This window comes from Tyto alba, unplaced genomic scaffold, assembly GCF_018691265.1.
Source record: "Tyto alba isolate M040663 unplaced genomic scaffold, T.alba_DEE_v4.0 Super-Scaffold_28, whole genome shotgun sequence".
Taxonomy (NCBI): domain Eukaryota; kingdom Metazoa; phylum Chordata; class Aves; order Strigiformes; family Tytonidae; genus Tyto; species Tyto alba.
The window spans coordinates 3,882,805-3,984,632 of record NW_024881302.1 but is presented as its reverse complement, the minus strand read 5'-3'; the positions used below and the strand labels follow the sequence as shown (position 1 = coordinate 3,984,632).

The following is a 101,828-nucleotide window of genomic DNA, read 5'->3' as shown; positions in this document are numbered from 1 at the left end:
CTCCTTTAGTGAAAATGAGAACTTCAAGTTACGTGTTGAAACCCATGTTTTTCCATAGTAGCTTTCAAAGCCAGGTCAAATAAAAATGTTCCCTCAAAGCAGCTCTTATCTCTAGCTGGTTCATCACTTTTACCAGCTATTTTGAGTAACTCAGACCAGATGTACATAAATAGTATTTTAGCAGGTTCTCGGCTTTGGGTGAGTTTTCACATTTAAACTCAATTCCATCGTGGATTTTGGTGCCTGTCCCAGCTCCTCCCGTCCCAAGCAGTGTTGGAAGCTGGCAGTGGAGCTTTCTGCATTGTGTCTTACCAAATACTCTGTCATGTAAAGAAACTTCTGGTAAAGTCAGAAAACACGCCACTCTTGAGAGCCTGGCAGTGGCGTTCGGTGGTCATTATAATTTTCTTGGGTCTGAGTCCATGTTTAAGATGCTTACAGCTCTGCTTGTAAAGCGCTTGTGTTGCACAGTAGAGTTTTCAAGCAGGGGAAGGTATGCTCTCCATGGGGACTGGTGGACACCACAGTCTGATCCTGGCTCTGCATCAACCCCCTTTGCAGAGACAAAGTGATGGTGATGGTGGAGCCACGATGAAAAGCCCCAATGAGACGTCACTCCCAAGGACTGGGATGCACAGAGGAGTCTGCAGAGGTCAAGTCGGAGGATGAAGACCCTGCTAAATGGGAAGCGACTTCTATCACTGGAAGTGCATGAGAATAACGAGAATTTAATTTCCTGTGTGGAAGAAAACAGCTCTGTCTGTAACCTACAGCCCTTGGGCAAAGACTGCCAGGTCCACCGGTCCTGGTAGAAGCTGTTACAGTCACTGGAAACGGAGGGTGAAGCAGCTGTGTTTTGGGGGCAGAGGGAGCATCCCTCCTTTCTGATCCTGTGCAGGAACATTCACTACGGTCACGCCATGGGCGTCTTCTCTTGTGAAGGAGAACATATGATTTTGAAGTGGCCGTCGTCAGGGCTGGGAATGGCCCCAGCGCTTCCCGTGCTGCATATCCCGGTGTGAGAGGGAGCAGCTCTTTCCCCTATGGGGTAGGAGGTGCTGTGGCATGATTTGGTCTCTTGTACGGCAGAGCTGTGTCCTGGGAAGCAGAATCCACAGGTTTCCACCGGCTCTGGGACCCTGCTGCCCGTGGATCCATCACCAACGCTGCCCGCTTCCACCAGACGATCTGCAAATAAACCCTGTGTATTAGTTCAAGGGTTTTTAGGAGCACCTTTTACCCAAGAAAGGCTTTGCAGTGCTGCACTAGAGCCTATAAAGGGCCAGGCCTGGAACTGGAGGGGACATCCACCTCCCACCGCTTCGATAAAGCCCACGGCACTGTGTGGTGTGTGTAATGGATCGCCCCCACGCTCACACCCAGTCCTGCCACCCTGGGAGGTGAGAGCTGAGGGGGGAAACTGGAAGGTGCCTCCAACAGGAAGGCCGGAGGGATAGTGCCAAAGCAATTGTCATATTTGTAACGTTACATGCAGATTGTCTTTTCATTAAATGCTGCTTTTTATAGCATAGAGAAATGCAGTGGTGCAGCGCTGTGCCAGATCTCCAGCGCGGGGGGCGAGGCAGGCTGGCTGCCCACGGCCAGTTCATGGGACCCACAGCGCTCTGCGGGCTGGACGCTGGCTGTCGCAGGGCTCTGCTCCGTCCTCCGAGATCTGATAAGCAAGGTTAGGCTCAGGGCATTAAAAAGTGCACAGTAAATCTCTTTGAACCTGGCGGCCTCCCTTAAAAGCGAACATTCAGTGCCACCGTGTCCTTCAACCAAAGCCAATAGGAATGGTTTGATTTACAGTTCTGCTGGAGAGTGACTCCGAGCCACGCACGGGCTCGTGATTTTTGATCTCCACCGTGACTGGCTTTGGAGTGTACGTATGTAAACATGTATGTCTGTACAGCAATAGGTAGACAGACGTTTTTATTTTAAAGGCAGGGGAGGAGGGAGAATAAAAACATCTTTTCTCTGTTGACTTACTGCATGTTATCCTTTCCCTAGCTTTTCTCCCTAAAGCAAAGACTTGTGAAGCCCCTCTGCTCCAGAGCTAAAACTTCAGCGTTTGTTACTGCAAGATAATTCAGCAGAGCAGCTGCCTCATTAGCCTCTTTGAAGGAGCAAGTAGCCTGCGTTACCGTGGTTCTTGCCGGGCAGCAGTTTGCCCCAGAGCAGCCCATTTGCTGCAATCGTGGCGAGAGCCCTGGGTCTTCCTTGGGCAGGTGGTTCATTTCGGAAGAGGGTTGGCTTTTCGCAACTCCTCCTCCCTCCAGCTCAGCTGCCTCTCTCGGATGGAGACCAGAGAGCTGCTGGTTGACCCCGCAGCTCCAGCCCCTGCGTGGCAGTGGGAAGCTGTGACTTTGCAAGAGAGTGACTGAGAAGGGGGTTGCGGTGGAGAATCAGGGCACGGGGCTGCTGTCCTGCTCCTCCTCGCGGCTCAGACTGAACCACATTGCACATCCCTGGCTTTACTTTTCCTCCCTACTCCTGTTATGAACTGGCTCTGCTTCCTGCCCCTCCCCGTAGTACCTGGGAGCCTGTCCCCCCACAAGCTCCCCATCCTCTCCCAGCCCCCCCAGTGCAGCCAGCACTCACCTTTGGAGGAGTCCTCCCTGCGGTGGCAGGTCCCAGCGCTGGCTTGGCAGGACACCACCTCTCCTTTCCTCCGCAAGTGGGTCCAGCCCAGGAGCAGGGAGCAGATGAGGGCGCAGAGGCAGAGCCCCAGCAGCAGATACACCACCAGCCACGGCTCCTGCTCCGCGCACGCCTTCTGCTCCAGCACGGCCGCCGGCGGCGAGGCCGTGGCCAGGGCGGCTGGCGGAGGGGGGGTGGCCCCCAGAGCACCTGCTGTGGGCCAGGCAGAGATGGGTGTGCTTAGAAACACACACACACCCCCAGCCCCGAGTACACACTTCACACTATTAACTTTTTGATAGGGAAAGCGCCGACGGCACTTGGGTACTCTGAGCAGAGAGAATTTGACAGCAGCTATGCGCCGCCTCTTCGCTTGCATTTCTCTTCCATGGTGAGGTAGAGGAGACCCCTTCCCACTCCTCATCCCCACCCTCCCACCCGGTGATCGCGTCTCAACCCCAATGTGGGAATTGCAGCTCTCAGGGAAAATAACCCCTTTCCCTCCTGCTCCCCTCCCCGAGGGCTGGAGGCAGCTTAGTAAGGTGGGAAATGCAACTGCTTGAGCCTTCCCCTGGCTGAGAGAGCTGAAGGGCAGGTCTGGAAACCACCGACACGTGAAAGGGGACAATGCACCCTGTGATGAAGTTGTATGATGGAGAAAAGAGGAGAGAGACAGACGCCTTGCTTTTCCTTTCCCCCATCCCAGTGAAATGGCTGCACGCCAATGCACAACCCCCCCCCCCGCCCAGGACGAAGAGAGGGGTTTGCTGCCCCTTCCCTGGCTTCACCCTGTAACCCAGCTCCTCTTCCAGCCCTGGGGGGTCCTGCCCCACACCCCAGCTCTGCCTGCCCTCGCTCGCAGCCTTACCTTCGCAGGACGGGGCGCATTGCTTCGGGTGCTGCCCGCAGACCGTGGTGCAGTTGATGCATGTTTTCAGGAGCTTGTCATAGTAGAAGCCGGCTCTCCTGTCGCAGTCCATGGACTCTGCGGGAGGGGAGGGAGGTGAACAGGGTGTCCCGAGCGCGTCCTCCTCCCCTGTCACTTGAGCACGGGACTCCCAAACTGCTGCCCTCCCACCACCCCGCCCTGGTTTGTGCGAGGACGAGCCCGCAGCCGATCTGAACAAGCTCAGAGCTCTGACGGGCGCAGGGCGAGACTTGCACGCTCCGGGGCTGGCAGGGTGACAGATCCAGGGGATTTGCAGCGGTGTGTGGTTGGGTGATGAAAATTGGGGAAAGGCATCTGCTGGCAGCCCCCCGGGGAGGGGACGGTACGCAGCCAGACGCATGCAGCTGTACCCACCTGCGGCAGGGAGCTCCTGGTTGCTGCTTTTTGAGCTGCTGCCGCCCTGGGGTTTGCACAGCTTCTTGGGACAGACCAAAACATTCCAGAGTACTGGCTCAGGACCCTGGGGATGGCATCTCCTATCCTCAACAGGGAGATGGGACTTGCTGTTGCATGCAGCCGCGGCGCAGGGCTGGGTCCTCTGGGCCCTGGGACAAGGGTGCAGCAGCTCCAGACCGTGACTTGTTGGGGAGGGAAGGGGCCGTGCACGGGGCTGTGTGCAGGTTTGGGTGCAAAGTGCATCTATCTCTTTTCCTCCTCCCCACCTGTTATCACTACACCTCGGTGTCTGCCCCAGCACAGGGCTCGCAGCGCAGCCTTGCAAACCTGCAGCTTGAGTTTATCATTATCTGATTACCTGATGTATCTCGAGGCCGTGCCTTTGGAGGGTGGGGTGTCACTGGTGGGGGATATGAGTGCTGCTGCAGCTCTGGGGAGACTCCCTGGGACCCCAGACAGGAGCTGTACACGGACGTGGGCAACTTGACCCTGGTCTGTGCTGAGCTGTTGCCAGACCCAGCCCGTCGCTGGGAAGCTCTCATGTTCCCCAGCCTTTTTTTGGCTCAAAGCTCTGTTAAGCTGAGCTGGCTCGGAGCCCGCCCTGTGGCTCATCCCAGGGCCTGATCCCCGCTCCCAGCTTTGCCCCGTCGCTGCCTGCTCGGCCCGAGGGCAGCCCCGCACTCACCGCACAGGGCAGCACACCTCCTCACTGTGGGCCGGCCGCATACGAGGCTGCAAGGGATGCACTGGCAGACGAGGGTGTCCCAGTACTGCTGATCGGTGCAGTTGTTCATGGCATCCCACCCGACGCACGTCCCGTCCATGGCTGCGGAACGGGAGAGGAATGGCTACGGGGGGTGGCCACCACGGGGCTGCCCTGTAGCCACCTTGTCCCTTTGCTAGGGCTGGGACCCCTCCTAAAGGGACACCCAACTGTGCCCAACCCTCTCTGGTGCTAGGCTTGGGCAAGAGCTTACAGCAAAATCTGCTTCAGGCTTAGGAAGCTCTTCAAATGATAACCCTACATGCCCACGTCCTGTGCTGGTCCCTGGGGACACGCAGGGAGACCACCCTGGCTTGTAGGTGGCCTTGTGCTGCGCCCTGAGGGTCTGGGGATGCACACATCTGCCTGCAGGAGTAAGAGCAGTGGGGACCACTCCTGTCTGGATATGCTTTTCTGAAAATAACAGAAATACAACCAGAATGGTCACTGGCAACGTCTTCTGAAGCAGTTTTTAATTCTGGAAACTTCTGAATTCCTCTGTGGCGTCGGGGCAGTTTGTGCCATCCTGTGCATAATTTCTGACATCTCCCTTTGGTGTTCTGGCATCATAATGAAACCCGGTTTTGATGTGTAAAACTCCCCTAAGCTGCAGGAGGGACCTCTCTCTGGGAGAGCTTTAAGCACTGGCTTAACCAGCACCAGCTTGGATGCCTGGGGGTGGACGTGCTCTTGTCCCCACGAGGAGCCGTTTGTCCCGTCCTCCTCCGCCACGGTGCACCTCGTCCCTGCACGGGCTGGATGTGATGCCACAGGCAGAGGCACAAAGCATCAGCAGCAGCCCTCAGCCGCACGAAAATCTAGCCAACAGCTTACAATTTTAAGAATTAGCTTGCGAATGAGCCTTTACTTATCAGCAGCTGAAATATTTGTGCGTGCCTCTTGCCTGCAGTCTCACCTGTCCCCAGTGCAAGGTCTGGCCTTGGAGGCGACCTGAGCGATGGTCTCGGTCCCTGGCCGTGCCCCTGCTGATCCCCCACCGCTCAGCGGTACCTGCTGCCGCGCCGTGCCACACGCAGGGGCTGCAGCCAGCGTGACCGAGCAACTGCAGGAAGCACTGACCCAGCACGAGGGCGGCCGCAGTGGAAATGTGCCGTTTGCTGACTGAGAGGGCTCGTGGGCGACCGCATCCCTCTGCGGAGCCGCAGCTGTTTTCCTGCACGGGCGGACGATGCCGGTGCTGCCGGAGCCCAAAAGGTTTAAAAACCCCCGATGATGCGTCGCCTCGGCCACAGCCTCTGCCCTGCAGCCATTGCAAAGCCAAACTTTGATTTTTATATAGACAACTCCCTGTACTCTGGTGGGAATCTCTCCCTCTCTCTCTCCAGTACTTGGGAGCAGGCAGCAGTCGGGCACTTTGCAGGTCTGTCTGTCCTGCCGTCGCCTGCACAGCACCCTCCCTGCAGAGGGGCTGAGGACGGGCTTCCTCTGCTCCAGCTATGAACTGACTCCTACCTGGGGCAGCACATGTAAACCCCTCCCATTCTCCGGGATAAATCCACTCTGCTCATAGATTCTGGCCTTATAGTCCCAATTGTTCAATTAATATTGCTATAATATTAAATAATTACTTTCCGTTGAGCTGACTGAAGACATTCCTCAGGGCAGAGTGAGGCTCGGGCCAGCACTCTCCTCAGATGCTCTTTTAAGATGTTTTGTACCCGAAGAGAAGAATGAGAAGCTGCCGAGGGGTGATGGTGAGCCCTGGGGATGATGTTAAGCCCCGGGGATGGCGGTGAGCCCGGCCATCCTTGCATTATGATGGAGTTTCACATGGGGTGACTGCATGGGAAATGGAGATCTGGGGCTGGGCCTAAGCCGGGGGGCTGCAGGCTCGGCAGCTTCTTCCCCTCTGCTGCTCTGCTACGGGGCCAGATCCAAAGTGGGTGTTTGGCCCCATTTAGCAAAAATCCTGCCTGATGGCTGAGCTCCCGTCCCCAGGGAGCCCCGAGGTACGCATGGTGCTCCCGGCATGGTGCATCTCCCCTTCTGCACCCACCAACTATGAGCACCCCAAACTCCCCTCTGAACCCCTCTTCCAAAGCTTTAAGTGACCATTTCAGCTCCAGCCCCACGGCACCGACCATCTTCAGCAGACTGGGAGCCCAGTGTGGCGGCTCTGCCGCTCCAGCGAGAGCTCAAGGAGACCCTCTGCTCCCTGCCAGTGCTATGGAACTGTCACCGTGGCCCCCCCATCTTGGCATGGACAAGCCCCTCGCCCCCATCTCCCCACTCAGCCCCTCCATCGGGTAACTCACGTTTGACTCTCCCGCGGCGTCTAGTCCCCCTTGGCTCCTGCCATTGCACTGCGAGCTCCAGCCTCGAGCCTGCACATTGCTCAGGAGGTTTATTATTAGAGATAGATTTGATTAATGCCTGGGCCATGCGTTTCCTGGGGTTTCCCCTTATCCCTTCGATGCAAATCGGCCGCACGCACGGTGCATTGCATTGGCTCGCCGGGCATCCCGGGGCTGCCGGGGGCACGGGGGCCAGGGAGGGAGGCTGGTGTGTCCCTGGGTGCAGGGAGGGGTGTCCTGGGCTACGTGGCCACGTTGCAAGGGGGGCTCGCAGGGGTGGGGGCTCTGCAGCACCTGCCCTTGCATTGCCTGGCTGCAGTGGGATGTTTTCTTCTGCAGAGAAGGATGTTTTGCGCTCTAGAGGAGACGGCTGCCCTGAGACAGGAGAGCCGGCGGGTGACCCTGTGGGTTTTTGCTTTCCTGGGTTTTGCCGAGAAGGAGCAGTGTCGGAGCAGGAGGCCGTGCAGCCACGGGGCTGCGGGTGGAGAGGGGCACGTCCCCCCTTGCCAGGGCTCTGTGTCACAGCACAGAACCCCACGGGGAGCGTCCTGCCGATGCCACCCGGCACCGAGGACCGGCCAGAGCAGCCGTGGCTACCCTGCCTCCGGCCGGGACCAAGCACCGCTCTGTGCTCCCATCCCCTCTCTGTCCACAGGACGGTCAGCCCACGCCACTGGCCTGTCTCCTGCTCATGGCATGTAGAGCACACCGTGGGCCCCAATAAGATGCTTTAAACGCTGTTTTTTCTCTAGTTCATCCGTGTCTCGGAGGCGGGAGGGCTGTGCTGTCCCGTGCAGCCTTGCAACAGAGGTCCCAGCTCGGCTCGGGGTCCGGCACTGCCCTCACTGCTGGCAGGAGAGGTCCACGAAGCATTAATAACACAGCTTGGTTTTCACAGAGGGAAGGAGCTACTCTGCGCTCTTGGCAGCCTCCGAGAGCATAGCTGTGTATTTATTTTTAGATCTCACCTCACCCTGCAAGCGGAATGGGCTTGATCAGCAAACCTGCAAAGGAGCACCGGGGCAGCACCTCCCAGGGCTGCCTCAGCGCTGGGGCTCAGCACCGCGGTGCTGAGCATCTGCCCTCGCTCAGCCAGCACAGGAGGGAGCGGGCTGTGGCCCCCACGGTGGTGCCTCCGAGCAGCAAAATACCCCGGGGTAAACCTGGCTGGTGGCACAATGCTCCATAGGGAATGTCTAGCAAAAGCAAAGCCAGACCGTGCGGTTACTGATTTCCTCCTTTTCCACTGGTAGTGCATTGATTTCTGGAGATTTCTTCCCCTTTCCCGCAGGGGTGCTGGGCAGGGCTGGGCTGTGGCACTGGGAAGGGGTGGGAGCACGGCAGGACAGTGACTCAGCTCAGTCCGAGGGGACCTTTCTGCAGAAGCAGCTGAAAGGGGAAGGAAGAAGCAATACCTGTTACTTTCTATAAACGTCAGCGAGGCAGCATCAAGGCTTTTTCCGTTCAGTTCAAAAACTCCTGCTTTGTGCTTACCCCGGTGATCTGTAACCCAGAGAGCCCAAAAGGCCCCTTGCAGGGTTCAATGCTCCGTCCCCATTGCTGGGACATTGGAGGCTGAACCTGCTCACAGGGAGAAAAACCCAAAGCGGAGAAACCCAGCACCTCACGGCTGCTTGGCCCCGCAGTGGCTGGATGTGACCCATCAGGTCCCAGCTCCGGCGGGAGGGAGGGAACCAGCATCGGCACCGTGCGATGGACCCCCGGGGCTTGGAGCGAGGACTGGGAGGGGGACGCACATCGCGGCCGCGGGGACACGCGTGTGCATCTGATGCAGAGGATGGGCTCGTTGCTGGGCTTGAGTCTCCCACTGGGAAAACCCACGGAGGGTCCTGAGAGGCAGCGGGAAGCCAGAGGCATGGCTGGGAGAGGTGGGAGGTTGCACGGTGCAAGAGCTTGGGGGGAAATGCACCTTTTGACTGCCCGTAGCTGGTGCCGGCTGTCCTTGCGCGGACCCGTCCCGCACACGCTGTGCCCCGTGCAGACAGCAGAGCCCACAGCCTGTTCGTCTGCAGAGCTAAAGCTGACAGCAAAGGAAATCATGATTTTGGCATTGCCTGAGCTGCCTGAGCGGGGCGAAGTGTGGCCCTGGAGCGATGGCCCCAGCCCTGCCCTCCAGCTCTCGGGGTTTTGCAGGGGAAACCTGCCTCTGTAAATAGCAGCCGGAGACTTGCAGTTTCCACCCTGGTGGGCCCTCGAGAGGGAACTGAGAAGTACTTGGGGGTGGTTTGTCCCTCCTCGCTGAGCAGAGATCAGGCAGTGTGATTTCGGCTTGAAAATTCTCGGTGAATGCCACAGCCGGAGCCCCATCTCCTCGGCCGTGCTCCCCAGCACCCTGACCCCCCGTGCCCCGTGCGGCATCACCCCCTCCCACAGCCGCTGAGGATGGCGTGTGGCTCTGAAGCATCAACAAACATGGTCCCCCCCCTCCACGAGTTGCCGTCTCGCAGCCAAGGCTGCCAGCCCACCCTGCCTGGGGTTGTCCCCGTGCTTTGGGACACAGGCAGGGAGCGGGCAGCCGCCGCCAGCCCCCTGTTCTGGGTTCCTGGGTTAAACCCTTCCTTTGCCGTGTGTCACTGGTGGGAGAGCATCGATCGGCAGTTCCCTGTGCAGTCTCCCAGCGTGGTGCCTCCCTCTGCGGTGGCTTTGCAACCTGCAGCATCCCCTCTGCATTATTTTGCATCCTGCAGCACCCATCTGCATATGGCTCCGGAGGTGCCACGGTCTATTTGGAATGATAGACCCCAGTTTCATCCCAACAATAAAATATTTGTTTCCTCTGGGACCTTGCCTCAGTGACACTGCTTCAAGGACTGCTGCAGGTAACAGGCGGGCAGGGTGGATAAGGTTTGGCTCCAAAAATGTTTTGGGGATGTCTCGCCTTTCCTTTGAGCAGCTTTGCTGGGATATTTTCCTCCCAGCCTCTCCTCAGCCCGTCTGCCTTTTGCAGTCTCTGTTCTTGGGCAGGGCTGGGTCTTGGCCAAGGCATTTTCTCGCACACGTGCTCCCTTCGGGACCTGAAAAACGGGGCTGTGGGGGTGGGAAGGGGAAGAGGAGTCATTTTGGGTCGAAACCAGCAACTGCAAGGCTGGGCTGAGCACAGATGGCTCTGGGTCTCATTTCTTTCACCCTAATTCCCTGCGGACGTGTGCTCTCGAATGCGCGGGGGTCAGGATGCGCCCATCCCCTGTGAGCTGTCTGGCTGCCCTCCGCGTCCTCCCGCCGCCACCGATTCCTCCTGCCAAAGCGCGGAGCTGCTACGGGACCGAAGCCGCGGGGTTGCACCGTAGCCGCCGCCACCGCCGCCCGTTCCTTCTCGGTGCGGGCAGGGGCACGGCCGGGTCCGTGGCGGCACACGGGGCGTCCACGCAGGACTCGCACCCACGCGCAGCGGCGGAGCCACGGCCACGCCACGGCCGGCCCGTTCGGTGAAGACCTGCCCCGGCGTGCTTGCGGCCACGTCTCGAGCAGCTCCGGCTGCCGGCAATGCCGCAGCCCAGCCGGGAGCCGAGGGCAGCGACAGGGCAGTTTGGGGAGGCCGGAGAACCCCGGGGTGCAGCTCCAGCTCCCCGCTCCTGCACCCCGGGGATGTGATGCTGGGCCCAGCCGTGCTCCTGGCTGTTTGGGTCTCTCCCCAGGAGGTGGCACCCTTGGCTAGCCCAGCCTGGCTCCCCTCTGGGTGCTGGGTGCTGCCTTTGCAGCCCGGACATCCTCCAACCTGCCACTCCAGCCCTGCCTTCGCCCGGCCAGGTCAGGGCCTCTGTGCCAAGGGGGATGTTGCCCCACAGCTGCCGGGCTGGCTCCTGCCCACTCCCTGGGGCCAGCAGGACTCCAGCACCCCCATTTGCACCAGCCCCTCATGCAGGGTGGGGTTCAGATGCCCCCATACACCCCACCTTGCTCCATTCCTCCCTTTGCACCGCCGTCTCCTCCTGCCACCACCCCACGGGGCTGCAGCAGGACGTCATCCCAAGGTGTCCGGGTGGTGCGGCAGCCCCCATGCCCCCGGGGCGAGCCAGGCTCCAGAGGTGCATCTTCAGGGGTGATGCTGCGAGAGCCACCCTCCCAAAACCCTGCGCAGATTGGGAGAGGGAAGCATTACTGAAAACCAGGCTGTTCTCAGGGCCAACTCCCCAAACCCAGTAGCCAGCTGGAATGCTAGGACAGCTCGATGGGAAAAGACCCGCCGTGGCTGGGGGCTGACAGGGAAGCAAGGATAAAATCCTATAAATGTATAGCAAAGGGGCAAGGAAATGAGGCTTCAGTGCCAGGGCTGTGTGCTGAGGTGTAAAATGTGGATAGCAGATAAGGGAGATGAGTCAAAGAACAATCTTTGGCCAGAGATAACACGGCATTTTTAACCTGGTGGGAACAACCCCCCCGTCCCCACCTCCGACATCGCTGCATTCCCTCAGGACGAGAGACATTTCGACTCTTGCAGGAAGGGGTTTGAAGGCTGCTGAAGAGCTCTGCTGTTAATTTTTAACACTAAAAACCCTGGGGAAATTCCAAAGGGCTGGAGGGTGGCCAGTGGGAGTCTAATATTTAAAAGGAATAAAAGGGGCTGACCCTGGGAATTACAGACCAGGTAGGCTGATCGCAGTCCCTGGGCAAATTATGGGCTGGGTAATTGGGGATACTGTCAGCCAAAAATTAGAAGCTAAAAATATAATTAAGGTCGTTAGCTTGGTTTCATGGATGGCAGCTCCTGTCAAGTGAGTCGGCTTTGGTTTTTGGCATGACTCTGGGCTGGCTGATAAAGCTAATTGTGTTGCTCCATTATAATGGGTTTCTCCAAAGTATTTAATTTACAGCCATGTGACATTTTCATTTGTAAAACTTGCATTATATGGAGTCAGCAGAGCAGACATCCGACGGCTGCGTCTGGCAGCTCGGGGGCGGTGGCCATGAGGGCTAGAGATGGAGGAAGCTGGAGACATCGGATTTTGCCCGGGACAATATTTTTAGCAGGGATGCTGAGGCTCGTGGTGAGAGGAGGGTCGGCAGCGCAGGGGGATTGGCTCTGCCCAGCCGAACAGGCAGAGCCCAGCCAAAAGGCGGGAGGCAGGGGGCACGTGTGGGAACAAAAGAGACAGATTTTCCCTGCTAAAGCCCCACGAGGTCCAGTGGCAGGAAGCAGCCATGGGACCTGGTCACAGATAACCCGACCGGGAGCATAATTAACCATTGGCCTAATTTGAGGAGAAGGGTACGAACTCACAGACATTTGGCGTCTCTGGGCAAGAGGAAATCTCTGCATGGTGGGACATGATTTAATGTGGCTTCTGGGATGAGCTCAAGCCTCTGTGTGAGTGTATGTGTGCATCCAGCAAAGCAGAGGGCTGCCCTGGACCATCCTCATGATCTTTTCCAGCCCTGTGGAAGCTGCATCCTCCTCTCTGGGCTGTATCAGCTGCAGTAGAGCGCTGTGGATTCCCTCCAGTGGATAATTTCGGTCCTTTTAGTTTTCCCAATGGGAAAATTGGGCACAGATAAGGCAGAGCACAGACACAGTACCTGGGGCAGCCTGGGGGATTTTTTTCTCAATCCATGAGAGTGTTTTTCACCCACATACAGATTTCTAACGTGTGGGTTTCACCCCTATTAGACGCAGGGTGGTTTGAGGGGCATCCAAACCTCCCCTGGCCAGTGGCTCCCCTGCCAGATATTCCCCAGGCAGGGCTGAGCTGGGGGGCTCTGGACCCCCCCACAGTCAGCCTGGCTAGCTTGAGGGGCCGCATCCAGCCCCCCGTGGTTGGGACTCCACTCAGGGCAGGGCAGGAGGAGGGGAGCCCTCACAGGAACCGCTCAGTCCCAGCCTGGATCCAGTGGGGATCCAAGGGTTTGCCAGCTTTAAACCCTGAATCCTGCCCTCTCCCCTGGGCATCCACCCGTCTGGCTCCACTGTAATGACGGTGAGGTGGCGTCACGGGGCGATTAAATGACTTGCCCAAGGTCCTGCGGGGAGCGATGGCCACCCAGAAGGAGCACCCGACCGTCCTGCTCCTGCCCTGGCAGCGCCCGGCCCTGCAGGAAAATGTGCCACATCGCATCTTCGCCAGCAAAACGGGGCACGGCCACATGCACCATGTCCCCATCCCGGTGACATCCTCGCAGGCGGAGGCGGTGGATGGTCCGGGTGGGACCTCCATGCCACGACGGGGAGCGGGTGCTGCTCTCCTCTTGACGGTGGGATTTGGTGCTGCCGAACTCTTTCCAGGAGCAGCAAGGTTTCTACAATGCCCTTCCCAGGCTGGGGCTGGCACAGCCAGAGTTGGTGACTAACACCTCCTGGTTTGCAGCTTGTTTACCTGGCGCTGGGGCTTCGGTTTGGATAGCTGACTCACCGCAGAGCCTTCCCCCTCTGCCACTGCAGCTCCCTGATGAATACTTTCCATTTTCCCATTACTTTAATTGCCCTCATTTGAGAAAACTGCTCTGGACTGGCTCTGGGCTGAAGAGACCTGCTATGCACGGCTGCCCCAACCGGGCGTCCCCGCAGAGGGGGCGATGAGGGGGATGGCAAGGTGGGACACCCACCTCCACACCAAGCGTGGGGGACCCCTGTGCCGGGGCCTGGGGAATGCAGCGAGGGTCATCGGCAGCGAGTTTTCGGCAGCCCCACCAGCTGCACACCTCGAACACGGCACGCGGGCGGACGGCGGTGCACGGACGCCGGCTCTCCGGCGCGGCTGAATGTGGCCTGACAGGTTTGCGGAGAGGCCCGTCCCGTTCAGCTGGATTTTTGGAAAGGCTGGAGCCAGCCCCGGCACCAGCAGCTTCCCGTGAGGTGCTGCCGACTCCGGTGGGGCCGTGCGTGGTGCCGGGTCGTGGCCCCGAGCCACGGTGCAGCTCGGCTGCGTCTCAGGGCAGGCACAGCCCGCGGCGTTGGAGACGCCATCCCCATGCTCCATGCCAACACTGTGCCCCTTTTTGGGGGGACGGTGCCCCACAGCACTAGGGAAAGAGCAGCCTGTGGGGTCCCTGCCCTCTCTGTGCCCATCAATGGTGGGGGGACACGCACTGGTGTCCCCGCTCTCCCCCAGCTGCCCTGCTCAGCCCGGCCTCGCTTGGGAAGCGCCGGAGGATGTTGCGTGCAGGGAACGTCACGTCGGCTGCAGGTGCTGTGCCTCTGCTCCAAGGAGGTGGCAAAGAGCTGGGGACCACAAGGATGGCACGTAGAGGTGCCTGGGGAGCTGCAGAGAGGCTTTTTGTTTGGAAAAAAAATACTGGGCATCTATGGGACCTGTGGGATGCAGGACACTCCAGGTCCTCAGCAAGGGATGTGGTGGGGAATAATCCAACAGCACTGGGGATGGAGGGAGGGAGGGAGGAAAATTGTCTACCCTTCCCTGAAGAGCAGGAGTTCTGTAGTCTTGTGCCAGGTGAACCCTGGACCCACAGTGAGGGCGTCAAGGTCTGTAAATCCCAGAGGGGGAAAATCCTCCTTCCCTGGTGAAGGTCCGTGATGCTTTTACAACATTAGGATCGAGGGAAAAGTGAGAAAAGCCACCCAAACCAGGGCTGGTGGCCACCTCTCAGCCTGCATGTCCCTCTTGGGAGCATCATGTGGGCTTGAGCCACCCGAGAATTTGCTGTGGGGCTGGGTGAGGGTGCAGCCATGTCACTGGTACGGGAGCAGGGTCCCATCTGTGGCACATCGGCACCTGTGCGTGCCGCGAGTGGCGATGGCAGGAGGGAGCGAGATGATTAAAGCAGTCTTTGATGAAGCGAAAATTAATAAACAAGCAGGCAATTGCATTGGTCTTTATTTACTCCAGGATGACAGCATGGAGCCGGTGCGGCGAGGCCGCAGAGGCCGACTCCCACATCAAACGGCGGGGCAGTGCCGGGTGTGAGGGGACCTCTCTGCCGCCTCTTCTCCGACGGGTTTTTCCTCGTCCCAATAAAACCATGAAAGTCCGTGCGGCTGTTCCTTACAGCAAGGCCCCGTCCCATGCCCATGGGGAGATACTGGGGTGAGCAGGAGACGCTGTGTGCCTCCGTGGCAGCCGAATATGGGGGGGACGTGCTGGGCTGGGGTGTGTTTTGGAGGTGCCACTTGGCACGCTCGCCCCGTCCCCCTGGCTCCGGGGCCGGTGTTCCCACCTCTCTCCCGCCCCGGCGGTGCTCCACCGGCGCTGAGGTCCCTGCTCCGGCCCTTCTCTGGCTGATGTGCAGAATTAGGGCTGGGAGAAAAAAAAAAACCAGACGTGGTGCGTGCCTGTGGGTCGGTCCCTCAGCCGCACCGGTGAGGCCAAACCCGCGCCCGGTCCTTATCGCCCGGTGGGGTGTGTTTACCTGCCGGTGCTGCCAGTTTGCACTGGATAAAAATGCACTGGACAAACAGGAGTTCCCCTGGGGCGGTGGCACAGGGGGGAATGTGGCTGAGGCAGGACGTGCACCCCTGGCCCTGCTTCGTCCCCAGAGCTGCAGGAGGGGCACTAGGCTGTGTTGCCCCCCACCGAATTTGAGTGTCCAAGCGGGTGATGAACCCCACCTCCATATGCCCCCCGCCCTGTGCTGGGACTGGGACTGTGCCTGAGGCTGGGGACAGGGTCAGGGTTAATGGGGGCAGTGCTGCTGCTGCAAGGGTTTGGGACCTGGGGTCTGTGCCACCCGTGGGGCTGTGGTTCGAGTGTGTGTGTGTGTGTGGGGGTTGCACCCTGGGCCACCCCTCTGCTGGGAGGGGGGTGGCTGTGGGGGGGGCAAACCCTGACACGTTGCACCGTGCATCCCCCCCACTGCTGAGTGGCCAGGAGGGGCCTGGGCTGTGCGTGGGGATGAACAGTGTGGGGGGGGTCACTGCACTGTATGGGGGGGTTTTGCATGGGGAGGGTGTCAGTGCACTGGGGTGGGGAGGGCGGTGCATGGCACAGGGGTCACGACACATGGGTTAGTGAATGAAGGGGCCTGTGGGAGGCAAGGGGTCTGGTGCACAACGTGTGTGTGTGGGGGGGGGCGTGCGTGGGGGGTCTGTGCACGGGGAGGGGGGGGTTGCACACGGAGATGGGGGGGGGGTCCCTGCAGAGCTTGGCTGCGCGGCGCCGAGGTCAGAGTACGGAAGGCCCCGCCGAGCCGAGCCGAGCCGAGCCAAACCGAGCCGAGCCGAGCCAAACCGAGCCGAGCCGAGTCGAGCCGAGCCCTGCCGAGCCCAGCCGAGCCCGCCCCCAGCTGTCAGCGCCCCGCCCCTCCCCCACGGCCGAGGCGGCCCCGCCGCGCCCTCCCCTCTCCTTGCACCCCATTGGCCAGCGACACCTTTTGTTAGCGACGGACGCCCGCCTCCATTGGCAGGCGGGGACGTCCGTCTCTGCGCGGCGGCCCCGCCCCCTTTTCCGCCTGGCTCCCCGACGCTGGAAACTTTGCGGGCGGCGCAGTCGGTAGCGGCGGCCGCAGCGCCGGGCACCCAGCGCCGGGCACCCAGCGCCGGAGCCGGCGGGGCCCCGCACGGCCCAGCCCAGCCCCGGAGGGCGGGGGCACCGCGGCCCTTGCCTTGCCTCCGCGCCGCCCGGCCATGCGCGCCCGCTGAGCCGCAGCGGAGGCGGCCGCCTTGCAGTTTGCTCCCGTTTTAATTCTATATATATATAACTTTTTTTGTGTGTATGTGTGTGCGTGGATTTTGTTTTGGGTTGTGCTTTTATTTTTAATTTTTTTAATTTTTTTTTTTTTTTTTTTGACGCTGCCCGCCGCGCTCCGCGGGCGCCAGGCGGAGGCCGCGGCCCGCGGTGAGGGGCGGGCGATGGGCGCGGCGGCGGGCGGGCGCTCCGCGGGGCGCTGAGCGGGCGCGCAGCGGGCGCGGGGCGCGCCATGGCCGCCAAGGACAACCCCTGCAGGAAGTTCCAGGCCAACATCTTCAACAAGAGCAAGTGCCAGAACTGCTTCAAGCCCCGCGAGTCCCACCTGCTCAACGATGAGGACCTCAACCAGGTGGGACCTTCCCCCCCCCCCCCCCCCCAAAACCCACTGTTTTCCCCCCAAAATCCGCCCTGGGGCTCCGCCCCCTGCCCGCCTCCACGCGTCCGGCCCCAGGGCGCCCTGGGTCCCCGTGGAGTGACTCCTGGCCCCGTGGGTAGCCCGGGGTCCTGTGGATGGTGCAGAACCCCGTGGGTGCCTCATGGCCCCACGGGTACCTCGGGGTCCACCGGGCAGCTTAGATCCCACGGGTGGCCCCGTGGGTAGCACAGGATCCTATAGATAGTATAGGGTCCCACGGCGAGTGCAAGGTCCCATGGGTGCCTGCTGGCCCCGTGGTTAGCACTGATTCCCGTGGGATCTCCAGGGGTCCCGTGGGGGTACCTGCTGGTCACATAGATGCCATAGGGCCCTGTGGGTGCCTGCTGTTCCCGTGGGTAGTGTGGGCTGTCAGGGGTGGGGTCCCGTGGGGTGCTTGCTGACCCCATGGGTGGTGTGGGGTCCTGTGGGGTGCCTGCCGACCCCACGGAAAGCACAGGAACCCACAGGTATCCATGATTATCATGGGGTGTTTGGGAGTCCCATAGGTGCTCTCTGGTCCCGTGGGGTGCTTGCTGACCCCACAGGTGGTGTGGGGTCCCGTGGGGTGCCTGCTGACCCCATGGATAGCACAGGGACCTACAGGTAGCTATGAATCCCGTGGAGTGTTCAGGAGCCCTGTGGGTGCTCTCTGTTTTTTTAAGGTGGGTGTCCAGTGATCCCACGGGGTGCCTGCTGACCCCACAGATACCCAGGTGTCCCACGGGGCACTCAGCATCCCCACAGGTGCCCACTGTTCCCTTGGGCCATGGCCCACCCCAACACCTCCTCCCCTGGGGCCTCACCCCTTTCCTGAGACCATTTGGGGATCGGCACCTACACTTGGGGTGATCCCAGCCCCTCTCGGGGTGCACAGCAGCAGGTGTGGGGGTGACCTGTGGGCTCCATTGGAAAAAATCCTGAAAGTTCTGGGACAAACTCGGCTGTAAATAAAACGTCCCCGCTTGGACATGCCGGACATGACTGCCCCCCCCATGCTACGGCCCCCCCACTTTCCTGGGGGGGACGGGAAGGCGACCTGTGCCCTTTCCCGATGAGAGCCCAGTGCAGGCAGGCTGGGGGGCTGCCAGGGCTGGGCCTTCCTCCTCCTCCTCTTCCTCCCAGGCCTGTTGCAGGCCCGGAAGCCTGTGCACCCGCAGCGGGGAGGGGGGCATTTGGGGTGCGGGGGCCTGTCCTTGGTGTTGGGGTACGGGGAGCAGGGCCACCCTCCCTCCTCCCACACCTTTTTGGGCTGGGGCTGACATCCCTGTTCCCGATCCTATTATGGCAGTGAGATCAGACGTATTGCTGCGCTCGCTGTGGGGGGGTAGTAGGGGGGGGCCATAATGAAATCTGAAGGCTAATATGGAAAAAATGTAACTGGAAAAAATGCCGTGGTGTGTGCGGGAAGGGGCGGGCGGCGGGGAGCGTCGCAGCTGTGCCCAGACAAAGGAGCCATCCCGGAGGGGGCTCGGGAAGAGCCCCCCGCTCCTGATCAGCCCCTTCCTGCTGCCCCTCCTGGGCTTTTGCTGCCTCCTGGGTGCATTGCTTTTTTATTTTTATTGGGGGTGGGGGGGGTGGGGGGGGTGGGTGTTCAAATCATTGCATGCCACCCCCCACGGTGCCTGCCTGCCCCTGCGGCGGGGGGCCCGCCGCCCTCCCTTGAGACCCAGGGCCGTGTTTCGGGCAGCCCCTCGTTTGCTTTGTTCCCATCGGGGTGGTGGGTGGCCCCGGGGGGGGGGGGGGGAGCGGGGGGGGGCCTGCCGCCAGAGCTGGCTCCCATGGGGAACGGGGTCAGCCCCGTGTTGAGGGGGGAGCTCCGGTTGGGAAAACAGCACGATTTTGCTCGGTTTCTCCCTTGCAGCTGGCGTGAAGTAATCCCGCTTCCCAGATAAGATGGTGGCTCTGGTAGCGTGTGATGCATGCACGCACCCTCCCACCCCGCCGCGCAGCCCCCCCAGTGTCGAGGAGCCCCCGGCCGCGGCCGGCCAGGCGCTTCCCCCCCACCCTGCCCACCTCCCCTCCAAATTCGTGCCTCTTGTCAGAGGAGGAGGCTCCGTGCTGCAGCGAGGAGCCCGGCTGGATGTGGGGGTGTGCTCGCTCCGAAGCACACCCAGGAATAACGGTTCATTTAACAGCTCTGAATTTTTTTTGCCTTTTTAATTTTTTTTTTTTTTTTTTTTAAGCTTGGGTTGGACTGGGGGGGGATCCCACACCGCAGCGTAGGGGCTCCGTGCTAAGCGTGTCCCCCTCACCCTATGGACAGTGTTGGTGATTACCTAGAGTCAGGCTAGAAAAGTCCTTTTGAGTCATTTGACCTTTCTACTTGGCTTGCAGGAAAGGTGAAGGTACTTCACGCTTACGCACTCATGTCTTTTTTGGATTTTTATTACATAAAAATACCTGTGTGTGTGTTAGGAGCTGCCCCTCATGCTTCCCGGGGTGCTGGAGCTGCTCGGGGCAGAGACCAGTGTGCGTTTAGAGAGAGTCACAAATATTTAGTGGTAGGAATGGATTTCCATCGTACTCAGGAGCCGAGTTGGGAATTGGGGCTGGGAGGGGGGAATCCAGCCCCAAACATCAGGATTAATGAGCTGGAGCTCTCTAAAAATAATCAGACTTAGCGCTTTCAACTTCAAAGGGCTGCGCGGACGCTAAGTCCCTAATCCCGGGAGCGCTGCGTTCACGAGTTGTTTTTGTGCGTGGCTGTGCTGCTGGATGGGGGTCGGTGTGACTTGGGACAGCTGCTTGTGGTCCCCCCACTCACTGGAGCTGTGGCTGACCCCCGCTCGGGGTTGCAGGTGGGAGGTGATGTTCCCTTGATACCTCCCCCCCCCCCCCCCCTCCCCAGCCTGCGTTTGACCTTCTAGGGTGCTTACATGGCATGGGAAAAACTGGGTCAGTCACCGCATCTGCTCCCTCTTTGGGAAAATCTGTTGCTGTGGGGCTGCACTGGTGAACCTGAGCCTTGGGCTGGATGCTCAGAGCCCTGTGATCCTGGGTGGTGGCAGGATCTGGCCCCTGGTCCCTGGCAGATGTGATACTGTTGATGGCTCTGTCCTGGCTGCTCCTCCACCCACCCATTGCCAGCTCTTCTTGTGCTGCCCCTTTCCCGGCAAGGAAGAAATTCCCTTTTTGTGGGAATTCCCTCTTTCCTGGCAAGGCGTGCTTGTGCTGGCACCGCACAGTCCCCTTTAACCTCCTGCAAACCTCACGTGGAGGTCAGCTTTCCCGAGCCTGTCCTGGGAAGATGGAAGGATCCCAGGGACCCTTTTCCATCTCCAGGAGAAAGCCAGCCTGGCCAGCGGGACCCTCTGCCCAAGGAAGCCACCCAGGGCTCAATAGGGACATGGGGATGTCCCTGTGGGGTCCCTGCTTTCCACACCAGCTGGCCTGGACTGAGTTGTGGCCTTTGGTTTGTAAGGAAGATGAAGCCCTGAACAGGAACAGGCTGGGAATTAACCTCAAAATTACGCTTGGCCTGAATTGGAAGAAGAGCAGAGTGTAAAGCAGTTGCTTTTAATTTTCTCCATGCTTGTGCTCTCTCGGGGCATGGGGACTGGCACAGATAGAGGAATTTCAGGACGTCTTTCCAGCTACCAGTGTCTTTATTTTTTCTTTTTTTTTTTTTTTTTTTTTTCTGAGATCATGGCATGGATGCCCAGAGGACCACCCAGTTAGAAAATGGAGCTTACAGACTTTTCCCACTGCCTCCTCCCACCCTGGCCCGTGACATCCCTGCCCGGTGACAGGAGGGGGAGTGTGGTTATTTCCATCTCTCCTCTGTTGGACATTATCACTTTCCTACTGGTCTGGACAGCGAACAGCTGATCACTAGCAGCCCTAGGGCTGGAGGGTGTCGACGTTGGGTCACAGGCTTGGCTTTGCTCTGGTGCATTGCACCGACAGGGCTGCAACACCCTGGGCCAGGGTCTTATCCTGGCTCTGTGCATTGTCCTAAGGGTGGCAGGGTGAGGGATCAAGTCCTGGACATGCTTTTGCCTCCACCCCATGCTCCTTTGGGGAAGGAAAAGCCCCTTCTTTCTTGGAAAGCAGCCCCCACGCTTGCATTCCCTGCTCCCAGCTACTTGTATCATGCTGTAAAAATCCGCCTGTACTTGACTAATTATTAGGACCGAACAGGGGGAGATTCTCTGCAAATGTCAAACCCGCCTCCGTCGGTGGCTGCAGTGGGCAGAGTCTTGGGGGTCATGGCCAGACGAGCTGGGGTGGGCAGGGTTGTGGTGGCTGTCCCCCACGGGCAGCATCCCACCCTTGGAGAGGGGCCTGAGGGTGCTGGGTGCTCGGGAGGGATGTCAGGTTGGGTGCCGGGTTTGGCTTTGGGTGCAGTTAACCCTCTGCATGGCCCAGGGGAAGGGGCACAGCAGTGCCTTTGCATGCTGGAGAACTGTCCCCTTTGCACACTTACTTGCTGCTGGGTTTTTTTTTTTGCATGGCGCCGCACCTTATCTGCTCTGGCACCCGAGGAAGTGATAAATCCCCTCTCCAGCACTCTGAAGAGATGTTGTGGCTTCTCCCAGGCGCTGAGGAAGCCCCGTCGTGGGAGGTGGTTAGATACGCCTGCTCGCTGCGGGGCACGCCAGGCTTCGGGGCTGCTCGAGGAGGGGGAGCTGGGATTGCAAAGCCCGTTCCTTCCCACTTACAGTTTGCTGTCGCTTGACAAATTGCCCCTGCACGCTGCAGCTGAACTCTTCCAGTTTTTGCCCAAGCCGGTGGCAGCGCTCTGACCCAAGCACTGCCCTGGGTCCAGGGCCAGGGTGTTTGCAGGAGAGCGGCTGTTTGCACGAAGGGTGAATTCAACCTTTCCCCTTCCTGTTCCTCCGGTCAGTCGGTCAGTCCCGCTGCCCACAGGACAAACTGCCCAGGCAGCTCCTTTCTTTGGAGTTTGCCAACAGCTGGGTCAGGGCTGCCGGTGTGCCAGGAGGGCTGTGCCGTGCACGGTGCCCGCCAGCCGCCCCACGGCAGCGGCTCCTTGTGCCCTGGGTCCAGTCTGTCCAGTCTGGTTTGTCCTCTTCCTGCACGGTGAGATGTGTTGGTGATGAAAGCCTGGCATGATTTGTAGCTTCGGCAGCAGCCGGCTCATTCCTGCACTGTGCAAACGCAATTTTACGGGAGGTGGGTGGAGAGGGGGCTGTGTCCGTGGGTCCAGGGCTGTCCCTAAGAGCTGCCCACATGTCGGCTTGGAAAAAGCACAGTTTGGGCTGAACCCAGGGGCAGCGAGTGGTCACTTGGGTGTGGAGCTGGGGGATGGAGAGTGCTTGTGGATGCCCACCGGCAGCGCAGCAGCCTCCTGCACTGGGGTTTCGTCCCGCTCTGCTGTGCGTCGTCAAGTGACATACAGCAGAGGGGAAATGCATACAGGCAGGGAAACTGGGATGTAAGCAGCTTAACCACCAAGGCTGGGCTACGTCCCTGGCCTTTGGGATTGTCCCCGGAGCATGGGTTTGCACAGTGGTTTGCAGAGCCTCCCGCCGGCCGGGGTCGCAGGTTTTCCAGTGGTCCATGTGGCATTCCGCTGGGAGCATGCAAAATGCTCAGCGATGCCTGTCTCTCGGTTCCTAGAAGCCGTGCTGTGGGCAGGAAAGCCTGCTTGGGTATCGTATCCCATTCCCTCCCCGAACACCATATCACCTTCCCCATTCCTGCCAGGTGACGGCTGTACCGACTCACCCGTCAGTGATGTTCTCTCTGGCTCCAAGGTGTGTAAAACTGAGAGCAGAGCAGAGCTGAAACTGCCCAGATTTCTTCTTTTGAGGTTGCAACCACAGTGTCTGTGGTGACTTTCCCCTTGAGCTGTGCCAGAAATGTGTCCATGTCTCTGGGGAGCTCTGAGTGGTTCAGGAGTCGGTGTACAAGGGGACAATGACCTTACTGTCCCCACTCTGGGGCCATGCTCTCCTGTAGGTCTGACTGAGAGCTGTGACCCTGTTGGGCACCCCTGGGTGCAGGGAGCATCAGGCACTGCTGTCATTCCTTTGGTGACTGTTGGGACTGAACCCATAAAGGTGGTGGGATGGGAGTTTCCATGGGTTCACCCACACCCTGGGCCAGGCTGGGGACATCATTTTCTCACGGGGCTACTGGAAGCCCTGACACTGCTTCCCTGGTGCACAGGATTCTGCATTCAGTGCAGAGGCTAAAGCTCCACTGTAATGGTCCTTTTTTTTTTCCCCCTTCCCACTCAGTTGCCAAGCCTGAACAAAATAAACCCTGCCTCCACCCGAGACAGGCTGATTACGTCTGCCGGCAGCCTAAACAGATTATCCCTCCCGCCACGCACTTGGAGCCAGGAGTCTCTCCTGGTGATGGATTTGGACTTCCCTCAGAGCACGTTGGGGTGGGTGAAAACTGCCTGTGGAGCCATCCCCAGCCTGCCCGGGCATCCCAGCACCTCAGTGGGGATGTGGGTGCTCTGCCACGGCGCTGAGCCTGGACCCGAAGAGGAGGTGTGGGTGTCAGCAAAGCTCTCCTGTTGCACCTTGCACAGTGAGCTCCCGTGGGGCACGGCACGGCGCGGCTCTGCTCGGTGCTGCCGAGCACCCTGCTTGGTTTGCAAGGGGAAGAGGTGAAGGTACCACCGACAAACGCAACAGCCTGTCCAACAGGCACGGTGGTTGGTGTCACAGCCCACCTCTGGCCCCGTGACCTGGCTCTCTGGGCTGTCACACTCCTGTGACCCACTGGAAGCGGGTGACCGTGCCCCCTCCGCCCTGCAGCCCTGGGGATTTGCAGGGGTTCCTGTATCACCGTGGGCTTTGGGAAGCGCTGGCTGGCTCAGCACTTCCTTTAAGCCCAGTCCCCTGGCTGCTGGGAATGGCGTTCCCAGTGCTGCTGGAGCTGGTTCGGGGTGGGGTGGTTTGTCTGTGCCTGGGCAGCATCAGCTCAGCAGCCTGACAGCTTTGTGTAAACCGAGCTGGGGCTGCTTCCTTCTCTGCTTCCTCCCACCCGCCGTGCTACCAGCGCTGGGCTGGAGGCAGCGTCCTCCCCCTTGATGCAACGCAGACCTGCAGGCCAAGGCGATGGGGGCAGTGGCCGGTGCAGTGACCCGAGAGGCAGGTGAGGGGCTGCGGAGCACCGGCAGCACAGTTCCAGTGGTGGGGGCCCTGAAGCTAAGCCAGGGCCAGGCGGGATGGGATACCTGGGTGTTGCCAGAGGTGTGACAGGAAGACGGGTGGTGACACAGGGGTGTTTCTGTCTGAGTCAGCCTCCGCCGGTCCCACGGGACGGGATGGAACTGGGCAGCACTGTGGGGCTCCAACCCGGCTGCACCTCCCTTGTGGTGCTGCCCCTGTGAGATACGGTGGCTTTACCGCTTTTTTGGGGCGGCGAGGCACCTGCAGGTCTCTCCCAGGGGGGCGAGGCAGTGGCTTCGGCACCTCCCGGCCGAGGTCGTGGCGGGGGGTTGGCTTTGTCACCGCGAGCCGTGCCGGAGGAACCGGCTCTCCTCTTCCTGCCTGCCCTGCAAGCGTCACCCCACCCCACCCCAGACGTGGATGTATCGCACTGCCCTCCACTCTGCTTTCCACGTCGTTTTGCGGCTCACCCTTTGGCTGGGTACCAGCTGGATAAAAGCAAAGCCACCCGGCAGCCGAGCATCCCGTGTGGCTGCTACCTGCAGGGAAACCACCCCGAGCTGCCCTTCGGACATCGCTGGAGCTCCGCGTGATCAAAGGCATCCTGGGAACCCCAGGGTTGCTCTAACACCATCCCATAACGTGAGGGTGGACAGATCTGCTTGGACAGGGGAAGATTTATCTCTGTGCTCTTGCTCAGTGCTGGGTGTTGTGTTTTCCTCCCCTTGCTGAGCTTTCGAGAGGAAGCTGAGCTGGTGGAGCGCGTCGTGTGGCTCCAGCTCCATCCCGGTGCGGTAACACCCCCCTGGACCTGCCTCCCACCGCAACATCGAGCAGGTTTATTTTAAACCTCGCTTCAGCAGGGCCATTCCAATGCAGGTGTGATGGGTTTATTTCAGGCACTTTGTGTGCTAATTCATATCCCTTTTATTTAGGCTTGTACCTCTGTGGGCATTTGCTTGGTTTTACCAGTAGCTTGTTTTGGTTTGGCTTTAAAAAGCTCTGCTGCATGTTGGCTGGTGGAACCGGGCTGCCCACGCTGACTGGCTCTAATTCATACCTTTCAGCTATTTTGGTTTCAATATCTGAAATTGGACGCTTCTGCCGAAGTAAGTATAGCCCACTGGTGCTTTTTTATGATGCCAGTAAAGAAATAACCATGCTCTATGTTAAGGGCATATATTTCAGGTGCTCGGTGCTTTATATACAGTCCGTTGAGCCAAAACTGGAATGGTTGAGGGCAAAATAATGCCTGGTGAGGGGTGTAAGCCAGGCTGAGGTAGGGCAGGGCTTCACACCTGTAATACTGGGTGAAGGCTGGTCACTGCTGACCCTGGTGATGGTGTCCCCTCTTTGGGTTTCACTGTTACTTCATTCCTGGTGTGGCACTTGGACTTGCCCACTGCCTGTCACCCTGGGGGCTCTGTGGGGCTGGACCCTACTGGGGTGCAGTGGGGTGCTCGGGGTGGCGTGGGACGGTGCTGCCGGGAGGGTTGCAGCGCTGTGGCTTGTGTCAGGGAGAGATTTTGCTCGTGGGGCTTTGATGGGTTGAGCGCTTGGCTGTGCCAAGGGGCTGTGCTGGGGCACGGAGGATAAAATCGGGGGACAGAGGAGGGCTGAGCCCTACAAGCAGCTCGGCTGCCCGTAGCATCACCTCCGAGAGCTGCTGCCTTGGCGTGGCGGTGCTGAGCATTGGGAACGCTGCGTCCTGCCCTCACTGTCATCCTCTTCCTTGTTCCTGGGTGGTGGAAGCTACTGGCGATGTCTTGAGCACCGGAGCCGGTTGCTCAAGGCTCACCATGAGTCACGGGGCGTTTGGGGACCCCCTTTCCCTGCTGCAGCGAGCCGTTAAAGGCACTTGCTGGCTCTCTGGTGGGTTATCTTTAGTTATTTATTTGCAATTTTCCTTCCTCCCGTAAAACAGAAGAGAAATTTGGGAACGGCCGTTGCAAGCGGCCCTGTCCAGGCTGCACGGGTGGCCACGGCCACATCCCAGCACGGCGGGGAGCAGTGGGAACCCCCACTCCAAAGTCCTCCCCTCGCGTGGGCACGGCTGCGTCACGGGTACCTTTGGGTGGGGGTGTGGGGCGTGCCGGGGGAGTGGCAGAACCGGGCGCTGGCAGCGTGGGCGGCACGGGGCCCGGCGCGGAGCGGGTGCTGCACGGGCCGGGGGGCAACATGGGGGCCACGAGCGAGCAGGGCACCAGCACCCAGGTGAGCAGGATGGGGGGGGGCTGGCAGGGGGGGCGAGGGGCTGCAGGGTGCCCGTCGGTGCCAGCAAGGCCCCCGGGGTGGGTGAGGCTGGTGCTGGTCATGGGAATGGGAGGGTGCGCCGAACCCCCGGGAGGGAGAGAAGCAACTCCCCAGAATTGGATCCCACTCCCAGCACTCCCATTTTCATTGTTTTGAATCCCCTTTAAAAAGAGAGGGAAGGAAGGAAGGTTTCCTCAAATCATGTTTTCCCAGCTGCTGGGAGAGCAACACCTAGAGCTGATATGTCACACTGTGGAGGGGGATAAGAGATTTTGTTATTTCTTTTCACTTTATAAACAGTAAAAGGGCTCCTCCGGCTTGTTTCCAGTTTGCTTACTCAGTGCTTCATGCATTTGACAGTTTTTGGTGCATAGGCAGTTTCTTCTATTGTTTGCAGGGATTTTTCCAGAGGGGAAACTTTTTTTTAACATTACAAAACCACAGAAACTGGCAGGAGGAATCTAGGGGAGGTACCGAATTGGAAACAGTTTTAAGCTTTAAGGAGAGAAAAGGGAAAAAAAAAAAAAAATGAAAGCAACAAGATTAACCGAATAATTTCAAGAGGAGCTGGGAACATGTGGCTGGGCTGGGCCGGGGTTTGCACGGATGTTCTGTGGTGGAAAACAGTGTCCCCGGACCCAGGGGCTCCTGAAACTGGATCTGCCCTGGGTTTCCTCCCTCCTGGCTTGTCCCAGTACCTCCGCGGAGCTGCCTCGCCGGTGTGGCAATGCCTCGCCACTCTTGCACCAGGATTTGGCCCCAGCCCTTGCCAGGAATGAGGTTGGCTAATAGTTTGCAGCTTGACAGGCAACAGGAGCGGTGCCCATAGGAGTTGGTGGGGGAGGACATGCCTGGTGCCCATCCCCATCCCACCGCTCACTGTGGCCCGAGTCTGCTTCGCACCAGCCGCTTCTGTACCCAAACCACCGGTGGAAAGAGCCTGGATATTTTTTTTTTTTTTCTTTCCACTGATAAACGGCAGTGCTGTAAGGCATTTCTTTCCGGGTATTCTTTCCCTTTCTCTTCCCAGCCGGCTGAACGAGCTGTTTTCCCTCTGCCTGGCTCTGACCTTCCTGCGTGCTCGGCCGAGGGCTGCTGGAAGCCGCTGGCGAGGAGGAGCAGGCTGGCAGGGGCCGCCCGTACGGGGAAACGGGTGTTGGATGTGTGCGGCACGGGAAGCGGCTGTGAGCTGGAGAGCTGCCAGCGCTGGGTAGTTTTTCCTCTCTTAATTAACAAAAGGAAAACATGGAGCTCTCGTCTGGAGTGTGTTTTTGCTTTGGAGCAGAGGCGTGCTGCCGATGGCCGGGGGAAGAGCTGTCAGTGAGGACGGGCTCTGCAGCTTGGCAGTACCCGGGAGGTCGGTGCTTTCGGCGTGATGCCATGCAGGGGCAGCTGAGTTTGGTATTTGGGGCTGGGATTTTACCTCCTCCTGAGTCCTCATCTCAGTCCTGTTCACACACAGCGTATTTAACACCGCGGGTTGCCATCAAGCATCGTGTTCCCCGCGCTAGCAGGGCTGAGTTTGCCTGTGTGCAGGAGCCTGAACTCATGCAGCTGCCTTCACGTGGGGGGAGGCTCCTGCAGTTTCCCGTGGTCCCTGACCATCCGTCCCCCGCCGTGCTGGTTCCTGGTGAGACTGTTTCCCCTGCGCCTGATGTGTTTCTTTTGCTGTTTCTTCGCAGGCCAAACCCATTTATGGTGGCTGGCTGCTGCTGGCCCCGGAAGGAACGGACTTTGACAACCCCGTGCATCGCTCCCGGGTAAGCGAAGTCGAGACGCCCTCTCCCCGTGCCGTGGGTGGGGGTGGCATGGCAGGAGGAGCAGTGAGGGCCTGTCCCTGCCCACGGAGGTAGCTGTGGCCCCAGGAGTGTCACAGGCACCTCCATACACCCATCCCCTTGCGCAAACCAGGAAGCCAGGAGATGTTTCCTGCAGCAGGGCTCGAATGCCTTTTCCAGGATGCGAGGTCTCCTGTGCTGGGCAGTAGCCTGGGGCACTGCAGGTGCTGGTCAGGCTTGGTCTTTGCAGTTTGTTTTTTTTTTTTTTACATTTGCTGCTGTTGTTTTTGATGCCTTGATGCTGTTCTCTTTGGGGACTGGTTGGCCTGACACGTGCCATGCTAATAGGAGGGCTCTCAGGCCAACGGAGTGTGGACTGTGCAGCTCTGGGCCATGCTGGAACCATCAGCGAGGCACCCAATTTCCCTTTAGTGCTTGGAAACAGCTGCTTTATTTTCTGCAGCTCATCATGGGCATGCCCAGAGCCCTGGAGTGAGGCTGCATCCCATCCTCTAATGCTGATACCCCTGTGTCAGGCAGGTCCTGCAGCAAGGAAGGGGCTGAGAGGTGATTCCTGTTTGCTGTAACTGTGTGGAGCTCTGAAGCAGAGAGTGTTAGCAGCAGAAACCTGCAGACAGAGCGAGACACACTCAGCTTCTGCCCAAAGTGGTTTGCTCGTGCCTGGCAGAAACAACAGCATCGTGTGGGGTTGGAGCATCCCCTACTTGCCTGCTCTGGGGGGGCGTGTGAAGCTCAGAAGGACGTGGCCAGGCTGACATCCTTTCACCGCTGGCTTGTGACAGGGACTCCCAGCCTGTCCTCAAGCTGCTCTTCCAGGGAACTTGCTGCTGAGGCTGCCAGGACAAGGCTGTCTTGTGTGTGGGAGGGATGGCAATGGTCCGTGAACCCTCAGTCACGCAGCCAAAATGCTCTCAAGAGCTGGTAGTAATAAAAAAAAAAAAATCTTTCCTGAGTGAACGAGAATTGAGTTCTGAGTTCAGCCTGGTGTATATAGGTCATTATTTGGAGTCATGGCTAGTTGCAGGCTTGCTGGCCCAACATTAAGGGGACGTGGGACTGTGGTGTGTCCCCCCCCAGAGCAGAGGCTGTCTGCTAAGCACGTGGAGGTCCACAGGGTCCTCGGTAGTTTTGCTTGTCTCTGAGCACCTTGGACTTTGCCTAAAGGGCTGAGAAAAGCAAGATAAGAATTGCTGCACTGGGGCTATGAATCTAGGACCTTTTTTATTTCAGCCTGCTCAACCTGTTTTTGCTCTTGGCTGAAAACAACCTGGCACACACAAAAAAAAAAGGCAGTTTTCCAGCCAGATCAGTTCTCCAATCTGGTTTGCTGTGTGGCTGTAGAAGCAGCAGTGCCCGGGGAGGTAGGACCACCTGGGCACTGCCATCCGCAGAGGTGCAGCCACCATCCAAATGGAGCTCATGATCTCCTAGGGGACATCTAGCATGACACCCTGTCACCCTGCAGCACGGGGTGCTGGAATAGATCACGTAGGATGAAGCTGAGGGCTGGGAGCACTTGATTGGGGATCCTTCTGGTGTCTTGCAGGTCTTGGATCTCTTGGAGAGATGTGATGGGGCTTGTGGTTATTCTTTGGGAGAGGAGGAGGAAAGTACCGGTTCCAGACCAGGAGCTGGAGTCTTTTGTCTCTGGTTATTTGTGTCTCCTGTATGCTTAAACCAGGCCAGCTTGGGATCTGTCCGAATGCAGAGAGGAGCGGGATGGGGAAGCAACCCCAAAACAGCCTCTTGGGTGCCCACGAAGCCAGGCAGTAAATCAGCATTGAGCAACGTGCGTTTGTGCGAGCAGACCTCCGGCAGAGCCCTGCCAGGTGGCCTGGCAGAGCCTTGCTTCGCAAAGCCCGTGGCACCCCGAATGAGTGGGTTTGGGGTGTGAGGGGCTGAGCAGAAATACTTCTGCAACAACACTCATCACCCTTTAGGAACAGTCCCCACAGTGCTGGTGGGGTGTCCCCTTCTTTTTTGGCAGCTGTGGTCCGCTGCTCAGCGAGACCTGAGCACGTGTCCTGTTGTCACAAGTCCCCTGCCACAAAGGGCTTTTGGTGCCTTTTCTCTCCCCCAGCTTTGGTGTGCAGCTCCAGTGTCCCCAGCAAGGCCCTGGGGCCGGTGAGCGCTGCTGTGACGTGCCTTGCTGTCTTCTCTTGCAGAAATGGCAGCGCCGGTTCTTCATCCTCTACGAGCATGGGCTGCTGCGCTACGCCCTCGACGAGATGGTAAGTGCTGTCCGGCCATGCTCAGGCTGTGGGGATCAGCCAGGGACCCTGTGCTGCTTTTGGAGGAGCCTGGGGCGATGCTTCTGTCACGCAGCATGGGGAGGTCTCTGCCCAACCAGTGAAGAGTTGCACTCGCTGGGTTTGACTTAATGCCATGCTGGGTTTGCATGGGACGGTCTGCAGAGGTTGGTGGGTGTTTCGGAGGAATGTGGATCCCACCTGGAGTGGGATTGATCAGTTGCTGACGGATCCCATGCTGGCAGGGAGCACTGGGGGGGGGTGTCCCCAAGGTTGTCCCCCCTCCATTCCGCCCTGTTCCTCAGTGCCAGCTGGGGAGTGGTGGTGGTGAATCGCCTTAGCAATGCCCGGGAAGGAGGCCCTGCCTGGCGATGCGTGTGGAAAGTAGGTCAGCTGGAACACCTTCCTGCTGCTTACCCGCCCTGGCGCCGTGGCACACCGCTGGCACTGCTCCCCTCGGTAAAACAGAGGGGGGGAGACAAAAGGAAAGGGGAAACCCGTCTGCTGTGAGCTGCGAAGTGGTGCCGATGAGCCCAGTGGGGTCAACCCTGCTGTGACCAGGGCGGCCGATTTATCCTCCCGGTTACAGCAAGCCCGTGGGAGGGTGCCCAAGGTTGAGCGTGCCGGCATGGCGCAGCGAGTGCCCGCGTGATGGGATCTGCCTGGGCGGGAGGCTCACGAAGCCCAAACGCGCTGGGATGTGGGGCGACGTGTGCGCACACGTGGGGCAGGGACATGCAGGGACATGTGGGGTGAGAGCAGCGTGCCTTGGTCCTCCTCCGATGCCTCCTGCGAGAGTACGGTGAGACAGGGAGGCACGGCAGCACCGCAAGCGTTGCTCGAGTTTCATGTCTTGTTTGTTTGTATTTTTTTCTTGGGGTTGATCCAAGTGCCCTAAATAATTTAAATGTCTCGGGTAGGAGCAGTGGAAGCTTCTAATACATTTTTAGTGTCTCAGCAACCTGGCTCCACCCTGAGATGGTGTTTCATGTCCTGTGCTGCAGGAGAGCGATGTGCAGCTGGCTGGAGTGGGGAGATGCCCCAATCTGAGGTAGAGGTGCAAGGATATTGGGAAACACAATTTTTTTTTTTTTTTTTTTTTTTTTTTTTTTTTGCTGCTTTGCATCCTGAGAAGGTTGACCTGCCCCAGGTTAACCATTGCTGGAGAGCATGCTGTGGAGAAGGGGAGCATCCTGCAGTTCACCAGGCACCTCTTGGGCTTTTTCCACTTGAGAAAGGAAAAAGTAGAAAAAAAAAAAAGACCCAACCAAAAAACAAAACAATCATAAAAGGAGTGTGCACATGTGTGACGTGGGTCGGTGTCTTGGGCAGTGTGTTATACCACTGTGCTGGCATCTCTCCATGCTGGACCACTCGCTGTGTCCCTGCACCCCACCAGCCCTGTGTGCCCTGTGGGACAGCTCTGACCCAGCAAAGCACCGCTGGGATGGGGCACCAGGACTCGCTGTCCCCACGGCCCTTCGTGGTGCAATGGGTGCCACTGGAGGAGGGCAGGAGGGCTCGGTCCAGCCGTGCCATAGCCATAGATGGAGGAGATCATTGCGGCTCCCTCCTCCTCATCGCGGTCTGACACATGGTGTAAAAATACCCTCCTGACCTTTCTGCCGAGCACATCACTGCGTGGGATCCACGCTGCTGTTTGCACCAGCTTTGTTGAAGGTGTTGCCTGGCTGTAGTTGGGCACAGCCTCCCCCGGCCCCTTCCAGCCCACGGCACCAGAGCATCCCCGGCCCCACTGGCCAGGCTGGGGCAGGACAAAAAGCCCCCAAGCAGGATGAAATGGGGGTTTTTTTGCTTGCTGCTCAACCCACACAGGAACGGGTCTGGGGGGCTGAGGAGGGACAGACAGGGACCATCTCCTTCCACATGTGGGAATGCGTCCTGTGGTATGTCCTCTGCTTGACCTTGGGGGAAGTTGTTCTTCTGCCAAACCGTCACTCCCTGACCCCTCTGCATCGGGTGCTGGTGTGGCTCGGCTGGTGGGACCAGGCTCCCCCCCCAGCAGCCCGTGATGCCCCTGCACAGCCCTGCCTTCACCCCGCTCCCCGGGGCAGGACCGGGCTCACTCCCTGTGTGTCAGGACCAGAGCGTGGCTCAGAGTGCCATGGCTCCAGTGGGTTTGGGACCCATGGCCACTGTCCCACGGCATCAGGCTGCGATGGCTGAGTGTTGGGGGTCACTGGAGGGGACTGGTGGCACTCAGGTCTGGCTGTCAGCAGGCAGGTCCCCGTGGGGACCCAGCCCTGTGCCCACCACACCTCAGGCGTTGCTGGCTGGGATTGCTGGGGGGACACTGGTTTCTCCCCCAAGGTGCTCATCTGCTCCCTGCCTGCGGCTCTCCACCGTTCCAGCTGTGCCGGTTCCTGGCTGTGTCCCCACCACCTCCACGGAGTGGGGAGAAGTAACAGGGATGTCCCCGTATGCAGTGGGGACACTGTATTTTTCATGGGGGATGCACTTTGCAGCTGATGCAGGGGTTAGGCCCAGCTGCCCTGCTGGGAGCTGGGTGGGGGTCCCGTGGGGACCTTGGTGCGAGGGCAGCCTCGGCAGTGTGCTGGGAGTCGGGTGGCATCTGTCTGGAGACCTCCCAGACAGTTGCAAGTAAGGATTGGATTGCTCTGCCTTGAACCTTTTAGACATTAATTTTGTGGGTTTGGCAATTTCTGCTCTTATTAAAAGCGGGAGGGGAGGGAGGGGTGGGCTTGGGAGGGGAGCCCCAGGCTGGAGGTGGTGGTGGAGATGGTCCCATGCCCAGCCAGGGAGACTCTGCTTCTTGCTCCCGGCTGGTTGGAGAGCAGTGGGGTGTGAAGGGGTGGCTTGAAGCCCAGTCATGAGCTAGGGAGACCTCAGGGGGTCCCCAAAGACTTTGATGCTATGGTACACAGAGGCCATGGGATGGGGCAGCCTTGGGCACGGGTGCCTTTTGCTGTGGGGTGGGTCAAGTTTGGTGTTGGACTAGAGCATTTTGGGCGTGGAAATCCCCTAGCAGAAGGTGGGACAAGCAGGTACCCGCCAACCCGCTGGCATCCAGCTCCCTCCTGAGACCTGCCCACGGGTGTCCCTGAGCTCAACCCGAGCCTATGCTCCTGCGTGGCCACCTTCTTTCTGTATATCTCTCATTTCTCTGCTGTATTTTCGCTCAAAACTCAAACCAGTTCTGCACAGTGGCTGGGATGGGGGAAGGACATGCACAGGCTATGGACCTCCATCCCCTCGGACCCAGGCTGAGCTGCAAGACTCGCTGCTCGGGGTCTCCCTCTCAGGCTGGGTGTCGTTCTTACCAGCAGCCCCAGCCTTGTGCCGGCACCCAGAGCCTGCCTGGGCCCTGGGAACGCCAAGCAGAGCACATCCCCTTCCCCTCTGCAGGGAGCATGCCAGCGGCTGTTCCTGGCTCTGCCGAGCCCTCGCTAAGCCGAGCCTGCTCAGACATGCAGAAATTCGTCCTTCCCAACCGCGGGTGGATGTGGAGGTTGTACGATCACTCAGGGTTGCCTTCCCATGCTGAACCGCCGCGATTACCCCTCGGTGCTGGCTTGCTCCTACCATTTGATAAACCTCTGTGCTGGGCCGGTTAATGTACAGGGGTTGACATTTTTCTGGAGCAGCTGGAGGATGGTAAAATGGCTCTTGCATTGAGTTGAGCGAAGGCAGGAAAGAGGGTGACAGGGAATCAGGGACAGGCTTGGGGATGAGCTGCTGTGTTGTGAGTGTCTGAGGATGTCTGCACCCCGACGTGCTCCCTAGTGCTGTGGTACTTCCTTGGTTTTCCCAAGACATACGTTCCCTGACTCCCCTTTGCATGGAGTGCGAGACTGGAGCCTGCCAAAAAAACTAAGCCAAGCCAAATGTGTCCAGAGACTTGTTTTGGAGGTGGAAGAGTCACCCAGAGAGCTTAGAGCTTTGGGACTTCAGGGTATTTGAAACTAGAGACGATAAAGTCCACAGACTGTGGGGAAACAGCCCTGCCCAGGCTGGGAGGGATCACACTCAGTCGTTTGAGGGGACAAAATGGGGGACTTGGGTGAGGACAGTGAGCAAACCGCCCCCCACCCCCGGGCTGCTGCCCACGCAGCAGCTGCGTCCCAGCACGCTCTGTCCAGGGGGAGATGCCCAAACTGGTGCTGGTGGCTGCACCCTCTGACGTTGCCTCACGCCGTGCAAGGTCTCAGTCCTCCTGGTAAAACACCCTGCGGTCCCCAGCGAAACCGCCGCTGCTGTTGCCGTTGGGAGAACAGCCTGTTACCACGGTGCCGGGGCAGTTTGGGAGGTTTTGACTGAGGTATGGGAGCTGCCAGGGTAAGGGGATGGAGCCAGAGAGTGGCAAGTGCAGAGCGTTTGCCTCCTTTTGTTTTGATTGCTGTGATCTATAATTAGTGGCCGAGGTCTCTATAAATAGAGCCCTGCTGCGTGGGAACTTAGCGGAGAGGCAGTGGGTGCACAGGAGGGGTTTTGGAGGGAGGGAGGGCACTGTCCCGTCCCTCCCTGGGCCTGTGGGTGGGTGATGGCCTCAGCGCTGCTTGGGGGCGGATCCGGCCCCATGGCTAGAGCAGGTCAGCAAAAAGGTTCTGGATCTCCAGCCCAGCTTCTTAACATTTCTTTTTTTTTTTTACACGCCTATAGGCCAGGCCTAGTCTCTGTGCTTTATTTTACCCCTCTCCTACTTCCCTTAGGCTGGGATTTATACTAGGTTGACATTTGTGCCAGTGCTTTGCCCCCAGTGAGAGCTGCATCCTCCCTGGAGGTATTCTCCCATCACACCAGGCCTCCTTTCAGTGGCTGCCTGAGACTACTAATTCTGGGGTTTTGTTTTTCTTAGTGGATATTCTGGTTTGAAAGCAGGACAAAATTCAGGCTCACCTGGGAGCATCTCAAACTTGCTGGCGTTGTGAATAACTAACGCCGAGGTGAGAGCATCTTCCAGATGAGCTTTCCCAGCTCCCTTGCAGGGGATCAGGAGGAGCATCCCTGGGCACGATGTGTTCTTCTCCAGACAAACTGGCCTTGCTTCGTGTCTGGCGCCTTTCAGTGTGGAGGAGCAAAGCATGAGGATGGGCTGTGAGCCCTGCCTCTTCCTTACCCCTTATTTGCTGGAGTCAAGTTGCTTTCTAAAACTGGAGGAGAGTCATTAGACAGGTGTTTGGGGGGTCTAAGAGGATACTTAAACCAGTATTCCACTGCCTCTGTGCCAGGGATTGCTCATGAGTATGGGGTTGGGTGGTTGCATCCTCCGTGGTGGCCTTGGAGACCCTTCCTGGGCTCTCAGCACCATAGTCCTGCTTCTAAATCAGGAACTCAGGCGGATTGTAATAGCGTTAACCTCAGTACGATGGAGCAGACATCCCTGCTGCAGTCCCCATGGCTGGGAAGGAGGTCAGGAGGGAGCTGGGAGCTGATGGGACTGGGGTGGGATGAAGGGTGAAACCTGCTCGGCATCTGGCTCTGGTTAGGGGAGCACTGGGACCCCTGGACTGGGTGTATAAATAGGAGAGGAGAGGCCAGCTCGGAGGTGGGAGGTCTGGCACCGCACAGGGGGCTGCCGGGTCACATCTGGAGCCCCACACAGCCCCAGGCCCCGCTCCCGGCCACGGAAACCTAAGGAATTGATCAATGGGGAAAAAAGGAGAACAGTGTCAGCATCAGCGGCTGCTGGTAGAGGATCAGAGGGAGGGAAGGATGCACGCCCGCCAATGCTGTGATGTGCAGATGTGTGTAATTATTATTTCCTAATCAACCCCCCTCCAAAATTCTCTTTATTCGGAACAAAGCGGCGTTTTAAAATGTCACCATCAGCAGAGCTGCGCTGTGTTAATTTTCATCGTAGTTCCCTCCTTTGTCATCTATATTGTTTTAAGAAGCCAAGAATCTGTGCATGTGGTTTTTTCCTCCTTTTCAGATCAAAGCAGTTTACTTCAGTCTTGGCACGGAATGGAAATTCATTGGCAGGGATTAAAAACGAACCTTAAACATCCTGGCCTCTCTGTCCTTACTTTTTCCACGCGTTTCTCTATTTAAGAGTTTCCAAGCTCTCCCTGCCCCCTCCTCTGTGAGAGCACCAGGCTTTACAGACCCCCATTCTCCCCTCCCCGGTGTTTCCCCCATGGACGTAATTTTGCCGGTGCCTCTGTTCACCAGATCTTCAAGACTTTCAGTTTCTGTTTAGCATAAAAAGCTTTTGCCTTGAATCAAAGCATGTTCCAAATTTAAAGCAAGCTGAAAGAGGAGGGGCTGGAGGGGAGTGGCTGTGCGTGGCTCAGATGGCAGCAGGGACCCCCCCCACCCCAGGATTTTATCCAGGGTGTGGGTCCAACTTGGTCTTGGCAGTGGGAGGACTTTCTTTCCAGCTCCTGTGGCTTTTGGTTCAACTCCAACAGAGGGGCAAAGTGACCCCACACACAGCCTCATCCTGCGGCAGTCCAGAAGTGGTTTGTCACCTTGGCAAATGCTGGTGATCCTGCCCTGCCAGTCCCACCAGTTTATGCAATTGTGGGGGTAGTGTGGGGGGGTGGGAAATGGCTTCATCCAGGAGCTCCTGGATTCAGGGTCATGGTGTGTATGGCAAATCATGCAGGAGGTGAGTTGGCTGGGTTGGGAGTGATGGGCAGCTGAAAATAAATGGTTTGGTTGGGGAGCGGGGTGGAAGATGACCTGTGGGGAGGTTTCATGTGGGATGTTTAGTGTGTATCTCCAATATGATGCAGTAGAAATAAGGAAATGTTGGACATAACTGGGGAGAAGCAATGCTTTCTCCTCTGGGAGAGCTGGGCAGGGGAGGAACTTGAAGTCGGAGTGCAAGGGGGAGGGACAAAGCACATCCTTGTGATTGCTCTACATGAGATGTAGAGGCAGCACAAGTGCTGGTGGTTCCTGACAGAGCTCAGAGATCTTTGATAGATTTGTTCTGTTTAATTTTCAATACTGCTTTTGGGGAAAAAAAATCCATGAACCTACAGGGAGCCCTGGGAACTCAGTCCCCAGGACATCACTGAAGCCAGGACCAAGCAGCCTTGAAGGGGTTGGGAAGATTTGCAGATCTTCATTTGTGGTCTTCCTAATATTAATGTCTTGCTTGATGCTGATCCAGTGTCATTTTGTTTACTGGCATTGGGTGTGGGGATCCCATAACGGTGCCTCCAGGAGGGTTCACGTCTTCCCTTCTCTATCTGCTCAAAGTGTCTGGCCCCAGTTGCTGCCAGAGGTGGGTCCTGCTGTCAAGATTCCTGTGGGCACCTCCATAGATGGTTCCCTACCCTCTTCTGTTTTACTGCATTTAGTTTGGTTTAGTTGGTGTTTGGGGAAGTAGAGCCGCAGAAGGGTGGTTCAAGGGGGCTGAGGGAACAGGGAAGGGCTCATCCAGGGATGGCTCCAACACCAGCCCTGCTGCCTGGGTCCACAGCCAGGGACCATGGCTGGGGTCCCAAAAGTGCCTGGGTTTGCTGTGAGCTGAGGTGGATCAAGCTGACTGTTTCTCTTCACATCTTCACGAATGTGGATGGAGGACACTGGTGTCCACGTCCAAGCCCCCCAGGATGGGCGTTCAGTGCCTGTAGGACCCACTCGGGAGAGGCCCCGGTGTGACGCAGTCCGTGGTGGGAGGTTTGGGAGTTAACAGAAGGCGAGAGGATGAAAGCAGAGTTGAGAGAGCTTGATACAGCCAGTGACCCCCTAATGAACAAGCAGCTTTGATGACCTGGCCCAGGTGCTTCCTTCCTGGAAACAACACAGCCCCTATTGTCTTCTGCGGGGCGAGCTGCAAAGCTGGAATTGTGCTTATGCTGAGCAGCAAGAACAGGTTCAAGTGGCTCTGTCCTTTCTGCTTTTTCCTTTCTCCTCCATCTCTTGAGACCTGACAAAGATGTTTGTGTAGAAGACACGTGCAAGAGCAGGGAGGGGAATGAGCTGGATTTTAAATTGCATTTATCTCTTTTATGGGAGGTAGAGTGATACAGGCGCTTGCAGCAGCTGGACTTTCTTCTTTGTGACTTCTGGAAACCTGGGCTCCATACCCATGGCCTCCAGCCTGGCTGCAGGCTTTCAGCGAAAGAAAAATCATGATCCGCTGTAAAACGTTAATGAAGCACTCAAACCTGCCTCTGACGGCAGTGAAGATGTCAGAGTGGGTAGTGAGATCATGCAGCTAATTGCCGAGCCCACGATTACCCTCACGTGAGCCCTTTGGGCCCCGGCTGGCGTTCCCACCCTCCGCCTCGCGTGGTGGCCGCGGACCTGCCTCTCCTCCGTGTCCCACCGTGCCGTAAACCTCTAACAAAACACAGAACTCCAGCCATGGCCCGGAATACCGCAGCGGCGAGCAACAAATGGTAGCACTGGTATTTACTACGGGCAGTTGCTCCAGTTGCTTTTTCCTTTTTTTTTTTCCTTTTTTTTTAATTTTGCTCATTTTTCTTTCTGGTGGAGCAGTTGAAATGAAGGCAGCAGGAGCTCTGCTATAGTCCCCACAGGCAGCTGAGGCAGGGGCTGCAGTGGTGGGTGCCTTCGGTGGGTGCCCAAAGGCAGCATTGGGTTCCCAAGTGTCCCCATGGGTGCCTGTCCGCAGACACATGAACAACCAAACCACCCAAGGAACCAACAAAAACACCATTTTTTTGCCCCACTGTTGCTCGGTGCTGAGGAAGAGGCCCCGTACCTGCCCGCTGTACCGCGTGGCGGTGGGGATGGGGTTGGTTTTAATTCTTTCCAGCCTTGTCACGGGCCACCAGTTGAGGTCAGTGAGGACCACCAGTGGGCTGTGGGCTACGGGTTGGGAAACACTGGGCAACAGCACCCCTTTTTCCCATCACCTAAAGGAATCCCTAGAAGAAGTGGCGTCCCTGTGGCTGGCACATCCCCGTTCCCACCGAGGGCCCCATCTCTGCCGGGTGCCATGGGGTATCCTGGCCTTGCCTGGTGGGATTCAGTGCTGCAAAACCCTCGGAGGGGAGGATGAGGATGTGAATCCAACAAGGCAACAAAGCTGCTCCAAAAATCAAAGCGTGTTCCCCCCTTTTTTTTTCCGGCAGAGATCCTGTATTCATTGATTGTTGACATGACATATGTGGGTTGGAGAAAGGCAGCGGCGGCTTCTGGCAGGGGAGGAAGGGGCTGGGGGGGCCGGAGGGGCTCTGCAAGTCGAGATGCTGATTACCGGGGGCAGCAAATAGCTTGCAGCTGCCTCCGCTCAACGCGCTCTTTGTGGCGCTTTGCAGCCACTCTTTGGACGCAGCTATTTTTAATTTCCCCAAGCGCGCGCACAAAGCAAAGGGGGTGGGCGATGCTGCTGGCGTCCCCCCTTCCTGCCCCCTGCTCCCACCCTCTTCCCGGCCAGCTCTGCGCTTCCTGGCTTCCTCCCAGCCTCCAGGGAATGGGGGGAGCTGCACCCCCCTGTTTGATTATTTTTTGTTGTTGTTTTTTGTTTTTTTTTTTTTTTTTTTTGTGTATCTGCCTTGGGAGCCGGCCTCGGCTTCCCCCCACCCCACGCCAGTGTGCACGGGGAGCTGGGAAAATGCAGAAATAAATAAATACGCAATTAGGCAGGCATCCAGCCATGGCGGGGGGCGGGGAGGGGGGGGTGTGCTGCAAAAAAAGGGTTCTGGCCAAATTTTGGAATGCCTGAGAAAGCGGCTGGAGCCGTGGGCGAGCGTGGGGTTGTGGGCTTCCCACCGCTGCTGTCCTCCCGGTGAAGGGGCAGCTGTGGTCCCCGAGGAGGAGGAGGAAGGAGGGTGGCAGCTCCCAGCCTTGCTCTTGAGGGGGTTTCCCCCAACATCGGCATCTTGCAGAGTTGGGGATGAGGCTTGTTTGTGCTGGAGGTGTGATGAGAGCGGGAGGGCTCAGCCAGCCCTCGGCAAGCTCTTGCCACAGCTCAAGAGCAAAGTTTCCACGGTGTTTTTGGGGCTGAAAGCTGAGGTGTGCGCTCTGTTCAAGCAGCAACACGGTTTGGGGTTAATAAATTACTTATTTGCAGTCCTTGTTTCTCTGTTACAGAAAGCATTAGTGAATATTATATTTCTGGTTTATCCCGGACATGCATTATTCATCAGGTTTGGAGTCAGTAAAAGGGACTTTGTCAGGTTAAAACTTGCGTGGAGACAAGCCGAGGTCTTCAGAGAGGTTTTGTAAATGGCTTTTCTCAGGGTTACTGAATGCAGGGTTTTTGCAGAAGTCTTCCACCTTTTGTCTGCGCTGTTTTGAGGCACTTCTGGTGAAAAATGAGAATTCCCAGGCAGGTTTTATTATTGGTCTTGCTCATTGAGTTTTCATGAGCTGCAAGATACATAAGGTAGAAAAAAAATGCCAGCAAAATACTGCTTGTCCCTCATGCTGGACCAGGTAACAGGGTTTGAATGTGCTTTTGCTAATAGGTATTTTGTAAGACCTTTTTATTTTGCCCTGTCCCTTCAAAGCTACAGAAGAGACTCTTCCCTACCGTCACTGAAGTCCGACTGCGAGTGGGCAATGAGATAAAACAGCCAGTCAGTCTTGCTGAAAGTTAAAATTACCGTAGGTAAATCACGCGCACAGCAACTTAACGTTACCCTTCACCTCCTTCCCGCAGGATCCAGGAGCTGATTTGTCTGTGTGGATTAACGTGGCTTGCAGGCTGCCACTGGCTGTGGGCAGCCCGGCTCCTCTGCGACCTCTTCTGCTTTTAAGGGAGGGCAGGTCCCTGGGGCAGAGGTGCTGTGTGTGGGGCTTGGGCTGCTCCGGGGGGCCGGGGAGAGCTGGGGAAGGCTCCCACCTACCAGGGAGGGTTTTTTCCCCATATTTTCCCAGCACACACCCCAAGGCCATGCCTTGTCTCTGCTGCCATTGCACTCTTCTCTGTGGGGCTGCAGGAATGCCAAGCCGGGGGGGGGGGGGTCCCCGCTCTTGCACGCCCCGTGCCGCGGGTGCTGTGGCTCCAGGTGCTGTAGCTTTCCGTGATTTTATGGCCAAACAGTGCCCTGGGGATTTGCAGCGAGGCCGTGGGCTGCTCTCTTGCTGCAGCCCACGGTTGTCACCGCTCTCAGACCCCATACAGGGATGCTCGCAGCGTTTCCTTTGCCATGGGTGGCAGCGTCCCTGGGGAGGCGAGGCGGAGGGGACAGGGAACACAGATTGGTTTTAGACATGTCCCAGCAGCACCCTGAGCTTGCACGGGATTTCCACCCGTTGCGATGCTGCGGCTGGGGAGAAAGGGTGGGTTTTTGGATCGTGCCCAGCCTTGGCCCTTTCCTTCTCATTTCATCAGCCCTGCTGCAGCACGTCGATACAGTCACAGCACATCACCAGGGCACTGGGGAGCTACTGGGATATAATTAGGGTCTTGGTTCACTTTTCTGGCTGGTTTCCCATTAGGGGAGGGACAGCAAGGATTATGGACAGAGCAGATATGTGGAGGAAGGGGATGTTTGGCTTGCAAGGACAGTTAATGCCATGCACAGGCTGATGCTGGGGTATGAAGTCCCTTGTCCTAGGTGTGGGGGATGGAGAGACCTCCTTGGACTCATCCCCCTTGGGTGCACCAGCCCCAGACTGCTCTTCTCTGCTGGGGCCGAACGGTTGTTCCCAAAGGAGAGGTGGTGGGGAGTGCTCCAGGGAGCAGCTCATGGCTGTGAGCTTGCTCCTTTCCCTGAATTCCTCTGCCAGGGCAGGAGCCAGATGGGAGCAGTAGGTTTAGGGAGAAAACGCTGCTCCCCTGGGACATGGACATGGCTCTGGCAGCCTGGTGTGTTATTCCCAGCCTTTCTCCCTGGCCCTGGCAGGTGCTCAAAGTGCTTTTCCCATCCCGGGTGCCACTTGCCTTTGAACTTGGCAGCGCCTGCCCAGCCAGGACGGCTCTTTGCTTCTGTATCAGCACCTCCACCGCACATTGCACATGGCAGCAAAGCCCAGCTCGAGTAGTTGCTGGGTGGTCTCCTTGCTCTGCAACAGCCGTGTGTGCCTGTTGGGAGATTTTCTCCTTGGAACTGCCCTTCTTGGCCAAAAAGTCTCCCATTTTGTGCCGTTTGGTGGGATGGCCAATGGTCAAAGGTTGGAAGATGCTCTCCGGCCGCTGCTTCAGCTTTTGGGAAGGTCTGCAGAGTCCGAGCTTGTCTGGAAGCTGCTGGGAGCAACGCAGAGCAGGTATGGGGTTTTCTATAGGGGTGAGGCGTGGGGTGCACAATGTGGCTGCTGCTTGGTTGGCCAACCCAATGCAACCCAACCTCTTCTGCTTGGGTTGGCCCTCACACCTCCAACCGCAGAACCCCGAGCGCCCTGGGAGCCCGGCCACAACGTATTCCCAGCCCGGCAGGAAGCTCTGCAAAGCTCATAAGAGCAACGCTGGGTTGTAATGAGATTTCCAGGCTAACTTGGCTGGATTCAGGAACTTCCAGTGAAGCGTATTTGCCTGTGGGAGTTGCCTGAGCCTCCGGTGGATCTGGTGCTGCTAATCCCCAGGGTTGTCCTCACCTTATTTGTAGTCGTTGAGTGGTGGTGCAAGATGCTGTATTGACCGTCCTCGGAGCTGAAGGTGGGAGCTTGGGAGAAACCCCACAGAAGATACAGGGCATGGGATGTAACAGGCATCTGCTTTGCTGCAGCTGGACTGGAGTCCGCTATTTCCCTGCAGAAGGGAGAGCAGGCGGGCCCAGGGTGACCTGTGTACGCGCAGTGGGGTGAGAAGAACGTTGACCACAAAGAAATTGCCTTTACCCACTGTAAAGCAAAATCTGCTGAGCAAATTTTCACTTCAGCCAAGTCCAAAAGAAGCCAAACTGGGGAGAAACCGCAGCCGTGGCCCTGCTGTACAGCATTGGGGCAGCTGGTTGGATTGCGTGGGTCTAACGCCGTGTTTTGTGAGAGTCTTCAGCAGAGCTTTGCTGAGAGGCTTCTGCTGACCTTGTCCATTGCAAGGTGGTGCCTTCCTTCTTTTATTTTGGTGTTGTAGTGAAAAAAACCAAAAATGTCTAGTTCATATGGAAATGAAAGTTTTTTCTTTTCTTCTACTGAGACATCAGGAAGTGTCTTGCCATTTAATTTACTCTTTTATTGTGGGAAGCACTTGCCATTTTTCACCTTGCTCTGTGTGCAGTTCATGTTTCTTCTTGGGCTGACATAATGCAGGGCCTGAATTATCCAGAGCTCAAGAGGACAGCTGTCAGAGGAGGCTTCACACAGCTATGACAGTGCTAATGGCTTGGTTTGTTGTTGTGTTTTTGCTGTGATTTCTCTCCTCAGGTGTGTTTATAGGAGAGGTTGTGGGATAACTGGAGAACAGGAGACCTGTCCCTCCTTCCCCTCTAGGCTGGAGGGGAGATGAATTCACTTAGGGAGGTACAGAGCTTTGATTGACTTAATTTGTTGCTTTATTTGGATGGATCTTTACCTTGGCCGTGTCCATCTTTGATGGTTCAAAGACAACAAAAGCAGCAGCTCCTTCCACAGCCCTTTCTCTCCTCCCAGATTTCTAGTCTTGATCTTCCCGAGTGTCTCCACATGTTCTGATTTTGGGTGCCACATGCAGCAGGGTGGCCTCATACAGCTCAGCCGGTGCCCGGTTTCTGTGCACTCTGCAGCACACTTCCATGCTACAAGGGTGGTAGCACCTTGGGTGGCCCTTGACTGTGGTGGAAGTTGCCCCTAGGTTGGAGCAGTGCTGAATAGAAGACCTTGGGATGAATTCCAGCAGCACTTGGTGCTATAAATAACATTGAAGCCCACATCAACTGCAGTTATTTTCCCACTTTGCAAGAAGACTGGCTTCAAAGTTGTGCAGCGAGGGAGCTTTGCCCTGGGTTCATTTCCTAAGGTTTTTCCCAAGGTGTGAAGCCCTTTTCACTTCAGCGTCTTCCGCACGTTTCTGTAGCTGCCGTAAGGATCCTGAGCAAGGGTGTTGCCCCTTTTGCCAGTTTTTCCACCCAACTGTAGGCTCAAAAGCAAAAGGTCTCTGGAGAGTCAGTGCAGCAGCCCCAGCCCTGGTGTGACTAGTTAGTGAAGCGTGCCCGGGCTGTTGGGCAGAGCCTGCCCCAGTTCAGCCTCAGCTCACCGACACAGCCAACACCTGGGCAGATGCTCAGGCTATTTCCCTCACCCCCGTGAGCAGAAATCCAGGTCTAGCTGAGGTTGAACAAGGCTTGGGTGGTTGGCCAACACAGGTGGAGATCACCCTGCCTCCATCCAAGCTTTCCACCTCCTGGGCTGTCTCCAAAATTAGCATCGCTCTGTCTGTGACCATCAGTGTGCGGGTGACCTTACGGATTCTGCTACAGGGATGTGGCTTCTGATGTTTTGGTGAAGCCTTTTGCTCCTGGGGAGGGACGTGAGAGCCAGCATGCACAGAGGTGGTGGTGAGCCTGCGCGTGTGTGGGTGGCAGCGCCGTGCAGGGACCACCTGGGACTTGCCTTCTACACTGAGGGGGTGGAGAATAAAGTTGACAAGGCCAATTTGGAGCAGCGTAATTTAAAATTCAAATATCGAGATGCAAACGAAGCCCTCCTTTCCTTCCCACCCCCAAACGACTGCATTTCCTTCTCCAGGCAACTTGCCTGCCATGGTCCCTGCACCAAGCTCCGGTCCCTCACCGCGTGTACTGTCCCAGTGCGTGGTCTCGCCAAACTTTTGCCATCAGGCTGATTACCATGACAACTTGCTTGAATGATACGGATATTTGCTTCCCCTTTGGCTGGGTAGCTGTTGTGCCTGCGCGTCAGGGAGCGGGGAAGGTGCCACGCTGGCAGCTGTGAGCAGATGGGGTCGGATCCGTTATCATGTATTCCTCCCAGCCCCCTTCTAGGAGGGGAGGAGGACATTTTGCATTTTAAATGCATTTAAATCCCGGAGAGCAAGAGGAAAGAATAACTCTTGGGTTTGCAGGGCTGCAAGATGGTGCCTTCAGCGTGATGGGTCTGGAAAGTGCCTGTGCAATGCTGAGCTTCTGTTTTGGTCCCCAAAGATCTGGGATAGGTAGAGTGGCTGCTTCAAGCTCTTTGTGCAGTGATGGGCTGGGGGCTTGGAACAGCCCTTCAACCCCCATCCTGGTAGGACCTTGCTCTTGTTCCCATCGCGGTGCTGATGTTCTCTGCATCTTCTGTCCCTCTTCCCCTCCAACAGCGTTGGATGTGGAGCATGCGTGCACATGGGTGCAAGCTCCCCAGAAGGGCTCCCTGGATTTGGGGATGCTGCCAAGGACCCAGAGGGTTGGACCCCAGCGCCAAGGGAGGTTTCACCCACTCGGTGTGACCACCACCGGGTTTGCTGACCCTCCCTGCCCGATGTGGGCGGTTGTGTCAGGACAGGATCCGTCGTGCAGGGACCCCTCAGAGGCCGTCCAGCAAGAAAGAGGTTAACAGGAAGAAGGCAGGCTAGGAGCTGGCTGCCAGCTCCCGACCCCGCTTTGGGGTGGGGAGCAGCTGGGAGCTGCAAGAGCGGCGCGAAAATCGCCATATAAGGCCAAGATGAGCCGGCTTCAGCCTCCTGCGCAGCCCCGGCCGGGCTCGCTCCGCTCCAGCACACGCTCCCCGGATGGGCACCCGTGGGGACGGGGCTGCGGGTGGGATGCGTGGCCCCAAATTTGCTGCCTGGGCCTCACCCCGGGAAGGGGTTGCTGCTCATGCCTTGCTGAGATGGCACTGGGTGGGAGAGGAGCCCCAGGGTGCTCGGAGGCAGCTCGAGGTCTCGCTCAGTGTTTAGACTCACTGTCTATGGACATAAACACCGACTCTGCTTAAAAGTGGCCCCTGGCTGAACTCTCCTGCCCAGACCCTGTGCTTCACCCTCTCCCCAAACTGTTCCCGGGGAAGAAAATTCCTTCCCCCTGGTGAAAGTGGAGCTGATGTTTTATCTCCTGGTAGCGGCTCGGGAAAGCTCTGCAGAGGCCCGGCATGCAGCAACGGGTGTGCATAGGGCTTGCTAACCCATCCTCTAAGCCCACCTCCCCGAACCAGTTCCTTGGGATGGATAACGTGGGGCTGTGGGGAGCTCCTCCAGCAAAACAGATTTCAGGAGCTGGCTGTCAGCGCCTGTGATGAACAAGCAGGGGCCAACGGTGGGGAAATGTGTGATGGGGCTGGAGAAAGTGTTACGGCCTTTATCCGTCCAGGAGTTTCTGTGCTGTGGGCTGCACACCGGGGCCGGTGTCCTGTCCCCTCCTCGCGCTGGTGCGGGGTGGCTGGTGGTGGCACCACGAGCCAGGTTTGGTGCCGGTGCAGAGCCCCACTGGCACATGCCAAGCAGAGAACTGCTTGTGCCTCCCATCTGTGAAAGAGAGCAATGGCTTGTGGCTGGCTGAAGAGTCCAAGCAGCAATGAGATCTGGGGGCATCTTCCCCAGTTTCTTGCACAGGGGCACGAGGTGAGCACGCAAAAGTGTGGGGGGATCTATGTTGTTTGATACCTCTGTTGCATTCCCTTGCCCACGGTAAAAAAACCTGCTTTTTGATTGCCTGGTGCACAGCCAGAGCAAGCTGGAGGTTTCCCAGTGGCTTCACCGAGCAGTAGCTGCTGATAGGGGAAGGCTGCAGGTGGGAAAGGTGTGCTCAGGTGACCAAGAAAAGATACCTGCCTTCTGCTTGGATGGCACGGAGAGAGCAGAGAGCTGCCGTGGGGATGGGGGAGAGCTCCTGCTTGCAGGGAGGTATGGGATGGAGAAGCACAACCTTCTGCTCCCCTTTGAGGGGTGACTGCTCCAGTCCATTCTTTTGCAGAGCCCGCAGAGGTCGTTTTCAAGAGCCTTTGTCTAATTTAATAAATCCAGGATGCTCAGCCTGTTAGATGATCTATAAGTGTAATAAAATCTGCCCGCCGCAGAGCTCTGGTCGCGTTGTGGCCATATCAATAGCCTTGTGCCTAGTGGCAGGAAGCCTAAAAAGCTCATTAAAGCCCTGCTGCTGTGCCAGCCCGGCTCGCCCGGCGCCTGGGCAGCTCGGGGTGCACCACGGCCCCCCCCTCAACACCGGCAGGCTGAGCACCCCAGCAGCAGCACCCAGCCGAGCTGGACCCAGTGGGTGCACGGTGCACCCCCAGCTGGGATTTAGGGAGGCCGTGCAGAGCCTCGTACAGCCAAAAAGGGAGCTCTGTGAGACTTTTCAAGGAGTTTGGTGGTTTCTTGCTGATGGCTTTCAGGTGGGAATGGTGGAGGTGGTGCTGGGGTGGGCTCCCTGTGCCACGAGCTGCCTGTCCAAGCTGTTTTGCTGCCCTTGCCCAAGGCATGGTTGTCTCCAATGTTGCTCTGGCGCCAGTGACAACAGGGCAGCGGGGTCTTGCTCTCTCTCACGCTGCAGCCCAGCCAAGATCCCGCTTGCATCCCACCTCGAGCACCACAATCAGCCGAACCTGGGCACTGGGGGTGGGTGAAGCTTTTAGCAAACACAGCAGCTGCCTTTGCAGAGTACTCGAGAGGGCTGCGAATGAGCGGCGCGCTCGGCGGCAGCCACCCTCATGAATATTTTAGCTCGGAGAATTAACATTTGTCAAGAAGCATTTATGGAGGCAGCATGGATGTCTCTTCCCCAGGCACTGCGGGCTCGCTGCTGCTCTGGAGAGCCAGGGAGCCAAGACAGAGCCAGCCAGAGCCCGAGCCCTTCCCATGCACCATCACAGTGGAGCGGGATGGCAGAGTCACGATCTCCCCCCTGGGACAGCCAGGCCCTGGTGCCAAGGCAACCACCCCGCCATGCAAGATAGACAAATGGTTGTGGGTTTGTTTTTTTTTTTTTTTTTTTTTTTTTTTTTCCTTCCCCTCCTGGTTCTTGGCAGAAAGTAAAATGTCCCTTTTGTTTGGTTTCCTCCTCCCCCTGCCCCATCGCCTTTCTTTAAAGGTTGTGTTCCAGATTTCATCAACCCACGTTGTGTAATAGCCCTGGAGAACGGCGTGGGCATTGGCCGTGTCCCACGGAGGCTGTGGCAGAACCGCTCCTCAGGAGCTTGACCGTGGGGTTACCTGCTCAGAAAACATCTTGTGTACAGTTGCTGAGTGAAGCTCCATTGTATTTTGGATCGAGCTCCTATGATGAACACGTGTTAGAAGTGATGGGGAAGGTACTTGGAGAAAATTTTTGAACTTAAATAGTCCTGTATTTCTACCTCAGCCCGGCAAAACTGTATGAAAATGAGGGACTCTTGCAGATAAACCCTGTTGATTTACAGCATCAGCCCCTGTGCCTGGGAGTTCATTGCCCATGGAGCATCCAGCACTGTGCATCCTCCCGCCGCAGCACTGGGTCTCCCCAGTAATGCCCTGCTTGGGATTTCTTCCTTTGGGCTTATAAGAGCTCCCCATTTTTTCTTTCCCTCCTTTCCACTCTCCACAGTGGGGGCTGCTGCAGTTGCTGGGCTTTGAATCCTAAGAGCATGTATCTGAAATTTCCTGCATCTCATCTGCAGGCTGCTGGGGTTGTAGATGTAGAGAGCACGGTGTGACTCACGTCCTGGGCACCCAGGAAGGGAGAGGAGGAGGAGGAGAATGTGCTATAGGCTTTGTGTAGTATGGAGGGGAGGACACGCTGCGAGCACGTGTGTGTGTGTAAATATGGATCTGTCATACCAGAGGGAAACAGCAACGCGATTGTTTCTTGGCTCCGGTTCCTCTGCTGATACTGGCAGCGTGGAGAGCTGTAGCTGCTCGTACGGTGAGGGTGCTGCCTTCCCTGCGCCGGCAATTGGCAAAGTCCTCTCTGCTCACCGGGCTGGAGGTGGCTGGTGGCACCGAGGAGAGCTGCTGCTTGTCATGGTGCCTGTCATGGTGTCCTTTGCTGGTGCACCCTGCTGTGCTTTCGCTCCTCCTCCCCCCAGTTAAAAGACACAGTCAGGCGCCAGATCCAGTCGCAGGGAAGCTGTGTGCTCCATCCCATTGCCAGCAGCACGGGAAATGGCAAAGGGCAAGGCCAGCGCCTGGGGATGGGGCTGTCCCCGAGGCGGGGACTGGCAGAAGCTGGCAGCTGGAGCCGGAGCTGAGCCTGAGTGTCCACTCCTGCCTCACCCGGACACGAAGCCGCCCCGGGGTCCGATACTGGATTTGACGTTGTATCAAAGCATCTGTTCTTCAAAGGGCTGGTTGAAGTCCCAGCCTTGTTATTGTTTTGGCGTCTCTGCAATATAACACCTCCCTGCTTTTGCATTTATTTATTCCCTTCCAATTGCTGGAGCCACGCTATCCTCACCTGGCCTGGGACCAGCCTGAGGACCAGCTCTGCTCATCCTTCCCTGGGGATGCCAGCCCTGAGAAAACCTCCAGCGCACAAATGGGTGGGGAATGGGTCCATGTGTCCTTGTGCCCTGCTGCAGAGCTTCTCCCATCTCCCCTGCTCCCACACCACCGCCCCGCAGCTTTGGCACGCAAGGGCTGTCCCCGTTGTCCCTCGGGAGAGCAGCCGTGTGCCATTTCCAGCTCCTCCGCCGGGGATCCCCGGCTGGTTCCGAGGCGCTCCCGGGGTGCAGTGCTGCCCGAGACCCATCCCTTTCCTCGGTGGAGTTTGCGTGTGTGTGTGTGTGTGTATGTGCGCGTGCATTTCCACCTGGCACCATTTGCATTTTCCTTTGCTTCAAGGTGACTGCGCTGCCTCCGAGGAAGGAAATAAATGGTGTAAAGAATTTACATCCCGAGCGAGTGAGGCTGCTGGTCCGTCAGGTTTCATCTGCTGCCAGGAGGTGTGGGGGTGCAGGGGAGTTGCCGTGGGGTGGAAGGTTCATCTCTGGTGCCCGTCCTGTCCCTGGCCACAGATGCAAAAGGCGTCTGTCCCAGCTTTGCTGGCAGTCCCTCTCCTGGCCTCCCGGCTCGGAGGCACGCTGGTGGATGGGGACCCATGCGTTGGGCCGTGCGAGATGCCGATGTTCACCCTCTCAAGGAAGGGTGCACGGCAAAACCACTTCACAGGGCCAGCCTGGCCGTGGCGGGGGCCCCAAACCGGCTCCTCCGCTCCGGGCACACTTGGGTCGGGGCTGGGTGTGAGCAGCGGGGGAAGCCGCCCTGAACGCTGCCGTGGGGTTAAAGAGGGAGGAGAGCAGGCGGGTTTCGCAGGGAGCCATCTCCTCCTCTCCTGTGCCAACTCCCGGTGCCTGTGGCGAGAGGGACTGAGTGGCCCAGGGTCCTCGTGAGGGACTGGGGCTTCCTCCTGGAGCCACCCTCATCCTCTTTTTTCTCCCTCCTGGTTGCATTCCCTGGTGCAAAAATGCACTGGGTTGGGAAGGGGATCAGACCCAGACCTTACAGTCCTGGAGGCCTTGGCTGTGCCGAAGGCCAGCAAGACAAAAACGTTTCTAAGACTCCACTTAGAGCAGGAGAAAGTTTTTCCGTTGGGTTTTTATAGCTCCCGGAAAGCAGGGTTTTATTTTTGTTGTCTAAGACAAAAAATCCTCTTAGGAGCCGACTACCCACAGTGGTGCAGGGTGGGCAGTTGTGTGTGTGCTGTGCCGGGGGTCTGGGCTTGGATTGCTTTCCCTCCCTCCCTCCCTCCCTCCCTCCCTCCCTCCCTCCCTCCCTCCCTCCCTCCCTCCCTCCCTCCTGTGGGCTCTGTGGATGTTTCCACAAAGGAAAAGAGGAGATGTTGGTGTCCCTGATGTATGATCGGTCCCATTCGTGTGCCCATGCTGGGCACCAATGCTGCAGCACGGGTGATGGCACCATGCCACCTTTGGGCTGGCAGAGAATGCTCCTGCCAGGGGACACAGCTGCAGGGAAAGCCCTTTTTCTGGGGAAGGGGGCTATTTTCCACAACCTGCAGATGGGTAAACTGGGGCCCTCGCGTGGCTGATCTGAATTTCTTGGGGTCATAGGCTGGGGCCATTGAGCTCTCCTCAATCGCCCCTTTTTTGCATGGCGCAGGCTGCTTTTGGAGGGGTTTTACTGGCAGGGGAGCTGGTTGCCATGGTAAAAACCTTAACAGCATCTGCCAAAAATCCATCTCCCTGTTGTCGCAGCCATCTGGAGTGCACAAGGAGGCTTTAGGGGGGTCCAAGGAGGTGGTCAGAGGCTGCTTTGGGTGCTCCTTCAGTGCTGTTGGCAGCTCGGAGGGGTCCCCCTGCCTGGTTGTTTATACCCCAGGTGCAGGTTCATGCGGGGATGTGGGGGGGACCCCAGTGTCACCAAGCCTGGTGGGGCACAGGCAGGCTGGGGATGGGGGAGAGATGGCATTGCTGTTCAGGGCGGGAGGGCTGCGGGCACCATGCCCCGGGTGGCTGCGCTGTAATCGGATGAGCCGGCGCCGCTCCAGATGGACTTGTCAGCTCTCGTCAGTGCTGACACCCCTCTGGGACCTTCCGTGTCCCCTCGGACCGGGGTGGGGGGTGGCCACCTCCTGTCCCACTCCACTGTGTCTGCTGACCTCGCTGGCAAACTCCATGATGTGTTGACTTTAGTGGGAAAAACATGGTGTCTGTCTGTCTGTAGTGCCTGAGCCATCCTGCGCTGAGGGCAGTGGGGCTTTGCTGCTTTGCCACCCCCTGTCCCCAGGTGCCACCCCACCACCCCAGATGGTTTGCAGCTACAAACCCAAAGTGCCTTCCCTTGGTGGGCAGCCATCCTTTCCCTGGACGTTTGGCATAGGAGTGTCTTTCTGGCAGCAGTGAACTGGGCTGGGCTGGACTGGGCTAGCAGGAGTCGTGCCTGTTGGTCTGTCTCCCCAAATGTGTGTCACAGGGCTTTGCTGTGTGCCAGCACGGTGCACGGGTGGGTCTGGGCATTTGTGGGGCACAGCATCTTGGTGTGTAGGATCCTGGTGACCACCAGGAGACGTTTTAGGGCTCAAGTCTGCACTCCTCTCCTTAAACGTTACTCCTTTCTCCTTCCCCTCGCAGCCGACAACCCTCCCGCAGGGCACCATCAACATGAACCAGTGCACGGATGTGGTGGATGGGGAGAGCCGGACAGGGCAGAAATTCTCCTTGTGCATCCTGACACCGGAGAAGGAGCACTTCATCCGGGCCGAGAACAAGGAGATCATCAGCGGGTGAGTGCAGGTCTGGGGCTGAGCTGCTGCGGGGCTCTTCCCTTAACCAAGAGGAAGAGGAGGGTGGGTAGGACCTTACCCAAGGCCAGGTGCTGTGGCAGTGCGTACCCAAGGCTGATCCCTGAGTGACGATCACAGCCTGCTGCAGGGACAGTCCTGGGAGCTGCTGCCTCGCTGTCAGCTCTGGTCTTCTCCACCTTTTTGGTAAGGATGGAGTTTCTTTCCCCTTCCCTGCTCCCCTGCTTGGCAGACCCCTGCCATCACCTGGTGCTCTGCAGCAAAGCGGGGGCCTGAGCACCCCCAAAGCCACCAGATTTATGGTGTGAGTGTGATCACTGACTTCAGCAGTGGATGATTTAAGTCCTTCCTCCACACATAGTGCACCGGCTCAACCGTGCCGGGCTGAAGCCTGAGGCTTCCCACCGTGCTGGACACGTTTCAGAGCCAGTGCTCAAGTAAGCTCAACCTCTGCCAGGAGCCTTGGCAAGGCCCTGGAGCTGAGATGCTCCTGAGTCACTTGTTACTTAGGAAAGCCACTGTTTTCAGGCCAGTTTTGTCGTCTGCCGTTGGGCAATATCCTGCTCCCTGCTGCAGAACAAGACTCCCAGGGGCCTTCACCCCCGGGAGCGAGCTGAGTTACTGTGGAGTGTTTGTGGGATGCTCAGAGGGTGCATCTGATGCTGAGGTGCTCCAGGGCTGGCCATGACAGCTTCAGCTCCAGCAGAAAGCAGCTATTTACTGGCTGGGGGAAGAAGCTTGGCTGCAGGATGAACACCAGGACGGGGCTGGAGCTGATGGGTGCTGGAGTGACCCCACGGTGCTTTTAGGACAACATCTGATCAGCCCACTGGCATAGGTCCTGTCCCCACACCAGCATCAGGTCCCGTGGTCGTGGGGCTGGCGTGTCTGACCCCAAGCACCAAAGCCCTGTAGTCCTTGTCCATCCCTGAGCAGACGTGGCCTCCTGGGGCTGTGTCCCCATTCAGACTCGCCTTCTCAGCACCCATTTTGCTCTGCTCGCTCGCTGCAGGCAGGCTGGCAAGGGGGACGGATGCAACCCACCCCCCTGGTCCCAGTGGAGCATCTGACCTCCAAGGACGATCAAAATATCCCTCAGAGGAGCGCCTGCCACCGGGATGCAGTTGCTTGGCAACGCTGAAGGATTACACCACTAAAATGAGCAAATCACAGTAGATTTCCTGACTCCAGGTGTTGGATGGTGACCTAGAAACATCCTCGTCCGTTGCTCACATGCCGGCTTGGGTTGGAGCTGGTGCTGGGGAGAGCCGAGCTGCCAGCACGCAGCAACAGGCTGAGACGCTGCTGCTGCTCACCTGCAAGCATTTCCCACATGGGATGTCTGGAGCTTGGTGCCTCCCTCTTAAAATTTGTTGACATTTGAAACTAGAGCAGAAAGTTGAAGGGATGAAGCACTCACTCTTTTCCACTCTTCCTGAGGCACAGTGTCTCCTGCTTGTCCGAGACCCTGCAGCAGCAGAGTCAGAGCTTTCTGTTGAGATGATTTCTATTTCCAGGCATTTTCTTTGGTTGTGACTCCCCCCATTTTGGTAAATACTGGTTGAAATAGTCATTTTTCTACCAAGAGCTTGGTGGTTTTGATCAGATACATGTTCTGACGCGTTGAAACTTCCCTGCTCTGCTGAGATGGGTGTGTGTGGGTGATTCTTCCTCCGTCCACTGCCTCGGGCTGGCAGACCCATCCTCCCGTGTCACGGCCACCCCCCCGGCCCCGTTTGCAGCAGTGGGGTGCAGCAGCTGCAGAGCCGGGGTGCAGAGACACGGGGGAATTGTGGTATGGGGGAGTCGGCTCCTCTCCTCCAGCCGAGGCAGGAGCAATGGCTGCACCCCAAAACACGGCCATGCCCTGCTCTCTCCTCCCTCTCCCCACACTCAGGTTCGCAGCTCAGCCTTTTGTTGCCGGTCCTGCCAGCCACGCGGGAGGGAGAGACATTGCAGAGCAAGGTGGGGCTGATTTATTGTTCATTGGCCCAGCACTGGATTTTGAAGCAGTGCGTTTGCTTCTGACTGCAAGCATTAATCATCCCAAAACAGTCCCACTCTGGGTCCGAGCCAAGCGGGTTTCATTTGCAGTTGCAGCACGACAGGAAGATTTCCCCAGCCAGAGGAGAATTTGTTTTACGTTTGTTGCATGCTTCTGGCATTTATTGCTTAACCAAAACCCACTTGATGTGGTCATCTCAAAACGCTTTACAGCAGCAGCAGCGTGCGAAGTGGGGGGAACAGGAGAGGGAAGCAGGGACATCTAAAGCAGGAATGTTTTCCAGCGGTCCGTGGATCTCTGTGGAGTTTGCAGAGAAGCAGGGGCAGGTCATCAGGCTGCAGTGGGAGGGCTTGGGAGGGTCCCCCAAACAAGGGACTTATGCAGGGGATGGACTTCTCAATGCCAAGTTCACACTGCTCTTTCTTAGACAAAAGTGCTTTGTGTGGAGTGTACGGGCCTTGGCTTCGTTGAAGGAGGAATGTCCTGCTGGAGGCTCTGACCCACTCGATGGTCTTTCAGGATCCTCAGATCATTGTCCCGTGTCAGCCTTGGCCGTGGCCTCGCTCTTGTAGTGAGTGGGGTTTGAGCCAAAGCACCCTGGGTTAATTCCTCCTCCCCTCCTGTCCTGCCTCATTTTCCCTCCAGGAGCTGGTTGGCATGATTTCTGGTTACTGTTTACCACGCTGAGCCTGACCAGGTTGGAGAAGCTGAGCTCCTCTGTGTGCCCAGCTCCAGCTTGGGGTTGTGTTTACGGTCAAGTCACAAACCCCGGAGGGCTGGGGTTAGGGGTGAAATGTGGCTGCTCTATCTCTGGAGCTTGCAGGCAGCCTGCCCCGGGCCTGGGATGGGGCAGTGTCTCCCCGTGGAGGGGAACAGCCTTGGGGTCCGCAGCCTGTGGGAAGCTGCGTTGCACCCCACGGAGTGCGAGCGTCATTCCTGTCCCTGCGCGCTGCCCTTTGGCACAGACCTCCTCACCTTTTGTTTTTCTCTGCCTGCAGGTGGCTGGAGATGCTGATAGTCTATCCGAGGACAAACAAGCAGAATCAGAAGAAGAAGAGGAAGGTAGAGCCCCCGACTCCCCAGGTAACCCCAGGGGGACACACACTGTTGCTCAGTCCCTCGCCTCCCTCTCAGGGCTGTGGCATTGCTCAGCTCCTGGGGACAGTCCCCCCCAAACCAGCCACACCAGCAGGCTGCCAGCCCTCTGATGCTGCCTGCGTAGAGGGTGAGAGCCAGGGTGAGCCCAGGCAGCAGGACGGCGTGAATTAATTTCTGGTCATCACTTCCCAGAGTCACACACCGCTGCTGTTTCTCTCCTGGCTGCTTTGGGGCCATGTTTCACCCCCTCCCCGGGTCCTGTTTTGTGGCACCAGCCCCGCACACGCTGTCCCGGGAGCGGCTGCAAAGCCATGTGCTCCCCGTGGGGGACCGGGGAGAGGTGCTGGCTGTTCGTGGGCCGTTTCGGTAGAAACAAGATGAAATTCCATCGGGCTCCGGTTACCCCCTTTGAGATGACCCCAGAGATAATGGGAATGAAAGGAAAATACTAAAGGCCAGGGCCAGGCTGGGAGCTCCGGGGGCCGGAGCTGGGCTCTCCAGGGACCCGGTGGTGGCTTCGTGCTCATTTTGACTATAAATGGTAAAAAGCGGGGCCGGCCGTGACTCACTCGTTCCTGCCAGGCTCCCACGTGGCCGGAGTGGGGGAGAATCCCACAGATGGGGAACGTGACCCCGAGGCCACCCTCGTCCCTCGCCGGGGCTGAGAACAGCCGCGTCCCTGAGGCTGCCTGACCTCCCGGCGCGCGTCCCACCGCTGCGGGGGTCTGGCTGGGAGGGCTCCTCCGGCCGAGCCGGGTTGTGGCACTGCGGGGGGGGCTGAAAACAGCATCGGGGCTTCTCTGAGCCCCAGTTCTCAGGTCTCCTTCGACGAATTCCTCAGGATGGTCCTGATACAAACCAGGCCATGGGTAGGTGTTGTAGGATGTTTGTTAGAGTCAAGCTTCCACCACTCCACTGGATAAAGAGGTTCTGGGCAATGGGGGGAAAAAAAAACTGGGGGGGAAGATGATGATTTTTTTGCATGCCAAGCTGGAAGTCTGAGCCACCCCCTGCCAAGGGCTGGAGTCGTCACAGCCCCTCGAGTGCTGGCTCCAGTGATGCTTCAGGAAAGAGGCCTCTTCCCTCCATGGCCAAGAGCTGATGTGTTACGAGTTGCCCATTTTTGAGCCCCAGGGAGGGGGTTTCTGCGTTCGTGGCACCCCAGCGAGCTCGTGCAGCAGGGCAGGGATGCTCACCCCATCCCTGGTGCAACGCTAAACCCAGGCTGGGTTCAGGAAGGGGACAGGGTGGAGAGGAGAAGGGGCACAGAGCCAGAAAAACATCATTCTGGGTTACATTTCATCGCCATGGAAACTTCTTGGAAACAGTACAGGATCAGAGCTCCTGAGCACCAAATAAGGGAAGCGGCTGTGGGAAGGATGCTGGCTCCCTGTGGGCAGATGGGCTCCCCAGGTGCTTGGGGATGGGGTGAGCGTGGAGCCTGGTGGCACTTTTCCCCGCCTTGGCTTGGGGTGGTCCGTCCCAAGCACCATCCCGCTTGCTACCCTCCTTCCACCATCTCCATCCCATCACTCCCAGCCCCACGGTGCTGGAAAGAGATTCAAATTCACTCCTGCAAAGCCAACCTCTGCATGGGACCCACCACCAGATGGATGCTGTGATGTCAAGCGCTCACAAGCAACTTCCAAAAGCAGAAGCGAAACACAAGAATCATCTTTCCAGCATCTTCCAAATCATGCAGATGCAGGCGGACGGTCTGGGAAAGGAGAGGGGATGCTGGGAAGAAAATCAGCACCAAATCCTCCTCTGTGAAATGGCTTCTCCTGACGCTGGCTGCCGCTCAGCTTGCTCTCCGTGTGCCGGCGGAGAAAGCCTGATTTCTTTCTAAAGACAGCCGCCCACTAATCCAGCAGCAGATCATGTCTGAGACATGCTCAGGGAGGGATGGACACCTTTGTGATTTAAAAGAAAATTGAAAACAATGGATATTTCTGCTTTTTCTCACTCCCACGTAGTTTTTCCTCCTCTGTGCTACAGAAGAGCTTGGCTGCAGCCAGGTGCTCCTGGGGCATCAGGGCCATTTTCAGCTCTCCCCATCATTTTGCATCTTCCCCCTGCAAAAACACCAGGATGGGAGCAACACAGGCAAGGCTGGAAATACTGCTCCAGCTGCAGATTTTTTTTGGACAGGGGTTGTTAGGTGCAATTCTAGAAGTGTTTTCACCTTTGCTTTGCAAGCAGGTTACAGGCTTAGGGGAAAAAGGGCAGGTTTCTGTTACAGCTTTTGGTGTGCTCCAACAGAGTGGTGCAGGCAGCAGGAAAGACTGGGCTTTCTTTGCTGTCCATGGGAAAACGAGGTAGGATTTGGGGCGGAAATCTGGGATTTGAGGCGCTGCCCTCTGTTGCAGGGCGGGTTTGCACAGGGGTGCGGCAGGCTCGGGTGAGCAGAGCATGCCCAGACACACTGCAACTGGAGACTGGTTTTGCTGATTTTGGTACATGCTCCTTTTTGGAGCTGTTCATATTGCTGAGCGACAAAGAGTTAATTTCTCTGCTTGCTTATAGACTGCTTTTTGGCCCTCATATCTCTGTCTAATTAAATACATATCTACAAATAATTATATGGGGGTGTGTGTAAGGGATATATAAAAATATATATCCTGAGCTGGTGATTAGCTTTGGGCTTTTGGATCAATGAATGAGTGGTTGAGGGTGGAGGGGACCTTGGAGATTGTCTGGTCTGACCCTTTGCTCAGGCGGGGTCCCCTTGAGCAGGATGCCTCTGAGCTCTGGATCGTTTACCTCCAACACTGCATTCCTTTAGAGTGAAATTTCCAAGGGGATTTTTTTTAAAAAATGGAGGTCATTTGCTGTTTGTTTGTGGCTGTGTGTGGAGCCAGGACCCACTCCCTGGGAGATCCCCGGTGGCGCCGGCGCAGCCCTGCAAATGCCGATGTGGAGGTGCAAGGGTAAAACCCACTGGTGGCTCTGCTGATGTGGGAGTGGGGACAGAGTGGATGCTCTTGGCAGCTCGTGTTCCCAGCCCATGCCTGCTGGCTCGGGTGCTCCTGGATTCCCCCTGCTCTGTGGAAAGGAAATAAGCAGCTGGGAAACTTCCCACAATCCAGAGACTTTCTAGGGGGGTTAGTTGTCATTGATTTATTGGTGGCTTTAAGGAAAATAATCTACTAATGCAGAAGCTTAATATGACAACAGCAAAAACATCTGCTAACGAACAAAGCCAAACCCTAAATGAGTTGTGAAAGCTGCTGCCTCTTCTGGGGTGTGCACCAAACCTGGACTGCCCGGGCTGCAGCCACCAAAATGGCATCATCATCTGATGGACTCCAGAGCCCCTTGTTAACTAGAGAAGCATTTAAGATGATGCATATTGTTTTAAAATAGTGTAAAGCTCAACGCAATATTGTATTTCCTTTTTAAAACAAGCAGCATGTTAGGTAACCAAAGCACCCAGGAGGAGTACAGCGCCAGTTGGATTTTATTCTTTTTATCAGTGGCCCGTAGCAAACCAGCTGTGACAAACAAACAACGCGGCTGCTGGTGGCAGGGAATTAGTTTTCTCCACCATCCCGTGTCCTTTAGCTTGATTTTTTCTGGTTTTTTGATGTTAGTTATAGCGCTGACAAAATTCAGTCCTGGCAGATGGGACCCAGGAGAGAAACCTGGTGTTGGTCTGTCTTTGTGGAAGGCAGCGGATGCTGGTGAGACAGCTTGCAGAGGGACCAGGGACACGCAGAGGGACCAGAAATGTGCAGAAGGATGGGGGACATGCAGAAGGACCAGGGAAATGGGGAATGCTGTGTTCATTTGCATCAATTGGAGGGTGCACTGTCACCCCAAACTGGGTTTTGGCAGAAGTGAAGGGAGCATTTCCAAGTTCCCAATGAGTCAGGATCCAACAGATCTGTTTCTCTGTGGGTCTGTAGCGTTGCATATGAATTTGGGCGCAGAGCCTCACTCGTGCACCATGAAGCTTTGGGAAGAGCTGCTGTGCTGGAGCGTGAGCAGAGCTGCATGGGACCCTGCATGCTGGGGAAGAGCCGGGGCTTTGCTCCGCTCAAGATGAGATGAGCTTTTGCTGAGGAGTTACACGTCGGTGGCCACAGCATCCTGTGCACCTCACTGGCAGGGACAGTTCCTATGCAAAACCAAAGCCAGCAAGCCCCTCCGCTGCCGCAGCGCCCAAATGAAAGTTTCCTTCATTTGTCAGCTCGCCTGTGCTCTGGATCTTTTCCCAGGTGGAAGCGTGGGGAGGTGCGGCTGGTTTCGGGAGCCCTCCCAAGGGAGGGATGGTGAGGGATGTTTCCTCTCATGCTGTGAGAGCGGTGGTGGTCCCTTCGGCCGAGGAAGTCCTGACCCGTCGCCCCACCGCGCTGGGGTTTCCTCTTTGAGTGTGTCCCCTTGGGAATGCAGTGGTGGCACATAGCTGAGCGGCCCCGTCCCCATCCTGTCAGGGCACACGTCGTGGGCAGCACCCAAGCCGTGTGGGACCCGCACCTCCCGTGACAGCCCCACGGGGACCCTGGGTGCGGAGTTGGGGCAAACCCCTCTAACCCTGCTGTCCCCCCTGTTGTCTTTAGGAACCCGGTCCTGCTAAGATGGCCGTGACCAGCAGCAACATCCCCAGTGCGGAGAAGGTCCCTGCCACCAAGTCCACACTTTGGCAGGAAGAAATGAGGGGCAAAGACCAAGTGGACGGGGGCAGCGGCATCAGCCCGGCACAGAGCCCGGTGCAAGGCCAGGCCGGGGCTGCCAGCTCCCTGAAGGATCCCGTGCTGGACAGCAAGGAAGGTGAGGCCTGTCCCTCAGGTGCCAGCACTGGTGTGACGCCACGGTGACCCAGTTTGGGCAGCTGAGCTGGCAGAAAACCGTCGTAGAGGGAAAAGTTTTTCTGTGGGTTTGGTTCCTGCAGCATCCCAGCAAGGAGGGGGAGGCAGACCTCGTCCCTGCTGTGCGGGGACCGGAGCGAGGCATCGCGGGCTGGAGTTCAGGAAGGAAAGAAATCTGCATCACGTGCCAGAAAATCACAACTGGAGGCCCAAGCCTGCCCCGGCAGGGAGACAGGGCTGCCTGTCTTTGCGGGTGATATTCCCCTGTAAAACGAGGAGGAAAATGCCTTTTGTAGCCCCTCCACATCCCTGCCTGGGGCACCCGCAGGGCACGGGGCCATGCTCTGCTCAGCCCAGCTGTCAGGGCTGCCAAGCCCTGAGCGCTGCTTCCTCCTCTGGCCCCTGCGTCAGGGCCCTGCTTACGTTTGGTCTCCCCAATGAGTCCCTGGAAGGCGTCGGGGCCGTGGCATTGTTCTCCTTGGAACAACAGGGGCTGGGGACTTTTCCTGCCAAGCTGTGGATGGGTCCCCTGCGCTGCAGCCATTTCCTTTATCTGCCCGCTCGGATGGGGGACGCTTTCCGTCCACGCTGGGCTGCCAAGAGCGAGATGTCCATCGCCTTGTGCCCATGGAGCTGTGGTTGATGCCGGGCTGGGAAGGCCAGGGATGGAAATGGGTGCAGAGTGGTGACTGCGGCCATCTGTTTCTTGGTTTGAAGGACCAAGTTTTGAGGGACTGGTATCCCCAGTTCCCTGCGGACCATCTCATCATCTCCATGGGCATGAAGGGTGGTCAGGGTGAAAAAGCCAAGGGTACAGGAGATGGCATAGCATGGGGCTGGGGCCCAGACTATCTGCTTTTGTTTCCTGTCCCTGTCCTGGGTGAAATCAGGGTGTTTTCTGTTAAAAGCAGAACTCGGACTTGAAACCAAGCACGGTGATTTCTCTGTCCCTTAGATGAGAGCTCCATGAACGGAGACCGGATAGACTGCGGGAGGAAGACACGCGTCGAGAGCGGGTACTTTTCCTTGGAGAAGACCAAGCAAGACTCGAAGCTGGAAGAGCAGCAGCTGCCACCCCCGCCGAGCCCACCCAGCCCCAGCACCCCAAACAACAGGTACAGTTATCCCAAATCGCCCTCGCAGGAGCATGCCCAGCCCTTTCCTTCCCCAGGTACCCGATCAGGCGACCGAATGATTCACAGCTTCTCTCTGAACTCCTTGGACTCGAAGAGCAGTTGCCCCATGCACAAGGACTCCAGCAGCAGAGATGTAGGAAGGGGAGCTGAAAAATCGGGGCGTCCCCTTTCTTTTAAAGCCAGCCGGCAGTACACCACCCTGGCCGACGTTCCCAAGGCCATTAGGATCAGTAATCGTGAGGCCTTCCAGGTGGAGAGGAAGCGGCTAGAGCGGAAAACCCGGGCCCGTAGCCCTGGGAGAGAAGAAGTGGCCCGGCTCTTTGGCAATGAGAGAAGGTAAGGAACGAGTGGCTAATCTCCTTGCATGCTTGCAACGGCAGCGAGGCTGCGTCCCCGCCGCAGCACTGGACAGAGCAGGCGGTATTTTCTGGGTGAAGCCCCTTTTTATTACAGTGCTCCTGGGTTTAAGGATGCCCATCCACGCCGACCAGGCGGTGGGGTGTCCTTAGTAGTGCCAGCAGGCAGGTGTTACCCTGCCTGGCTGCTCTGGGGACAGCTGGCTGAGGCGGGTGATGCTTGATGGCCGTATTTGCAAGCAAGCCCACCCTCCTTATCCCCTCCCAGCACGGCACATGCTGGCAGCTGGCACCATTAATTAGGTTAGCTCTCTAAATGGTGTTAGTGCTGGGTGCGTTACGCAACTGCCTAATGAGCTGAGAGAGGTTTCAAAATGTCACGGCATTAATCTGGGAGAGGAGAGGCGGGTGCAGTGCTGAGGCAGGGCTGCAAAACAGCTCAGTATGGAGGAGGATGGGGAGGGCATCTGCACACACGCCTGCACTGCGCACGGGCGTGCTTGGTGCTCTCCGGGCGAGGCGAAGGACGGGCTTGACTTGCCCTGGGAGAGACGCATTTGTGCTGTGAGGGCAGCAGAGCAAACCGGGAGACGGGCCCCAGGCGAGAGGGCCGCCTGCCAGTCTGATTTTCTTGCCCTGGTTTTCCTCCGGGCATGTTCTCTCTCGCACAGTTTCAGCCGGCGCTTCTCCTCTGTTTCTTCCCAGCCCCTAAAGGACTGTTTTCCAGCCTGGCTTCCTCACGCTGAGAGCTGGGAGCAGGTCTGGGGAGGGCGGTGCAGCTTTGTGCCGGTGCCACTGGTTGGCAGGAGGATGCCAAACCCAGCCCGACCTCGACAGCCTGCACAGAGAGTGCCAGACTGGGGATAAAGAAGTTTGGCTTTCTCTGCTTTGGGAATTGGGTGCCACAGAGGTCCCCTGGCCACCCCAGCTGGGGACGGGGCTGAGGCAAGGCTGGTGGCTGCTGGTTTGCAGGCTGAACTGGTGCACTGTGTTGGCCCAGGTGTGGGTGGGATCGCATCCCCACTGGGTTCGCTTGCAGAGGACACCCTGGCCAGTGCCTGCCCCAGTATGAGATGACAGCGCATTCCTCCGGTGCTGACAGTCCCCCACTCTGGTCCTGGGGGTATCATACATCACCGGGATCCAGCACCGAGCTGGGATGTGCCAGCTGAGGACAGGGAGGAACAGATTTACAGGCAGATAACGGGGCCCGGGAGAGGATGCTGCTGCCAGAGACTGTCCTTTTTTAATGTCAGCCTCACTCATTGCCTGCTGGCAGGTGCCTTTTCCCAGGGAAAGTCTGTTTTTCCCAGCCCAACTGGGCTCCTGGGGCTGTTAACAGGTTTTTATTGTTTTATTAGTATTGGCAAAAATTCCCCTATGTCAGCCCAGGGCCTTTATCAGAGCAGGATGAGTGTAAGGAGAGGAGTTGGCGTTGCACGAGCTGAGCCTGGTCCAGCATTTGGGAGGAGGGGTACTGGCAGAGAGTTGGGGGAGGGGTCCCCTCCTGCCAAAGGGTTTGGCTGGGTTTGGCCAGGGATCACAGCCCGTGCTGCCGGAGGAGGGTGCCATGATCCAGGGAGGCTCTGCGGGCAGTGTTTGGGGTGGGCATGCTTGCTTTCTCCGCCGGTAGCCTGGGAACTGGCTGGTGCAGGTGGCGTGGGTAGAGAAGCCATGTGTCCTGGAGCTTGGGTGGGCTTGGCAGGGTACAGAGAGGCCGTCTAGCACCTCACCAGAGAATTAACATTCACCAGCACCCTGCTCAGCTTGGCTTGGCTGCTTTTTAAATTTGAGTTTACTTAGTCCACATATCCCTCTTATTTTTCCCTTCCAAGCCCAGGCTGTGCTGTTTGAGGTTGAGCAAATACAATAACTCACTTCCACGTCGTGGGGTCAGCTTTTCCCCCCAGGTTTAACAGCATTTCTAATAATCCTTCTCAGTAACCCACTAACATGTCCGGGAACGCTTGCCTGAAATCACTTGCCCACATGCCAACCCCATGGGCGCCAGCCGGTCAGCGTTCAGATCTGCCTTTCATCTCTCAGTGCAGTCAAACGAACTTGCTCTGATTCTGTTGGTATTTTGGCTCTTCCTCCCATGTATTTTTTTTTTTTTTGTTTACCCACTGTAAATCAGTGCGAGTGTCAGAGGTATGGATGGAAAAGAATTATTTTAGGTACCCAATACTGCATCCTGAGTGACACACCTGTAGGTTTAGCTCCAGATAAAGCCATTTTTCAAGGCTTCTTGTCCTGTTTCCTTATTGTAAGAGAAATTACGTGACTTAAGTCCAGGACTGTGCTGGAAATTTTTCTGTGTTGACCATTTATACCTGACTCTGACTCCACGCCCCATGCAGCCGTCTGAGCTCGCAGCCACTCAGAAACACAAATCAGAAAACGGGAGATAATCTCCAGGATTTTGGCGGAGCGGCAGAGTTCGAGTTCCCTCTGCTGGCATACGGCAGGACGGGGCTGCCGGCACCGCGCAGGGGTGCCCAGCCAGGTCTGGGGAGAGAGTGCCGTGCCTCCGCTCTCCCATCTCGGACCCATCCCTTGGGAGAAGGAGCAAGGGCAGCTCTTTGGAAACCCCATGGATGAACCTTGAAGCCTGTTTTGCACACAAAATTGCAGCTGCAAAAGGGCTGCAGGGGCAAGCCTCGGCCATCGGTCCCCATATCCCAGCAGGGCTCTGTAACTGCAAGGATAAATCCTGGCATACCTCAGGAGGGTGCCAGCGGCTTTGGGAAAGGGGTCACCATCGAGTGGGGAGTCCTCGGGGTGCAGAGACCCGGAGCCCCTTCCTCCGGGTGTGTGGCTGCGGGTTCACCCGCCTCCTGCAGCTCCCTGGGGAGCATCGGGATTTTGGGTTGGCAAACTTGGCTTTTCTTGCACAGTTCCAGGGCTGCAGCCTCTAAAACCACGGCTCTCCCCACATTCTGCTCATGCTGGTCAGAGCCTGCCGTGGCATCTGCCGTGTCTCCTGTAGGAGCGTGATCAGCGGGCTGAGGCATATTTCTAGCCTCCATAAATAGCAGAGCTGCCTGAAATTGCTTAGAAGACTTTTCTTTCTCAAATTCCTTCTCTGGAGTTTCTTGAGATGTAACACTCTGCTCTGAATGCTGCTTCTACCCATAGAGAGGAGTGCCTGCTTTCCCAAGCATAGTTTTTTTTTTTTTCCTGTAAAACTATCTTCTTCATTTTTGTGGACCTTTTGGGGAAATCCCTCTTCCTTTTCCTGACACTTACTGTCTTTCTTGCTGCTAAATAATGAATGAATCCAATAAAAACAAGCCCTTTCTTCCAATCAAAGAAAATCACTTTAATGATAGCTCGTGCTGGTCTTTATAGCTTTCCTTCCCACTGCACACACCCCTCCACCTCACAGCCGAGAGCTGCAGCTCGGGTTTAGTGGCCTGGAAAAGATTAACAGCCTGCATGGCCAAGGAACTGCTTGGGACGAGCTTTGTAGTTGAGAAAGCACTAAATGGCACCACAGCTTTTAAAACTCTTCTTCATACCTGTCCGCAGCCTTGTTTTGTCAACACAGAGCTGTTGTCCAGAGGGAGCAGCTCTCTCCTCGGCACGGTGGGGAGGAGAGGAGAGCCCTTCCCCTCCCCGTCCCCCCCCACGATCTCTAGCAGTAACCTCTCTGAAACATTAAGCAAATGGGAAAAAAAACAAGTCTTTCCTGTAATCTGGATTATATTAACCCTTGGGGCTGTGATTTGGTTGCAGTGATTATTTTTCTCCTCCCTTTTTCAATGACAAATTACTGGAATGATTTTGATTTTGTTTTGTATGTAGATGCAGATATATAATTTCCTCTTCTGTTCATTCATTTTCCAGCCTTGTTTTCTTCCAGGTCTTGTTGCTCTCCACCTTCTCCTGCTGTGTTGCTGTGTGACGTGTCCGCCTTTACTTCGCCTGCTTCGCTACCATCTCATCTCAATCTCAAGCCGTAGAACAACCTGGTGGTGCAGCCCCTTTCATGAGAAATCAACCTGCTTTTGATTTTTTTTTTTGGTTTTTTTTTTGGTTGTTTTTTTTTTTTTCTCCTGATTTGTTTTTCTTCAGGCCTTCACCTAATAGGGCACAGACAATGTTAATTCATGGACCTCTTACTCCCTCCTAAACTGAGACTCAGAGAAGGCTGGGCCAGTGTAAAAAGGGTTAAAAAATTATGACTCCAAAACAGTTCGCTGTCTGTTGGTGAACAGGGGATGTGGATTTATGCTCTGCAGGCTGGCTTATGTGAACAGACATCTCATGAGCAGAACATCCCAGGGGAATGGGAGCTCTATGCGAGCCCGGGATCTGCCTGCTCCCAGTCTGCAAACTGGGAGGCAGCAGAAGCTGAGCAGATGTCCTGTAAAAACGTCGGAGGTGTTGGAATTTATAAAGCAAAGTCTTCCCCACCGACTTTGTCCCTTCCTCTTTGGTTGTGGGCTTCAGCGCCCGGTCCTGGCAGCCTGGCTCTGAGCAGCAGTGGGGGTCCCGGGCCTGCCGAGGAATGTGATGTGCTCAGACTGTTCATCTCATTTATGGGATTTGGTGCAAATGTTGGTTGAAAACTGAACATCTCATGTTTTTTGAGTCCTTAACCTACTGTTCCTTTTTATGAGAAGTGTTAAAAATGTTTTTATTTGGATAACCTGTTTCCCCTCATGTGGTTGCCACTGTGATTTTCATGCACATTTTAGAGGTTTGCACAGAGCAAGCAGCCCCGAGTTTAGGTGCGGCAGGAGTGGGTCCAAATTTTGTGTCAAGAACACACCTGGATTGAGCATGTTGGGGAGGTTCAAAATTGAGCTTTAAACCTCACAGCTTGGAGCTCAGCTGGCATGTGTGTTGGTGGTAGGTTATTGCTTCACATTCCCAGGTCGTGATTAAAGACCTGAGGTTGTTACTTGCTCAGACCCCTGGGCATGCAAATTTTGACACCAGCAGGTCCTTTGAAAATTCCGGTATTTCCTCCCCTGTGGGTCAGCGAGCAGCTTTTCATGCTGAAACAGCCCTTTAAATTCCACCTGCAAAGGCCTGTTTTTCGCTCATCCTTAGAAGCATCCCATTTGGGTTTGGTCCAGGGCTAGCTCCTGTTCCATCCACATTTCTTCACAGTTCTCCTCCATCCTCAGACACATGTGCCATGGTGTGATGGGCCACCAAGGCAGTGTCTGAGAGCTCAAGTTGTGCTCCTTGCTGTCCATACCGGATTTGCAGACCAGTTTGAGAGGAGGGGAAAGCCCCAGGGTTTTGCCGGGGATGCCCTGCCGTGCCTGCACAGGGTGCTCCTCATCACCTCATGCCTCTTCAACTGGCGCACCCGGAGAGCCAGACCTGTAGTCTGGAGGCACCTACAGACACTCCTCACTCAGTGCAATCCTGTGGACGTTACCCATGTGGGGCTGAGTTTTTACAGGGTATCTATTGCAGTGAACACGCAGGGTGACCCATAGCCACCTCCTGCACCCCAGCTCGGGGTGATGCGTCTCTGCTCTGTGCCCTGGGGGACCGTCGATAGCTGGAGAGTAAAGACAAAGCTTAAGCCAAAGCTGCTCAATAATCCCTGCTTCCTAAAGGACTGTAAAATTTACAAGTAAAAAAGTTACTGCTGGTTTTGCGAGGGTTTTCTAAGTGTTTAAGAAGTTACTATTTGTGGAGCTGAGTAGCGTGAGGTTTTTCCCCACTTTGGCCGTGGGTAGAATGGTGCACATCAGATCAGGGCGTTTTGCCCTGGATTTGTGCACGCTAGAGCTTGCAGAAAAATGGTGACCAAAAGCCAGGTGTGCATGAACACTGGGTCGAGCAATTCTGCAGCCTTAAATTTGCGGGATTGTACAGCTCAGCGCAGTTACTGTTCTTGTGTTTAAACCGGCTCTGGTTTCCCCTTTCTCTCTGTTTTGCAGGCGATCCCAGGTAATTGAAAAATTCGAGGCGTTAGATATTGAGAACGCGGAACACATGGAAACGAATGTGTCGGCCAGTGCTGCCCTTTCCAGTGAGACGCGGCAGGGCAGGAGTGAGAAGAGGGTTTTCCCGCGGAAACGGGTAAGCTGCTCACCCAAGGTCTCGTGGTGGGGTTTGGAGGGTGGCCCCAGGAATCCGGCAGCCCAGGCTAGAGGGCTCAGCTATAGGGTTTAGCTGTAGGGTTTGTCCCTGGGTGGAGCAGGGGATCTGGAGTTGCAGACAGGCTCCTGCAGGAGCCGAACCACTGTGCGTGCTCAGTCTGTGCAGGTTTGCTACTTGCTGCTCTGCTCCCTTGGCCCAGCTGCGTATCAGAGTGGAAAATCAGGCTGTCTTTTTTCCTTCCTCCAAAATAGAAAGTGGGAAACTTCAGATCTGGCATGGCAGGACACATCAGGATGGGGTGAAGTAACAGAAGAAAGAGGCAGTCTTGAGAGTCCCAGATACGCTTAGATATATTGGGAGCAAATTAATGTCTGAGAGGACAAAAAAAATGTATTGCCAATGAAATGACACTTGTTCTGAGCCTGAAATGCCCCTTAAATACACGGATTTTTATGCCATGAGCCAAGAGAGTGGGACTGTCTGTCCTACTTCGTGCACTGATCTGGGCTAATGCTGTTTACACAGGACTTCACTTGTGAAGGTGCAGCTGTGGGCTCCATCCTGGATGTGTCTGCGTCTCCTCTGTCCCCGCATCGCCGGGCAAAGTCGCTGGACAGGAGGTCCACGGAGTCCTCTATGACGGTGAGCCAGCGGGGCCGTGTCCTCGGCCTTGGGGGAGGACATGAGAGACCCTTCCTGGGCAGGTCCAGTGAAAACTGGACTGTCTGCTGCTCTCCCAGTAGCCAGCACTTAGGACATGGGATACGCTCGGATTCGGAGCAGGTTTCAGTGACTCGGCTTCACACTTCACGCTTGGCATGTCAAGGAAAGTTAACACATGGCCTAGTTTTCTAATGCTGCTTCCTTGATGTTTATGCAGTTGCAAGTGGGTGTGAGCGGGACGAAGGCTGCGAGGAAGGGCTGAACCTGCCCTCTTGAGCTTTCCTCCCTTTGCATATTTCAAATGCTCACCAGACCTGGAGGCAAACAGTAAAGAACAAACACAAAATGCTCTCCTCTCACTCACCACCCTCCTGTAGGGACAAAATAAATACACTTGCTAATCTCGCAAGATGATTACACAGCCATTGTAAATATGAGCTGCATTTTTTGTGGATGGACGGCTTCTAATGAAGGGCATCTCAGAAAAATGCAGTAGCTTAGCATTTCTGTAGTGGCTTTTCATGTAGACTTATACAGCCACAAGAGTGATTTTTAAATTCTTGGTTATAATAAAAAGGCGCAGGAAGTGCACATTAAGTGGTGATGCACATCATCTAGTGAAGGCAAAAAAATCATCCAGCCAGTGGGAAGAAAACCTTTTCCTATCATTAAATACGCCTTTATTGTGCCACTCCTGCTATAAAAGTAACAACGTAAGAAAAACTTGCACTTCTGCTAGCTTTCAGCCGTGATTGCAAGACTCTCCCCTGCCCGTCAGGTTCGCTGTGTCAGATCAGATCGGTTATCCATCGGGATAAAAGCTGAGGGAGAGTTCATCCCTGGTTGGGCTCAGAGGGTTACAGCAGAGCTGTGGCTTGTGCTGCGTGGGTACCTCTTCCATCAAGTGCTTCATCTGGTTTTGGTTTCTAATGTCTACACCCTTCAGTGGCAGCTGGTCCCAGGCTTTTCGTGCTTCAGCAGCTTTGCAGCTTCGGGCAAAGCCTGCGCTCTCCTGCCTGCCCGAGCAGTCAGAGGAAGGCAAAGGGGTTTCTGTGGAGGAGCAGGACCTGCAGGAGAAACCTTCCTGCTCTGGGTGCTTCTACACCTGTAATGTCTCGCTGCAGCCCGGTCTGAAACATATGCATATACTATTTAGCAGCATCTTTCCTCTCTGGCTGCTTCTACACCTTTGCTTAAATTTTAAAGAAACTAAGAAGTGTAGTAAAGTAGTATGAATGCTGCCAAGGAGGAATTTACCTGCTTTTGCAGAAGATTCTTGCCTTGTGCTTCTTCACAGATGATAAATAACACTCCCGTGAGCTGCTGGAACACTTGCAGTCCTTCTGTTTTCCTTCTCTGCAAAGTGCCTGGTTGGGAGCTGAATATTTTTGATCCAAAATGTAGATCCTTTGCTTGACGCTCTCTTGTTGTACAAAAAAGGGCTTAAACAGGACTCAGAACCTGGAAGCACGATCCCACCTGCACTTTGACAGAGGAGAAGCAGGCAGGTGGTGGCATTGCTCTCTCAGGATAAATTAGGGCTGATACTAGGATGCCCAGCTCTCATACCCTACTTCAGCGATGAATGTAGTCATTGCAAATGCAATTTTCTCTATAGTTTGTTCGTGGCTGCCTCGTCAGCAGGTCCTGATGGGGCTCAGCGGGTTTGTTGCCTGCAGCCACATCACAGCCAGAGCTGCTCAGGCTGGCGTCTGTCTGCTCCCTCCTCCGATTCTACAGGGATTTGGGAAGGGCAAGGTGGCATTTACTTACCCCTGTGTTTTTTGTGGAGTGGGACTGGGTTCCCACCACCATGGGAGCACTCAGATGTGAGCTGTGCCGCCCCACAGCATCGGTTAGATTGAATAGACTTCCAGACGCCCATTTTCCATCGCTTCCCTTGCTATATAGCCTGTTTCAGATGATACAACTGCATTTCACACACTGCTGTCCTTGCCTCCTCCTCCCTGCGGCCCAGGGAGCAGCTGGAAGAGCTCAGCCTCGAGGGAGCAAAAGCATTTCCACCACATCCTTCCCAGTGCACGGGCAGGGCTGGGAGGAAGGGCTGGCGGGAGTTATCCCACGCTGTCTTGGTTGCTTTTCTCAGAGCTTCAACATCGTGATGCACCCACTTTGAAGGAAAGAGCAGGTGTCGTTTGGGTGGTGCAGTGCTGGGGTTCCCTGTATTTCCAGCCTTGGGAACTCAGTCTTGTTTTGAACCTTGCAGTCTTGCATCAATAGCACATAGTTTGTCCTTAGTAATATATAATAGAGGGACAAAACTTCCTGCAGTCTGGCTATTTCATTGCTTCTTCCTCTGTAATGCTGATGTAGCAGTAGGAGATTGCAAGAGAAGGGCTAGGAAGGGGATAGCCTGAATAAAGCATACAACAGGTCTCTGTTCCTCCTGGGAGCGAATGTTTAGCCACCACGCAGTATAACGATCCACTTTGGACTAGATGACCTTTAAAGGTCCCTTCCAACCCAAACTATCCTATGATTCTATGAATTTAACTGTTGCTGGTCTCTTTTATTGCTGCGCTATGTTTTATCAGGCCGCTGCTGTTGTCTTTTGGTCACAGACACACTTCTTCCCTCCCCTCTGATTGCCTCTCTCCTTTCTTGCAGCCCGACCTGCTGAACTTCAAGAAGGGATGGTTGACAAAGCAGTACGAGGATGGGCAGGTGAGTCCAGGGGAAGCTCTACCCTTCGTGTCAGTCTTTGGTGCCGCGGTCGGTCTCGCTTTCTGGCAGCTGACACCCACTCTGGCTCTGCGGGCTGCGCATGGGGGCTGCTCTCGGCGCTGACGAAGCCCCGATGTCCTTGCAGGGTAGATCAATATTGGGCCGTGCTCCAGATGGGAGAAACCAGATGTAGGTGCTTGGGCAGAGCAGCGACGGGGGATTTGTACAACTCTGGAGCCAGGCAGCAGTGGCTGTGTGCCAGCCCGCTGCAAACGGTGTTGGTCTTGGAGCGAGAATAACTGGTGCTCTGTCCTGGGGGAGTTTCAAAGCCCCACAGCTGGGTATCGTGTCACGGGTTTCTAGGGAGCCAGGGCAGCTTGGATAGCAGCACTGGTTTCGTGTTCCCATTCTCTTATTAGTCTCATCTCCCTTGCGACCCAGCAACCTCTTTGGCATCAGTAATGAGGCTCAGATAAGGTCTCCTGATCACCGGGGAAATGGCAAGGCCAAGAAATAAATAAATGCCTCTGAGTTGGCACTGAGAGAAGCAGCTGCTGCCACTTCCCTCCTTGCTATTCCTGGAGAGATGTGGGATGTGCTGCTCTGTCAGAGCCTTAGAGGTGGGCACTGATGCCCTGGCTATTCGCAAATTGCCCCTTCCCTGGATTTCCTTCCCTCCCATTCAGCCTGTCAAGAGAAAATGAGAGAGACTCGCCCGTGGCTGTGAGCACTATGGCCCAGGCTCCACTGCGGGTACGTGCTGGTGTGTTGGGCCCTGGGGCTGAGAGCACGTCTGTAGGCAGCCAGAGGGGGACTCGGCTGCTGGAGCAAGTGCTTTATTAACTGAAACCTGTCTGGGATAAGCCTGTGCCTCACTGGGAGTGTGCAGAAGGTGTATTTTTATAGAGCAAGGGCCACGAGTAGGCTCCAACTCAATTTCTGGGTGCTGCAGGTGAAACGCGGATGATACATGAATGTGGTGCGGCAGCACTGGGCAAATCAGGGTCCTGGTGGTGCAAACCATCACGGTGTCCCTTGCATTGCTGCCTGTTTGGGGCTCCCCTTCCCCCCAGGAGAGCCTCTCGGTGAAGCCGGGTGCAGAGCTGGGAGAGGAGAGGCTGCGAGTGGCCTCTCTGCTGGATGCCTCTGCCAGTGACCCGTGATGAGCTGCCTGGTCTCTGCTGGTGGGGAAGGAGCAGGATTGTAATTGCCCCATCCTCGTTGTTTCCTAGTGGAAGAAGCACTGGTTTGTGCTGACTGACCAGAGCCTGAGATACTACCGGGATTCAGTGGCAGAGGAGGTAAGGTGTCTTCCCCATCAGCATTCAACCCATCTCTCTCCGGGAGCCCTAGGTGCTCCCAAACTGACCCCAGGTGGGTTGTTTTCCCGGGTCCCAAGGTCCTGGAGCATCGCACTTCAGGGCTTTGTGCTTCTCCAGGACCTGATGCATGCCTCCCTGCAAGCCCACTGCGCTTTGGAGGTTGCAAAAAATTATGGCTTATTTTATCTCTTCCCTCTTCAGGCAGCTGACCTGGATGGAGAAATCGATTTATCCACGTGTTATGATGTTACTGAGTACCCAGTTCAGCGAAACTACGGCTTCCAGATCCACGTAAGCAAAACGTAGGGAGGAGGAAGAGTCCGGCTGCAGGACGGCCAGGGGGGCTGCTCATGCTGTGCCGCTGTTTGGGGATGTTTGTCCACGGCAAGGGAAACATCTCCCTAAACACCTAAGAGAGTCCACCCAGCATCCCCCCCCAGTGCTCCAGAGAGATGTGGCCTTGAGTGTGAGAGCCAGTTTTTTGGCTCACAAAAAAATGGAGGGGGAAAGGCAAGGTTTTGTCTCAGCCTTAGAGTCTCAGCTATGGCAAAACAGCTCCATGCAGCTGGCAAGCAGTGCCCCAGCTCTGGGTGCTCGTGGCTGGGTACAGGGTGGGATTGGGAGTGGGAAGGTCCTGGTGGGTGCAATCAGCTGCTCTGAGCTGGTCCTTCCTCTCTCCCTAGACAAAGGAAGGGGAGTTCACCCTCTCTGCCATGACATCAGGCATTCGCCGCAACTGGATCCAGACCATCATGAAGCACGTTCGTCCCACCACTGCTCCCGATGTAACAAGGTAAAAGGGGGAGTTTAGCAGCCCCTGAAGTTGTCTGGTTTGCTGTGCAGGAGTAACTCTTCCTCTGTCCCCTTGCTTTCCCCTTTCTGAGCCTGTCCGTTCCTGGAAGCTGCAGCTCTTTCCCACATCCCTCTCTCTGGGCTAAATTTGGATATGCTTTGTGGGGACGCTGATATGCTGAGTTACTCTTACATGTGCAGATTTCAAAGAGGGTTGAAAATGTGGCTTTAATTTGTGCATAGGAATATGAAATACTGTTCCTATATCAAGGCTCCTCTGGATTCCCACCAGGTATTGTGAAACCACTTGGATTCAGTTGTGCTGGGTTCCCCCTTTCCTCTGGCTACTGTTCAGCACGAGCTGCCCATCCCCTCCGCGGGTCACGGCAGCACGAGCCCAGGGTTCAATTTAGAAGCTGTTTGGCTCTGATATATTTTAAACTCCAGCCAGCAAATCGTCTTCCCTCCTCTTTTGATCTTCCAGATAGCTGCCGCAGCCCATTCCCCCTACGCGTTAGTAACGCTCGCGTCTCTTCCTGCCGTCAGTGCCAGAGGAAGGGACCCCCCCTGCTTCACAGAGTACCTTCTGTGAGCGCTTGTGGCCGCGGGTAAAGGGTGTTTGACCTCCTCACAGCTAACCGTGCCAGCCACACTCGTACAAGCCACCTCTTACAGGCTTCGTGGACACGGCTGCACCATTAACTCCATCTCCTGTCCTTACCGTAGCTGCAACAAGCAGGTTTTTGCCAGGTTTGTCCCCACATTGATGGAATGGCTCTTCTCACCCGGTGCTGTTGACCTGGAGATGTTCCAGACTCTCCTTCCCCATCCCGCTTGGCACTTGGCCACCATTTCCCAGCCCTGCCCGAGCTCTGGTGGATCTCGCGGGGGTCTCGGGGAAGCCGCCTCTCTCCTCACTCCTGTGTATGTTTGATTTCCATGCAATCCCAGGAAAAACTTCTCTTTGAAACTATCCGTGCTGAAGCCCAGGTTGGAAAACTGTGTTCTCTCCTGTATTAACGTTTTGTGGTTTGTATATCTCGTGATTCACTGCATGCTCCTCCTTTTCTGCACCTCGGATGGGCAGTCCTGCAGTTTCCATTTATTTTTCTTTCTTTTCTTCCCCCCCCACCCCTTTTCTTTTTTTTTTTTTTTTTCTTTAAATAAAAGCCAGAGAGAAGGGAAGAAGCAACCTGGTCTTGACACTTGATTTCCCCACACTGGTATCTTCCGATGTGACTAGATACGAAGATGAAGACCAAGGACATGTGAGGGGGACCTCTCTGCCTTTAAAGAGCCAGATATATTTGTAGCCAAAGAGGTTACTACAGCACAGTAGTCCTGTGCTCACTGTCTTTGCGTCTGCTCCAGGCCCACGCAAAGTGGTTTGACTTGGCTTATCCTTGTGAGACAGTCCAAGTGCAGGTACCAGTTGAGCAGTAACTTGTTATGCTGCATAAAGACTGCAGATCTCAACTCTGAGCTGGGGAAAAGGGAATTACAGGTGCACTTCTGTCGTTTTCCACCGAGCTGGTTTCGGATGGGGTAGAGTCTGGCATGGATTGGTCACGTTGCTGAGAAGTTGTTGCTGTGAGCTGAAGCTGCGCCGTGTGTGAAGCAGGGCTGTGTTCACCCCCTGCCTGCTCACAAGCCCTTGGCCGCGGCGTGGGGTGTCCCAGCCCGTCCTGCCTGGCTTTGGGCACAGCATTAACGTCCGCACCCAGGGAGCACCTTGTGGAAGGGGGTTGCTGGAAAGCCAAAGGACAAACTGCCAAAAGCTCATGATGGAGAAGTGGCAAACGTCTGCACAGCACGGGGAGGGCTGCAAGAGGGATGTTAGTCTGGATGCCGGGCTGTGCCAGGGGGGTGGCAGTGTTTGCCCCATCCCCAGGACCGGTCCGACTCCGCACACTCCTGCAGCCTTCTGCCATGTCTCTTATTAACCTGCTGCCATGTCTCCACCGAGCCAAACACATGTTTTCACAATTACTCAAGTCCTAATTACTGTTTATATCGCTGCGTGTGTCAGCACCCGGCGGGAGGGGGGCAGAGGCTGGGCTGCTCCCTGCCCTCAGCAGTGCCCCTGCAGTCTGCAGAGACACTAATTACACTCTGCTAATGATGACTGTGCAGATATAAAATACCCACAAGAAAGAAGGTGGCTGCTTCGGTACCGGGTCCTTGTTCAGCTCCCAGCCCCGCTGAGGCTGAGCTCCCCCGTGTCCCCCCAGTTCACTGCAGCCTTCACGTGCTCCTTGCACACCGAGGCAGCATGCTCAGCCCAGAGCTTGCACCTCTCCCACAGCCACCCGTATTAAAAAACCCCAGCTTTTTGTTTTGACCTGTAAATACCGTTGTAAGGCAAAGACACCCCCCCGCTCCCATGTGATGTGAATTAATTTGTCTGGGATGGAGGAGATGTGAAGTGCTTGAGCGGAATTAATAGCCATGGGGCACTTGCAGGAGATGAAATGAGAAACTTCAGGTCAGTCTTCTGAATCTGTTACCTCAGTTCCCAGCGGCCGTCCCTCCGCTCCCTGACACACATCCCATACCCTTTGGAAAGCAGCAGAGGAGAAATGAGCTCGCGAGAGATGTCACCTCTAGATATGCCGAGATTCTTCCACGTGGTATTTGGAGCAGCCTGATTTCTGTCTCTCAACAACATTCAGGGGGCCCCAGTACCCTCTTTTTTTCCTAGCTCTCTTCTCCATTTTAAGACTCCATCTCATCCCTGCTTTACTTACTTAAAATGCAGCTGTAATCACTAACTGACTCCAGATTGAGTGCCTGGCTTTGGAGTCATGCAATAACTTCTAATGGCTGAGGAGCGCGGAGGTTTCATTGTGCTGCCTTTTGGGTTTATTTTATTAGTTGCAAATGACAGAGCTGAAGAAAGAATTACCTCTGAGCTGGTTTTAGCGTGTAACTGCCAGAGCTTCTTGAAACCCAGCTCTACTGAGCCTGCGGTTCGATCGTGGCTGAAAGTGCATCGGAAGATACTAGCCCCAGACCCATGCAGAGTCCTCTCTTCTGCTCCATTCTTTGTTTTGGGCGTATGCACATACATCAGGTTGTTGGCTGCGGGAGCTGGGGTGTGTTATCGAGGCGGGAGGAGAAGCCACGCTGCTGCTGCTCCCTCCCGGCCACGGCAGGCTCGGTGCATGCGGTCCCGGGGCTCAGAGCCCCGTTAGCGGTGATTCACCTGCAGCAAAGGGCCCCGGGGAGCTGCTTTCCAGCTGCGCCCTTCTGGAAAGCTTGTGGAGGCTGTGCTGGAGGCTGGAGCTCCGGGGAATGCTGTGGTTGTACTGGAAGCAGGGAGAGCCTGGAGTCAGGCTGAGCAGCAGGGCTGTGCCTTCGGGAGGCATCTCGGGGGGGCTTCTGATAGCAAAGAGGGTTCAGCAAATGCCTGCCACTCCCTCAGGATGGGCTTCCTCTGCAAACTTAGCATACTGCTGTTTTCTCTTTTTTAATTTTGATCTGCATGTTACAAGGCTGGCATGTCTACATTTAATAAGCTAATACTGCATTATGGATTATCAGTAGGTTGGAAATGTTATTGCCTTCCCTTATTAACATTCCCTGCTTGACAAGTATGTCTCTCCTCTCAACCCACCACCCTCTAACTCAGCACTAAAAATTATTCCTTGCTTGAGAAATCGGCTTTTTCAGCGACTTCCGCGGTGTGTTGAATAACTCTTCCTCTCCTTGCTGCACCGACAACCGTCCATGTGGCATGCAGCAGGGTGGCTGCGCGGGGGAGATCAGTGCAGATAGTGGCACGGAGAAGTTTTCAATCCGTTAATACCCCGACTTTGCCAAGCTCGAGAAAAACCTTTCCCCCTGTTACCCAGGGCCTCGGGGAGCTGCTCTGTGCTTCTCCGCCCCGCAGGTCTGAAGCCAGACTGACTGTGGTGGGACTGGTGGCACCCTCCCCGCAAGCGCGTGACTGTGTGCATGGAGCCCCGCAGCCGGGGAGGCGAGCCAGCCGGTGGGCCCCCGAGGAGCTTTTGAAGCCTCTTCCCCGCCTGGCAGGACGGTTCGGGGTCGCTGCCTCGGCCACGGGCTGCTGCTGGGTCGCGGTCGCCGGCCCTGGGGTGGCTGCCAAGGTCGGGATCAGCTGCTCTCCGGGGTCCAGGGGGTGCCCGGGAGCAGCCGGGGCCGCTTGCACCGAGGCTTTGCGCACCAGCGTGACCCCGGGGAAGGGCGGTGGCGGCTCCTGCGCCCCAGAGGTGACAGGAGATGGAAGGGCAGGGGGAGGGCACCCACGTGGCAGTGGCTTGGGCTTCCAGCAGCCCCCCTTTCCACCCGGCTCTTTGAGGCATGCGTGGGAGCGCCTGGCCGTCTTGAGCACCCACTGACACTTTCCTTCACCCTCTCTCTGTCCTCGCAGCTCTCTGCCGGAAGAGAAAAGCAAAACAAGCTCTTCCTTCGAGACTGGTCCGAAGCCGAGCGAGAAGCCAGATGCGGAGCAAGCTGAGCTGGACCCGGAGCAGAAGCGGAGCCGTGCCCGGGAGCGCCGGCGAGAAGGACGTTCCAAGACCTTTGACTGGGCTGAATTTCGTCCCATCCAGCAAGCCCTGGCACAGGAGCGTGCAAACGCTGCAGACTCCTCCAAGAGCGGCTCTGCCGCCTTCTCCAGGGACGCCGGTGCCACCGATGCCGACCCGGGCGAGCTGGAGCGGGAACGGGCCCGGCGGCGGGAGGAACGGCGCAAGCGCTTCGAGATGATCGATGCCGTGGACGGGGCAGGGTCGGAAGAGGCACTAAGGATGGAGGTGGACCGGATCCTGCCCGTCCCGACGGACATCAAACCGCAGAACGTCCACGTGGAGATTGAGCAGCGCTGGCACCAGGTGGAGACCACCCCGCTGCGGGAGGAGAAGCAGATCCCCATCGCGCCCCTGCACCTCGCCCACGCCGAGGACCGGGACGAGGGGCTGACGAAGCAGCACTTGACCACGCTGCTGGAGAAGGAGGTAAAGCGGGGTGCGTGGGGTGCAGGCTGTGTGAGGAAACGGTCTTCAAGGCCGCTGCAAGAACTGTAGGAAGCCCAAGCAAGGCTTAAAAAAGCTGCATTTATTCCTACTTTGTAATAGGAATGAGTGGGGATGCTGTAGGGTCCCCAAGGGAGCTGGCAGGGCACAGATCTGTGTCTGCTCCCGTACAGCTCTGCCGGCAGCTTTCATGTTCCCACAGTAGCAGAAAAGGCTGTTTTTGCAAGAGTGGTATTTCGTTACCCCCCTCCCATTTAATTCAAGGTACACTTCTGTTGGTTGTTAGCCAGCCTGCCTCTGACGAGGTGGGTACAACTGGTGTGTATCAACCAGGCTCTAAATTCAGGCTCATAACTGTGTGTGCCTCTGCAGCTGTAGAGATTTGTGTCAGCAGTTATGTCTCCAAAACTATAAACTGGCTTGAGTTGTAGCACACACCACAAAGGTTCCTTTTTTGCGGAGCCTACATCAAACAATCTTACGATTTTAGGAAAAGAAAAGAGGAGACTCAGCTCACTTGGAAGAGGTCCATGCCTGGGATAACAAAGGTTGTTGTTAGTTGGGATTAAGGTGTATTAGCAGGAATGAAAGGGGTGCAGGCGTGGAGTAACCAGGAGTATCACTGATCTGAACTGGGCTGGGATTTGCCGGGGTCATGCCTGGCACGAGCTGGTGCCGTTTATCCTTTGCTGCTGTGAGCTTTACGAATTGAACTAATGCGCAACATAGTTCTTTCAGGGGGGAGGGATTTTGCCTGGCAAAATGAAATCCAGATCCCAGAGCAGAGCAAAGCAGCGGTGCCATCAGAAGCCCAGTTCATTCTGCTCTGCCTCCGAGCCACTTGCTCCTTATGGTTGACCCCCCTGCCCACCCTCTGGACGCTGTCTCTGTTCGTGTCCCTCCAGCTGGAGCAGAAGCAGAAGGAGGCCTTGGAGCTCCTGGAGCAGAACCGGCACCTGCAGGACCAGCTGAAAGTGGCACTGGGCCGGGAGCAGAGTGCCCGGGAGGGCTACGTGTTGCAGGTAGGAGAGCAGGGAGGAAAGAGGAATCTGTCTTTCTCTGTGCCCGAGGGGGTCCGTGGTGGGCTTCAGTCCAGGGTGTTCATGGGGGCATCCTGGCTGACGCAGAGATGTGCACCACTGAGTGGACTTCAAGAGATTTGACCTTCTCTCAAATATTACTAATTCTGTAGCCTCACCGGGATCATCTGCTTAACAAAACCTCTGATCTGGGATGCAGTAGAGAGAAGATAGCATTACCTGCTAGTGTCCCCAAGGGAAAACAAAACACAGCCACGGTAGACAGATGGGACCTCACCAAAGCCCACCTCTGATCTATCCTATACTGTGTTTGCCTGTGCAACAGCTGTCTCCCCCTTTCTGCGCCCCAGACATTCCCCACAGGCAGTGGGGTGCACATAGGCTTTCTAAGGATCTTGTAGCCCAGCAGTTGCTCCTGGCTGGGGAGTTTGTGTGGTGGTTACGTGGGCAAACACAGCACACGCAGGCGTATCTCCTGGGCCCGTTCCCCGCAGCCAGAGCGGGATTTGCACCAGAACGACCTGTTGTCTTGGATCGTTTTGGTGGTTTCTTCTGTTACAAGATGCTTTTCCTCAGCAAAGCCTAGGAGTGTGTTTTGGAGGTTCTGGCAGAAGAGACAGGACAGTCTCTTAGGAAGCCTTTCCTCCGCTCCTACAAACAAAGCAGACTTTTTCCAGCCCTTCCTCTGGGAGTGTCCGTGCCTGGAGGAGCTGTGATGCCTGCAGGGCAGCTTCTGACTGCTCTCAGGGTCCGTGGTCCTCTCTTGTGCAGGGGCAGAATTTTGACCTGCTCAAATCTACTTGGCCAAACTGTTTCTGGATCAAAGTGGCTGTGCCTGGCCGCACACTGTCCTCCCATGGCAGCAAACGCAGTGTTGATGCTGAACCTTGTGTCCTTATTTGTCACGGGGCAAATTTCCCCTGAAGAAGTTGCACAGGCAGTGGAGCCAGCCCAGGTAGGGGAGCATCTTGCCTTCCTTGCCAGTGATCTCCTTGGAGGAGTTACTAATGCATTTATTTCTGGAGTCCCCGAGCTGACAGTGCTCGCTTGGAGGAGTTTCATTTTCACTTGGCAGCGTTGGAAGAGTAACTAACTCCCACGTCCCTAGGGCAAAGGCATTTGACCTCCCTTTGCCTGGAGCCTGGAAAAAATCAGGGAATGGGGCTAAAAGCTGGATGCTGAATCCACTGTCAGATTGGCCGTGTTGAAGTTGGCTGTAGCGCCTCGATACGAGGAGTGGGGGCAACAGGGGAAGTCTGCAGAAGAGCTGAGCAAATCAACGCTGCAATGAGAAGTGACCCAAACTTTGACCTGGAAGTTGGGAGAGGGTTTTTGGAAGGGGTTGGAGGCTTTTGCTTTCTCCAGTCTGATTGTTCTGGGGATTTCCCTTATGTTTCCCTGGGAGCAGAAGGATTAAAGTCCTGTTGCAGAAGGGAGTAACCCCACCAAGCCCTGCTGGTGTGGAGGATGTGGAATCAGTGGGGTGGTTTCTGCAACCCCAGACTGTGGGCAAACATCACAGCATTTTTTTGGATGAACCCTCTGAATTTCTTGTGCCCCCCACCCCCATCTCCATCATGCCTAATTTTGGAGAGGTTCCTACATTGCCTGTGGGGAGGGACAGTGGAGGAGCCTGACTGCTGCCAGTTCATCCCTCCTGAGCTGCCCAGGGCGGGGGGCACCAACCCCTCCTTGGCAGCACGACCAGCCCCATATGGACCCCCATGCACTGCCCCGACATAAAAGACGCTGCACATTTCCTAAGGCAGCTGCTGAGATACTCACCCCGATGCATGTGCCGTGCACCGAAGCCTCTCCGGCTTCATGTAACCCCTCTCTTGCTCTGAGCTTCCTCGGGACGGGGCACCCCAACTTTGAACCCTACTGGGAAAAACAGCGGAGCCTCCTGCTCCTTGCAAATGGACCGGAGACGTGCCCCAGCTCCGGTCACGGCGGGCGGGAGGGATCACGTACTAACCTGTCCCAGGTGGATGTTCTTGCATGTTTTTGGTGTAAAGCATGAAATTTAACTTAACATAACTGAGTGTCACATCTGTGGGCTTTCCTTATCAGCAACCAGAGTACAGCAAGGCAGGCCAAATTCCTAGGCTTAAAGCTGTGCTTCCCTCGCCTCTTCCTATCTGTGTATTTTTTTTAAAGATACATAATTTCTGTCGCCTTCTGCATGACTCTCTGTGAATTTTCTCTTTGCATGCTACATTGCTTTGGTTTGAATCTCACAAAGGTCGGTTTCTTTTATTTTACATTCTCATTACACCTTTTCCCTCCCTTCACTTGTCGGGCTTTTTATTTTGTCCTTTGTTATTTTTTTTTTTGCAGGTAGAGAAATTAAATCCTCCCTAGTCCTAAACTTTAGCATAACAACATCTCTTTAATGTGATGAGCAGCCACTAAGTCCTGTTTGGCAGTCACAGAAATGACATCACCACGCCGGCTGTCCTGTCTCCCTGCGTTTGGGTGGGATGTGATGTCATTTGCTGTCACCTCACTTTCTGTTGTTGCTTTTGGTCGGTAGGACTGTGTTACCTGAACTGTGCACTTTTTGTTTCACAATGTGAAATGAACAAACACACTAAAAAAGCAGTTCTTTTCTTCTCGACCTGTTCCCATCCCCTCCTCCTTCTCACCCTTCCCGTTTTTCTCTCGTCTGTCCGTCTCTGTTTTACTGCTGGTGTTTCTTTTTCATTGTTTTTTGGTTCTATTTGATTTTGTTTGGTTTTTTTTTTTTTTTTTCCTTTTAGCCTGTTACTGTACAGCTGTTTTGATGTTGTGGTCCATGTTTTCTGTTACTGGAAAGCAGTTGTCGCTCATTCAAAAAAAAAAAAAAAAAAAAAAAAAGAGTTGGTTAAAACAAACAAAAAAAATTGTGCCAAGAACAAATCATCCCAATTGGAGCATGTGGGTAGCAGCCAAATCACTGCAAGGAGCTTTTCCATGGCCTGCCTGGCCAGAGGTGTGACACTCAGAAGGGAGAGCCAAGAGTGTTACTAATCTAGTATTTAATCAATTTTTTTAAGACCGAGGTGGCCGCCTCGCCATCAGGTGCCTGGCAGAGGCTCCACAAAGTCAACCAAGACCTCCAAAGCGAGCTGGAAGCCCAATGCCAGCGTCAAGAGCTGATCAATCAGCAGATTCAGTCGCTGAAGCGCAGCTACGCCGAGGCCAAGGACGTGATCCGGCACCACGAAGCCGAGATTCAGAGCCTGCAGGCGAGGCTCAATAACGCGGCAGCCGAGCTCTCCATCAAGGAGCAGACCCTGGCCAAGCTCAAGAGCGACCTGAGGAGTGAGAAAGAGAAAGCCAAAGAGCAGCTGGAGGAGTGGCAGCACGGCGAGGCCACGCTCAGCTCCCAGCTGAAGGCCAGCGAGCAGAAGCTGAAGAGCGCGGAGGCTCTGCTCCTGGAGAAGACCCAGGAGCTGCGGGACCTGGAGATGCAGCAGGCTTTGCAGAGGGACCATCAGAAGGAGGTGCAGCGGCTCCAAGACAGGATCTTGGACCTGAGCAGGCAGCTGAACGCTAGCGAGCAAGCGCAGATCCTCATGGAGGAGAAGCTGCAGAAGAATTACGAGGCTTTGCTGGAGAGCTGCGAGAGGGAAAAGCAGGTTTTAATACGGAGTCTGAAGGAGGTGGAGGATAAGGCCAACGAGTACGAGAACCAGCTGCAAAATAGCGAGCAGCAAATGGAGATTCTGCAGAAGGAGAAACTGAGCGCAAAGTTTGAAGGCAGCGAGCTTGTCCACCAGCTGGAGGAGCAGCTGGTGATGAAGGAGGCCAGCATCCAGAAACTGGCAGAGCACATCAAGGAGCTCGAAAGAGAGAGAGATCAGATCAAATGTCGGTTCCACGAGCTCATGAATCAGGTTGCCGAGTCGGATAATGAAGTGGCAAAGCTGCAAGCAAAGTTGAAAATGGAAGAGACCAACTACCACAATCTGGAGCGATCGTTTGAGGAGGTGTCGGATCAGTTCCAGGGTGTGCAGAAGGTGCTGAAAGAAAAAGAAGAGGAGCTGAGACACGTTAAGGAAATGCACTTGAGAATTGTGGAGAAGAAAGATCAAGATCTCAGTGAGGCTTTGGTTAAAGTGGTTGCTTTAGATAGCAGTTTAGAGGAGACTAAAGTAAAGCTAAAGGCCAAAGAGGAGGCCTTAAAGAAATTAGCTAGTGTAGGCACAGGTCCATGTGCTGAGGAGGTAGAAGACCTTGGCCCCAGTCTCGAGTCTGACGAAAGTCATCCGTCCCAACTGGGGCAGCCTCTGCAAACTCAGGATGTCCTCCCAGCTCTGACTTGTGCACTGAAGGAGGAGGAGGATGAGGTTCTTGAGACCAGCCAGAGGCAAGCGGAGGAATTTGGTTCCCCATCCAAAACTGTAGAGCTCCAGGACCAAGAGTTGGTTCAGAAAGCCTTAGCAAAGCCTGATGTAGGAATCGTGGGGACCAAGAGGCAAAGAATCCGTTTCTCAAGCATCCAGTGCCAAAAATACATCCACCCAGACGGATCGGAGAAAAACTGGACGAGCAGTACCTCTTCAGACACGAGCCAAGACAGATCACTGTCTGAGGAAAGCATGTCATCAGAGCCAGCTCTTGGTTACCCATCGTCAGGGACAAGTGACTCTGAGACTTATCTCTCAATCATCCATTCCCTGGAAACCAAACTTTATATTACAGAGGAAAAACTCAAAGATGTAACGATGAAGCTTGAAAGCCAGCATGGCCATAATCAGGAGACGCTCATTGCTCTCCACCATCAGTGGGCCAGCACAGAGTCTCAGCTGCGGGAACAACTTCAGACCAGCTTATCCCAAGTCAGTGCTTTGATCTCACAGCTGGAGAGTGAGAGGCAGGAAAAGTTCAAGCTCATAGAAAATCATGTTAGCGAGCTGGGAGGTTTCCAAATGAAAAATGATCAAGCGCTGACTTGCTTAGAGAAGTGTAGGGAGCAGCTAAGATCTTTGCCCAAATCAGACAAGGAAAAAGAGGGTGATTTGTTCCTTGTTACTCTATCCAGCATGGAAACAACCTTATCAGACGCAATCCAAGCTTTGAGAGGGGCGCCAGTCCCATCGGAGTATCAGGAGAATGAAAACCTTAACGCTGAAAGCCCCGCTCCAGAAGGAGTTTTTCTGGGAGAAGAGCAACATGTCTCCAAGGAGCGGCAAGTGGAAATGTTTGACGCCAGCCAGCTGAGATGGCTTTCTGAGAGAGTGGCATTTGAGGCCTCTCTCATCAACCAAATAGCGGAGTCTTTGAAAAATGCAAGCTCTGAGATATCTCAGCTTCTGAGAGAGATGCAGGGAACGGCTGAGGTGGTTTTGTTGGAGCCAGCAAATGTTTCTCGTACAGCAGTTGACTTGGCCAGCGTCCTATCTAAGAAGCTGCTGCTGGAAGGGGAGTTCTGGAGCCAGGTGGAGGAGCTGAGAGTGCACTTGAGTACCAGAGAAGGAGAAGCCGAGGGCAAAACAGAAACAACAGGCTTGGGCTTTTCTCCATGTTTTCTCAGTGCTGTAGCAGATGCTACGTTGATCAAGTCAGAACTTGGGTTTGTTGCACAGAAAATGAGAGAATCTTTTCATCAGAGATTAAAAACAATCGAAGAAGACCTCCATAATACCAAAACAGCTCTCCAGCAGCATAAATGCATGTTGGAGGAGATCCTCAAAGCATACAGGACTCCTGATTTTGACAGTGTTATGCACCATATTTCTGAAGCACTTGAAATTCAGAAAGATGCTTCAGAAAGAACCCAGATCTCCTGGGATGGGAGCCGTCTCCAAATGGTGCCGTGTCAGGAATTAGCCAAGGTGGAGGAGGTTGGCAGCCTGCCGGACCATAGTAGTGAAGCTCTTGTCTCCATTCAGGAAGATCTTGCCCAACAACTAAAGGACAAATCAAATGTTCTGAAGGAGATATCTGTTGCCTTACTGTCTCTGCCTCCTGAGGAGGCAATGAGAGACTGTCAGAAGCTCCTGAAGATATCTCAGAGTCTTTCATATCATTCGTGCATGGGAGACCTTGAACGGTATTCCTCTTTGTTAGTCCATGATGCAATTGTTCAGGCTCAGGTTTGTTATGCCGCTTGCAAAGTCCGACTGGAGTACGAGAGAGAGATAAAGTCCTACAAGGAGTCCTTACAGAGCATGGACGCGCTCTGCCAAGAGCGTGTGAAGACGGTCTCTCTCCTTCGGGACGAGTACGAAGACTTGCTTAGGAAGCAGCAGGGTGAGTACAGCGAGGTGATCGCCATGCTTGAAAGGGAGAACGCTGATCTCAAAGCAAAGGTGTCCCAGCTTGACAGTCAGCGAAGGCTCTTGGAGGAAGAAGAGCATAAACACAGCCAGAGCTTGAGTGAGTTACAGGGACGGTACGAGGAGGAGATTCGAAACGTGATAGAGCAACTAAACAGGACAGAGGATGCTCTGAAGGCTGAGAGGACGGAGGGCCTCAGCCAACTGGATGCCATTGTCCGTGACAAGCAGAACATGGAGCGGTATCACCTGGAGCAGATGCAAATGCTGGAGGACAAGTTCCAGGCCAAGATCAAGGAGCTGCAGGTCATCCACGGCGAGGAGCTGCAGGCGCTGCAGGAGCACTACAGCCAGAACCTGCAGCGCCTGCAGGAGACCCTGGACGAGTACCAGAGGCAGCACCCAGAGGTGTCCCCCGCGGCGGGCACGGGTGGCGGGGACACCTGGGTGGCCGGTGAGGCGGGGGGCACCGGCCAGGGCCCCGGCAGTGACCTGGACTCCATGCATGGCCTGAGGGAACGCATCCAGGAGCTGGAGGCCCAGATGAACGTCATGAGGGACGAGCTGGAGAACAAGCACCTGGAGGGGAACGCTTCCACCTTGAGGGAAAAATACCAGAAAGACTTTGAAAACTTAAAGGTCTTGATATGTTTAACGCTTTACGCTTTATGCTGCTGAGTGTATGGGAGGGTGCGTTTGGTCCTGGGGTTTGCTTGCTGAACCGAGGGGTGACCCCGAAAAAGCCAGCATGCCGAAGGAAGCCCCAAAGTGTTAGACCTCTATAAATCATGGTGTTTCCCTTTTCTCCTTGCAAGAGTATTCTAAATGCATTGCTGAGGGCTTGGTCTCAGTGGGAGTGTTGATTATTGGAAGCGGTCTCTGCGTGCAGAGGGAGGGAGAATTTCAAAGTAGCTTGGTAATGGCACGCTCTCCTTCAACATGAAGACTGTAGTGTTTCTCCTTGCACCTGAGGCATACATTTTGTTTGTGACTTCCCTTTAACAGCATTTCTCAACTCTGTCTTTCCCAGTCTGATCAAAACTTCAGTCTGTCTCTGCTGCCCTTCAAAATGTAGGGTGAAATGGAAACTCAGTGCTCTCAAAATGTACATTCCTGGGGAAAGTAGCTGCAAATGGATGTCAAATTCTGTGGCAAAGCAAAGCTCCTCTGCACGAGGCTGCAAGGAGAACTGGTATTGCACACCAGCAATTCTTTATGCAACAAACAGTGCACAGTTACGGGAAACCCAGGCTAGGTGCAGAAAAACCCACTAGCAATGAAATGCCATCGTTCAGATTGCTCCACCAGTCAGATTGGCTGTAGAACTAGCCCGAGACGGTAAAAAAAAAAAAAAAAACTCTTGGGTTTCATGTCTTTGCTTTTGATTGGAGAGCATTTCCAGTTAGGAAGTGGGTTTAGGGCAGTGGAGGACTCTCGGCAGCACCAAGGGAGGATTCCAGGTTGAATGGGCAGCCGAAAGGGCAGCGATGCAGGCTGCGCTCAGAGGCCGTGCCAGTGAGGTTTTCATGGAGCAGTCGTCCTTCAGAGTCAGCAAAAACGTGGGAAAGCTTGCTTCCAGCCACGGGATCCTCAACGCACATTTGGGCAGGGGGTAAAGTGTGGCTTGGCTCCAGCCAAAAGCTGGTTTTAGTCTGGGGAGAGCAGTAGTTCTGCTGCAGCCCCTCGGGGCTGAATTGAGTGTCCAGAAGAGGGAGAACTGCTGGATGCTGTTTCCTCCGTCTTAACCCTTAGGAAGGAAAAGCCCTTCCTGAAGCCCCTGCGCAGGTCAGCGGGACACACGGGTAACGCCTTGTCCTGCGAGCCAGGTGCCAAACGGGATCGCTTGTACCGGGGGAGGTTCTTGCTTTGGAAGAAGCAAAAAGGCCAGAACCAAAATAGAGGCTGAAAAATAACAGCAAGCAATGAACCCGACCTCCCGCCTGCGTTTTCAACTTCACTCTGCCAAAACTTGCAGTTTGCCAGGTGGGAAGGCAAGCAGCATCTTCTGGGCAGAGGGGTCCGGGAGGAGAGCAGGGCGAACCAGCCTGCCCGTGCACCTGTATAGGAAGCAGAGGGACAGACAGCAAAAGGGAAACTTCCCTTGATTGGAAAGCTAACCAGGCGATTGCAGACCTGTCCAATTTATGGGTTTAAATGTGCTCGATTCTTCTCTTCTGAACCTGATGGAGAATGTAACATCAGTAACATGAGATACTGGTTTGTATGTGTTCAAATGTCCTGGATTTATAGCAATGCATTTACAATACATTAAATACTGAGTCTACAGCCAGACCTATGGAGGAGCATTCACCGTTCTCCTCCAACATTAGAGGTGTAATGAAGAATCCTCCAAGGCTGCTTCGTGTCACTCTGTAGTCAGCCAAGTCCAGACAGGTTCTGGCACTGAGTTATGAGTTTCAAAAAAAACAAGGCTAAGAAAATGAAGAATGCCTCAGGATTAAAACTGGGAGGAAAAAAAGCACCAGAGCGGAAAATTGGAAATGAGAGTGGCACAGGTTACAGAGCATTAGACAACGAAGCGATGCTGAAGAGTGTATGTTAGTGTAGGTCAGTGGTGTCAGACTGTCGTGAGCAATTTTGTCACTGGAGGAATGAATTTGTCCCCCTTAAATTTCCCGTGGAGTCCCAGTAGCTCCCTAGGTGGCAGTTCTTGCTTCCCCTGGAAAACAGGAGTGTGAATCAAGAAGAAACGCATTGAAATCAGGAAATAAAGCCAGCCTGTAACATTGAGAGGGAGACAAGCCTGGTGCAGTGCTTGGCATCAGGGTTGCCCTGAAATGTCTGACGGGGCTCGTGAGCTGCATCCCCGGTGCGTGCCCCTTCCTGGCTTGTGGCTCGAGCCTGCCTGTGGCTTTGCTGTCCTGCTTCTCTCCTGCAGCCGTGCGTCCGTCCGGGATCCCGATGTGCTTGGTGGGGCGGCCGGGCTGGTGGCTGAACTGGGAACAGGCTTTTTTTATTTGCCTGCCTGCAAAGGCAGGAGCAGGGTCTGTGCCTGGGACAGGACCGGGCTGGGATTCAGGATCTCCGGGCTGGGGAGTCCTGAATCCCCAGAGCACTGCTCCCCTGTCCTGGCCTAAGTTCAATCCTAGTAATTTAGTTAGCAAATAATTGCCCGTGCAGCACTTGAGATGATACTGGGTTGGGAATTAAGGTCCTGTTGCTGTCACGAGTTATTTGTTTTCCACCCTAGAGGTGGCTGCATAAAATCAGGCATTGCCAAAGAGAGCAGAAGGGGCACAGTAGGCTTTTTTTTTGTTGTTGTTTTTAACATGTATTTGCATTCCCCAGTCGGGTCTGACCCCAGACCTACCCTGTCCTTCTCTTTCACGGGAGCTGTCGGGGGTCAGGCTGACAGGACAAGCCTTGACCTTGCAAGGCCCATCCTTGGCCGGCTCCTCCATGGTTGAGGAGGGAGAAGATCCCCGTGATGGAACGTGGGTGCTGACCTAGTGTTGGTGTGTGGCTCCTGGAGGGGCTCACCACCACTGCGATGCCGGCCCCATGCTCCCGGGCCAACCCCTTCCCCTCATCCCTTTTGCAGGCAACATGTGAAAGGGGCTTTGCAGCCATGGAGGAGACACACCAGAAGAAGATCGAGGACCTGCAGCGGCAGCACCAGCGGGAGCTGGAGAAGCTGCGGGAGGAGAAAGATCGCCTGCTGGCAGAAGAAACGGCTGCCACCATTTCAGGTACGGGGACATGCCAGAGGGTCCCCTGCGGTGGGGCAGCTCCGTGTTGATGCGGACACGGGGATGGTGTTTGCTCCAGTATAGAGGAGCAGAGCATGGGATGGGGTGAGGGCTGGGTGGGGATCACAGGGGGGATGGCAAATGGCTGGTAGGAGAGACATTTTGGATGGAGATCCATCTCCTGGTCCTTCTCCAGGCTTGGTACCCCCATCCTTGGCTGTAACGGGGTCTGATCCATTTTCCGTTCCATCTCGGGAAGGTGTTAGTCATTCCTGTGGTTAATTTATTGGTGATTCCACACTGAATTGATTCTTCAGTGCCCCAGGGAGATTTAAAGCCTGGGATCCCAGGGTCTCTGTGCTAGGAGTTCCGCAGTTCAGGAAACAACATGTGAATTGGACAATTGTTTGGGCTTTTTTAAAAAGTGGGCTTTGCAGAAGCCCCTTTACCACTTCACAGCCAGGGGCATAGACCGAAGGGGCTGCAGAGCAGAGGTGGGGCTCATCGCGGTGGCTCAGTTCCTGTTCCTTTAAAAAAAAGACAAAAACAAACAAACAAAAAAAAAACAACCTCCAAATAAACCTGCCCTTGGGCGGAGCGGTGCTGGGTGCTAACGCTGTGCTGTCCCACACAGCCATCGAAGCCATGAAGAACGCACACCGGGAGGAGCTGGAGCGAGAGCTGGAGAAGTCCCAGCGCTCCCAGATCAGCAGCGTCAACGCCGACATCGAGGCCCTCCGAAGGCAATACCTGTAAGACCATCGTCATCCTCCATCCGTTGCTGTGTCTCGCAGGGAAACCGCGCGTGTGGGAAACCCTCCCCTTTGATTTTGGCAATGAGTTAGGGGCAGACCTGTCGTCCCAGGGACCTCTTCCCTTGGTCCCCACCCAGCTGCGCCCATTGGAGGCTCCTGGTTGCCCGTAATCTTTCAGGCTCCAGGTCAATGTCCCCACACTTCCCAAATTCAGCGGTTTTATGGTCACCAGAAGTAGCAGATCCACAGACGTGGTGCTGCTTTACACACAGCTGCAGTGGGAGGGTTGCTCAACCAAATCTGACCAGGGGAAGAGAAAGCACTTAGTTTTTTCATGGCAAGGCTGTCCTCACGTGGGAGCCAAGCAAAACAGCCAAGCAGCTTTATAAACCTTGATGCATCTACGTAAGATGTGTAGGTGTGCAAATACACCCAGTCCCGAGTGCCCAGAGCAAACTTGATAGATCTCAGCTCAGCTTTTGGAAACCTGAGGAAATCCTGCCATTTTATCTCCTAGAGAAAGACCTCCCATCCCCTTTGGTGCCCAAGCACCGCTGTGCCAGGAGAGGACAGGGCTGGCTTGCCCTGGGCTTGAAGTTTTTCCCAAAGGGAGTATACAAATCCTCCTCCTCGGTGCTTAGATCCCTGTTGGGTTGTCCCGGGGCGCTGGAGGAAGAGTGGGCACGGGTGGGGGTGTGCGGGGAAGGGCACTACCCGGCGTGTGTTTCGCCAGGGAGGAGCTGCAGTCGGTGCAGCGGGAGCTGGAGGTGCTTTCGGAGCAGTATTCTCAGAAGTGTTTGGAGAACGCCCACCTGGCGCAGGCGCTGGAGGCTGAGAGGCAGGCCCTCCGCCAGTGCCAGCGGGAAAACCAGGAGCTCAACGCCCACAACCAGGTGAGGGTCCTGGCCGTGCCCGGGGAGGGCGGGGGGGTGACGGGCTAACGGGCAGCACGGTGGGCTCGGCGGCAAGCCGTGGCCACGTTCCCTCTTCCCACGACGGCTCTCCTCCTCTTCCCAGGAGCTGAATAACCGCCTGGCTGCGGAGATCACGCGATTGCGGACCCTGCTGACCGGGGAGGGCGGGGGAGAGGCTGCTGGATCGCCTCTCACGCAGGGCAAGGATGCCTACGAGCTGGAGGTGAGCTCTGCCGCGCCGGAGGGGCAGCGTTGGCGGGCACGAGTGCTCGCGGAGCCCCGGGAGCACGGCACGGCCATCCGTCCCTCCACGCATCGGGTCCGCATGGCTGGTCAGCACTGTGCATCGTGGGGTGCAATGGGGCCGGGAGCTTGTAGAGTCCAAATCTTCCCTTCACACCGTGTCGAGCCAGACACCTGCTCTGTCTTCTCCAGCCCCTCCCTGTCCCCTGGGATCCAGCCCGCCCAAAACAGTGGGCACAGAAACCCAGGGGTGCGCAGGGAGCTTGGGCAAGTCCCCAAGAGACCCAGGAGTAATTTTCTTGCGTGAACCGGACGAAGAACGAACCAGCAGCTTCGTGGAGCTGGCGTGGGGCTGAGCCTCCAGCCCTGGCTCGGTTGTCACCCGGCGAGCATCTCAGGATCACGCTGCGTCTGCTCGGGTGCGAACACGCGCTGCTTTTGTTCCCACAGGTCCTGCTCCGGGTCAAAGAATCAGAAATCCAGTACCTGAAGCAGGAGATCAGCTCCCTCAAAGACGAGCTTCAGACAGCACTGAGGGTAATGCCAGGGATGTTTCTGTAAATCCTCTTACCGGCTGTGCTCTGCTCCTGTGCGTGTGTGTTCTTAGATTTCAGCTCACATGCACTCAGATTTGAAATAATATTTAATTTTTCCCCTGAATGGAGCTGAATACCCATTTTGGTATCATCAGCAAAGCCCTCCACAACTATATCAGCTTAGGACTTAACCCCACAAGGGCGACTGTGTGGGAAAACATCCTCTTCAGTGTTTTTTCCCAATTTCCTGTCACATCAGAGCAGATGTAAACGGCAAAAATAATCAGTGTTAGAGATCTGCCCAGCCTCCCAGCATCGGATCTGGTTTGTTCTGGACGGCCTCTTTGCCAAGGCCGTTTCTGGGAATTCTGTTTGAATTCCTTGTCTTTGCTAAAATGAAAAGCCACAGACAAGTAATGCTGTAACGAAGGGGCTGCATGCACGGGCAGCGCTGTACGCTCGCCGCTGGGCTCACAGCTTTCTGCCTGTCTCCAGTCCCATCCTGCTGTTACACGCGGCTTCGGGAGTGTGTGTGGAATGCGTGCATTGCCCCGGCCGAGCATTTCTCCCCGCTGCCAGCTCTTCTTCCCTCAGCATTTGCCAAGCTCCTCTTCAGTGCTCTCGCAAACCCCCTGGGCTCCAGCTGTCTGTCTGACTCCCTTGGGTTGTTCTGGTTCCTTTGCCAGGATAAGAAATACGCCAGCGACAAATACAAAGACATCTACACGGAGCTGAGCATCGTGAAGGCCAAGGCAGACTGTGATATCAGCAGGTTGAAAGAGCAGCTGAAAGCAGCCACAGAAGCTCAGGGAGAGAAATCCCCTGTGAACACCACTGTATCGGGATATGGTCAGTGCTCCTCCAGCAGCTCTAAGCAACTGTGGGTTTCCCAAGCTAACGTGCATCCTGCCACCCAAGTCCTTGTGCAGTAACGGGTCCGAGTGTAGGACTTGGCATGGTGCTTTTTCGCTGTTTCATGCTGCTTCCCACCTCCCAGACAGTCTGGCTGGAGCTGCCCTCCCGTGGCAGTTCCTCCTTCCAGCCCACGGATGGGAAGCTGATGGGTTTTGAAAACAGTCTGGCACTTTGCATTAGGAAAACCTCGTGCACTGCGGCAGCGCTGCTTGAGCCGGGCTCATCGGGGTGCTTGGGAGGGCAGAAGAGCCTTGCAGGAAGGCAGTGAGCACTCTGCTAACGCCGTTTCTTTTGCTTCTTCCCAGATATTATGAAATCAAAAAGCAACCCTGATTTCTTGAAGAAAGACAGATCCAGTGTTAGCCGGCAACTAAGGAATATCAGGTCAAAGGTGAGCTCGGATCTCCTGCCTCGAGTGATGGGAATGCCCAGCGTTCCTCTCCGGTGGGGGTCCCAGGTGGGAAGAAATAGGTAGGGGAAGAAAACTTGAGAATTTCCCAGTGACTAGTCCTAGCCTGGATGGCACTGGGCAGAAAAGTGAGCTTTTGACTGCGAAACGCCTGGCTGTGCAGGGGGGCAGGGCCCGCGATGCCCGGCAGGGCGCACACACTCCTGACCCTGCTGAGATCGAGGTGTGAAGCTGCTCCCCGCCTGAAAAAAAAAAAGGATGAAGTTCACCCTGTTCTTTGGTCTTTCACAAGAGGACTCTCCCAGTGTTTGCTCCCTGTTTTCAGTTGAAATTTCGGTGGAAATGTGCACGTCATTCTAGGTTTTAGCGTTCATCACTGCAAGATTTTTGGTCTTTATACGGAACAACGATGCCTTGGTCCTGAGCGTATTTAACACACACTTTACCTGTGTGTTAACATGGTGCAGCCAGCCCTGTGTTTCTCCGGCCATTCTGTACTTGCTGTTGGTCCCAAAGCCCAGTGCTGTTGTGCCAAACTCGCCCACTTGGCCTGCTGACAGCCAGAGTTACATCATGCTACACTCTGGCTGTTCCTGGGGGACCACAGGGATAAAAAGGGCAAATAAAGCTGCTCAGAAGTCATCGTTATACATAGGTCAGTTGGAAGGAAGACCAGCATGGGCAAAAAACCTGCTTTGCCTCTCACCCCTGGTATCTCATGCTGATGTTTAGGATGGACCTCCATCCAAAATGTCTCTCCCACCCGCCCTTTCCCATCCCAGGTGGTTGGGACCTTGGGCAGAGCAAGAAGCTGAGCAGGCAAAAGGCTTCTAGCTCGGTGGCCGTGCTGGGGAAACGATCACCACCCCGAGCCCTGCGAGCGGCAGGTCGTCAGCTTGGGGTGTCTGCGCTGCACCGAGTGAATACAGAGAGCATCTCTGCACGTTGCGGGGGCAGCCCAGACCTGCTGGGCCAGGTCTGATGTTGCGTTTCCCTTCTCCACTTCAACTCAGAGCACTTTGAGCGTGGTGCTCGGTGGGGGAAGGAGGAGAGGAGAGCAAGCATGGGCTCTGCCCGGGCGCGCTGCCTGCTCGCATCGCTGGCGGGACGGGGAGGGCTGGGGCTGCGCGAATGCTGATGCATTTGGGATTTATGAGCTTCTTGTTTTTTTTGTTTTTTTTTTTTTCTTTATTTTGCTTTTTCCTTCAACAGTCCGTTATTGAGCAGGTCTCATGGGATAACTGAAATGAACCCGAGTCCAGGTTCCCTGCCACGTAGGTAAACAAACCAGCACCCACCAAGCGACGCAGCTGCCCACCGGAGCGGCCCACTTTTGCATGCACTTGCTCACACCTCCGTGGCAAACGAGAGCCCTTCTTCTCTTAATGACTGACTGGTTTATTTACGGCTAATTATTTTACTGGGGGAGGAGGGAGGGGAGAAGTCAGCGGACCCAAGATCCGTATGAAAGGCAGTTTCTCTGGCTCTTCCCTGGGGAATACGGCTTTCTTGTCTTCCCGCTCCTCCCACCCTCGCCAACACAACTAACCATCGTGGAGAGGATTTGGACATGGTGGGGCACATTTTCCTCTTTGCTGTGTTGGGGGTGTGGGACGCTGAGTGTGCATGCTTGAATGACTGTGCATGCCTCAGACTAAACTTCAGCAACATCCAGGTCTTATAGGAAATACAGTTGTTTTGCTGTTAGCCAGGGAGAGGAGTGGGTCAGTAATACCTATAAATTGACTTCCCTCAGAGGGCTGTAACATGTAAAATGGTGGCTGCTGTCTCAGCTGAAGAGGGGATGTCCTAAATGTCCTTTACCCAGAACTGTTGCTTTTTTAGGTTGATCCGTGTCTGTGCAAAAGAGTCTTCCTTGCCCAGTAACCTCCTCCTCCTCCTGCTCCCCAGGCTTCCTCCAGCTCCCCGGTGTCCACCCCGCTGCTCTCCATCCCTTGGCACTGGCCTGAGGCTTCCGAGCTCATCCAGCAAAAGGAAGGAGCTGGTGGGAAACAAGGCAGATCCTAATGACCCAGATACTTCCAATAACTGGAGCAGTTGTTAATTTACTGGCCCGTGGTAAAAGCTGAGGTTAGAGTACCTGCAGAGGGAGGTTAGAGAAAAGAGGGTAGCTCCCCAGGACAATGGCAGAGAGGTGGCTGGAGAGCCCCAGAAGTCTGATGGAGGATCCCTTCATCACAGATTTCATCCTACATTAGTCTCCCTTCATCAGGCTCCCCTCATCAGCAACTCACATGGGTTGTGAGACTGCCTAAGGAGTGAATTTGCTGGCATTTGTACCGTCGGGCAGAATAGTCCAACGGTGTGTGTTGTCTCCTTCCACCTAATGAGGAATCAGATGTACAAGCTGGAATGCCTGGGTTGCTGCCCATTTAAAGAGGCCCAAAGTAAACTTCCTTTAGGAAGTGTGTGCTTGGAGACTCGTATCCCAAGAGACTCCGCTGCCCCTTGAAAGGAAAGCACACAGAATTTGTAAATTCAAACCAATCCATTTTAGTGCTTTCATTTGCAAGCCGTTCTGTATTTGTGGGCCTGTGGGAGGCGAAACATTTAAAGAAATACAGTAACCATGGAAATCTGCACAGCCCCAGGGCAAGTTTATCATGGAGCCCTGCCTCAATAAACACGTTAAAGAAAACCCAGCCCAAAAGTCTCACCTGCTGCTATGATTGTTCAGTCCTCTGGCACCACGGTCAGGGAAGTAAAAGCAAAAAGGGAGACGGCTGATTTCGTGTACAGGTCTGGGCCTTTTGAAGCTGCCATGTTTGGGTCTGGAAAGCAAAATAATACTCCAGCTGCAGAGTGAATTCCTTTAAGTTGCAAGGAATGGGCTTGCAGGCAGCGGTTACCTGCGGGGTGCGTGCGGGCAGCTGGCTGCCTGTCCCACAGCGGGTACAGCCCAGCAGCGAAAGCCTCGTCACGCCGTCGCTCCGTGGGCCTGGCTGTTGGCCAGCGAGGTGGCTGCGCCTCCGCAGCAGCAGCAGCAGCAGCAAGCAGGGACAATTCCCCTGAAGCTCTTAGGCCTCAGCTTCGGGGCTGCAGGAAGGAGGGAAGGCTGGCTTTAGGCTTGCGCATCCCCTCAAGCTCCTTAAAGCTTACACAGCGGGCAAGCAATTTGCCTTCTGGGTTTCTGCCCCCTCCCACTGCTCTTCTGGGTCCCCATGGGTAGGCAGGCGAGAGATTTCACAAATCCAAATGCCGCGGGCTAGCGGCACGGGGTTGGCTAGCTGAATGTCGTGCCTTGAAATCTGGATGCTGCATCTGAATCGGATCAGCCATCAGATCCTGCTAGACCTTGAAGCAAGCATTTAGCGAGTCTGCTGTCTAACCCCGTTGCAGTAGAGGCAGCTTTGGCTTGGGAAACACCCCCCCCCCCCCCCCCAGGCTGGGGTTAGAGAAAGGGTGGGATTGACTCTGGCAACAAAAATGCAGTTTCCCGGGCTGCTTGAGCAAAGCCTGCACATTGACGGGAGCCAGGACCGTCCCCCCAGGCGGACGCACGTTCAGTCGGTGGCGCGGGGAGGACGGGCGCGCGGGTCCTGCCCGGCAGCGTGGTGCTTCAGCGGAGCAGAGCCGAGCTGAGCTGCCCGGGGCTCCCCCAGGGCCAGAGCTCTGCTGAAATGGCCCCAGCCACGGCCCCGCCGCAGGCTCCAGGGGCGGGGGGCATTTTCCGAGTCGAGCTAATCCCGCTTGCAGCATGGTGTGCCTCTCGTTTGCTTTTGCTACGTCGCCTGGTTCGCTCGCAATCTCACCCTCTCTCTAGGCGCCATTCCCCAGTAACCGCCCGCCATAACCGTGTGTTTTCTCTTAGCATGTCCCACTAATCTCTCGGCCAAGGAGGCCATTCTCCCGCTGCCCACGTCTCCTTTGCCTGAGCACCGCACCCTTTCCGTGTGCCCGCTGCCCACCACCTCCCGTGCCCGACGCTTCTCTGTCTTTTGTCTCTCCCAGAGTCTGAAGGAAGGCCTGACTGTGCAAGAACGCCTGAAGCTTTTTGAATCCAGGGACTTGAAGAAAGACTAGTTCTCCCCGCTCCGCTTGACCACGCGCACCTCCCAGCTTGAGGCAGCACAGCACCAGCACCGTTTGTCTCTCGTTCCTTACGACTGTCCTTGCTGTCGTTCGTCTTGACGCCCCCGATGGGACCCGGCGCCGCGGTGGTGGTGCCCCCCCCCGCCACCCCCTCGCCTCCCCAGCTCCTTTCCCTGCTTGTGAGACGCTCCAGAGACTCTGGGAGGGAGAGGAAGGGATCGGGGTGGGGGGTTTTTTCCCCCTCTCTTCAGCGCTTTGTAGGAGAATCCTTCCTTTACTGTAAACCATTACACTAAGTGTCAGTATTAAGGCTCAGTAGCCTGTTAATAAGCTAGCTCTGTCGTACCAACTGTTTTGGTATGCAAGCAGGGCCTGGGTGGTATCAGCCATACCTAGCTCTTACTGCTGTCAAGAGACCCAGTGCTCAGAGCACACCAGGAGCCTAATCTAACCATTGATCTCGATTGCATTACTTGCACCTACAAGGGGGGGGGGGGGCGGGGGGGGAAGCCTGGGGGAAGCTGTCGGGGAGCGCAAGTCCGTGCCGGCGTACGCAGCCTGGAGGTACAACACTGACATCTCGCTGGAGAAGGACGCAAGAAATGATCCTCCTGCCCCGTGACTGTGCCGTATCCTGAATGTAGGCGATACCGAAGCCCGGCGAGCCTCGGTGGCTGCCCAGGCGGTTATGGATAGGGAGCTGCAGATAACTCGCGTGCACCATCGAGTCGGCCCCATCGGCGTGTCTTTGCCTCCTGTCTCGCTGGTGGTCGGAGTCGGTGTGTCGGGGGCCGAGCTGTAAGATCACTTTCTTGCCACCGTTAGATCAAGCCCAGCACTCTCTTTTTTTGCTGTTACTCCCTTCCTCTCATTGAGTCCCGTGTATCCCAGGGTCTGTGCGCATGTGAAACTCCCTTTTCCTAGTCAAAGGAAAGTAGAGTAGAAAGTAGAGCAAATATTGACTGAAAATGCACAGTGCTCAATGCATATAATGCTCCTTTTTTATCAGCTTCTTGAATTCAACTCTTCTTGTCAGCAGGGCAGCTCCTATTTTAATTCTTTAACCTTTTCCTGAAATAAAAAGTCTCAAAACCAGTATGTGCTTCAGACCTTCTCAGTCATAATAGCTTTTGCATTTAAAGCATACAATTCAGCACCGTGAGGCCGATAGAAGAATACAGACTACAAGTGAGTTGAGGGAGCTGGTAGCACTAGATGCAGCACACAGCCAGCCGAGGAGTCTTCCTAGAGGAAGCCTATGCTGCTTTGCCACAGGGCTGCCCAGGCACGGTGGCTTCATCCCGGGCTAAATTTCATGATGCCGCCTGTAAAGACACCGGGTCCTGCCTGACCGATGGCCCTGGCTGGGAGCAGGGCTGAAGCAGCGCTCTGGCATGTTGCTTTCCCAGCCCTGTTGAGCTGCTGAGCGACCCGTATCGCATCGGGCTGGGCTGTTAAAGATACACCTGAGCCTTCAGTTGGAGCAAAGCTTCCTCTTGTCTTTCGGGCACTTAACACGTGGTTGAAGCAGGCAGCTCTGCGTGCTCTCGTGGCTGATTTTTGGGTCCGTTAGGCAGACGGTACAAGCACAGCCCTCTGAGCAAACTCTTCCTGGAGCTCCGGAGCAGTGAGCACCACGGGGGCGGTGGCAGACGTCTCCAACCCTGTCAAGTTGGACCACGGCGGGTGCCGGCGAGTTCACCCTCCTCCTCCCGCTCTGAGCAGCAAGAGTTTCAGCCACCAGACCCTCAGCAGGAGACGGTGTCATCTACCCACGGCGTCGATGAGGCTCTCGTCCAGCTTGTGTGGCTTTGCCACGGCCACGTGCTCGGCTTGGCACCTCCCAGGGCACTTGTGGCAGCACATGGCAGCCGTCCAGTCCTGCTCGTAGGAGCCCCACTTGTCCCTGACCAAGAAGCCAGCACCGGGCAGAGCATGCCCAGCGATGCTCTCCCACTGTGACGCTCTGTAACCTCTGCCTGGGTGTACATGGAAGTCCTGGAGATAGAAGCAGGGTAGGAAAGATGCTCGACCACTCGGATACAAAAGCTTTTCCCTTGTGCCCTCTAAGATGGTTTGATGTGCAGCCACTCACCCTAATCCAAGCTCACCGTAGCGTTTTCTGTAATCAGCGCTGGATGACCCAAGAGCTTTCCCAGCCATGACCCACCTGGACCACCTCAGCCATCGGCCGCTCTCAGGGCTGCTCCTTGCACTGCGTTTGCTTTCAGCCATCAGCGAGCAGCCGCCTTAGTCCCCCTCCCATCCCACCGTGGAGGAATGTGGCCTGCGTGCCCAAAGCTGCTCGCCATCAGCTTCTCGCCTGCCTGATAAAACTCCAGACTGGGAAGCCCCGGAGTGGAAATGGTCGCTCTCCCCATGCTGAGCTAGCTGATGGCCATCTAAAGCACAGACTGTTGTTGATAAACTCATGGATGTTGATAATGCTTAGCAGTGGCTTTTTACAGCCATGGCGCGGGGTCCTGCTTCCCTTCCAGCTAAGGAGATCCAGATGCAGCTCTCCTTGCTTGTAGCCCTTCCCAAATTCAGCCTTCTCCAGCTCAAGCGTGCATGCGTGGTGCTTAGAAGTCCACTTCTAGAAGAGGACTAGTCACTAGTCCCATGTGGGGTTTCTCTCTCTGCTGGCATCTTGCACTTGACTGAAGTGAGAGGTCTGGGTCTCTGGTATAACCTGACGGTTGGGTGAAGGGTGTGTGCTCAGGTCCCCATGCTCGCAGCAGCTGGGAACGTGGCGCTTCGGTGGCATCTACGAGCAGCTACAGGCAGTCTTTAAGTCAAAGCAGGGACATCAGCACCTGCCAAGCAGAGTAGGTTGCAGGACCAGCAGAGACGTCAGTGCGGTGGCCCAGGTTCATCTCAATTCAGGCTGGTCCTTAGGGGGGAAGGTAACTCCGTCCACTGTGGTTTGTGTACGCTTTTCTGAGCGCAGCAGGAGCTGGTGACCTGACCCAGGCACCTGGCTTGCTCCCATCCCAAGTCCAGCTCTCAGCAGGGAAAACCTCTACACTTCATCCCTGGCTGCTCCGGCTCCGTGGTGAGCTCTGATCTCCTGGCAGAGGCCACGGGACGCAGCGCTAGGACGGCACCTAGGCCTTGTCATCATCATTGCTCTTCCCTTACAAGATGTCACTGGCTCCAGGAGGACACCCTCCTCTTCCTCCTCCTTCTCCTCCTCCTCCTCCTCCCCAGACACATGGTGGGACTTTGTCCTTTCTAGCCAGCCAAGCAGAACATGCGTTGGTCTCCTTCTTGCCATGTGGACCCTGAACTTTCTTACATCCCCTACCAAGTCTTGCTTTTTCTTCGCGTACTTCATTTGCTCAGGAGCACTTATTTTAAGCGCAAGGCCTCGAGGTTATGCACGTTGCATTGACACACCGGTGGTGTGGAGGACACAAGACGGACCCTTTCTGATCATGCCACTGAGCATCTTGAGGCTCCCCACAGAGGGATGTTTTTTGCTCTATGCTTGCTTATACCAAGAAATCCTCTCTTGCAGCTTAGTGTCCTGCCTGGCACAAGGTATTGAGCCAAACAAGTAAGAGCACTTGATTTCTTTGCCGGTGCTCCTGCTTTGAGCCTTATTTCTTAACATAGAGAACAGCTGGGTAAGTGGAGGGCACAAGTGGAGCGATCAGGTGGGGATCATCCCCAGCTTTTGACTCAGCATGTGTAAATACAGTCTTTTTTTTAAAAAAAAAAAAAAAAAAAGAAAAAGGTGAGGATGGGCAGAAAGGCACTGCAGTGCGTTGGCAAAGGTGGCAACACTTTGGTGGTGGATAGTGCAGGAAGGCAGAAGAAGGTGTGATAAAAATGCAGCGGCACAGGGAGCTGTGCAAAGCACGTGGGTAATGAGGACAGGGAGGGTCCAGAGAAGAACTTTCCGCTTGTGCTCGGGCCCTACATTGCCCTGTGATGAGAGGCTGTAGGGGGGGGAGTGTTCTTATTTATACATTTAAAAATATACTGATGTTTAGTGGGGGGAAATGTCACCCAGGAACGCTTGTACAGCTCTTGCTCCTTTCCTATAGACGTGCCCATTCGCCAAGCAAGGGATCATATATAATTCCTGAGCCATTTGTGTCAATTCTCCACCCGAAGCAATGCACATGGCGTTTTGCATCTCTCCGGTGAGGCACTGCCAGGGGATCCAGCACCAGCAGAAATGAAGCTGGATTTTCTTCTCCCCTCTTTCCTCTGGTTTGTTTTTACCTTACTGAACAGAAAATGTCAGTCCTCCCATCACCCCCTTTTCTGGGCTCCCTGAAACATCTGTAAAAGGAATTGAATTGAAGGGATCAGCTGCTCAGAGGTTTGCTGTTGGGGAACTTTTATTTAATATATATTGGCCAGCTTCTCTAGACCTTCAGATTGCTGTGAAAAGCAAGACAGGCAGGTTTGCTGGGGAGAAAACAAACAAACAAACGTGGCACTAACTACAGGTCTAGCTGAAATAAAATGTGTTAGATGGCAGGAGGCCAGCCACAGCAATGCCTCACAAGCCAAATCAATTAATCTTATTGCTGAGTTTCATGGGTTTAAAATATTTATCACTAAGCAAAGGGGTCTTTTATAAACATAGCAGTGGTGGTGGTCTCATACGCTGTAGCTTGTAGGAGCAGCCA

The 101,828-nt window shown here is 55.8% G+C and overlaps 2 protein-coding genes across 9 annotated transcripts in view; one reads left to right on the top strand and one right to left on the bottom strand.

Annotated features, from left to right (window-relative positions):
• Positions 1–7,111, bottom strand: part of TNFRSF13B (TNF receptor superfamily member 13B) — a 7,697-nt gene extending 586 nt beyond the window's left edge. Inside the window, exons 1-5 of one of the 2 annotated variants that reach the window (XM_042798697.1) lie at positions 7,028–7,111; positions 4,674–4,814; positions 3,512–3,628; positions 2,605–2,856; positions 1–1,188 (exon numbers count right to left, since the gene is read on the bottom strand). The exon at positions 1–1,188 is cut by the window's left edge and continues 586 nt beyond it. In XM_042798697.1, coding sequence (XP_042654631.1) covers positions 914–1,188; positions 2,605–2,856; positions 3,512–3,628; positions 4,674–4,812 — 783 coding nt within the window. In that variant the 5' untranslated portion in view covers positions 4,813–4,814; positions 7,028–7,111 and the 3' untranslated portion in view covers positions 1–913. The remainder of the gene's footprint in view (positions 1,189–2,604; positions 2,857–3,511; positions 3,629–4,673; positions 4,815–7,027) is intronic. The other variant, XM_042798698.1, reaches the window with a different exon arrangement.
• A 9,318-nt stretch (positions 7,112–16,429) lies between these two features.
• On the top strand, positions 16,430–98,277 carry LOC104359515 (myosin phosphatase Rho interacting protein). 7 transcript variants are annotated; one of them, XM_042798786.1, is made up of 26 exons: positions 16,430–17,011; positions 28,104–28,181; positions 30,386–30,451; positions 52,235–52,386; positions 55,408–55,492; positions 60,070–60,280; positions 61,274–61,433; positions 61,554–61,790; positions 67,720–67,861; positions 68,408–68,524; positions 71,174–71,230; positions 72,463–72,531; positions 72,754–72,843; positions 73,236–73,345; positions 77,738–78,323; positions 79,247–79,363; positions 82,420–86,286; positions 89,210–89,357; positions 89,992–90,109; positions 90,846–91,005; positions 91,130–91,249; positions 91,720–91,806; positions 92,492–92,654; positions 93,026–93,111; positions 94,342–94,407; positions 97,102–98,277. In XM_042798786.1, exons 1-25 carry the CDS (start codon positions 16,892–16,894, stop codon positions 94,372–94,374), a joined length of 7,179 nt encoding a protein of 2,392 aa, XP_042654720.1. In that variant the 5' UTR covers positions 16,430–16,891; the 3' UTR covers positions 94,375–94,407; positions 97,102–98,277. The 7 variants fall into 7 exon arrangements, with proteins under 7 accessions (XP_042654720.1, XP_042654722.1, XP_042654719.1 ...); XM_042798787.1 differs by lacking the exon at positions 16,430–17,011 and adding an exon at positions 24,754–25,047; XM_032989038.2 differs by lacking the exon at positions 16,430–17,011 and adding an exon at positions 26,303–26,382.
• The last annotated feature ends 3,551 nt before the right edge of the window (positions 98,278–101,828 follow it).

Coding starts and splice junctions, on each gene's coding strand:
- LOC104359515 (XM_042798785.1), top strand. CDS start 16,892: ATGGCCGCCAAGGACAACCCCTGCAGGAAGTTCCAGGCCAACATCTTC. Junction 91,250..91,719: donor AGGATGCCTACGAGCTGGAG/GTGAGCTCTGCC, acceptor TTGTTCCCACAG/GTCCTGCTCCGGGTCAAAGA. Junction 92,655..93,025: donor CACCACTGTATCGGGATATG/GTCAGTGCTCCT, acceptor GCTTCTTCCCAG/ATATTATGAAATCAAAAAGC.